General features: G+C 51.5%; 2 protein-coding genes and 1 pseudogene across 5 annotated transcripts; 2 read left to right on the plus strand and 1 right to left on the minus strand.

The window, feature by feature from the left end:
* Positions 1-13,361: 13,361 nt before the first annotated feature.
* On the plus strand, positions 13,362-17,592 carry LOC137306722 (phospholipase A and acyltransferase 3-like). Of its 2 annotated transcripts, XM_067976087.1 has the most exons (4): positions 13,362-13,454; positions 14,871-14,973; positions 15,614-15,864; positions 17,311-17,592. In XM_067976087.1, the coding sequence occupies exons 1-4, from the start codon at positions 13,440-13,442 to the stop codon at positions 17,374-17,376; spliced, it is 435 nt and encodes a 144-aa protein (XP_067832188.1). In that variant the 5' UTR covers positions 13,362-13,439; the 3' UTR covers positions 17,377-17,592. The 2 variants fall into 2 exon arrangements, with proteins under 2 accessions (XP_067832188.1, XP_067832187.1); XM_067976086.1 differs by lacking the exon at positions 17,311-17,592 and having other exon boundaries at positions 15,614-16,095.
* Positions 17,593-25,554: 7,962 nt separating this feature from the next.
* Positions 25,555-83,769, minus strand: ubqln4 (ubiquilin 4). Of its 3 annotated transcripts, none has more exons than XM_067976079.1 (12): positions 83,727-83,769; positions 77,309-77,505; positions 53,508-53,659; positions 45,981-46,144; positions 43,769-44,031; positions 41,668-41,826; positions 39,434-39,650; positions 38,209-38,348; positions 36,019-36,102; positions 31,256-31,371; positions 29,520-29,751; positions 25,555-26,097 (listed from the first exon to the last, which is right to left on the minus strand). In XM_067976079.1, the coding sequence occupies exons 1-12, from the start codon at positions 83,752-83,754 to the stop codon at positions 25,945-25,947; spliced, it is 1,905 nt and encodes a 634-aa protein (XP_067832180.1). In that variant the 5' UTR covers positions 83,755-83,769; the 3' UTR covers positions 25,555-25,944. The 3 variants fall into 3 exon arrangements, with proteins under 3 accessions (XP_067832180.1, XP_067832179.1, XP_067832181.1); XM_067976078.1 differs by having other exon boundaries at positions 77,309-77,508; XM_067976080.1 differs by lacking the exons at positions 77,309-77,505; positions 83,727-83,769 and adding an exon at positions 69,251-69,398.
* Positions 70,016-72,149, plus strand: LOC137306725 (transmembrane protein 60-like; annotated as a pseudogene).
* Positions 83,770-101,351: the final 17,582 nt, after the last annotated feature.

The raw sequence follows: 101,351 nt of genomic DNA on the forward strand, positions 1-101,351 counted from the left end.
GCCGGGTAATGGCGGGACCTGGTGTTTAGGTTTGTGTGTAGGGAGGGGGCCTTTTTTTTTTGCATTGTCCCGGGCAATGGCGGCGCCCCCTACCCAGACCCCCCCGCGGCACAGAAAGGCCCCTATCTGGAAGGGGGCCGCGCCTGCGCACTGAGTGCTCCGGGTCCATTGTGTGAAGCTGCCCCGCCCAATCTCAACCCCCCGCCCCCGCCCAATCTCAACCCCCCGCCCAATCTCAACCCCCCCGCCCAATCTCAACCCCCCGCCCAATCTCAACCCCCCGCCCCCGCCCAATCTCAACCCCCCCCCCCCGCCCAATCTCAACCCCCCGCCCCCGCCCAATCTCAACCCCCCCCCCCCCCGCCCAATCTCAACCCCCCCGCCCCGCCCAATCTCAACCCCCCGCCCCGCCCAATCTCAACACCCCCCGCCCAATCTCAACCCCCCGCCCCGCCCAATCTCAACCCCCCGCCCCGCCCAATCTCAACCCCCCGCCCCGCCCAATCTCAACCCCCCACCCCGCCCAATCTCAACCCCCCCCCCCGCCCAATCTCAACCCCCCGCCCCGCCCAATCTCAACCCCCCACCCCGCCCAATCTCAACCCCCCGCCCCGCCCAATCTCAACTCCCCGCCCAATCTCAACCCCCCGCCCCGCCCAATCTCAACCCCCCCCCCGCCCAATCTCAACCCCCCCCCCCCCGCCCAATCTCAACCCCCCGCCCCGCCCAATCTCAACCCCCCGCCCCGCCCAATCTCAACCCCCCACCCCGCCCAATCTCAACCCCCCGCCCCGCCCAATCTCAACCCCCCGCCCCGCCCAATCTCAACCCCCCACCCCGCCCAATCTCAACCCCCCCCGCCCAATCTCAACCCCCCGCCCCGCCCAATCTCAACCCCCCCACCCCGCCCAATCTCAACCCCCCACCCCGCCCAATCTCAACCCCCCGCCCCGCCCAATCTCAACCCCCCACCCCGCCCAATCTCAACCCCCCGCCCCGCCCAATCTCAACCCCCCGCCCCGCCCAATCTCAACCCCCCCCGCCCCGCCCAATCTCAACCCCCTGCCCCGCCCAATCTCAACCCCCCGCCCCGCCCAATCTCAACCCCCCGCCCAATCTCAACCCCCCGCCCCGCCCAATCTCAACCCCCCGCCCCGCCCAATCTCAACCCCCCGCCCAATCTCAACCCCCCGCCCCGCCCAATCTCAACCCCCCGCCCAATCTCAACCCCCCCCGCCCAATCTCAACCCCCCGCCCCCCCGCCCAATCTCAACCCCCCGCCCCGCCCAATCTCAACCCCCCGCCCAATCTCAACCCCCCGCCCCGCCCAATCTCAACCCCCTGCCCCGCCCAATCTCAACCCCCCGCCCCGCCCAATCTCAACCCCCCGCCCCGCCCAATCTCAACCCCCCCCGCCCAATCTCAACACCCCCCCGCCCAATCTCAACCCCCCGCCCCGCCCAATCTCAACCCCCCCGCCCAATCTCAACCCCCCGCCCAATCTCAACCCCCCCCGCCCAATCTCAACCCCCCGCCCCGCCCAATCTCAACCCCCCCCCCGCCCAATCTCAACCCCCCGCCCCGCCCAATCTCAACCCCCCGCCCAATCTTAACCCAACATCAAACCGAGGGCCCCGTCTGCCCCTCTCAGGTGGACGTAAAAGATCCCACGGCCACTATTGGAAGAAGAGCAGGGGGGAGTTCTCCCCGGTGTCCTGGGGGCCGATATTTATCCCTCAACCAACATCACTAAAAAAACAGATGATCTGGTCATTATCTCATTGCTGTTTGTGGGATCTTGCTGTGCGCAAATCAGCTGCTGCGTTTCCTACATTACAATAGTGACTACACTTCAAAAAAGTACTTCATTGGCTGTAAAGTGCTTTGGGACGTCCTGAGGTGGTGAGAGGCCCGATAGAAATACAAGTTCTTTCACAGTCCTGAGGGCCTCCACCCACTTAGTAAAGGAGCTGACAATCACTGAGGGATATTTAGCCCCGGCAGTTTGAGGCTGTTCACCTATGTAGTCGATCTGTAACAACAACCTGCATTTATATAGCGCCTTTAATGCAGTAAAACGTCCCAAGGCGCTTCACAGGAGCGATTATCAGACAAAATTTGACACCGAGCCACATAAGGAGATATTAGGACAGGTGACCAAAAGCTTGGTCAAAGAGGGAGGTTTTAAGGAGCGTCTTAAAGGAGGAGAGAGAGGCGGAGAGGTTTAGGGAGGGAATTCCAGAGCTTAGGGCCCGGGCGGCTGAAGGCACGGCCGCCAATGGTGGAGCGATGGAAATCGGGGGATGGGCAAGAGGCCAGAATTGGAGGAGCGCAGAGATCTCGGAGGGTTGTAGGGGCTGGAGGAGGTTACAGAGATAGGGAGGGGGGTGCGAGGGGCCATGGAGGGATTTGAAAAGGATGAGAATTTTCAAAGCGAGGCGTTGCCAGACCGGGAGCCAATGTCGGTCAGCGAGCGCATCACCAGGAGAGACGGAGAGGGACCTTAAAGGAGCAGCAGCGCACTGACTATCAGAATCACGGCCTGGGCCGAAGATAAGGCCTTCAACAGGCCTGGCGCCAACTGGAGGGAAAGAAGTCTGCTCCAAGTCCCTCTCCCTCCACTGGGGGGACCTCAGGGCCTCCGGCCTCCCAACATGGCGTCTCTGAGGGACCCAACCCCAAACCAGGGTGGGTGGGGGAGGGGGGCATGGGGGGGGCAATACGGTCTCGTTGGCGTAAAATAGCAACGTAAATTGGCCAAATATAACACCCCTTTAATAAAGATCCCTTTAAGAGTTCTCAAACAGCTAACCAGCATTTAAATGGAGAAATGGCAGGAGGTTTGTAGTTTGAGGTGTGGAGTACAGGACTTTTTGAGAAAAGGCTGGGACAGAGTTACGAAGCCGGTGGCCCTGGAATATCGGGACCTTTGACACTCTCGGGGAACAGATCGCTCCCCACCCCCAAAACACGACAAGGGGGCTCTGTACTTTCAGACACAACAGGAGAGGTGGACTGGTCTCCACCACCCGCAGTATCTGCGAGGAGCTCTCTCTCTCTCTTACTGTCTCTTGCTCTCTCTCTCTTTCTCTCTCTCTCTCACTGTCTCTTTCTCTGTCCCTCTCGCTCACCTTCTCTCTCTCTTTCAGTCTCTTTCTGTCGTTCTCTTTCTCCCTGTCTCTCTCTCACTGTCTCTTTCTCTCTCTCTCTGTCTCTCTCGCTCACCTTCTCTCTCTCTTTCAGTCTCTTTCTCTCTCTCCCTGTCTTTCTCGCACTGTCTCTTTCTCTCGTTCTCTTTCTCCCTGTCTCTCGCTCTCACTCAATCTCTGTTTCTTTCTCACTGTATCATTCTTTCTTTCTCTCTTTCCCTCTCTCTCTCAGTCTCTTTCTCTCTCTATCTCTCTCTCACTGTCTCTCTCTCTCACTGTCTCTTTCTCTCTCTCTCTCTCGCTCACCTTCTCTCTCTCTCAGTCTCTTTCTCTCACTGTCTCTCTCACTGTCTCTCTCTCATTGTCTCTCTCTCACTGTCTCTCTCTCTCTCACTGTCTCTTTCTCTCTCTCTCTTGCTCACCTTCTCTCTCTCTTTCAGTCTCTTTTCAGTCTCTCTTTCTCTCGTTCTCTTTCTCCCTGTCTCTCTCTCTCACTGTCTCTTTGTCTCGTTCTCTTTCTCCCGCTGTCTCTCTTTCTCACTATAACTTTATCTCTTTCTGTCTCTTTCCCTCTCTCTCTCTTTTAGTCTCTTTCTCCCTGTCTCTCTCTCACTGTCTCTTTCTCTTGTTCTCTTTCTCCCGCTGTCTCTCTCTCTCTCTCACTCAGTCTCTGTCTCTCTCTCTGTGTCTCTTTCCCTCTCTCTCTCTTTCAGTCTCTTTCTCTCGTTCTCTTTCTCCCTGTTTCTCTCTCTCACTGTCTCTTTCTCTCGTTCTCTTTCTCCCGCTGTCTCTCTCTTTCTCTCACTCAGTCTCCGTCTCGCTCTCTCTGTCTCTTTCTTGTTCTTTTTCTCCCCTTGTCTCTCTCTCTCTCACCGTCTCTTTCTCTCTCTCTCATTCTCTTCCTCTGACTGTCTCTCTGCCTGTCTCTTATTTTCTTTCTTTTTCCCTGTCTCTTTCTCTCTATCTGTTTCAGTCTGTCGCTCTTTTTATTTCCCTCTGTCTCTTTCTCTCGCTCCCTTCCTTTTCTGTCTGTCTCTTTTTCCTTCCTTTTTTCTCTCTAACTCTCTTTATATGTCACTCTTTCTGTCTCTTCTTTCTCTTCATGAGTGTCTCTCTCTTTCTGCCTCTCACAGAGGGAAGGGAAAACACCTTTTATATTTAGTGTGACAGGAACCCCAGATCCACAGATGCACAGGCCTGAACAACAGATAAAGTTTATTTGCGATCTCACAAAATGAAAGCAGCGTGTTTTTGTGACAGTAGTAAAGATTAGTGCCCCATTCCCGGCTTCTCGGTTAACACGGGGTCAGGGGTCGGGGGTGAGGGAGGTCGGGGAGGTCATGGCCTCGATGCCTGTTAGGCTGGGCTCCCATTGCAGGCCATCGCAGTGCTGCCAGTGGAAACCCAGTGCCACCAAATCAAGTACCCTCAGTACTGGCCGCGGGAGTGTCCGGCCTGGATTATGGGGCTCAAGCCTCTGGAGCGGGGGCTCGAACCCACGACCTTCTGACTCAGAGGCTGACTTATCCAAAAGGGAATTGGATAAATATTTGAAAAGGAAAAACGTGCAGGGCCATGGGGGAAAGAGCAGGGGGAGTGGGACTAATCGGATACCTCAAAGAGCCGGCACAGGCAAGATGGGCCGAATGGCCTCCTTCTGTGCTGTACGATTCTATAAACTTGAGAGGACAATGTCGCCCTTGTATGTTTCACACTCAGCATCGGCCATAACTGCCCCAAACTGTGCAACAAGACATGTTCTCTCTGAACGACGCTCCAAGGCCTGTCCAGGAAATAAAGGTGCATAAAATATCTACCCTGTCCCCCTCCAGAACTTGTCTGGCCTGTTCTTAAAACCTTTCTTTAGTTTGCACTTTGGAATCGCAGGTCTGGATTTAAAAGAACAAGATAAGAGATACCTCTTTACCCAGAGAGCGGTGGGAATGTGGAACTCGCTCCCATATGGAGTGATTGAGGTGAATAACAGAGATGCATTTAAGGGGAAGCTTGATAAACACATGAGGGAGAAAGGAATAGAAGGGTATAAGGTGCCGGCTAATGCAGTCCAATAGCCTCCGCGCATGATAAAGAACTTGCATTTATATAGCGCCTCAGTTTAATGTCTCATCTGAAAAATGGCACCTCTGACAGTGCAGCACTCCCTCGGTACCACACTGGAGTCTCAGCCTGGATTACGTGCTCAAGTCCTGGAGTGGGGCTCGAACGCACAACCTTCTGACTCCCAGGCTGACATTAGACGATGCATTTCAGACATTTGGTTATTACAATGAAGCCCCCCATCTCTCGGCTGCTGCTGAATTTTCCCGCTTATCTTGGGTTACACGGGAATGCTGGTAATTAGAAAATGAACCAGAGGAGAATTGGAGGGATTGGACAGGGGGCAATTGTGAGGCAGTCTAAGATGAGTTTAGATTTGAATCAAAGAAGGGGAGGTTTGGGTGCTTATCATTCCTGGCTACAGGGTATTCAGGAAAGATAGGGAAGGAAAGAAAGGAGGCAGTCCAGGACAAAGCAGCCCACTTGATTGGCACCCCATCCACCACCCTAAACATTCACTCCCTTCACCACCGGCGCACTGTGGCTGCAGTGTGTACCATCCACAGGATGCACTGCAGCAACTCGCCAAGGCTTCTTCGACAGCACCTCCCAAACCCGCGACCTCTACCACCTAGAAGGACCAGGGCAGCAGGCACATGGGAACAACACCACCTGCACGTTCCCCTCCAAGTCACACACCATCCCGACTTGGAAATATATCTGCCATCGTCGCTGGGTCAAAATCCTGGAACTCCCTTCCTAACAGCACCGTGGGAGAACTTTCTGGAACAGTGTGTTTCCAGCCCAACGAGGACGGAAGCAGTGCTGGATCTAGTTCTGGGGAATGAAGCGGGGCAGGTGGAGCATGTTTCAGTGGGGGAGCATTTGGGGAACAGTGATCACAATATCATTAGGTTTAGAATAATTATGGAAAAGGACAAGGAACAAACAAAGGTGAAAATACTTAATTGGAGGAGGGCTAATTTCAGTGAGTTAACGAGGGATCGTGCCCTGGTGGATTGGAGTCAAAAAATTGGCAGGCAAAACAGTAATTGGACAATGGGAGGCTTTCAAGGAGGAGTTTATTCGGGGACAGAGCAGACACAGTCCCACCAGTGGGAAAGGAAGGGCATCCAAAGCTAGAGCTCCCTGGATGACTAAAGATATAAAGGTTAAAATGAAACAGAAAAAGGAGGCTTATGGTAAATGTACAGTTCATAATACCGTAGAGAACCAGACTGAACACAGAAAGTACAGAGGGGATCCAAAAGGGGAATAAGAGGGGCAAAGAGAGAGTATAAGAATAGATTAGCAGCCAACATAAAAGGGAATCCAAAAGTCTTTTATAAACATATAAATAGTGAAAGGGTAGTCAAAGGAAGGGTGGGACCGATTAGGGGCAAAAAAGGAGATCGCCTTGTGGGGGCAGAGGACATGGCTGAGGCACTAAATAAATATTTCACATCAGTCTTCGCTGGAGAAGAGGATGCTGCCAAGGAGAAGGTGGTAGCAATATCGGATAGGATAAAGATCGATAAAGAGGAGGGACTTAAAAGATTGGCAGTGCTCGAAGTAGAAAATTCACCCAGTCCAAATGAGATGCATCCTTGCTTACTGGGGGAATGTAACAGATTCGGACATGACACTAAATGGTAATCAATGTCTCATTTATTAATAGCTAAATCAAACATGTAAAGGTAGCAAATATTTAGACAACAAAGATCAAAACGATATTACCCTGTTTGATCTCTGGGCAGAGGTCGTAACTAAGTTGGCAACGTGGTTGTTTCAAGTTTCCCACAGCTGGGTTGTCCTCTGGCAGCTGGGCTGGTCTTCAGGCAGCTGGGTGGCCTTCTGACAGCTGGGTGGACTTCAGGCAGCTGGGTGGCCTTCTGACAGCTGGGTGGACTTCAGGCAGCTGGGTGAACTTCTGACAGCTGGGCTGGTCTTCAGGCAGCTGGGTGAACTTCTGACAGCTGGGCTGGTCTTCAGACAGCTGGGCTGGTCTTCTGACAGCTGGGCTGGTCTTCTGACAGCTGGGCTGGTCTTCTGACAGCTGGGCTGGTCTTCTGACAGCTGGGCTGGTCTTCAGGCAGCTGGGTGAACTTCTGACAGCTGGGCTGGTCTTCAGACAGCTGGGCTGGCCTTCTGACAGCTGGGCTGGTCTTCAGGCAGCTGGGCTGGTCTTCAGGCAGCTGGGCTGGTCTTCTGACAGCTGGGCTGGTCTTCTGACAGCTGGGCTGGTCTTCAGGCAGCTGGGTTGTCCTCTGACAGCTGGGTGAACTTCTGACAGCTGGAAGGTCTACTGACAGCTGGGAGGCCTTCGTCGATTCCACTGCCCTGAACTCTTAAGACGTTGGGTTTTTATGTCCCCGCCCTGGCAGGAACCTCACACCATATAAGGAACAACACTCGTAAGACCCTAATAGATTAACAAAGTTGTTTTTCAACAAATTCAAGAGGGTCGGCTTGTTTTAACATTACTCAGCAAACCACAAGACCCCTTTGCAAGGTTGTTTTTTCAAGTTGGCCAGTTTGTTTGACCGCTCTCGTCCAGCTACCTCGTCATTGTCCTGAACTTATCGCTATCTTTGGATTATTGTTCCTCTTTTACCATGTAGCTGCCTTGCCACACAATGAGGGTGTCAGGGGTCAGTCAATAGTCAAAGGTTAATGCAGAGCATGATGGTTAGTAGCATTAAGAAAAAGATGTCAATTTGTCCCTGTTTCCAATATTCTTACAGAGTCCCCACCTTGAGAGAGAGAGAAGGCTCCATTTAAGCCCCTCGCTTATTTAATCAATCTAGACCAATGGGGGGATGGTTTGGAATGGTTTGGACTGGCCCACATTCTGCTTTAACTCGGAGGCCCACTTGTTGCCCCAGAAGATCGACACCATTAGGGATACGGTGACCAGGACTTGCACGATCAGGAAAGCATTCGACACTAAACATGTCCATGGGGATTCACCAGCATCATAGGCATTCTCCCACCTTGATTTAGCCCCAAGGGTTGAGGTCATCATAGAAAGTTACAGCACAGAAGGAGGCCATTCGGCCCATTGTGTCCGTGCCGGCCGAAAAAGAGCCACCCGGCTTAATCCCACTTTCCAGCTCTTGGTCCGTAGCCCTGTGGGTTACGTAGTGCACATCCAGGTACTTTTTAAATGAGTTGAGGGTTTCTGCCTCTCCCACCCTCTCAGGCAGTGAGTTCCAGACCCCCACCACCCTCTGGGTGAAAATATTTCTCCTCAGCTCCCCTCTAATCCTTCTACCAATTACTTTAAATCTATGTCCCCTGGTCACCGACCCCTCTGCTAAGGGAAATAGATCCTCCCTATCCACTCTATCTAGGCCCCTCATAATTTTATACACCGCAATTAAATCTCCCCTCAGCCTCCTCTGTTCCAAAGAGAACAACCCCAGCCTATCCAATCTTTCCTCATAGCTAAAATTCTCCAGTCCTGGCAATATCCTCGTAAATCTCCTCTGCACCCTCTCTAGTGCAATCACATCCTTCCTGTAATGTGGTGACTATAACTGTACACAGTACTCAAGCTGTGGCCTAACCAATGTTTTATACAGTTCCAGCATAACCTCCCTGCTCTTATATTCTATGCCTCGGCTAATAAAGGAAAGTATCCCGTATGCCTTTTTAACCACCTTATCTACCCGTCCTGCTACCTTCAGGGGGAGAGGGGAAAATCGGTGGGGGGGGGGAGAGTGGAAGATCGGGGGGACATTAGGGGGGCATCGGGGGGAGAGGGGAAGATTTAGGGGGACACTGGGGGGGGCAGGAAAGATTGGGCGGACATCGGGGGAAGAGGGGGAGATTGGGGGTTGAGAGGGAAGATCGGTGGGGGGAGAGAGGGGGACATCGGAGAGGGACGTCGGGGGAGGGGAAGATCGTGGGGACATCGAGGGGCGGAGGGGGTTAGATCAGGGAGCATCGGGGGGGGGGGGGGGGGGAGAGGGGAAGATCAAGGGGTCACCGACGGGGGAGAGGGGGAGATCGGAGAGTGACGTCGGGGGAGGGGCAGATTGGGGGGCATCGGGGGGGGGGTGGGGGGAGAAGGGAACTCGGAAGTCGACGGGTTGGAGCCGGCTTCCAGATAGACACCCAGAAGTCCCGCCCCCACTTAAAGCCGGCAGGCCGCGACTTAAAGGGGCAACGTACCTCACTGAAATAGTTGAGGTACTTAATTTTTGGTGTATTGCAAAAAGTAAATTGATTTTAACCTTACCCAACCTTACGATTCACGTTAGGTGAAAGCAGGCGGGAAGGGTCGCATCCATGAGGTCAGGGCACTGCTTGTGGGCCCCGCAGGAGCAGGAGTGCTTCATCCAGACCCAACGAGCTCACCTGGCCGACAGGACCCCCGCGATCGGCCGCCCACTCCCCCTCCGATGCTGGACCTCCCCGATCCCGAGCTGGCTGGACGCCCCCGATGTCGTCCACGTCCATAAACACCCCCCCCCCCTCTCCAATTTGTTCCAGGGTCCATGATCTCTCTCCCTCCCTCCCTCCCACCTCTCTGATTCACTGTTCCTTTCCCCCCGATGGCCTGCCAATCTGGCTGCCTGGCGCATGGACAACCCAGAAACACAAATATCCACCTTCAGTTGAGTTGCGATTGTAACATGCGACACACTCATTTGGCTTCTGGGTTAGCCACGTGAGGCTTGGGTTCCCGACTCCAAGTTAAAATCGTGCCCATAATCTACAGTCAACGAGTTCTGACTCCAGTCTTCCATTTTTCTCCGTAAGTCTATCTCTCTCTTGTAACATTTTCCGACCCTGCGGCCCCTGTGCTGTCGCGAACCCCAGCATCGTCAAGACACCAGTCAGACGTTCTTTCAACCTGTTGTTTTTCATCTGAATGTCTCTTCATTTCCTCTAACTGAATCCTCTTTTGATTTTTTAGCACGTCCCTCACTCTTAAGTGCACCCAAGTTGATCCTCCACTTCTGGGCCCTTTTGCCAACTCTCACCCTCGTCTTTTCATTTCGAACTTGATCCTCGAATGGCTCTTTGGCCGTTGCATAAGCTTCATCCTTCCCCACGACTTTGGAGATTAATTCTAAAGTTGGCGATGGGGTCTTTACAAGTTTTCTGGCAGTGAGGTATTATTCTGACAGCTGGGTTTACTTCACTGCTTCCTCTGCCCCGAGCTCAAAAAACGTTGGGTTTTTATGTCTCCCCTGGCAGGAACCTCACCTCATATATGGAGTTGTCATTCCATAGGACTCTTATAGATTAACAAAGTTGCTTTGGGTTGGCTTGTTTTAACATTACTCAGCAAACCACAAGACCCCTTTGCAATGTTGTTTTTTCAAGTTGGCCAGTTTGTTTGACCGCACTCGTCCAGCTACCTCGTCATTGTCCTGAACTTATCGCTATCTTTGGATTATCGTTCCTCATTTTGGGGCTTTGTTCCTCTTTGTAGCTGCATTGCCTCACAATGAGGGTGACAAGGGGTCAGTCAATGGTCAAAGGTTAACGGTTTACAATTCAACAAAACAAGCTGCACAGCCTGCAGAGCATGATGGTTAGTAGCATTAAGAAAAAGAGGCCAATTTTTCGCTATTTCCGACATTCTTACACGAAGTAAGGGTGGAAATTGCTGAGGAAATCTGGCCACGATCTTGCAATCCTCCTTAGGTATAGGGACGGGGCCAGAAAACTGGAGGATTGCAAATGTTACACCCTTGTTCAAAAAAGGGAAGTAATAAACCAGGCAATTACAGGCCAGTCAGCCTGACGTCAGTGGTGGGGAAACTTGTAGCGATCATAGAATCATAGAAAGGTTACAGCACGGAAGGAGGCCATTCAGCCCATCGAGTCCATGCCTGCTGTGTGCAACAGCGACCCAGCTAGTCCCACTCCTCCATCCCATCCCCGTAACCCTGCAGATTTTTTCCTTTCAAGTACTTATCCAGTTCCCTTTTGAAGGCCATGATTGAATCTGCCTCCACCACCCCCTCGGGCAGTGCATTCCAGATCCTAACCACTCGTTGCGTAAAAAAGCTTTTCCTCATGTCACCTTTGGTTCTTTTGCCAATCACCTTAAATCTCTGTCCTCTGGTTCTTGACCCTTCCACCAATGGGAACAGTTTCTCTCTATCTACTCTGTCTAGACCCTTCATGATTTTGAACACCTCGATCAAATCTCCTCGCAACCATCTCTGTTCCAAGGAGAAGAACCCCAGCTTCTCCAGTCTATCCACGTAACTAAAGTCCCTCATCCCTGGAATCATTCTAGTAAATCTCTCCTGCACTCTCTCTAAGGCCTTCACATCTTTCCTGAAGTGCGGTGCCCAGAACTGGACACAATACTCCAGTTGTGGCCGAACCAGTGTTTTATAAAGGTTCATCATGACTTCCATACTTTTGTACTCTGTGCCTCTATTTATAAAGCCCAGAATCCCGTATGCTTTTTTAACCACTTTCTCAACCTGCCCTGCCACCTTCAATGATTTGTGCACATATACCCCCAGATCTCTCTGTTCCTGTACCCCTTTTAGAATTGTGCCCTCTAGTTTATATTGCCTCTCCTCGTTCTTCCTACTGAAATGTATCGTTTTGCATTTTTCTGTGTTAAATTTCATCTGCCACGTGTCCGCCCATTCCACCAGCCTGTCTATATCCTCTTGAAGTCTATCACTATCCTCCTCACTGTTCGCTACACTTCCAAGTTTTGTGTCATCTGCAAATTTTGAAATTGTGCCCTGTACACCCAAGTCCAAGTCATTAATATATATCAAGAAAAGCAGTGGTCCCAGCACTGACCCCCGGGGAATAATGAGGGACAAAATTAATTAGCACTTGGAAAAGTCTGGGCTAATAAATGAAAGTCAGCCCGGATTTGTTAAAAGAAAATCATGTTTGACTAATTTGATTGAGTTCTTTGATGAAGTAATGGAGAGGATTGATGAGGGTAGTGCGGTTGATGTTGTGTATATGGACTTTTGGAAGGTGTTTGATAAAGTGCCACATAATAGACCTCTTAGCAAAATTAAAGCCCATGGGAATTAAGGGACAGTGGCAGTGTGGATACAAAATTGGCTACGGGACGGAAAGCAGAGAGTAATGGTGAAGGGTTGTTTTTCAGACTGGAGGGAAGTATACAGTGGTGTTCCCCAGGGGTCAGTATTAGGACCACTGCTCTTTTTGATATAAATTAATGACCTGGACTTGGGTATAGAGGGAATAATTTCAAAGTTTGCAAATGACATGAAACTCTGAAATGTAGTAAACAACGTGGAGGACAGTAAGAGACTTCAGGAGGACATAGACAGACTGGTGAAATGGGCAGACACACGGCAGATGAAATTTAACACAGAGAAGTGTGAAGTGATACATTATAGTAGGAAGAATGAGGAGAGGCAATATAAACTAAACGGTACAATTTTAAAGGGGGTGCAGGAACAGAGAGACCTGGGGGTGTATGTGCACAAATCATTGAAGATGGCAGGACAGGTTGAGAAGGCTGTTAAAAAAGCATACAGGATCCTGGGCTTTATTAATAGAATGTTATTCTAAACCTTTATAAAACACTGGTTGGCCTCAGCTAGAGTATTGAGTCCAATTCTGGGCACCGCACTTTAGGAAGGATGTCAAGGCCTTGGAGAGGGTGCAGAGGAGATTTACTAGAATGGTACCAGGGATGAGGGACTTCAGTTATGTGGAGAGACTGGAGAAGCTGGGATTGTTCTCATTAGAGCAGAGAAGGTTAAGGGGAGATTTAATCGAGGTGTTCAAAATCATGATGGATTTAAGGGGAAGCCAGATAAACACATGAGGGAGAAAGGAATAGAAGGATAGGGGGATAAGGTGAGATGAAGTAGGGAGGGAGGAGGCTCGTGTGGAGCATAAACACCAGCATGGACCAGATGGGCCGAATGGCCTGTTTCTGTGCTGTAAAATTCGACACAAGTCAAATTAACACAGCAGATACATCGAGGGTATATTTTCAACACACCGCCTGGGCACAAAACTGATTTCAAAACATCCCCTTTTTGAAATGACTTCACTTCCCTTTGCAGTAAAACCCAGAATCGTTCCATTGACCTGGAAATCCTGCCCCAAGGCTGGGGGAGGGGGGAGAGGCGGGGCTGGAGGAAGGGGGCGGGGCTGGAGGAAGGGGGCGGGGCTGGAGCAGCGAGTTCAGTTGTAAATACAGAGACTGCGCTGGTCAGAACTTGTGAGTTCGGCATCGACACTGGAAGACAGATGGATCAAGGCAATGTAAGTGTACATAGTCTACGAGCTTATCTCCTGTTCTTGCGTGTCCACGTTCAGTGTGTGTGGAGTTCACTGCAGATTTGGTGAATAACTGCGTGTTTTTGCATGTGTACATGTATCTAAGCGTCTGAGGTGCCGGCTAATGCAGTCCAATAGCCTCCCTGCACGATAGAGAGCTTGCATTTCCAGAGCGCCTTTCACAACCTCAGGATGCCAAAGCGCTTTACGGCCAATTGAGTACTTTTTTTTTAAGTGTACTCACTGTTGTAATGTAGGAAACACAGCAGCCAATTTGCGCACAGCAAGATCCCACAAACAGCAATGTGATAATGACCCAGGTCATCTGTTTTTAGTGATGTTGGTTGAGGGATAAATATTGGCCCCCCCCGCACACCAGGGAGAACTCCCCCCTGCTCTTCTTCCAATAGTGGCCGTGGGATCTTTTACATCTACCTGAGAGGGGCAGACGGGGCCCTCGGTTTAACGTCTCATCCGAAAGACGGCACCTCCGACAGTGCGGCACTCCCTCAGTACTGGCACTGGGAGTGTCGGCCTGGATTATGGGCTCGAGTCTCTGGAGTGGGGGCTCGAACGCACGACCTTCTGACTCAGAGGAGAGAGTGGAATCACGGGTCTGACTATTATTTAGTCAGACCTGCGATTCCAAACTGCAACTAAAGAAAAGTTTTAAGAACAGGCCAGACAAGTTCCGGAGGGTGACAGTGTAGCTATTTTCTGCACCTTTATTTCCTGGTCAGGCCTTGGCAAGTTTCTAGGAGTGTCGTTCAGAGAGAATAGGTCCTGGGCCAGTTATAGCTGATGCTAAGTGTAAAACAACAAGGGCTACGTTGTATGTTTAAGTTCATAGAATCATGCAGCACAGAAGGAGGCCATCTGGCCCATCGTGCCTGTGCTGGCTCTTTGAAAGAGCAATCCAATTAGTCCCACTCTTCCCCTGCTCTTTCCCCATCGCCCTGCAAATTTTTCCTTTTCAGGGGAGTCCAATTTTTATCCCTCAACCAACATCACTAAAAACAGATGATCTGGGTCATTTATCTCATTGCTGTTTGTGGGATCTTGCTGTGCGCAAATTGGCTGCTGCGTTTCCTACATTACAACAGTGACTACACCTCAAAAAGTACTCCAGTGGCTGTAAAACGTTTTGGGACGTCCTGAGGTTGTGAAAGGCGCTAAAGAAATGCAAATTCTTTCTTTTCAACGTCTGTCAGAGGAGGAAAGCTGCCCGCAGTTAACGCCTCCTGAGGTTGCCTGGCAACCTGGCCTTCTTGAGCAATTAGGGATGGGTAGAAACCTGGGTGTTGACACCATTGCACAAGTGCTAAGAACATTTTAAAACAATCTGTGCAGCAATGGGTATAGATGGACACCCATCTCTAATAACCAAATCTTTGCTTTCAGAGCAAAGATGGTCTCAAAGAAGGGGACTTGATTGAGAGACTGAGTATTGGTTATCAGCACTGGGGCGTGTGCACAGGTGATACAGTGATCCACTTTGGACCAGGTAAGAATTAGACTTTCGATACTTTGAATAATGCAATGGGATCTTGACCAAGCAGAGAGTTCTACCAGTGCCCCTGACCAGTGTCACCAAAAACAGACCGACGCATTGCTCTTCCTGTGAGCAAAACGGCCAATGCGTCCACCCACATAACAGCCACTGCACTTCAAAGCAATTCTGCGTGAGAGGCTGCAAGATGCCTCTGGATGCAGTGCTGAGGGAGTGCTGCACTGTCAGAGGTGCCATCTTTCAGATGGGGCTTCGGTTTATCGTCTCCCGTCTGCCCCTCTCAGGTGGTCGTAAAAGATCCCACGGCCACTATTGGAAGAAGAGCAGGGGGAGTTCTCCCCGGTGTCCTGGGGCCAATATTTATCCCTCAAAACAGACGACCTGGCCATTATCACATTGCTGTTTGTGGGATCTTGCTGTGCGCAAAACGGCCGCCGCGTTTCTTACATTACAACAGTGACTACACTTCAAAATGTACTTCATTGGCTGTAAAGCACTTTGGGACGTCCTGAGGTTGTGAAAGGCGCTATAGAAATGCAAGTTCGTTCTCTACGACTCACACGTTATCACCCTGATCAGAATCCAATCACCCAGTCCCACCTGTAAATAATCAAGACTGCATTCAATTTTCCAGCTGACATGTCATCTTCTGGGAGCAGTAAACCAGTGCTGGACCTGACTGTGCCTGGTTTGGTCAGGGAGGATAGCCTGAACGATTTCATTGGTAACCATAAGTTCAAAGTGCATAAATATACGTGGTCGTTTTCGCCAGACGAGATTGTAAAACGAGCAAGAGGGAGGATTGGCCAGGAACCTTACAAACTTTCCGAGAACAACTGCGAGCATTTCGCAACTGATGTAGCTGGACATCGCAGGTCTGCTCAAGTGAGTCCAGCCTATTCACTCCCGTCTGGTACTGCACGGCCCGCGTGTGTCTCAGTGTCAGCTCCTGCATGTGTTAGCGTGGATTTTGGACTGTTGAATGAAAGGCATCCTTCTCCCAAAGCTTTGTCCAATAAACTGCATGTTGAATCTTTAAGTCTGACTCCGAGTGGTGATTTTTTCCCACAACACATGTGTACAATGGGTAAATGGATGTGATTTGTAGGAGGGAGAGGGAGAGAGACTTCCAGTCGTGATGTCCTGGGAAAAAATGGGTTAGGAGATGTGATTGAGTCTTGAACCGATTTGGATCAATTCTGCCTTACATCCTTGTAAAAACCCTCCATGGCCTTGCCCCCTCCCTATCTCTGTAACCTTCTCCAACCCTCCGAGACCTCTGCGCTCCTCCAAATCTGGCCTCATGTCCATTCCCGATTTCCTTCGCTCCACCATTGGCGGCCGTGCCTTCAGCTGCCTGGGCCCTAAGCTCTGGAATTCCCTCCCTAAACCTCTCCGCCTCTCTCTCCTCCTTTAAGACGCTCCTTAAAACCTACCTCTTTGACCAAGCCTTTGGTCACCTGTCCTAATATCTCCTGATGTGGCTCGGTGTCAGATTTTAGTCTGATAATTGCCCCTATGATGTGCCGTGGGACGTTTTACTACGTTAAAGGCGCTATATAAATGCCCGCTGTTGCGTTCCAAAAACGATACTGCCGCATTGCAGAGGGGGCAGAGAGGAATAGGGTTGATGCAGGTATAAAGAAGATGTGCTGTGAGAAAAAGGCAGAGAGACTCCAGCTCTACATTAAAGAGGATGCAGGAACAGAGAGTCCTGGGGGTTCACACACACAAATCTTTAAAGGTGGCAGGACAAGTCGATTACAAAAACACACAGGATCCTGGGCTTTATAAGTAGAGGCATAGAGTGCAAAAGCAAGGAAGTTATGCTAAACCCTTTATAAAACACTGGTTAGGCCTCAGCTGGAGTATCATGTCCAATTCCAGGCACCACACTTTAGGAAGGATGTCAAGGCCTTGGAGAGGGGGCAGAGAGCCTGCCAACCCGAAAATGACCAGTTTATTCCTACTCTGTTTTCTGTCTGTTAACCAATCCTAGAATATGGAACTCGTTACCACAAGGAATAGTTGAGGCGAATAGCATAGAAGCATTTAAGGGGAAAGCCAGATAAACACATGAGGGAGAAAGGAATAGGACATGCTGATAGGGCGAGATGAAGTAGGGAGGGAGGAGGCTCGTGTGGAGCACAACCACCGCCATGGACTAGTTGGGCCGAATGGCTTGTTTCTGTGCTGTAAACGTCTGTAGCACTCTCCCTCTCCCAGACACCAGTGCAATGAGAAATCGCGATGAATGTCCAGGCAGAGTGCGGTCTAAAGCCCAGCACGTACGCGAGCAAGGCCTTTGATTTTAAACTGTCCCTTTTGCAGGTGGAATCCATCCAGCAACACGGAAAGAATTTCCTCCACCACCTGTTCAAAAATCCATTTGGCTAAGAAGTGTGACAAAGACGCCAGCGTGTTTGCAGAGGCCATGAAATGAATTTGCAAGCAATCTAATCCATTTCAAAGCTTTCAACTAACCTTGTTTGCCGAGAAATTGTGCAGCGATTTTAAGCCCACCAAAATCCTCCCCCCTGCTACTTATGCTTCTGGATCACAAAAAAAGTTTTCTGCAACTTTTCACATCCCAATAAAACATTGTCAGACTAACTGTGTCTCCAGTCTGTTATATCTACGTGAGCCCCCATCCCAAGCTCATTGTGTCCGCCGTGGCTCAGTGGGTAGCGCTCTCGATTCTGAGTCAGAAGGTCATGGGTTCGAGCCCCCACTCCAGAGACTTGAGCCCCATAATCCAGGCAGACACTCCCGGTGCCAGTACTGAGGGAGTGCTGCACTGTCGGAGGTGCCGTCTTTCGAATGAGACTTTAAAGTGAGGGCCTGTCTGCCCCTCTCAGGTGGATGTAAAAGATCCCACGGCCACTATTGGAAGGAAAGCAGGGGGGAGTTCTCCCCGATGTCCTGGGGCTGATATTTATCTCTCAACCAACATCACAAATAGATGATCTGGGTCATTTATCACATTGCTGTTTGTGGGATCTTGCTGTGCGCAAATTGGCTGCTGCGTTTCCTACATTACAACAGTGACTACACTTCAAAAAGTACTTAATTGGCTGTAAAGCGCTTTGGGACGTCCTGAGGTGTCCCAGTCTGTTTATATCTACTTGAGCCTTTCCCCCCCAATTGAAAGGGACTATAGAATTGTAAGTTCTTCACACATTTAGGACCCTGCTGACTCCCTCTGCTCACAAACCCTCCTATTTTTATAGAATTACATCCCTCTCTCATCAGCTGTTCATTTCTATTTGGTAATTCAGTCACAATTATTAACCCCTCAGAGGCAGGGAGCTCGGCCGATAGCATCCAGCGTGGTAGAACGAGGACGCCACATTCCACCGTCAGTCTGCACGGGGGTGGCTCAGTCTGTGTTAGTGACTAGAGCGGGTGTATTCCCAACCAGAGTAGTTGGATTTTTTGGGGGTGGGGGGGTGGGTGGGAGGAGGTACTGCTTCTGATCACCATCCAGTGAAGTCCACATGGAAAGCGTGTGTCTTAACTGCACTGGGTGAGGACAGGATCTGGCCACGATGCCCCCCACAGTCGAACAGTCTGCCCACATTCTCCCGCTGGGCTCGAGCGTGTGGAATGAGCACGACAGTGAAGTGCGTGACGGCTACTGGCACAGGCTCCATTAAAAGAAGCACCGAGTTCGAGTGAGGAGGGGACAATTCCAGCCAGTAACTCTTTATTCTTGTGTTCAGCAAGGTGACCGCTGTTAGTGCAATAAACGCTGCCAGGGCAGGTACAGCACGGGTTAGATACAGAGTAAAGCTCCCTCTACACTGTCCCATCAAACACTCCCAGGGCAGGTACAGCACGGGTTAGATACAGAGTAAAGCTCCCTCTACACTGTCCCATCAAACACTCTCAGGGCAGGTACAGGGTTAGATACAGAGTAAAGCTCCCTCTACACTGTCCCATCAAACACTCCCAGGGCAGGTACAGGGTTAGATACAGAGTAAAGCTCCCTCTACACTGTCCCGTCAAACACTCCCAGGGCAGGTACAGCACGGGTTAGATACAGAGTAAAGCTCCCTCTACACTGTCCCATCAAACACTCCCAGGGCAGGTACAGGGTTAGATACAGAGTAAAGCTCCCTCTACACTGTCCCGTCAAACACTCCCAGGGCAGGTACAGCACGGGTTAGATACAGAGTAAAGCTCCCTCTACACTGTCCCATCAAACACTCTCAGGGCAGGTACAGCACGGGTTAGATACAGAGTAAAGCTCCCTCTACACTGTCCCATCAAACACTTCCAGGACAGGTACAGCACGGATTAGATACAGAGTAGTTACACTGTCCCAATGTGCCATTTCCAACTAATAAGGCCCAATTAGTTTTGTGCTAGGCTATGCCAAACTCTTTTGACGCAGAGGAGGTCTGCACTGCATCAGTCTGGGCTTGACCCCAGGTCCCAAAGGTGTACGGCCAGTGTCCACTGTGCCATCCTGTCTCCCTGCCTGTAGTGCACGCTCTGGTATCCGTTATTCTAGTTGGGGAGGGCTCTGCTCCTGATCATTGAGACTTCCATCCCAATAGGATCCCTACAGCTGGTTTCAGCGAGGACAGGACGGGATCAAGCCCCAATACAAAGGTCCCTCCTTTCCCGGAATCTGAAATGAGTCAGGTGTTTACACAGGGCTGGCATTTGGATAAATTATAAACAATTTAAGAGCAACCTACATTGATACAGTACCTCATCACATCTCTCAGGAATGTACCAGGGCCATTCACACACAATGAATTACTTTGAAGTGCACTCATTTATGTAGACAAATGCTTTAGCCGTTCTGCCACAGCAAGACCCAACGAACAGTATTTTTAGTGATGTTGGTTGAGGGACAAATATTGGCTAAGACACTGGGGAGATCTCCCCTGCTCTTCTAACTACTGGCCATGGGATCTTTTACATCCACCTGACAGGGCCTCGGTTTAACGAAAGACGGCACCTCCGACAGTGCGGCACTCCCTCAGTACCGGCACTGGGAGTGTCGGCCTGGGCTCAAGTCTCTGCAATGGGGCTCGAGTCCTGACCACCTCGGAGGGGAGAGGAGCGCTGCTACTGAGGAACTGGCGTGGCCGTACGATACCCCTGCCCCCTCGAACTTTCCGACGGCGCTGCTGAGCTCAATAGGAGCGGCCTCCATACGACCTGAAGTGACAGTTTCAGAAAGCAGCGGGTGGGTGGGGGGTCACACAGCCACAGTGCCTACTGTGAATGATTGAATTAGCAGCAAGCAGCGAAGGTACAGACTAGGGCAAGGGGGAAAGCAGAGATCTGTGCGCGCATCAAATCAGAATCCACCATCTTTTGCTGGGTTTAAACCTTCAGTACAGGGTGGGCGCGTTAGTTGGGGTCGCAGCAACGCTACTGATACTTCAAACACCTTAACAGCCCCAATAGCTAATCTTGCACATCACGGGACACAGGAGGGAGCAGGGAAAATAGAAAATGCTACGTTATGAACCACCTCTGCTGCCCACTCTACCGTTCAGAGAACTGCCGACCCGCCCAAAAGCTGGGGTCTATCTAGACTACACTCAGAATGGAGGAAGACGAGCCCAATGCCAGTCCCAGCTACCACCAGCCGACCTGCTTTTGGGAGGGGGGGGTGGTGGGGGAAGAAAAGAGAAAAAAAGTGTGACCGCCCTCCTTCAATCATCAAAATCGCAGTGGTAGGTTGTCCCAGTGGCTCAGCGGGTGTTATGCAGTGAACATCTGACCCACACAGAGCAGCAAAGGCCTGGGATCCATACTCTGTATCTAACCCGTGCTGTACCTGCCCTGGGAGTGTTTGATGGGACAATGTAGAGGGAGCTTTACTCTGTATCCAACCCGTGCTGTACCTGCCCTGGGAGTGTTTGATGGGACAGTGTAGAGGGAGCTTTACTCTGTATCTAACCCTGTACCTGCCCTGGGAGTGTTTGATGGGACAGTGTAGAGGGAGCTTTACTCTGTATCTAACCCTGTACCTGCCCTGGGAGTGTTTGATGGGACAATGTAGAGGGAGCTTTACTCTGTATCCAACCCGTGCTGTACCTGCCCTGGGAGTGTTTGACGGGACAGTGTAGAGGGAGCTTTACTCTGTATCTAACCCGTGCTGTACCTGCCCTGGGAGTGTTTGATGGGACAGTGTAGAGGGAGCTTTACTCTGTATCTAACCCTGTACCTGCCCTGGGAGTGTTTGATGGGACAGTGTAGAGGGAGCTTTACTCTGTATCTAACCCTGTACCTGCCCTGGGAGTGTTTGACGGGACAGTGTAGAGGGAGCTTTACTCTGTATCTAACCCGTGCTGTACCTGCCCTGGGAGTGTTTGATGGGACAGTGTAGAGGGAGCTTTACTCTGTATCTAACCCTGTACCTGCCCTGGGAGTGTTTGATGGGACAGTGTAGAGGGAGCTTTACTCTGTATCTAACCCGTGCTGTACCTGCCCTGGGAGTGTTTGATGGGACAGTGTAGAGGGAGCTTTACTCTGTATCTAACCCTGTACCTGCCCTGGGAGTGTTTGATGGGACAGTGTAGAGGGAGCTTTACTCTGTATCTAACCCTGTACCTGCCCTGGGAGTGTTTGATGGGACAGTGTAGAGGGAGCTTTACTCTGTATCTAACCCTGTACCTGCCCTGGGAGTGTTTGATGGGACAGTGTAGAGGGAGCTTTACTCTGTATCTAACCCTGTACCTGCCCTGGGAGTGTTTGACGGGACAGTGTAGAGGGAGCTTTACTCTGTATCTAACCCGTGCTGTACCTGCCCTGGGAGTGTTTGATGGGACAGTGTAGAGGGAGCTTTACTCTGTATCTAACCCTGTACCTGCCCTGGGAGTGTTTGATGGGACAGTGTAGAGGGAGCTTTACTCTGTATCTAACCCTGTACCTGCCCTGGGAGTGTTTGACGGGACAGTGTAGAGGGAGCTTTACTCTGTATCTAACCCGTGCTGTACCTGCCCTGGGAGTGTTTGATGGGACAGTGTAGAGGGAGCTTTACTCTGTATCTAACCCTGTACCTGCCCTGGGAGTGTTTGATGGGACAGTGTAGAGGGAGCTTTACTCTGTATCTAACCCGTGCTGTACCTGCCCTGGGAGTGTTTGATGGGACAGTGTAGAGGGAGCTTTACTCTGTATCTAACCCTGTACCTGCCCTGGGAGTGTTTGATGGGACAGTGTAGAGGGAGCTTTACTCTGTATCTAACCCTGTACCTGCCCTGGGAGTGTTTGATGGGATAGTGTAGAGGGAGCTTTACTCTGTATCTAACCCTGTACCTGCCCTGGGAGTGTTTGATGGGACAGTGTAGAGGGAGCTTTACTCTGTACCTTGATTTTCCTCTACTCCAGCGAGCTGGCTGCTGTACGCAACTATTCAGATCTCTGGGACTCAAAGTTCAGACGCGTTTGTCGCTGGGAGTGAATTACCTTCCATTTCAAGCCAACTCAGTCCACTGTGACCCTAATGTCTCTGGTACACGTCTCTGCTAAGCTGCGGCGCCGGGGACCCTGGCCCTTCGAGAGGAACGACCCCAAAAGCAACGATGGGCTCACTGAAAAGACGCACAGTCCCTCGATTTGCTGCAGTGCTTTAATTAAGATTTAACCCACCCTCACTTCAGTTGCTTTACACACTATCAGCAGTGGGTAAAGTACGGGGGATGCCTTCTAAATGCATGGTTGAGGGGGCGCTGGGCTCCCCTACTATACAGAACTGGCTGACGGAGAAGCTCTTCACAGCTCGAGTAAAACGCGCTGGCTGTGAAGTTTAAAGTTCTCATCCTTGTTTTCAAATCCCTCCACGGTGTCCCCCCCCCTCCCTATCTCTGTAACCTCCTCCAGCCCTACAACCCTCAGAGATCTCTGCGCTCCTCCAATTCTGGACTCTTGCGCATCCCCCACTCCCTTCGCCCCACCACTGGCGGCCGTGCCTTCAGCCGTCTGGGCCCCAAGTTCTGGATTTCCCTCCGTAAACCTTTACCCACCAGGAAAGACGTGATTGCACTAGAGAGGGTACAGAGGAGATTTACGAGGATGTTGCCAGGGCTGGAGAATTTTAGCTATGAGGAAAGATTGGATAGGTTGGAGGTGTTTTCTTGGAACAAAGGAGACTGAGGGGAGATTTAATTGCGGTGTATAAAATTATGAGGGGCCGAGATAGAGTGGATAGGGAGGACCTATTTCCCTTAACAGAGGGGTCAGTGACCAGGGGGCATAGATTTAAAAGTAATTGGTAGAAGGATTAGAGGGGAGCTGAGGAGAAATGTTTTCACCCAGAGGGTGGTGGGGGTCTGGAACTCACTGCCCGAGAGGGTGGGAGAGGCAGAATCCCTCAACTCATTTAAAAAGTACTTGGATGTGCACCTGAAGAGCCGTAACCTACAGGGCTATGGACCAAGAGCTGGAAAGTGGGATTAAGCTGGGTGGCTCTTTATCAGCCGGCACGGACACAATGGGCCGAATGGCTGCCTTCTGTGCTGTAACTTTCTATGATTCTATGAAATCTCTGCCTCACTACCTCCTCTCTCCTCCTTTAAGAATCTCCTTAAATCCTAATCTTTGACCACCTGTCCTAATATCTCATGTAGTTCATTGTCAAATTTTGTCCGATTACACAACTGTGAAGCGCCTTGGGGACAATTTACTACCTTAAAGGCACTATATAAATACAAGTTGTTCAGGGAACTCAAAGGTAGTGACAGACTCCGTATCTCTGTAACCTCCTCCAGCCCCCACAACCCTCCGAGATCTCTGCGCTCCTCCAATTCTGGCCTCTTGCCCATCCCCGATTTCCATCGCTCCACCATTGGCGGCCGTGCCTTCAGCTGCCTGGGCCCTAAGCTCTGGAATTCCCTCCCTAAACCTCTCCGCCTCTCTCTCCTCTTTTAAGACGCTCCTTAAAACCTACCTCTTTGACCGAGCTTTTGGTCACCTGTCCTAATATCTCCTTATGTGGCTCGGGGTCAGATTCTTGTTTGATAATCGCTCCTGTGAAGCACCTACGTTAAAGGCGCTATATAAATGCAGGTTGTTATTGGTTCTCACACACACACCTCACCCCATCCCTGTTTGCAAATGCAGTAACTTCAATGGGATGAAATCAAACTTTGCTTTTGGAACAAGGGCGGTTTGTTGGGGGGAGGTGGAATAACATACAATTAACAGGCCCCCCCACCCCCCCGACACAGCTTTCACAGTAATACTCCTTGCGTGCTGACAAGTGGGGTTAACGCTCTCTACACTTACCTGGGCAGCTGTCTTCAATCATGGGTGACGGTGCATGCCACTGATTCATGCAGAAGTGAGCGAGACGAGGAGAGGTCAGAGTACTCTGTACCCGCGTGTGTCCCCGGGGGCGGGGGGTGGGAAGAGAGCCTGATATTTGAAACAAAAAGCAATGGTTCCCCCAATGGCCTAGTGGGTCAGGGCCACACACTGCCAGGCTCCATCGGGGACCTGCGCGGAGTTAGTCAATCTCAGCCGGGTTCGGTTAGTCTCACAACCTCTGGGTTTGGGTAAAAAGGGAGGGTAATGTGCCTGGGTTCTGTGCTCCCGATCATCATCCAGTGGCCTGAGCTGGGAAGCGCGAGTCAGATGAAGCCAGGATCAGACTCGGCTGCGGGGCCCGACATGGTCAGCCTGGCGGCAATCTATGTCTGGAGTGGTGCATGAAGAACCCAGGTGGTTGGGAAAATGAGGGACAGACAGCACCTCCAGGGAACTGAGAGGGTTAAATTACGAGGACAGGTTGCACAGACTGGGCTTGTATTCCCTCGAGTGTAGAAGATTAAGGGGTGATCTAATCGAGGGGTTTGAGATGATTAAAGGATTTGATAGGGTCGATAGAGAGAAACTATTTCCTCTGGTGGGGCGAGTCCAGAACAAGGGGGCAGAACCTTAAAATTAGAGCCGGGCCGTTCAGGGGTGATGTCAGGAAGCACTTCTTCACACAAAGGGGAGTGGGAATCTGGAACTCTCTCCCCCAAAAAGCTGTTGAGGCTGGGGGTCAATTGGAGCTTTCAAGGTAGAGATGAGATTTTTTGTTGGTTAAGGGTATTAAGGGTTACGGAATCAAGGCGGGTAGGTGGAGTTAACATACAGATCAGCCATGATCCAATTGAATGGTGGAGCAGGCTCGAGGGGCTGAATGGCCTCCTCCTGTCCCTACGTAACAAGCAACACAAACGTTAGCGAGCGAGACAGAAAATATACATTGATCGAATTAGAGACGAGAGACGTTTTAGTAAATAGGGGGAGTTAAACACCGGAACTGAGGGGTTAAAACCTAGTGAACACCCTGCACTGAGATAACCACAGACCCAACCACACCCCCCACAACGAGGAGAGAGAAATCCGTCGTCAAAACGCGGCTGAACCCAACGGGACTCCGCGCACGGAGAACGCACAACAACCGATCAGACGCGAGAACATTTCTCTTTTTTTCCCCCGCACGAGCGAGCGGTCAGCCCCCACCGAGAGGGGCGCGGCGGATCGAACCTCTCAGCTGGCAGAGGCTCCAGGGGACTGGAGGGACGGTTTTAAAATGACGGGAGTGACTTGAGTCATTAGCAATGTTACTCTTTTATGTTATGTTCACATTTTTTTTTAAACCACTGGATCCAGGCTCTGGTAGCAAATACAGAACACAGAAGCAAAGTGGGAGGTGGGAGGAAGGGGGCAAAACAGGCCAACAAATGCTGTAAAGCAAGTGTTTGTTTTTCCATCTTTACAACTCAACAGGACAAAGTGTTTGTTTTTTTTCAATTATGCACTGGACGATATGTACTGGAAAGGGTGGAGATGAGTTCGAACGAGCTTTTTTTTTTGTGTGTGTTTAAATCACTTTGACTTAAAATGTCAGTTACGATCCTTCTGAGGAGCCTGCTCTCCCGCTGCAGAATAAAATAAATGATGAGAACGCCAGAGGGTGGGTTTCTTTCTCTCCTGCGTTTCTCGCGTTTAAGAGGGCTGGGAGCCCAGGAGTCTCTCGATAGCAGCGTTTATGTCCCCTCCGGTGGCTATGAGTGCCTGAAGGTTGGCCTCCCGGTTGATGAAGCCCATCGCGCTGAGCTGTTCCAGTTGCTGCTGAAATCGCACTTCGGGGTTCTGTACCTGCAAGGGGGTGGAAGAGAGTCAGTAAGGGGCCTGCTTTACCAGGAGATCAGACGGCCGTGAGCATTACAGCCCTGCTGAAGCATCTGGTTCAAACATTGAGCAGCTGAGCGCTAAAGACCAGGAAATGTCACCGTCCCGATCCCTCCTGCCCCCGCCCTGTTTTGAATCAGCTGATCACCGCTGGGTAAAGTGCAACAATTGCGCCCAGTGCCCCCTCCCCAATTACGGAAGGGGAAAATCAGCCAGGGAGGGCTAGCACCCTGATCACCATCCAGCAACTCCTGCCAGGAAGCCTGGTGTCAGGTGGAGGGGATCGGGTCTGTGCCTTCTACAGTCGAATAGCCTGTCGACACACATGAAGACTGGCCAATTAGAGGAGGTGCCACAGGACACCCAGTGCCTGTTGAACCCGGACCCCCTCCAATCAGTGCTGTCGGGGTCGGGCAATAAACTGGTGTCACAACTTGACCAGAGACCCATGCTGGACAATACAATGGTGTCGTAAACATTGGCTGCGATGCCCCCCATGGTGAACCGGACAATGGGCATTCGGGGCCTGGGTTAACACATGAATAAGTATCAGGGCAAGAGTGACACATATTAATCGTAGCCCAGTAAGAGTCAGCGCCTTATGGAAAAGATTTTATTTTTGATTCTAACTACAGTCACCACCACTTAAAACAGCCACTTACATTGGCCATAAGGCGATAAACCACTTGCATTAACGTCAATCTCAAAGTTGCCGGTTGAAGCGTCTTAAGTGCTCTGTTTATTTCGGGCAGAAACAGCTGTGCTCACTCACTAGTTCACACCTCTTTAACGTTCAATTACCTTGTGTACTTAAAGCCTTCTAATCCCCTCAGTGGAGAGCACTCTCACCTCCAAGTCAGAAGGTCGTGGGTTCAAGCCCCACTCCGAGACCTGAACCCATAATCCAGGCCGACGCTCCCAGTGCCAGTACTGAGGGAGTGCTGCACTGTCGGAGGTGCCGTCTTTCGGATAAGACATTAAACCGAGGGCCCATCTGCCCCTCTCAGGTGGACGTAAAAGATCCCACGGCCACTATTGGAAGAGGAGAGTTCTCCCCTGGGCCAATATTTATCCCTCAACAATCATTAAAAACAGATTATCATATGAACATACGAATTAAGAGCAGGAGTAGGCCATTCAGCCCCTCGAGCCTGCTCTGCCATTTGATAAGATCATGGCTGATCTGATTGTGACCTCAACCCTACTTTCCCATCTACCTACTATAACCTTTGACTCCCTTGTTAATCAGGAATCTATCTAACTCAGCCTTCAAAATATTCAATGACCCTGCCTCCACGACTCTCTGGGGAAGGGAGTTCTACAGACTCACGACCCCCAGAGAGAAAATTTCTCCTCATCTCCGTCTTAAATGGGAGACCCCTTATTTTTAAACTGTGGCCCCTAATTCTAGTCTCTCCCACAAGGGGAAACATCCCCTCAGCATCTACCCCTTCGAGTCCCCTCAGGATCTGATATGTTTCAATAAGATCACCTCTCATTCTTCTAAACTCCAGTGTATACAGGCCCAACTTGTCCAACCTTTCCTCATAAGATAACCCCCTCATCCCAGGAATCAGTTGAGTGAACCTTCTCTGAACCGCCTCCAAAGCAATTATGTCCTTTCTTAAATAAGGAGACCAAAACTGCTCACAGTATTCTAGATGTGGTCTTACCATTGCCCTGTATAACTATAGCAAAACATCTCGACTTTTATATTCCATTCCCCTTGCAATAAATGACAACATTCCATTTGCCTTCCTAATCACTTGCTGCACCTGCATACTAACTTTTAGTGATTCATGTACTAGGACACCCAGATCCTTCTGTACCTCAGAGTTCTGCAATCTCTCTCCATTTAAATAATATGCTGCTTTTCTATTCCTCCTGCCAAAGTGGACAAGTTCACATTTTCCCACATTATACTCCATCTGGTAAATTTTTGCCCACTCACGAAACCTCTCTATATCCCTTTGCAGACTCCTTATGTCCTCTTCACAACTTACTTTTGTATCATCAGCAAATTTAGCAACCATACATTCGGTCCCTTTATCCAAGTCATTGATATAGACTGTAAATAGTTGAGGCCCAAGCACTGATCCCTGTGGCACTCCACTCGTTACATCTTGCTAACCTGAAAATGACCCACTTATGCCTACTCTCTGTTTCCCGTTAGCTAACCAATCTTTTATCCATGCTAATATGTTACCCCTACACCATGAGCTCTTATTTTGTGTAGTAGCCTTTGATGTGGCACCTTGTCAAATGCCTTCTGGAAATCCAAGTACACGACACCCACAGGATCCCCTTTATCCACGTTGCTTGTTACTTCCTCAAAGAACTCTAATAAATTAGTCAAACACGATTTCCCTTTCATAAAGCCGTGTTGACTCTGCCTGATTGCATTGAGATTTTCTAAGTGCCCTGCTATAACCTCCTTAATAATAGATTCTAGCATTTTCCCTATGACAGATGTTAAGCTAACTGGCCTGTAGTTTCCTGCTTTCTGTCTCCCTCCTTTCTTGAATAGAGGAGTTACATTTGCTATTTTCCAATCTGATGGGGCCCCTCCAGAATCCAGGGAATTTTGGAGAATTAATACCAATGCATCTACTATCTCCGCAGCCACAACTTGTAAGACCCTAGGATGAAGTCCGTCAGGATCTGGGGACTTGTCAGCTTTTAGTTCTAATATTTTTTTACAGAACCCATTCCCTGGTGATTGTAAATGTTTGAAGTTCCTCCCTCCCTTTCACCTCTTGATTCACAATTATTTCTGGCATGTTATTTGTATCCTCTACAGTGAAGACGGACGCAAAATATCTGTTCAATTCATCCGCCATTTCCTTATTCTCCATTATTAATTCCCCAGACTCACTTTACTTACTCTTTTCCTTTTTAAATACCTGCAGAAACTCTTACTATCTGTTTTTATATTTCTAGCTCGCTTTCTCTCGTACTCTAATTTCTCCCTCCTTATTCTTTTAGTCATTTTTTGCTGTTTTTTATATTCTGTCCAAATTATCTAGTCACCACATTGCTGTCTGTGGGACCTTGCTGTGCGCAAATTGGCTGCTGCGTTTCCTACATTACAACAGTGACTTGAAGTACTTCATTGACTGTCAAGCGCTCTGGGTCGTCTTGAGGTCGTGAAAGCTGCTGTCGAAATGCAAGTTCTTTAAGTGGTGAGCAATAAGCACCGAGTGCAGTTTAAATAAAGCGAGTTGCATTGCGTGTAGTATTGTTTAGTTCATTCAATGGCAACCTACAACATTCTTGTCCGTTACCGTGATAGCACTACCCCGTTATACCAGCTATCGCATACAAATCATGCTCGCACGAGCGCGCCCACTGTAAGCGGTGAGGATTGTAAACGCTCTCTGGCTTCTTACTTGAGTATTAGCCCCAGCTAACATCTGTAACATCTGCTGCATCAGCTGCTGCTGTGGGTTGCTGCTGCCGGCCCCGGGGGTCGTGGGCGCCGGGCTCTCCGAACTCGTGTTCACGCTCCCCGTGCTGGCCGTGGTTGTTGTTGCCGTTGTGGGCGTTGATCCGATGCCCAGGCCTCCGAGCCCACCGAGACCACCGACAGAACCAGGGGCACCGGGGGTCGCAGGACTGAACCTGAGCACAAAAAACACAAGTCACCATTTACAGGAAGCTTTTCAATCGCCCGTTAATCTGTACAGGGCAGCACGACAGACAGCGCCAACTGCTTCACCCGGGTAACACGGGCACAAGGCCTGTGGTCCACTCCCCCGCCAGGCCCCTCCCCCACTCTCTCACCGCCAGGCCCCTCCCCCACTCTCTCACCGCCAGGCCCCTCCCCCACTCTCTCACCGCCAGGCCCCTCCCCCACTCTCTCACCGCCAGGCCCCTCCCCCACTCTCTCACCGCCAGGCCCCTCCCCCACTCTCTCACCGCCAGGCCCCTCCCCCACTCTCTCACCGCCAGGCCCCTCCCCCACTCTCTCACCGCCAGGCCCCTCCCCCACTCTCTCACCGCCAGGCCCCTCCCCCACTCTCACCGCCAGGCCCCTCCCCCACTCTCTCACCGCCATGCCCCTCCCCCACTCTCTCACCGCCAGGCCCCTCCCCCACTCTCTCACCGCCAGGCCCCTCCCCCACTCTCTCACCGCCAGGCCCCTCCCCCACTCTCTCACCGCCAGGCCCCTCCCCCACTCTCTCACCGCCAGGCCCCTCCCCCACTCTCTCACCGCCAGGCCCCTCCCCCACTCTCTCACCGCCAGGCCCCTCCCCCACTCTCTCACCGCCAGGCCCCTCCCCCACTCTCTCACCGCCAGGCCCCTCCCCCACTCTCTCACCGCCAGGCCCCTCCCCCACTCTCTCACCGCCAGGCCCCTCCCCCACTCTCTCACCGCCAGGCCCCTCCCCCACTCTCTCACCGCCAGGCCCCTCCCCCACTCTCTCACCGCCAGGCCCCTCCCCCACTCTCTCACCGCCAGGCCCCTCCCCCACTCTCTCACCGCCAGGCCCCCCCCCCACTCTCTCACCGCCAGGCCCCCCCCCCACTCTCTCACCGCCAGGCCCCCCCCCCACTCTCTCACCGCCAGGCCCCCCCCCCACTCTCTCACCGCCAGGCCCCCCCCCCACTCTCTCACCGCCAGACCCCCCCCCACTCTCTCACCGCCAGACCCCCCCCGCTAGACCCTCCCCCCTCGTGCTGGGTTTTATGGTGGGGGGGGGGTGTAATCGGAGTTTCCTTTGGGTGGGTGCGGTCTGGATCAGGGTATTAATCAGCATGGATACACGATGGGCACGTCAGCCCGCTGTGTCAGCGCGGTCCATCACACTGATGCCCAAGCTTTACAAGTGCGTACACGGAGGGGAGGGGATTCTATAAACTGATGCCTCAACAACCAGGGGTTAAGGTGGGGGGATGGGGGTGGAAGAGAGGGGAAATCAGCCAGCAGGGGCAGGCAGGGGCTCAGCTCTGACACTTTCCACAGCTGAATAGTGAACACAACTCACTCCTGTAGAACAGGCGAGGTGCCACAGGAACTGCCCCCCACCCCAGCAACGACGGGGGGCACGAGGGCAGGAAGCTGCCACCTTGTTTTAAGTGGCGGGTACGTTTGGCCCTGTGCTGATTCGGCAGAGTGTCTCACCCTGGCAGGAGTCCTGGTGCCTCGTTCTGCAACGTCTGCAGCCCCTGTTGGATCTGAAGCAGGGCCTGCATCGCTCGGGGATTGGCCATTACCGACAGCACATCAGGATTCTGCATCTGGAAGAGAAAAAAAACTTTACATACAGACTCTAGATCATAGAATCGTACAACACAGGAGGAGGCCATTCGGCCCGTCGTGCCTGTGCCAGCTCTTCGAAAGAGCTGTCCAATTAGTCTCCTGCTCTTTCCCCATCGCCCTGCAAATATTTTCCCTTCAAGTATTTATCCAATTCCCTTTTGAAAGTTATTATTGAATCTGCTTCCACCGCCCTTTCAGGCAGCGCATTCCAGATCAGAACAACTCGCTGCGTCAAAAAAATTCTCCTCATCTCCCCCTCTGGTTCTTTTGCCAATTATCTTCAATCTGTGTCCTCTGGTTCCCGACCCTCCTGCCACTAGAAACAGTTTCTCCTTATTTACTCCATCAAAACCCCTTCATAATGTTGAACACCTCGATTAAATCTCCCCTTAACCTTCTCTGCTCGAAGGAGAACAATCCCAGCTTCTCCACATAACTGAAGTCCCTCATCCCTGGTACCATCCGAGTAAATCTCCTCTGCACCCTCTCCAAGGCCTTGTCATCCTTCCTAAAGTGCGGTGCCCAGAATCGGACACAATACTCCAGCTGAGGCCTAACCAGTGATTTATAAAGGGATTAGCACAACTTCCTTGCTTTTGTAATCTCTGCCTCTGATAATAAAGCCCAGGATCCCGGATGCTTTAACAGCCATCTCAACTTGTCCTGCCACCTTCAAAAGATTGAGAACAATCCCAGCTTCTCTTGTTCCAGAATTCGGGCCCCCCCCCAGCACTTCATTCAGAGATTTACTTGCATGCTGCACCTGCCCCAAATCTGCAGCAGCAGGAACGGCCCACAGTGGACTGGTGCAAGCTGGTCCATACCCAGCTGGCTGGAAAGCCTGTAAAAGCGATTCATTTGGGAGGCTGGTCTCAAGGTCCAGGGCATCGGGTTCTGCCGGCTCAGCCTCTGCCCAGCCCCGGGACGAGTGCCGTGACGACCTGAACCCGGTGAGCTTATGGTGCCCGACAGGTGGCTGTCGGCAGACCCACGACCGAGAAGCAGCACAGCACTTGAGTCGTCTTAAATTGAGAGCAGAGCCGAGTTGGCCACTCTCTCTCTCTCTCTCCCCTCTGAGTCAGAGGGTCATGGGTTCGAGCCCCACTCCACAGACTTAGCCTCATAATCCAGGTCCGACACTCCCAGTGCAGTACTGAGGGAGTGCTGCACTGTCGGGGGTGCCGACTTTCGGATGAGACATTAAACCGAGGCCCCGTCTGCCCCTCTCAGGTGGACGTAAAAGATCCCACGGCCACTATTGGAAGAAGAGCAGGGGGAGTTCTCCCCGGTATCCTGGTCGATATTTATCCCTCAAACAACATCACAAACAGATACTCCAGTCATTTATTACTTTGTTGTTTGTGGGATCTTACTGTGCGCAAATTGGCTGCCGCATTTCCTACATTACAACAGTGACTACACTTCAAAAAGTACTTAATTGGCTGTAAAGCGCTTGGGACATCCTGAGGTGGTGAAAGGCACGATATAAATGCAAGTCCTTTCTTGTTGAGTGTGAGGAGCTGCCAAACGGTCACTGAGGCCAGGAGACCCAGCCCAGAGATCGCAGGAGCCGGACTCTCGAAGGATTGATCCTTTGTTGTCTCCAATCCTCTCCATCGCACCACCGCTGATCCTCGGAGGTTCAGGGTGCTCCCAACCTCATTAGGAATCGTTCATACTGATCCAGATCAATCCTTGAACATTGAAAGGAGTCCCGTTTCCCTTGGCAGGTGTGGACTTCCTCACTCGGAAGCCGCCCGTCCTCCTTCGTGCCCCGAGCTTGATGATGGGTTGACTGTTCTGCTAGAGTTTCTTCACTTACTCCCCTCCAGAGGAGATGAGCTGCAGCCGTTGCCCAGTGGTCCATGTGCAGGATACTTGGAAGCAGCCAGTACAGCTTCTGCAGTCCAGACTTGTTGGGGATCAGCGGGAGCAGACAGTTCAACATTTCCCGGGGAGGAATCTCATCCTGGACAGCAGCAGAGTGAACTAGTGCCCAGGGCGAGCCCCCGCCCCGAGGGCGGGGCGAGCCGGTGCCAGGGGCGAGCCGGTGCCCAGGGCGGGGCGAGCCCCCGCCCCGAGGGCGGGGCGAGCCGGTGCCCAGGGCGAGCCGGTGCCCTGGGCGAGCCCCCGCCCCGAGGGCGGGGCGAGCCGGTGCCCAGGGCGAGCCCCCGCCCCGAGGGCGGGGCGAACCGGTGCCCAGGGCGAGCCCCCGCCCCGAGGGCGGGGCGAACCGGTGCCCAGGGCGAGCCCCCGCCCCGAGGGCGGGGCGAACTGGTGCCCAGGGCGAGCCCCCGCCCCGAGGGCGGGGCGAACCGGTGCCCAGGGCGAGCCCCCGCCCCGAGGGCGGGGCGAACCGGTGCCCAGGGCGAGCCCCCGACCCAAGAGCGGGGCGAACCAGTGCCGAGGCCTGAGCACAGGGTAAGCTCCATCCCTCAACAGTGTGGCGCATAAAGTTAACCCAACCATATCGATATGCCCCATCCTCATTCACATGCTCCTTGCTCAGAACCCAAACAACGAGCAACACATCCTAAATCATATCTTGCTCAGGCCGTCTTTCTCGAACTCTTGTAACACTGTGCAATGCGGAGCAAGGGGATGTGGCTCAAATGTGGGCAGATAGGCTCTGCATCGTTTGTCAGCAAACAAACCACCCCCCTGCCCCCCCCCATAGAGGGTGTTTGACCGCCGGCACCCACTAAACAGAGATCTACCAACAGGACAAAAGGCAGCGATGGCACAGCCCAGGATGATGCTTTCGGTACCCCAGAAGGGGGAAGGGTGGGCAAAATATAATGTAAAACCTACAGCATAGAAACAGGCCATTTTGCCAACTGGTCTATGCCGGTGTTTATACACCACACGGGCCTACTCCCATTCTATACCCTGTCCGTGTTTCCCTCTCCCTCATGTATGCATCAAGCCTCCCCGTAAAGTTATCAATGCTTCTGCTTCAGCCACTCCATGTGGCAATGAGTTCCACATTCTCACCACTCTCTGTGCAAAGGAACTCCTCCTAAATTCCTTTATTTGATCTGTTAATGACCATCTTATATTTATGCTCCCTTGTTCTGGACTCACCCACAAGTGGAAATCGTCCACTCTATCGAACCCCGTCATAATTTTGAAGACCTCTATCAGGTCTCCTCTTTTCCAGAGACAAGAGCCCCAGCCTGCTTAATCTTCCCTGATAGTTGCACCGTCTCAATTTACAAGGTTAACATCCTTGTAAATCTTTTCTGCACTTTCTCCAGTGCTTCAATATCCTTTCCTGTAGTGTGGAGACCAGAACCGCACACCGTGGTGTGGTCCGACCAAGATTCTATCCAAATTTAACATTACCTCCCTGCTTTTGAATTCTATTCCCCTAGAAATTAACTTTGAGATTTATCTATCTGTAATCCCAGGATCTCTCTGCTCCCCTACCCTATTTAGTTTCATACCCTCCCAGGAATAAATGAATGAAATTGAACCACCGTGCTATATTTGCTATATTGAATTGCATTCACCATTTACCCACCCACTCAAAGCCTGTTTATGTTTCTCCTGTACATGACCCTTTTAGAAATCCATGCTGACTATTTTTATTATATTCTCTGACTCTAGATGTATTGTTGTTAGATCTTTTGGCAAAGATTCTAGTATCTTCACTGGATTAGTTCTATTTTTATAATTGCTGTTTGTCAGTCCTCTGGCCCTATTGTTTTTCTATTGATTTTTTATACCTGCACACTATTGCATGCTGTCTCCTCCCTAGTTTCCTAACGGTCTCTGTGGGTGTAAATCCACCTGGGCCAGGGCTTTATCCTTCAGTTTGTCTAGTGTCTCCTTTCTTTCCACGTTGACTGTTGTAATATCTCTCAGGACTACCGTTATTTCCCTCGAAAGACTGAAAACTCAGGCAAACTATTTATTCAATTTCCAGTCCATTTCTGTATCATCGCCTCTGACTTTATGCTGCTCGGCCTTCAACAGTTCAATTCATTTTCAATTAATTTTGTGCTCAAGGCGACAGCTGAGCAAACAAACACTTTCTAAATCGGGAGCATAGTGCCTGCATCGAACTACACTACACCCAGCGTTTGATAGAGTGAAATATCTGCTGCACAACACTCCCAGGGCAGGTACAGCACGGGTTAGATACAGAGTAAAACTCCCTCTACACTGCCCCATCAAACACTCCCAGGGCAGGTACAGCACGGGTTAGATACAGAGTAAAGCTCCCTCTACACTGTCCCATCAAACACTCCCAGGGCAGGTACAGCACGGGATAGATACAGAGTAAAGCTCCCTCTACATTGTCCCGTCAAACACTCCCAGGGCAGAGAGCTCCCTCTATACTACCCTGTGTGCCCCAGTTCTACATGCAATGGTGCTTGAGGATAACATTTTCCCCCAGTAGCAATCCCGTGACCCCTCTGAGCAAGGCCACCTAATCGCTGTTGAATTCGGGACAGTTTTCAGGGCCCGTACTCCCTTGGACAGAGACTGCCCTAACTCACTTCACCCAGAGCCCCCAAGACAGCTGACAGCAAGCTGCAGAAGGCAGCACTCGCTCCTCAAAGGACCGACCCTGGAACTGAGCAAACAACTACTGAACACTGTGTGACCATTTGCTTTACCTGCTGCAAGAAGATGGGCATCTGGAGTCTGAGCTGATCCTGCAGCTGTGTGTTGCCAGCGAACAAGGGGTTATTCATCAAAATCTACAAGACAGAATGGGTGGGGGGGGGGTGGGAGGTGGGAATGAGAAAATCATTAGTGAACAGAGTCACAGCAACCCCAAACACACACACTGCACAGAAGGACTTGAGTTCAGGAACACGAGGAACTTGTAAAGCAGGGACTGTAGGACATCTGCAGACAGGCAAATCAAGAAGGGCTGAATGGCAATCCTCACCCATAATTAGGCCATTTGGAGCAGCCAGCTTCAATTTGAGATCGTTTTTTGTACAACCCCGTGAGAGACAGACCAGATTAAGGCTGCGTCTCAGCCTCTGCCCACGCACGGTCCCGCGGCCCGGTGCATTTTACGTGCAAGCGCCGGTGCGCTGCGGCGTCGCGAGTATTCTTTACGCTGCTTCCCAGTTTACAGCACCGAGCCCCAATCAGGGGTTAAAAATCCTGCTGTGCCGCTCCTGGTGCCCGCCGGGGAGTGGGTGTCAGGAAATGGCGCCCTCCCGTGCCGCGATTACGCAGCCGTCAGCGGTAGCGGGCAGGAAGTCAGGAGCGGAGGCGACGCAATTTCTCCGAGAGCAGAAGTGGGAACTTGATCCCAAGGACATCGCCCCTCGTGCAAATAAAATCGGCAGCCAACAGTCACTCCTTCTACTTGAAGTCGCTAATTGATTTTAAGGCAGGGGCTCTCTCCGAAGGGGACTCCCAGTCCGTAAGGGAGATGGCGACAGCCTGGTTTATAGTGCTCTCAGCTGCAACTGGATGCAGCACCCCACTACAGTAAGGCAGCAGGCTCGTCTGAGGTCACCCTGTTTGCGTTGTAGGGGGACTCAGAGGGATGGAGGCAGCACCACAGCGAGCGCAGGTCTACAGCTGCTCTACACGTGCGTTCCTAATTTTCCCTTCTGGCTGGAAGGTTTCCCCGGGGATGAGGGGACATGGCAGGGGGCAGCTGTCCGCTCAGGCCGATATACACAGCGCAGAGTGCTCTCCCTACCCAGCGCCGAGCAAACATCATCGGCCCCTCGAGGTAGTTCCTCAGAATAAAAGGGGGTATCGAGAACACAGCCCCCCCAACAGAAATCGTCACTTAACGGAGCTCAGGGACAGTCCTTTACGTCTGGCTCAAGTCGAATGCTACTGACCGTAGTGTGTTCACGCATAAACACACAGTTCTGTTGGCAACTGAGGGGACAGGTTACTGTTTCGAATTAGACTCTGATCAGGCTGGTCAAGTCAGCTCATGGCCGAGAAAGAGCAGGGAGCAGCCGGGAGGGCCCATTCAGAAAGCGGCCCCCGCCCCCCTTACCCCACCTCCAAATCACAGCATCCAACCGGCACATGAATGACTCCAGGGCTGTATTCTGTGTAGGCCATTCAGTGCCTCACCTTAAAGCCACAACGCAGGAATCCCATTCTAACTGGGCTGGTGGCAGATGTGGGGGCCAAACAAGAGCCTCCCACTGCCCGAGCTGGAGACCGCTGCTCACTGCTGAGTGTGAAGGACCTTGTGATTCAGGACAAACCTCACTACCAGGGGTTTTGATGGAGTAAATAAGGAGAAACTGTTTCCACTGACAGGAGGGTCCGTAACCAGAGGACACGGATTTAAGCTCATTGGCAAAAGAACCAGAGGGGGAGATGAGAGGAAATTTTTATCGCGGTGTGAGTTGTTCTGATCTGGAATGCGCTGCCTGAAAGGGCGGTGGAAGCAGATTCAGTAATAACTTTCAAAAGGGAACTGGATAAATACTTGAAGGGGAGAAAATTGCGGGTCAACGGGGAAGTAGCAGGGGGGAGTGGGACTAATTGGATAGCTCTCTCAAAGAGCTGGCACAGGAACGATGAGCCGAATGCCTCCTTCTGTGCTGTACGATTCTCCCCGAGAGGCAGCCAATGACTTGGATTGCCCTTTAGGGCTCTGCCTCCCGGCAGTGCCAGCTCCAGTTACGGGCAGCACCGATCACTCTCTCAGGTGCTCACTAACCCAGTGAGCTGTGCTCTCCCGGTTTCACGCGGAACCTACAGGTAAATTCGGTGATCCCGGCGGGGAGCGCTGGTCAGACAGGCAGCGCTAGAGCGCCGATCCCTCTGAGCGAGGCGTTTGGCGACGGGGACCCCGGCCATTCCAGTACCTGTGAGGCGAGGTCGGGGTTCTGGGACAGTGACTGCATCATGCTCCTCATGTATGGCGCAGACAGCATGTTCTGTATTAGCTGCGGGTTCTCTGAGATCTGCTGCATTAGGCTCTGCATCCCGGGGCTGTTGAACATTCCTGCGGGAGAACGGAGAGAAAAAGAAAAATCAGGCGGGGCTCGAACCACTGTCTGCGGCAGTCAGGTCCTCCTCGAACGGTCATTTTGGTGAATCTGCGCTGCCCGCTCCCCCCCCCTCCACAGTCAATAAATCCTTCCTGAGATGCAGTGCCCACAACTGAATGCGGTATCTCCAGATGGGGTAAAAGCTGTCCCTCCTCCTGAGGTCCAGTTTATAAGGTACCAGCCGCTCCCCACACGCAATGGCTCAGCTGCTGAAAATGTCTTCAAGTGATCCCCTTCTTCCCTCTCCTCCCCCCTATTATTTTTCTCTCCCCCCCCCCCCCCCCCCCCCCCCACCCCGCAGGAAGGTGTTGACTCCCTTGCTGCGGTTCCTCAGTCCCGATATTTGCGAGGATCCTCCGTTCGTTCAGCAAGGATTGACGATGCCAGGAGCAAGAGCTGCACTTGTACACCCCCTAGTGGGCACCTGAGGATCGGCAGCGCTGGAAGCCCAGGAGCAGACCAGCTGCAGGGGAACTGAGGCAGGGAGGGGGCGAGATTGAGTAGTTAGAGGGAAAATGCAACGGGCAGGCTGGCAGTGGGGGGACGCAGCGGTAGAATAAGGAGAGATATTACACTGATCCAGGGCTGATCTTCTGAGGTTGAGGTTAAGCCATATAGTTGGGACAGTGTGGAGGGAGCTTTACTCTGTATCTAACCCTGTACCTGCCCTGGGAGTGTTTGACGGGACAGTGTAGAGGGAGCTTTACTCTGTATCTAACCCGTGCTGTACCTGCCCTGGGAGTGTTTGACGGGACAGTGTAGAGGGAGCTTTACTCTGTATCTAACCCGTGCTGTGCCTGCCCTGGGAGTGTTTGATGGGACAGTGTAGAGGGAGCTTTACTCTGTATCTAAGCCGTGCTGTGCCTGCCCTGGGAGTGTTTGATGCCGTTATTGGGTGCCTGAGCTGGAAAGGATTCGATTCCCCAGTACCTTAATGAGCGTAAAAAAGACTAAAGGAGGGCAGACAATCGCTTGATTCTCCTGTGCTGCACCACACAGGGTCTAAGTGGACTAGCCCATCTGTGATAGAATTACGTACCGTTCCCTAGACTCCCTGCACTGATGCCGAAGGGATTCGATACAGGCGGCGTTGTCTGGTTAGTGCTGTTTCCGCCCTCGGTACTGGAGCCGGCAGCCGGGGAGGACGGGGACGTCGGGACCCAGGGGTTGGGCAGGGGCTCCCTGTTCTCGGTCCGGGACGGCTGGGCATTGCTGTCTGAGCCTCCGCCCAGGGCCGTGAACGGGTTGCCGCCAAACTGCAAACGCAGAACAAAGCAGGTTAAAGTAGAACAATCGAGTACTTGGTTCCGCTTCTGCACAGACTACCCCGCCTGCACCACCGGGCCACAGCACGCAAAGGTGGCACAGAGAGCTGATTCCCCGACACACTGCAGAAGAGTGGGGACACGGATCTATACCCCTCTCTACTCAGCCGTGACTCAGTAAAAGGTGCAGAGCCAACCATCACCCCCCTCCTCCCCAGAGACGGTAGGAGAACGCTCTGGAGGGTCACTCCAAGCCACGGCCACACACGTTTGCGTTTAGCGAGCAAGGGCAGCGGCCCAGGAGGAAGGCGTGTGCTCCCTCCTCAATCGGGGGGCCGATGGTTAAGTGACCGTGGAAGGTCAGAGCCTCGTGGGTCACATGCAAAGCTCCAACCCCCGTCCCCATTAATCCCCGGATATCTCAAGCTGCTGACGCAAACAGATCCTGGTGCTCGGATTGAAGATTTAACCAGCAATCAGGCAACAGCCCGTTCCAAACCTCCAGGCCCACAAAACTCAAAACAGGACAGAGCAGTAAAACATAACATACATGCAAATCTGACGGAGCTGTCTGGACCCTGAGAATCAGATTGCCAGGGCTGGGGGGGGGGGGGGGGGGCCACATTGGGAGGCAAGGACATCTTTGGAAAAAAGATGGGAAAGAGCAGAGACTTAATTTATACAGTGCCTCATGGTATATCTGAAAAACGTCCCATACATTCAATTACCCTGAACTTATGATGTAAACAAGGCTGATACTTTGTGCACAGCAAGACAGCCGTGAGGTTCGATGGTTAAGGGAGGAATGTTGGCCAGGATACTGGGAGAATCCCCGACTCCTCTTCCAGTACCACCCATCCCTCTCACATCCCCCCAAACAGGAGGACGGCGACACAGTTTGATGTCTCATTCAGAGGGGCGGTCCCCCCGACTATTCAGCACCGGGTTCTCAGTGCTGGATTGCCAGCCTAGATTACATGCTCAAGTTCTAGAGTGGGGCTCAAACTCTCAATCGTCCGACTCAGAGTTCCACCACCTCACCGAGTTACCAGTTGAATCAAACTGACCAATCCAATATACTAGGGGGTACACTAGTTAAAAATAAGAGGCACAGCCATGACATTATACCAGGTTACATTAGGATAAGAAAGCAGAATTTGTTTGCATGAGGTTTCTTTGCCTGCTATTTAGTCTGAGTCCATGACTTTGTTCTCATCTTAAGACCGTTACACATGGACAGACCCGTATCCCATGTTACACATGGACAGACCCGTATCCCATGTTACACAGGGACAGACCCGTATCCCATGTTACACAGGGACAGACCCGTATCCCATGTTACACATGGACAGACCCGTATCCCGTGTTACACAGGGACAGACCCGTATCCCATGTTACACAGGGACAGACCCGTATCCCGTGTTACACAGGGACAGACCCGTATCCCATGTTACACAGGGACAGACCCGTATCCCGTGTTACACAGGGACAGACCCGTATCCCGTGTTACACAGGGACAGACCCGTATCCCGTGTTACACAGGGACAGACCCGTATCCCGTGTTACACAGGGACAGACCCGTATCCCGTGTTACACATGGACAGACCCGTATCCCGTGTTACACATGGACAGACCCGTATCCCATGTTACACATGGACAGACCCGTATCCCGTGTTACACATGGACAGACCCGTATCCCGTGTTACACATGGACAGACCCGTATCCCGTGTTACACAGGGACAGACCCGTATCCCGTGTTACACAGGGACAGACCCGTATCCCGTGTTACACAGGGACAGACCCGTATCCCGTGTTACACATGGACAGACCCGTATCCCGTGTTACACATGGACAGACCCGTATCCCGTGTTACACATGGACAGACCCGTATCCCGTGTTACACATGGACAGACCCGTATCCCGTGTTACACATGGACGGACCCGTATCCCGTGTCACACAGGGACTGCCCCAGCCCTCCTGTACGATTGCTGGCTGTGTCCAGGTACCTGTTCTCTGGCCGCGCTGAACATGGGTTCCTGGATGTCAGTGTACATGCGTCGCAGAGCGTTGTAGCCGCCGGGAATGCTCTCGAGGTTGCTGAGCGCCCGGTCCTGATTCCTCATCATTTCCTGCATCATGGCGGGGTTCCGGGCCAGTTCCATCGTCTACAGGGAGGTACAGAGACACACACCCGGAGTGTTACTGATTTAAACCAGACACACCGAACACACACGCACCAACTAGGTTTTAGGAATAAGAAAGCTCGAGTACTGTACATCAACTTGAAAAGTGAGGGGCGGCTGTCACAAGGTTCCACCGAAATTCAGACTCAAAACCGACCCCTCGTCGTCTCAAAGCACCAACTCTTGCCTATGGTGCCATCTGTTCCACCCCCATCTTCCGACCCCCAGCCCCACCCCAGTACCTGACCCAAGCGGCCACTGTCGACAAGTGTGGATTAATCAGAGCGAAGCGAATTTCTGTCCTCACCCAACACCCCAGTGGGAAATTTACGGTGGGGGGTGTGTCACAGGATACCGATGAGGAACCTCGACTGATATTCACCCCTCCCCGGCCCAGGCCACTGGGATGAACAATTCAGGAAATTAACTTTTTTTTTAAGCAGAGCATCTTCCTAGAAAGATATGAACCTGAATGTAAAGAAACATAATTGAAGGGCCACTATAATGCCTTCGCAAAGCAGTTACCTTCAGTCAATTCAGTCAGAGGGACTCTAACTACCAGCATTGTATTTTCAATAAGGAAGTTACCTCGTGACTCTTGGCTTTGCTAGTTTGCAATACCGTACTATCGAGGAAGCTGTGCAGTCAGCAGTTTCCAATCTGCATCTGACATGCTTGTCAGTGAGAATATGAGCACAGAGCTCAGTAGGCAGATTGGCCTCCTTCTGTGCTGCACGTTCCAGGGTAACGTGCATTCTTCGGGGCAGCGGGAGGGGAACGGAGCGGGGGGGGGGGGGGCAGCGAGAGGGGAACGGAGGGGGGGGCAGCGGGAGGGGAACGGAGGGGGGGGCAGCGGGAGGGGAACGGAGGGGGGGGCAGCGGGAGGGGAACGGAGGGGGGGGCAGCGGGAGGGGAACGGAGGGGGGGGCAGCGGGAGGGGAACGGAGGGGGGGGCAGCGGGAGGGGAACGGAGGGGGGGGCAGCGGGAGGGGAACGGAGGGGGGGGCAGCGGGAGGGGAACGGAGGGGGGGGCAGCGGGAGGGGAACGGAGGGGGGGGGCAGCGGGAGGGGAACGGAGGGGGGGGCAGCGGGAGGGGAACGGAGGGGGGGGCAGCGGGAGGGGAGGGGAACGGAGGGGGGGCAGCGGGAGGGGAGGGGAACGGAGGGGGGGCAGCGGGAGGGGAGGGGAACGGAGGGGGGCAGCGGGAGGGGAGGGGAACGGAGGGGGGCAGCGGGAGGGGAGGGGAACGGAGGGGGGCAGCGGGAGGGGAGGGGAACGGAGGGGGGCAGCGGGAGGGGAGGGGAACGGAGGGGGGCAGCGGGAGGGGAGGGGAACGGAGGGGGGCAGCGGGAGGGGAGGGGAACGGAGGGGGGCAGCGGGAGGGGAGGGGAACGGAGGGGGGCAGCGGGAGGGGAGGGGAACGGAGGGGGGCAGCGGGAGGGGAGGGGAACGGAGGGGGGCAGCGGGAGGGGAGGGGAACGGAGGGGGGCAGCGGGAGGGGAGGGGAACGGAGGGGGGCAGCGGGAGGGGAGGGGAACGGAGGGGGGCAGCGGGAGGGGAGGGGAACGGAGGGGGGCAGCGGGAGGGGAGGGGAACGGAGGGGGGCAGCGGGAGGGGAGGGGAACGGAGGGGGGCAGCGGGAGGGGAGGGGAACGGAGGGGGGCAGCGGGAGGGGAGGGGAAGCAGCGGGAGGGAAAGTGAAGGGAGGCAGCGGGAGGGTAGGAGGAGCCAGGGGCTAGAATTATAGAAACGTGCCCTCTCCCGGTTTCCTTTGCTGCCTGAACTACTTTTCATGGGGCCTTTGGCCCAGTGCCAATTTGGGCCATTTATCCTGTTGAGTGCCAGCGGTCGAACACCACTCACGCAATCAAATGTAAACCCGTGTTAACGGGATTCAGCAAGTCGTCTGAAGAAGCTCTTCACCTGTCTCATTAACTCGGGGTTGTTTAACATGTGGCTGATCTCTGGGTTCCTCTCCATCAGCTGCTGCATCTGAGGGTTCGCCATTATCATCTGCCTCATGAGGTCAGGGTTGGACATCATGTTTTGCACGAAGGGATTCTCCATGATCTGGGCCAGCATATCCGGGTTCGACATCAGCTGTCGCTGCATCTGCTGCTGCAGTTCCATGAAGTTTGCCGAGCCCATGCCCAGGCTCCCCAGTCCAGGAATGCCACCGAATCCAGCTGCAAACAAAAAACACACGGAGACAGCGGTGATTAGATAGGATTTTACAGCACACAAATAGGCCATTGGGCCCAACTGGTCCATGCTGGTGTTTCTGCTCCACACAAACCTCCTCCCTCCCTACTTCATCTCACTCGATCAGCATAATCTTGATTCCTTTCTCCCTCATGTGTTTATCGAGCTTCCCTTAAATCCATCTGTTATTCACCTCAGCTACTCCATGTGGTAGGGAGTTCCACATTCTCACCACTCTCTGGGTAAGGAAGTTTCTCCTGAATTCCCGATTGGATTTATTAGTGACTATCTTATATTTATGGCCCCCTAGCCCTGGTCTCCCAACAAGTGGAAACATCTCCTCTACGTCTACCCTATCAAACCCTTTCATGATCTTCAAGACCTCTATCAGGTCACCCCATATACATGATTTATAATTTGACATTGCTCCTGGTGGTGATGGGGAGGGGGAGTTTGAGATATTGAGGTGGCGGGGTAGTGTGCCAGGCTAGCCGCGGAAACAGCCCCCACACTGCACTGAAAGCTGCACCTGATTGTAATGCTTCGGCTATTCACAGGTGAAATGTAGCCATCGCCTTGTTTGCACTGATCAATCAGACGAGTGAGGCACTTCTGGGCTGGAAGGGGACCACTGATGAGGGCATCTCTCCCAGTCGCACTCTGAAACCAGCAGAGAAGTGCCTCACTCGTCTGATTGATCAGTGCAAACGAGGCGATGGCTACATTTCACCTGTGAATAGCCGAAGCATTACAATCAGGTGCAGCTTTCAGTGCAGTGTGGGGGCTGAAGCACTCAGCAGGCCTGATTTTAACCCCTCAGAGGGCTGTCTTCAGAGATGGAAGTCTCGCCACAACATAGTGGAAACGGGGAAAAGGTTAGCTCAGATGCTACAGCCGTGCATACGTCTGTTGCCTGGGCTCCTGGAAGGTCACGAGTCCCGGGACATCTTTAATTGTGACGAGACTGAGTGTTCTCTGTAGGTGTGGTGGATATGGCGCACTCACCTTCAAAAGTGAAGCTCTGCTTGACCAAAAACAAAAGCTACGGAAAGAATTCCTGTTATGGTTTACTGCAACATGGATGGCAGGGGGAAATGCGATCTGCCGGTGATTGGAAAATCCCAACACCCTCTCTGCTTCTGCACCTGCCTGTGGTTTGCCGTGTGAGTAAGACTCCTGGATGACTGAGGACATTTGCGATCTCAAAGTGAGGGTTCACAAATTTGTCCCGATTCTAGACAACTCTTCTGGACCCACTAGCGTCTCTGGGCCGAGGAACCTGCGACTCCTGGCCACCACCACAGCCTGCTGTGGCGTCAGTTTCTCTTCAGTTATAGAATTTTTAACGTAGAATATTTTAATGTTACATTTCTTAACAGATGTATTTAAATTAATAGTTACACTAACTTAGTCTTGTTTAGTGATTTGCTACAGTTTTGTTCGATCGTAATAGCGCTAAACCTTTAAACGGCCCAAGGCGTACAGTGGGCAAATCGCGCTGTGCCAACACACCCGCTGTAAGTGGTGGGGACTGCAGGTACGCACGCACACGCAGCCACAGAATTGGAATGATAACAGCTGCCTGCCTTATTTCAAAACAGCTTCGAACCATCAAGTTTTGTAAACCATAAGCAAACATCAGAAACATTGAGGTGTTGGGGGGGGTGCAGACATTATCCTTTAGACTATCTAGGGCTCGCTGCGTGCTCCCAAACCTCTTGGCCCCCTCCGTGACTTCCATTTGCTCCCCTGTGGTGAGGCAGCACCTGGTGGTGGCAGGGGCAGTGTGTGCAAGGACCAGCACGCCTTATTGAAAAGGGGGTAGGTCACAAGGATTCAGATCTCAGAGAAAAGAAATCTCCCCCCGTTCCCACGACCGCATGTACTTTCATGAGCAGCGTTAAACCGGCAGAGCTACACGCACAAATCTTACATAATACAGACGGAGAGGGAGTGGGTGTTCCTGTTGGAGGTGCCGTGTTGGCCCCAGTGCTTCTGCTGGTGCCTGTGCCTGTGGTGGGTTCGGGCCTTGTGTTGGTCTCCTCAGCGCTGGGGGTGCTGGAGGATGTCGACGGCTGTGTGGCGGAGTCCTGAAGCCTGGCGAAGCAAAGTGAAAACGACAAGGTCAGCATGGCATGGATAGCGAGGAGCTTCCCTCTCCTCTCCAGAGCAGGCAGCCACAGCGCAAAGGGGAGGCTGCAATTCAAGGCAGGGGCCGAACCCATTCCCACACACAACGAGCGACGGCGATCAATCCAGGCCCTCCCCTTACATCCCTAGGGCTAGATTACAAGCAGCGTTAGAGGTCAGGCAGCAGAACCAACACCCAACCTCACACTGAGACAAAACAAGGCAGCAGAACCATCACCCAGCCTCATAGTGAGACAAACATGGCAGCAAGGACAGAAAAATAATTTATGAAAACCTGGGGTACCAAAAGTTCTATTCCTTTTTGTGTTCCATCTCTGATAAATGAACACTTCACCATCTCAGGTACCCAGATACATCACTCTGCCAGGGCATGTACAGCACAGGTTAGATACAGAGTAAAGCTCCCTCTACACTGTCCCATCAAACACTCCCAGGGCAGGTACAGCACGGGTTAGATACAGAGTAAAGCTCCCTCTACACTGCTGTAGAGGGAGCTTTACTCTGCCGTAGCCTCACCCGTAAAACGGTAACTCCTATCGTACTAGGGTAGCATTTCCATTTTGTACCCCTGCCATCCTTTTCACCTGTGCGAGCAAATCTGGAAATTCAGTGATTCCATGCCCAATAGAAACTGGATTAAATCTGTTCCCCAAATTCATTTGATGTAGAACCCTTAGAGTCAGGAGAGGCTTTCATGGACTGGACTTAAACCCAGGTCCCAGAGATGAAAAGCCTGTGTCTGTAAAATTGTCAAATTGAAGGCCAGTCTCTAATATCCTTGTGAATGGTATGAACACAACTCAAATTCTAACACAATCACCCACCCTGCCTTCAACTACTTGCTGGATTCCAGCTGAAAGCTATACTGCAGGTCTATACATCAAGTCAGACACACACACACACGAAAAATCTGGCAGGAATCCAGTGATACTTAGCGAACCAGAACTATGGAAAATGCGCAGTGGGAGAGAGAAGAGGGAACGGGAACCCGGGATCATTCCAGGTACCTGCTACTGCTACTATTTGCAACTTGTCTAGACTATTCAAATACTTGGTGTCGCGCAGCTGATCATCCAGTGTAACCTGCGGCTCTGTAAATCATACCACGTAAATGAGACAAGATCAACTGCGGAATCCGCGAGCATCCCAAAACCAGCAGCTTTGTGCAAATGAAGGCACAGCCGCACTGGTCAGGACATGTCAGTGTGGAGGACTCCAGAATACCATAACTGGACGAGAAGCGAAAGCAAGGTGGGCAGGGAAAGAAATGCCAGCCACACTGGAGCACAATTCCAATGGACGTAACATCAATGGCAGCAGCAGGGAAAACCTGGCAGCTGATCGCACAAGCTAGCCAACAGTATCAGCTGGTGCGAGCAGCAGTGGAACGCACACTGCAGCTGGTCAACCACAAGCAGGCTCTTTGGGTCTGTGAAAGAGCTTGCCTCTCCCACATCAGCCTCAACAGTCATGAGATGGATCCTCTTTTCAACAAGGGTCATCATCTTTGAATACGACAGACCACCAGCTCCGCTACATCACTTGAAAGGGACATGCTGTGATTAGAGCTTCACACTGGGCGAGAACAAAACTGCAAAAAATAGCACAGATCCTGGCAACTGGGAGAGATACAAAGGGTGACAAAACACAGAGAGTAAGAGCTACAAAAAGGGAGTATGAAAAGAAACTTGCAAGGGATGTCAAAATCAACAGAAACATTTTTAAAAATTATATCAGGGAAAAGAGGGTGGTCAAGAGCAATGTGGGCCCCTTAAAAACTGATAATGGTGATATTGTAAATGAAAATAAGGAAATGGCGGACATATTAAATAACTACTTTACGTCAGCATTTACAGCAGAGGAAGAGGGTAGCATGCTGGACACCCCAAGGAAACTAATTTTGAATCAGGGACAGGGACTCACCATAATTAACGCAAGAAAAATTAACAGTAATGAAGAAAATAATGGCATTGGAGTGTGACAAATCCCCAGGACCAGATGGTTTCCATCCCAGGATTTTAAAGGAAATAGGTGAGAACACTGCAGATGTCCTAACTACAATCTTCCAAAGTTCTCTCAATTCAGGAACCGTTCCTTTAGATTGGAAAATTGCACATGACACTCCATTATTTAAGAAAGGTGAGAGGGGGAAACCAGGGAATTATAGACCAGTTAAACCTAACATCTGTTGTCGGGAAATTACTAGAATCTATAATTAAGGATAGTGTGGCCGAACACCTTGATCAGCTGATCAGAGTGCCAGCATGGATTTGTAAAGCCTGACGAACCTGATTGAATTTTTTGAAGCGGTAACTGAAGTAGTGGATAGGATGTTGTTTATATGGACTTGCAGAAGGCATTCGATAAAGTCCCTCATAAGAGACTGTTAGCTAAAGTCATGGCTCATGAATTCAGGGCAAATTATGACCTGGTTAGGAAATTGGCTGAGCAGCAGGAGACAGAGAGTAGGGATAATGGGCAGGTACTCAAATTGGCAGGATGTGACCAGTGGTGTCCCACAGGGATCTGTGTTGGGGCCTCAACTATTCACTGTATTTACTAACGATTTAGATGACGGGATAGAGAGCCATATATTCAAATTTGCCGATGACATAAAGATAGGCAACATTGTAAGCAGTGTAGATGGAAGCATAAAATTACAGAGATATTAACAGATTACGTGAATAGACAAAACTGTGGCAAATAGATTTCAACAAGGTCATCCATTTTGGAGCTAAAAAGGATAGATCAGAGTACTTTCTAAATGGTGAAACTGTGGAGGTCCAAAGAGACTTAGGGGTCCATGTACACAGATCATTAAAATGTCATGGCCAGGTACAGAAAATAATCAAAAAGGCTAATGGAATGCTGGCCTTTATATCTGGAGGACTAGAATACAAGGGGGCAGAAGTTATGCTACAGCTATACAAAGCCCTGGTTAGACCACACCTGGAGTACTGTGTTCAGTTCTGGGCCAAACCTTACGGGTGATATATTTACTAGAATGATACCTGGATTCCAAGGGTTAAATTACGAGGAGAGATTACACAAACTAGCATTGTATTTCCTGGAATTTAGAAGATTAAGGGGTGATTTGATGGAAGTTTTCAAGATATTATAGGGAACCGATAGAGTGGATAGAGAGAAACTATTTCTGCTGGTTGGGGAGTCTAGGACTAGGGGACATAGCCTAAAAATTAGAGCCAGGACTTTCAGGAGTGAAGTTAAGAAACACTTCTACACGCAAAGGGTGGTAGAAGTTTGGAACTCTCTTCCGCAAACGGCAGTTGATGCTAGCTCAATTGTTGGATTTAAAATCTGAGATTGATAGATTTTTGTTAACCAAAGGTATTAAGGGATATGGGGCTAAGGCGGGTTTATGGAGTTAGGTCACAGACCAGCCATGATCTCATTAAATGGCGGAACAGGCACGAGGGGCTGAATGGCCTAATTCTGTTCCTATGTTCCTTTCAAAAAATGCATTCTCCACTCAGCACAGTTGTGGACCGTTTTCATTGAAGCGTAAGGCGACCGTGCGAGATTGTCACACTACGTCCACTTACATTGTAGAAAAACATCCAGCCGCACACGTTCCATCCCCCAGAACTTGGAGAACATTTTGTGCTATCCAACAAAGCGGTATAATATTGGCGGCTAAAGGTCTGCTAGTAAAGGTTGCAGTGGTAGGACAGTTTGATGCAATGAGATACGGGTGCCATCTTTCGGATGAGACGTTAAACCGAGGCCCCGTCTGCTCCTCTCAGATGGATGTAAAAGATCCCACGGCCACTAGTGGAAGAGCAGGGGGGAGTTCTCCCCGGTCTCCTGGGGCCGATATTCATCCCTCAACCAACACCACTGAAAACAGATGATCTGGTCATTTATCACATTGCTGTTTGTGGGATCTTGCTCTGTGCAAATTGGTTGCTGTGTTTCCTACATTACAACAGTGACTACACTTCAAAAGTACCTTATTGGCTGGAAAGCACTTTGGGACATCCTGAGGTCATGAAAGACGTGATAGAAATGCAATTTCTTCTTTTGCACAGTATCAAAGTCGATTGGCCTCAGTTATTTCCCCTGTTAGCCCCAGTGACAACACCATAACACTATTTAAAGACCCCTCCAAACCATACATAAAATTTGATGCTGCGCCTGGCCCCCTAACTGAAACTATCTCCAATGTTGGGCTGGCGCTGAGGAGCTTTGCTTCAGAGCAGAGCAGAGCTGGCATTTTCTCAGCACCACGCACTTCACACTGAAAGTAACACATACTACAGAGAAGCTCAGAGAAACAAGTTTTCACGTTCTTTTCATTTGATTTTGAAGGGGATGCCTCAGACGGTATTATCTCCAACTTTTGATGGGGAAGAACACGTCTGACTATAAAAGTTCGCATATGCCTCGCACATGTCTGGTGTCACATACGCAAACTTCTGTGTCAGTTTAATAAAAAAAAATACATATTTAAAGAAAGCTAACCCATTTCCAATCAACAGAGAATTCTCCCAATAGAAAGAAAAAAAACTTTCATTTCTAGTGTCCTTCACAACCACAGGGTGTCCCAAAGCACTTTATAGCTGGTAAAGTACTTTTTTGAAGTGTAGTCGCTGTTGTAATGTAGGAAATGCGGCAGCCAATTTGCGTACAGCAAGACCCCAAACAGCAATGTGATAATGACTAGACCTGTTTTAGTGATGTTGGTTGAGGGATAAATATTGACCAGGGCATCAGGGAGAACTCCCCTGCTCTTCTTTGAAATAGTTACCATGTGATCTTTTACGGCCGCGGTTTAACGTCTCATCCAAAAGACGGCACCTCCGACAGTGCAGCACTCCTTCAGTACTGGCACGGGGAGTGTCGCCTGGATTACGGGGCTCAAGTCTCTGGAATGGGGCTCGAATCAACGACCTTTTGACTCGGAGGTGCGAGAGCTGCTTCTGAGCCACGGTTAACAACTGGAAAAATACTTCTTAATTGGTCAAGTCACACGCAGCAACTTACACGCAAAATTAATACATGACGCCATACACGGTATAAGGTGCCTGTTTGGATAAAACATGTCCTCTGACCCATCGTAAGTAACACCTCAGGAGAGTCACGAGTACAGCCATTTAATAAGGGAAATTTAGTTTTGGTAACATTTTCTGCAGGTTTGAGGTCTGCATCGTTTAAGCATCACTTGAATGTGGGTCCCATTCGCTGTGAGGATTCAGAAACTCTGAGGAATTACTGCAAGGGTAAATACCAATTAAAACAGTCCAGGGGGAGACACGAGGAGCAAAACAAACATTCAAAATAAACATGAAGTAACTTGTTTTCAGGGAAAGGGCTCCAAGAAGGGTTAAAATCATCGTACATCTCACATGCACATAAGCGGAACAGCTAACAAAAAGGGGAGCCATGCACAGAATAACTACAAGATCTCAAATTACCAGTCGTTTATTTCCATTTTCCTTAGCACAGTGGAAACCCCCACCCCTTCTACCTGGGTTTCATCCACTATAAGGAATATGGGTTGCGATTTCTGCATTCAAAAACATGGGGTCAGGGGAGAGGAGGAGATAGGATGAAAGAAAGTTTCCAGTTCCAGTTGGGAATGGGTTCACAGCACAAAACCATCCCAAATTAGACACTAAATTGGCAATTTCACTCAGAGGCCATGGGATAGTGTATTTTGGGAAATGGAAAATTGGCACACTTGGGAACTAGGGAGAGCTCTAAGGGGAGCTGCAGCACAAACAATGTTGGGACAGACCAGAGTGTTACTCAGTATCTAACCCGTGCTGTACCTGCCCTGGGAGTGTTTGACGGGACAGTGTAGAGGGAGCTTTACTCAGTATCTAACCCGTGCTGTACCTGCCCTGGGAGTGTTTCATGGGACAGTGTAGAGGGAGCTTTACTCAGTATCTAACCCGTACTGTACCTGCCCTGGGAGTGTTTGACGGGACAGTGTAGAGGGAGCTTTACTCAGTATCTAACCCGTGCTGTACCTGCCCTGGGAGTGTTTGACGGGACAGTGTAGAGGGAGCTTTACTCAGTATCTAACCCGTGCTGTACCTGCCCTGGGAGTGTTTGATGGGACAGTGTAGAGGGAGCTTTACTCTGTATCTAACCCGTGCTGTACCTGCCCTGGGAGTGTTTGATGGGACAGTGTAGAGGGAGCTTTACTCTGTATCTAACCCGTGCTGTACCTGCCCTGGGAGTGTTTGATGGGTCAGTGTAGAGGGAGCTTTACTCTGTATCTAACCCGTGCTGTACCTGCCCTGGGAGTGTTTGATGGGACAGTGTAGAGGGAGCTTCACTCTGTATCTAACCCGTGCTGTACCTGCTCTGGGAATGTTTGATGGGACTTTGTAGAGGGCAGTCCATTGCTAGCATGTTCTGTTCAGATTTCCTACATTTGCAGTTTAGTTTTGCTTTTCATTGTTATCTGCAGTTCTCTGCAGGTTTCACTCTCAGGCTTTTGAGTTGGACAATGACCTCATTATGTGCAACAATACCCTGTGAGTCACAGGACACTAGAGTGCTGCACACACACAGTCCTTCAACACAGCCAAATGAGTCAATGAGCAGCCTCTTTCAGGAGGTCTGGCTAACTGATGCGGCTCCCACTGGAACTGCCGGGGGCTGCTGCGGGACAAAAAACAGGGGTGTGTAGGCACCCTCACACCCCAAGTGCTTAAAATCTGCCCGACTCTGAGGAGATCAAACATTTCCCCACTGATGGGATTTGGAGATTTGGGTGGTGGGCAGAGAAGAGGATAGCAATAGATGGCAGGGGTGGAGAACAGAAGGTTTGGGGGACACATGTCCTTGTTGCAGATTGCTGGGAGCAAGCTGCACACTCTCACTCCACATCACACAAAGCAGAGTTCTACACTTTCTTTTAGGAGGGGGGCAAAGAAAAAGAGGGAAAATGAGACAAAATCTATACATTAATAAAACTCATAGGGCACACACTTCCTGTTCAAAAATATTACTTCATTTTGTCACCATTTTTGTTTACGTTTTTGTGACAGTTGCCATTGCTATGTCAACATTTCCCATTCAATTTTGCTGCTTCAACTGTCACTAGGGGGCTCTATGGAGCAAATTCCTTGAGTGCCTGAACTCCATTGGCACCTTGTATATAAATAACCTTGTACTCGTTGACTGACAGTGGGTAACTATGAGGGCATCTGATTAGCTACATACATAAACCAATAATGACACAAACAGCACAATCGTATTGCTGTCTCCGTGTAATCACGTAGTGGGGAACCCGCGCGATTTTTGGGATCTCGTCCAGAGTCCTGAAAGTTCTTACCTCTGAGCCGTCTTTATTACCAGATGCACGGTGAGGCCGTCCTTAATGCCGTGCTGGCTGAGCGTATCGCCATCCTTCAGTATCTTCCCGGCAAAAATGAGCACCAGCTGCTCCTGCTTGGCTTTGAACCGTTTGGAGATTTCATCTTTAAACTAAAGGGGGTAAATAAAAAGCACACGGAGGTTACAAAGGTGGCAGCTCCCCGCAACGGATCAGCAAGTTTTTGCGCCGCAAAGACCCGATTTGACTTTCAGCCTTGGCTGGACTGGCTGATACTAGGCCACGGTGGTGGTTAATAATGCAACAACCGGCCTGTGGACCCCTTCGTTAGGAAGGATTGGTGAAGGGGGGAAAACAGTCTCCACTCGTGACCACTATCCAATGACCTCCGATTGAAATGCACTGACAGGGTAGAGGAAAGCTTGACAAAAAGATGCCAACTTGCTCGAGGGTAACACTGGGCGTCTGAAGTCCTCTAGTGCTGTGCTCGAGGGGCCATTCTTCGTGTGTGAGCTCTGACGGTGTTGGCAGGCATGAAAGCTGAGCCTGACCCTGGCCACACACACTTCACATCAGAAGTTACTGGAAAGCAACAGGAGGTAGAAGCCGAGTTGGTTTCCCCCTTCTCCAGTGCACTTGTGACACCCTTAATCGCTGTCCCAGGTAAGATATCTGAACTCAGAGCCACATTGGACAGTGCCTTTACCCCTGAGCGTATTTCAGCAGCATCTATTACACAAACATCACGCTGAAAAGTTCAAACTTCTCCTTCCCTGTCCTCAGGTTAGCTGTGAACATTACGTAGTCCCCTCTGTGTTCACATAAACCGCTCCAGCGAATTTAACAAGTTTAGCTAATTATTACCAGGAGCTCGGACAGCTCAAGTTCACTCATGACGCTCCGTGGAAGAGTACACCCGAGTACAGGAGAGGCACCAATATCAGGACACAGAATTCAGCACACTCCGGAATTTAAATCCATGGACTGCAAGTTGTATTTAAAAAACACAATTTTTGAATCGTGTGTTAGAACAGGATCCCCGGGAGAACATAAAGATTCACAAAATAATTTAGTGCTTTTTGGAAAATTATGATCCAGTCAAGTGGAAGACAGCAAAGCTTTATGCTCAGTAGGAAGTGATTGAGATGAAAGCAGTTGCATGAAGAAAAGTAACCCTTTGAAAGAAATGTAGGAATAGGAGGAGGCCATTCAGCCCCTCGCGCCTGTTCTGCCATTCAATTAGATCATGGCTGATCTGTATCTTAACTCCATTTACCTGCCTTAGTTCCATAACTCTTAATACCCTCGTCCAACAAAAATCTATCAATGTCAGTCTTGAAATTTTCAATTTAACCCCAGCCTCCACAGCTTTTTTTTTGGGGGGGTGGGGGGGGTGGGGTGGAGAAAGAGTTCCAGATTTGCACTAGCCTTTGTGTGAAGATGTGCTTCCCGACATCATCCGTGCATCTCTTCAATCAGTGTTTACTGGGGTAGAGGGGGTCTCAACGCTCAGCATTCTCCTACGAGACCAATTATGGACCTGCACAGAGTGCAACGGACCAGCCAAGTTCCCCAGATGAGGAGGGCAGCTAGCGAAAACTCCCTTGATGAAGGGATGGAGAGGGGTAACATTCTTTTTGAACCACTGATCCCAGTCCCATTCACTCCCAACTACGCCCTACTTGCATGCCTGTCTACGTCGGTTGAGGATAAAGTCAAAGCCAGCTGCAATGCCGCCCCTACTTGCTCTCCAGGTAGACTGGCCACTTGGGTGAGGTACTAGAGGGCAGTCAGTGCCTGTATAGAGCCGCACTCCAGCACTGGTTAGCGCCTGTGGGAGAGGAGAAAACTGGAGGGGGCATGAAGGAGGAGAGAGGAAGACAAAAAGTCAAATCCCACAGTGCCACTTCCAGGCCCCATTCGGGTGAGGCGGCAGGCCCACCATTTTACTGAGTAACAGCCTCAAAATCTTTCTGAAATTCTGCACTCTTCTAGACTTTGCGACACAGCGAGCAGGAGTTCAAGCTGCAGCTGTAACCAGCACAGTACCTCAGAGACATTTCCCAACATCACCAATCAGCAGACTCCAGCTTTTATAGGCGAGATGACCTTGATCAAGGCACGGACTGTTTGCTGTCCACTGACCTCCGCTCTTTGCCACTTAGGTCTGCTTAACTCAGGCAGAAGCCCGCAGCTGGAGCAGAGAAACCATTACACAATGCGTGAAAAGCGGCAAGCTGGGTGTGGCAATGGAGAGCTGCTGGCCCTGGTGGAACTGTGTCCCAACAAGAAACTGTAGTGGGAATAATTGGCTGTACGTCTAGCAACATCCAAGTTCAGGCATACTGTGTGTAAGAAGCAATAGGATGACTCAGCTTTAGGGTTTAAGGTGTGTATAGGTGAGTAAAAAGTGTAGAAATTATCCTGTTGGGTAGGGCTCTGCAGCCTCTGAACTGTTGATACTGCTCCCACCTCTTCCACAGTTCACTGCTTCTGTCCTTCAACACAATTGTGCCCAACAACTTAATTCTCCTGCTATATTCAGCTTCACCTTCCCTCCCCCCACCTCCATGTGGGCCACAAAGCACTACTAGTACTCTAAGGTATCAAAGCCAGCCTGGTTTAACTCTTACTGCTGCAAACAAATTTCTACAAGATAGTCGAAGCACAATTCTGCTACAGCGCATACTGCAAGACAGTTGGTCATTAAATGGACATTGCATAACAATGTCTTTGAAAGTCACACGTGGGTTTAGAGGACTGTTATATATAGCATTTTATGAACTTTCTATAAGAGAAAGAGAACCACCAATGTGCAATAAACACATCCTATATTAAGGAAGGAGCCATCAATGGTGTGCAATATATTAATTCTATATCACCAGCGTGAGATTTACAGTTTCTACATCATTAAAGGAACTGACAGCGTGTGGTATCAGTTTCAGCATTTGATCATCTCTCTTAATTCTCCGACACCTCTACGTGAAGCACCGTGGGAGATTTTCTAGGGTTTAGAAATGCAAGCTGTTGCTGTAGTGAGGCAGCTGTCACCAGCACTATGGACTTGCTATTATTTTTGGTTGGAGAAAGATACCCCCCCAACCTTGGAAAACACCCACAAGTGTAATGTACAACGTACTCTGAGATCAATGGGAACGTCATTTTATTCAGGATTCCGCCCCCCCCCACCCCAGGCCACTTGGCCCCATACCCTGTCCTAAAGGATGTTCAGCCAGAGACATGAATCCAAGGGAATGAGACAGGGGTCTGTTGTAACCCCCTCTCAAAGAAAGACAGACTTGCATTTATAGACTGCAGGATGTTCCAAAACACTTTACAGCCAATGAAGTACTTCTTGAAGTGTAGTCACTGTTGCAATGTAGGAAACACAGCGGCCAATTTGCACACAGCAAGATCCCACAAACAGCAATGTGATAATGACCAGATAATCTGTTTTAATGTTGGTTGAGGGATAAATATTGGCCCCAGGACACCGGGGAGAACTCCCCCTGCTCTTCTTCGAAATAGTGGCCGTGGGATCTTTTACATCCACCTGAGAGGGGCAGATGGGGCCTCAGTTTGAAGTCTCATCGAAAGACAACATCTCCGACAGTGCAGCACTCCCTCAGTACCACACACTGTTAGTTCCTTTAATGATGGATATGGGCTCAAGTCTCTGGAGTGGGGCTCGAACCCACGACCTTTTGATTCAGAGGGGGAGTACGCTACCCATTGAGCCCCTGCTGAGACCTCTCATGTCAGCGTATCTCATGCAGCATGCCTGGCTGGTCTCAGACAGCTGCTGTCTGCAGGTCCTTCTCTGTTGACCAATTGCTCACAGCATTCATCTTCGGTTTTCTGGTTGGTCAGAGGACACATCCGCACCAAACTGCTGATGCTGAGGGTTCAACGGTTACCACTTGGGAGTTAAATCCAGCAAACTGAATGGCAAAATACTAATGGGTCAGAATACAGCAAAATAAAAACATTCGGAGCCCTACTGATTGGATATCACAAGTCTAGCATATTCAGGCAGCATTTGTGCAGGGCTATAGCACAGCCGACTGAACGAAGAATAAATTGTTATGGCTGAGATCATACTACAGGGCTGAAACTCAGTTTAAAGGGGTTGAGACAGCATTAGAACTGATTAAACAACAGTACAATGAGAGGCCATACAGCTTTCTAATAAGCCTACCGTGTCTTGTTTTGGGGCACACGACTTCAGGAAGGATATCAAGGCTGTGGAGAGGGGGCAGAGATTTGCTAAAATGCCAGGGCAATATTGAGGACAGATGAGACATACTGGGACTCTTTTCATTAGAGCAAAAATGGTAAAGAGAAGACCTGATAGAGATGTTCAAAATTATGAAGGATTTTGATGAATCGGGATAAATTAGTTCCACTAGACGGTGAATTGGTAACTAGAAGGAATAAATTTAAAATCAGCACCAAGGAAGGGAAGGGTTAGGAGACTTTTTTTATGCAGAAAGTTGTTAGGACATGGGATCGGTGACGGAGGCAGAATCCATTAACGTTTTTAAAACAAGTGGATAAAAACTCAAGTGAAAAATTTAAAAAGAGATGGAGGAAAGACAGAGGAATGGGATAAACGAGAGAGCTCTTTCAGAGAGCGGGCACTGGGGGGATGGGATGAATGGGGAAAGGACAGGGGAATGGGACTGAGGGGAGAGCTCTTTCAGACAGCAGGCACAGGTGCAATGGGCCGAATGGAAAGGACAGGGCTCTTTCAGAGAGAGGGCACAGGGGTGATGGACCAAATGGGGAAAGGGCAGGGGAATGGGACTGAGGGGAGAGCTCTTGCAAAGAGAGCGAGAGCGTGCACAGACCCAAGAGGCTGAATGGCATCCTCCTGTATTGTAAAATTAGTTGAATCTACTCACTGATATTGCTGACCCCTTCCCCTATGTGTACAATCTGCTACTTCGATATCAACATCACAACACGCAACAGGAAACAGGCGAGCTTTGCTAAAGCACTGTTGTGCAATAGGAAATAAATATTTGGATATCTCTGCAGCATTTCCAATGTATTCATCATTTTATATGCATCCCAGCATGAGATTTCAGCTATAGGTAACACTTATTACCAGGTTATCATAGAATGATACAGCACAGGAGGCCATTAAGCCCATCATGCCTGTGCCAACCAACCTTTGCCCATAGCCCTGCAAATTTTACCCCTTCAAGTATTTATCCAATTCTCTTTTGAAAGTTATTATTGAATCTGCTTCCACCGCCCTTTCATGATGTGGAGATGCCGGTGATGGACTGGGGTTGACAATTGTAAACAATTTTACAACACCAAGTTATAGTCCAACAATTTTATTTTAAAATCCACATGCTTTCGGAGGCTTCCTCCTTCCTCAGGTGAATGACATTTGAACACCTCTATTAAGAACCTAAGAAATAGGAGCAGGAGTAGGCCATACGGCCCCTCATGCCTGCTCCGCCATTCAATCAGATCATGGCTGATCTTCTACCTCAAGTCCACTTTCCCAGCCAATCCCCATATCCCGATTCCCCAAGAGTCCAAAAGTCTATTCATCTCAGCCTTGAATATACTCAATGACTCAGCATCCACAGCCGTTAACCTTCTCTGCTCGAAGGAGAACAACTCCACCATCTCCAGTCTCTCCACGTAACTGAAGTCCCTCATCCCTGGTACCATTCTAGTAAATCTCCTCTGCACCTTCTCCAAGGCCTTGACATCCTTCCTAAAGTGCGGTGCCCAGAATTGGACACAATACTCCAGCTGAGGCCTAACCAGTGATTTATAAAGGTTTAGTAAAACATCCTTGCTTTTTGTACACCATGCCTCTATTTATAAAACTAAGGATCCCAAATGCTTTTTTAAAAAAAAAACAGCCTTCTCAACTTGTTGGAGGCCAGTCATCTCAGCCCCAGGACACTGCTGCAGGAGTTCTTCAGGGCAGTGTCCTAGGCCCAACCATCCTCAACTGCTTCATCAATGACCTTCCCTCCATCATAAGGTCAGAAATGGGGATGTTCGCTGATGATTGCACAGTGTTCAGTTCCATTCTCAACCCCTCAGAAAATGAAGCAGTCCGAGCCCGCATGCAGCAAGACCTGGACAACATCCAGGCTTGGGCTGATAAGTGGCAAGTAACATTCGCACCAGACAAGTAACAGGCAATGACCATCTCCAACAAGAGAGAGTCTAACCACCTCCCCTTGACATTCAACGGCATTACCATCGCCGAATCCCCCACCATCAACATCCTGGGGGTCACCATTGACCAGAAACTTAACTGGACCGGCCACATAAATACTGTGGCTACAAGAGCAGGTCAGAGGCTGGGTATTCTGCAGCGAGTGACTCACCTCCTGACTCCCCAAAGCCTTTCCACCATCTACAAGGCACAAGTCAGGAGTGTGATGGAATACTCTCCACTTGCCTGGATGAGTGCAGCTACAACAACACTCAAGAAGCTTGACACCATCCAGGACAAAGCGGCCAGCTTGATTGGTACCCCAACCAGCTCTTTAGTTCAGTGTTACATCGAATGTACAGCACAGAAACAGGCCATTCAGCCCAACTGGTCCATGGCGGTGTTTATGCTCCACACGAGCCTCCTCTCACCCTTCCTCACTTAAACCTTTCAGCATATCCTTCTACTCCTTTCTCCCTCATGTACTTATCTAGCTTCCCCTTAAATGCATCTTTGCTATATGCCTCAACTACTACTTGTGGTAACAAGTTCCACATTCTCACCACTTTCTGGGTAAAGAAGTTTCTCCTGAATTCCCTATCAGATTTATTTGTGACTATCTTATATTTATGGCCCCTAGTTTTGGACTTCCCACAAGTGGAAACATCTCCTCTGCGTCTACCCTATCAAACCCCTTTGTAATCTTAAAGACTTCTATTAGGTTACCTTTTTCTAGAGTAAAGAGCCCTCGCCTGTTCAATCTTTCCTGATAATCACAGGTACAAGCTCAGTGTGCACTAACATTCAATAGTAGGAAATCATGTACTAGAATGGAACCTCTATAGCTGCAAAGTCAACAGTTTTTTCCACACAGCTTTCCAGTACTGCAGCTTTACTCCGTTCATGGAAATCATCCAAACCCCCAGTTAGATTCGAACCTGAAATTCCCAGGTATATCTTACTCTATACATTCATCTGAACCCCAGTCATATTCTAGTCTTTAACTCACTCCCAGGTAAATTTTACCCAATCCAATATTATATACATTTTAATCTGTACATATAAACCAGCCTAACCCCCTCTCCACCCCACCCTGGTTATATTCCAGCTTGTAGCTTGCTTACGTGCAATCTCAGACATTGAGCATCGGTAGGCTAGTCGATTACAGTGGGCGTCGCAACACATCGTGACCCTGTCCTTACCCAAAATTCACAAACACACACTTTCCAGCAGGAATCACTAGATTGTGACTGGGTTGGGAGCTCTGGCTGATTTTTCCAAGCCCAGCATTTGGGGGTGAGGGGGTTGTTGAGGCTGATTTCAGCATCCCAACTCCTGCCCCACCAGAGATCAATTAACTCATCAGAGACCAGGATGGAGCATGGTGTCTGTGCACAGTCCACGCCTTTACTCACGAGGCCATCAAGGTGGTCGAAATTAGTCACATTACAATGAAAGATGGTACCAGTTAATTATAAATTCAAACTATCTGATAATTCCAATAAGAGCATATTCTACATATATAGAACAACATACTCTGGAGCAAATTACAGGCTGGAATCTAATCGAGGGGTTCAGGGGGTTTATATATAGAATAACAGATACCCAGGAGTGGGTTACAGACTGGAATCTAATCGAGGGGTTCGGGGGGGTTTATATATAGAATAACAGATACCCGGGAGTGAGTTACAGGCTGGAATCTAATCGAGGGGTTCGGGGGGTTTATATATAGAATAACAGATACCCGGGAGTGAGTTACAGGCTGGAATCTAATCGAGGGGTTCGGGGGGTTTATATATAGAATAACAGATACCCGGGAGTGAGTTACAGGCTGGAATCTAATCGAGGGGTTCGGGGGGTTTATATATAGAATAACAGATACCCGGGAGTGAGTTACAGGCTGGAATCTAATCGAGGGGTTCGGGGGGTTTGTATATAGAATAACAGATACCCGGGAGTGAGTTACAGGCTGGAATCTAATCGAGGGGTTCGGGGGGTTTATATATAGAATAACAGATACCCGGGAGTGAGTTACAGGCTGGAATCTAATCGAGGGGTTCGGGGGGTTTGTATATAGAATAACAGATACCCGGGAGTGGGTTACAGGCTGGAATCTAATCGAGGGGTTCGGGGGGTTTGTATATAAATAACAGATACCCGGGAGTGGGTTACAGGCTGGAATCTAATCGAGGGGTTCGGGGGGTTTATATATAGAATAACAGATACCCGGGAGTGAGTTACAGGCTGGAATCTAATCGAGGGGTTCGGGGGGTTTATATATAGAATAACAGATACCCGGGAGTGAGTTACAGGCTGGAATCTAATCGAGGGGTTCGGGGGGTTTGTATATAGAATAACAGATACCCGGGAGTGAGTTACAGGCTGGAATCTAATCGAGGGGTTCAGGGGGTTTATATATAGAATAACAGATACCCGGGAGTGAGTTACAGGCTGGAATCTAATCGAGGGGTTCAGGGGGTTTATATATAGAATAACAGATACCCGGGAGTGAGTTACAGGCTGGAATCTAATCGAGGGGTTCGGGGGGGTTTATATATAGAATAACAGATACCCGGGAGTGAGTTACAGGCTGGAATCTAATCGAGGGGTTCGGGGGGTTTATATATAGAATAACAGATACCCGGGAGTGGGTTACAGGCTGGAATCTAATCGAGGGGTTCGGGGGGTTTATATATAGAATAACAGATACCCGGGAGTGAGTTACAGACTGGAATCTAATCGAGGGGTTCGGGGGGTTTATATATAGAATAACAGATACCCGGGAGTGGGTTACAGGCTGGAATCTAATAGAGGGGTTCGGGGGGTTTATATATAGAATAACAGATACCCGGGAGTGGGTTACAGGCTGGAATCTAATAGAGGGGTTCGGGGGGTTTATATATAGAATAACAGATACCCGGGAGTGGGTTACAGACTGGAATCTAATCGAAGGGATCAGGTGGCATCATAAAAGTCAAACTTTACAGCCCGAGCAGTTTATAACCAATGCAAAATCAGAGCTTTTGTCTGCTACAAGTGGTATCCAACCTGAAGCTCTGAGGTATGGTGTGGTCCCGAGCCCTCTTGGTCTAGGCAACAAATCCCATTTGGCTTATATTTCTTATTTGCTGGTTTGTACTGCGATGAATTTTATGGGCCTGGATGTGTAGAAAAGGCTATAGTTATAGCCTCAGCAGTGGATAAATCCTAGCCCAGAACACCACGACCTGTTCATATCAGCAACCTGAGATATATGGGAATTAATGGGAACAAGGCTGCATCAGTGGGTACCATTGAGCTTTGATGATATGCACCCATGCAGACCAAGGTGACATAACTTGGGACATTTCAGAACTACACCATCTTGCTTCTTAAATGATATATAGAATTTCAGGGTGATTCAATCGTTTTGGTCCTAGTAGATGCTTTCAGCATAGGTGAAAATTCCCAGAGTGCTGCCCTGACACAGGTACGTGACTCACACGCAGATTTAACTAATCTTAACGTAATCACTGCAGGCTTTGAGATCACCAGTCAGAATATCCCTGCAAATAGCTACCTAAATCGAGGGATTCAGATAGCATCACAAGCAGGGCGAGTGGGATTTTAAAGTGCCCGCTGCATCACTCACACGCACCCCTAATAATACACCGTGGTGTTTGCCGATCTTACTGCCAACTCAGAGTGCAGACTGACAGCAGCTAGTGTTCCCTGCCATTCCTTCCATCTTCACTGCAGCATTGACACCTTCAACGTAACCACCGCAAACTCAGCCACATTGTCACTGAGATTTCAGTAAAGCACAGCAGGAGGGTGCACGAAATATTTATATTGTGGCCACTTGAACTGTGAAAAACACCCATTGTTAAAAAAAATGATCGATTTTACTCTTGGGATGTGTCTGGAGAGAGTATTTTGAGCTGCACAGCACCAGGGTGGAGCACTGGTGGATAGGAAGACGTCAGCAATGGTGGGAGCAATTTCAGGTGGTGAATCAAGAGCATGTTGCACATGATACTGAGTGAGGTTGTTTTTCTTTTAAGCAGATCTAGGCTTATTAGCATATAGGTAATAACAGCTTTAATGTTATGTGAACAAGGGAGCACAGTTGTAAAACGAGAGCCAGGCCATTTAGGAATGAAATCAGGAAGCACTTTTCCACACATTGGGTAGTGGCAATCTGGAACACTCTTTCTGGGGCAATTGAAATTTTTGGGACTGAGATTGATAGATTTTATGATATGTCAGGGTATCGAGGGATATGGAGCAAAGGCGGGTAAATGGGGTTGAGGCAGGGATCAGCCATGATCTGATAGTGACAGAACATGTTCATGGGGCTGAATGACCTACTTGTGTACCTAAGTAATATTTATCACTCCACCAACATCACTAGAAACAGATTGCCTCCGTCACTAACAGTTTCTAGTTCCCCTGCCCTAACCGTCTCCTTTTCACCAGGACGTCCAGTCCCTCTACACCTCCATCCCCCACCAGGATGGCCTGCAGGCCCTCCGCTTCTTCCTTGAACGGAGGCCCAACCAGTGCTCATCCACCACCACCCTCCTCTGCCTGGATGAACTTGTTCTTACACTGAACAACTTCTCCTTCAACTCCACTCACTTTTCCTGAATGGGTATGGGTCCCAGCTATGCCTGCCTTTTTGTGGGACATTTCTTATTCCGGTCCTACTCAGGTCTCCTCCCTCACCTCTTTCTCCGGTATGTTGAGGACTGTATCAGTGACGTTTCCTGCTCTCATCCTGAACAGGAAAATGTCATCAACTTAGCTTCCAATTCCCACCCTTCCCTCGCCTTCACATGGTCCATCTCCGACTCTTCCCTTCCTCGACTTCTCTATCTCCATTTCTGGGGATAGGCTGTCAACCAATATCTATTATAAGCCCGACTCCCACAGCCACCTTGATTACACTTCCTCCCACCCCACTTCCTATAGGGATTCCATTCCCTTCTCCCAGTTTCTCTGTTGCATCTGTTCTAACGATGCCATCTTCCGCCCCAGTGCTTCCGACATGTCTTCCTTTTTCCTCAACCGAGGATTCCCCACCACTGTAGGTGACAGGGCCCTCGACCGTGTCCGTCCTATTTCCCGCACTTCTGCCCTCACCCTTCCCTTCCCTCCCAGAACCATGATAGGGTCCTCCTTGTCCTCACCTTCCACCCCACCAGCCTCCACATTCAACGTATCATCCTCCGCCATTTCTGCCAGCGCGATCCCACTACCAAACACATCTTCCCCTCCACTCTCAGCATTCCGAAGGGACCACTCCCTCCGCGACACCCTGGTCCACTCTTTCATCACCCCCAACAGCTGCTCTCCTCCCCACAGCACTTTCCCCGTGCGAGCGCAGGAGATGCAACACCTGCCCCTTCACCTCCTCCCTTCCCACCGTCCAGGGCCCCGAACACTTCTTCCAGGTGAAACAATGTACATCTTTCAATTTAGTATTCGCTGCACACAATGCGGTCTCCTTGCCATCTTAATTCCCCTTCCCACTCCTGCTCTGACCCCTCTGTACTCGGCCTCTTACACTGTTCCAATGAAGCTCAACATAAGTTCGAGGAACAGCACCTCATCATTCGTTTAGGCTCTTTACAACCTTCCGGACTCAACAATGATTTCGATAACTTCAGATCAGAACCGCTGCTCCCATTTTCTCGGTCAGCTAGTGCTGGTAATGATTCTGCCGCCATTTATCACTCCTAATCAATCTTTTGTTTACCTCCTTCCTTGCCTTGCGCCATCATTCCTTTTGTCATTTAATCACTTGTGCCCTCTACCCTATCACAGACCTTCCCTTTTGTTCTTTCCTCCTTCCAGTTCTGACGAAAGGTCTTTGAACTGAAATGTTACCTGTTTCTTTCTCCACAGACTTGCTGAGCTTCTCCAGCATTTTCTGTTTTTATTTCAGATTTCCAGCATCTGCAGTATTTTGCTTTTGAGCTAGAAACATATGATCTGGTCATTTACTCATTGCTGTTTGTGGGATCTTGCTGTGCGTAAATTAACTGCTGTGTTGCCTACATTATAACAGTGATTACACTTCAAAATTATTTCATTGGCTGTAAGGCACTTCGGGATGTCCTGAGGTCATGAAAGGAGCGAAAGAAATGCAAGTCTGTCTTTATTACAACAGTGGCAATGTTTCAAAAATAACGAGGTGTGAAGCCCTTTGGGGTGTGGACACGGGGAGGTTCGATACAAATTTAGATCGTCATTTCCAGAGCTCAACAAAAAACCTCCTTCCTGACGCAACCCACTCAAAGGCAGAACTTTGACATGGCACAGGTGGGCGAACTTTGCACCGTCCAACACTCACCTTATGTTGGGGGGAGGGAAGGGGGGGGGGGAATATGCGGGGGGGGGGGGGGGGAATATGCGGGGGAGTGGATATGCGGGGGGGATTATGCGGGGGGGGGGAATATGCGGGGGGGGGGATATGCGGGGGGGGGGGGGGGGATTGGGGGGGATATGCGGGGAGGCGGGAATATGCGGGGGGGGGAATATGCGGGGGGGGATTATGGGGGGGGATTATGCGGGGGGGGGAAATGCGGGGGGGGGGAATATGCGGGCGGGGGGGATATGCGGGGGGGGAGGAATATGCGGGGGGGGGGGGGGAATATGCGGGGGGGGGGGGAATATGCGGGGGGGGGGGGGGAATATGCGGGGGGGGGGGGAATATGCGGGGGGGGGGGGGGGAATATGCGGGGGGGGGGGGGATATGCGGGGGGGGGGGGGGAATATGCGGGGGGGGGAGGAATATGCGGGGGGGGGAGGAATATGCGGGGGGGGGGGGAATATGCGGGGGGGGGGGGGGATATGCGGGGGGGGATATGCGGGGGGGGGGATATGCGGGGGGGGGATATGCGGGGGGGGGATATGCGGGGGGGGGGATATGCGGGGGGGGGGATATGCGGGGGGGGGATACGCGGGGGGGGGATACGCGGGGGGATACGCGGGGGGGGGATACGCGGGGGGGGATACGCGGGGGGGAATAATCGGGGGAAATAATCGGGGGGAAATAATCGGGGGGGAAGGGAGGGGGAAATATGCGGGGGGAGAAGGGGGGGAAATATGCGGGGGGGAGAAGGGAGGGGAAAATATGCGGGGGGAAGGGAGAAATATGCGGAAGGGAGAAATATGCGGGGGGGGGGGGAGCGGGGGGAAATATGTGGGGGGGATAGGGGTAAAATATACAGGGGGGGGAGAGGGGGAAATATGCGGGGGGGGGGGAGAGGGGGGAAATATGCGGGGGGGGGGGAGAGGGGGGAAATATGCGGGGGGGGAGAGGGGGGAAATATGCGGGGGGGGGAGAGGGGGGGAAATATGCGGGGGGAGAGGGGGGAAATATGCGGGGGGGGAGAGGGGGGAAATATGCGGGGGGGAGAGGGGGGGAAATATGCGGGGGGGAGAGGGGGGAAATATGCGGGGGGGGAGAGGGGGGAAATATGCGGGGGGGAGAGGGGGGAAATATGCGGGGGGGAGAGGGGGGAAATATGCGGGGGGGAGAGGGGGGAAATATGCGGGGGGGGAGAGGGGGGAAATATGCGGGGGGAGAGGGGGGAAATATGCTGGGGGGGAGAGGGGGGAAATATGCGGGGGGGAGAGGGGGGAAATATGCGGGGGGGAGAGGGGGGAAATATGCGGGGGGGAGAGGGGGGGAAATATGCGGGGGGGAGAGGGGGGGAAATATGCGGGGGGGAGAGGGGGGAAATATGCGGGGGGGAGAGGGGGGAAATATGCGGGGGGGAGAGGGGGGAAATATGCGGGGGGGAGAGGGGGGAATATGCGGGGGGAGAGGGGGGAAATATGCGGGGGGGAGAGGGGGGAAATATGCGGGGGGGAGAGGGGGAAATATGCGGGGGGGAGAGGGGGGAAATATGCGGGGGGGAGAGGGGGAAATATGCGGGGGGAGAGGGGGAAATATGCGGGGGGGAGAGGGGGGAAATATGCGGGGGGAGAGGGGGGAAATATGCGGGGGGGAGAGGGGAAATATGCGGGGGGAGAGGGGGGAAATATGCGGGGGGAGAGGGGGAAATATGCGGGGGGAGGGGGGAAATATGCGGGGGGGAGAGGGGGAAATATGCGGGGGAGAGGGGAAATATGCGGGGGGAGAGGGGGAAATATGCGGGGGGGAGAGGGGGAAATATGCGGGGGGGGGGAGAGGGGAAATATGCGGGGGGGAGAGGGGAAATATGCGGGGGGGAGAGGGGAAATATGCGGGGGGGGAGAGGGGGAAATATGCGGGGGGGGAGAGGGGGAAATATGCGGGGGGGGAGAGGGGGAAATATGCGGGGGGGGGCAGAGGGGGAAATATGCGGGGGGGGGGAGAGGGGGAAATATGCGGGGGGGGGCAGAGGGGGAAATATGCGGGGGGGGGCAGAGGGGGAAATATGCGGGGGGGGCAGAGGGGGAAATATGCGGGGGGGGAGAGGGGAAATATGCGGGGGGAGAGGGGGAAATATGCGGGGGGGGGGGGGGAGAGGGGGAAATATGCAGGGGGGGAGAGGGGGAAATATGCGGGGGGGGAGAGGGGGAAATATGCGGGGGGGAGAGGGGGAAATATGCGGGGGGGAGAGGGGGAAATATGCGGGGGGGGAGAGGGGGGAAATATGCGGGGGGGAGAGGGGGGAAATATGCGGGGGGGAGAGGGGGGAAATATGCGGGGGGGAGAGGGCGGAAATATGCGGGGGGGAGAGGGCGGAATATGCGGGGGGGAGAGGGCGGAAATATGCGGGGGGGAGAGGGCGGAAATATGCGGGGGGGAGAGGGCGGAATATGCGGGGGGGGGGGGGGGGAGAGGGCGGAATATGCGGGGGGGGGGGAGAGGGCGGAAATATGCGGGGGGGGGGGAGAGGGCGGAAATATGCGGGGGGGGAGAGGGGGGAAATATGCGGGGGGGGAGAGGGGGGAAATATGCGGGGGGGAGAGGGGGAAATATGCGGGGGGGAGAGGGGGGAAATATGCGGGGGGGGAGAGGGGGGAAATATGCGGGGGGGGAGAGGGGGGAATATGCGGGGGGGGAGAGGGGGAAATATGCGGGGGGGGAGAGGGGGGAAATATGCGGGGGGGAGAGGGGGGAATATGCGGGGGAGGGGAGGGAGGGGAGGGGGGGGAGAGGGGGATGGGGAGAGGGGGATGGGGAGAGGGGGATGGGGAGGGGGGGGATGGGGAGGGGGGGGGGAGAGAGAGAGAGAGGGGGGGGGAGAGAGAGAGGGGGGGGGGAGAGAGAGAGGGGGGGGGGGGGAGAGAGAGAGGGGGGGGGGGGGAGAGAGAGAGGGGGGGGGGTTTAAAAGTTCCACCGCCTCCCGTGGGTGGGGGGGATTGGGCAGTGGGTCCAGGCCCGCGCTCTGGTACGGAAAGCCTCAGGTTCCTGCCATCCCCCGGTGGGGCGGGGGGTTGTTGATGACTTGTGGGGGTGGGGGGGGGGGGGTGTTAGGCCTCTCTCCTCCCCCCCCCCGGGGGCCCAGCGCAGGCCTCAGTCTCCCCCCCCCTCTCTCCACCCACCCCCCGGGGATCCGCCCGCTCTCACCTCCCGCACGGACGCCTCCTCTTCCACCGCGAACTCCTCGCGGTCTTTGGGGGTTTTCACCGTCACTTTAATCCGCCGCTTTCCAGAACCTTCCGCCATCACTGCCCGCCCGCCCGGACTCCTCGCGCACTGCCCGCCGGGAGCGCCCTGGGGGCTGCGCGCGCACCCTGGCCGGGGGAGGGAGGGGGGGGGGCATCAATCAAATTAAATATTACACTCCAAATACCGCCGCCCCCTCCCTGACAAACTCCAAACTATAAAATCATTTTTAAAAATCCTCTCTTTCCCCACCACCGCGTCCAGATTAAACACCACTTCCGGGTCAGCGGTTACTAGGCTGGGCCGTCCGCTTCCGGGTCACGTCACTCCCGCCCTGAGCTGGTTGCTATGCGCCATGTTTGAGGCCTCCTCTCTCTCTTTCTCAATCTTACTCCTACTTCTCTCACTCCTACTCCTTCCCCTTTTTCTCCTCTCACTCCCTCCCTCCCTCTCTCTCACTCCCTCCCTCCTCTCTCTCTCTCTCACTCCCTCTCCTCTCTCTTACTCCTACTCCCTCCTCTCTCACTCCCTCCCCTCACTCTTACTCCCACTCCCTTCTCTCTCCCTCCCTCCCCTCTCTCTCACTCCCTCCCCTCTCTCTCACTCCCTCCCTCTCTCTCACTCCCTCCCCTCTCTCTCACTCCCTCCCCTCTCTCTCACTCCCTCCCCTCACTCTCAGTCCCACTCCCTTCTCTCTCACTCCCTCCCCTCTCCTCTCACTACTCCCTCCCCTCTCACTCCCACTCCCTCCTCTCTCTCACTCTCTCATTTTATATTTGTTTGCTTCCTCTAGTCTCTCCCTCAGTTTGTTTTTTTTAAAAAACCCACCTTCTTCTTCTCAAAAGTCACTTTTGGGAGCTTTTTTATTTGAGTTGGAGGCCTTGCATATGTGCGTTTTATTCCTGACTTGCTGTGAGTAATGCACGGTTTTAGCCTCCGGCCTGCTCGCTTCTCCGGCGCAAGGAGCCCGCGGCTGCCGGGGTCGGCCAACTTCGAGAGGGGAGGCAGCCCGACGGCGGAGCCTTGACTGTTGGAGGGGGGCCGTGACGACTGGACTTATTGCAATCCCCCCTCCCTCAACTGACTGACCGTGGCCATTGTTTTTTTTTTGTCATCGTTGGCTGCCGGACACTCTGGGGCGACTGGCCGCACGGGGTGTTTTGTCTGGTGCAGACCGCTGCTGAGGCGGTCAGCCATCCAGTCTTCGTTCGATCGTTCAGCCGTTTCCGGCCAAGGGGCTCTTGTTGTTCGTCTCTCCTCTGACCGTCGGGCACAAGGAGTTGCCGCGTAGGGGAGGGAGGGGGGGGAGAGAATCTTCATTGCCGCCTCGGAGGAGGGATGATGGAAGGGACTCATCACTGCAGCATCGCATAAGCCCCCCCCCCCCCCCCCCGAGATTCATTTTGGGACTCTCACTTTCTGCCCTCGTTCTACTCTTCGATGAAAATGTCACTGGCGCAGAGGGTCTTGCTGACTTGGCTCTTCACCCTGCTCTTCCTCATCATCTTGGTGCTCAAGCTGGACGAGACGTTAGTCTGGAACTGGTTCCTCATCTTCATCCCCCTCTGGATCTTCGACACGGTCCTCCTGGTCATGCTGATCATCAAGATCATCGGGGGGGTGCAAGTCTGGCCTACGACCGCAACAGCAGCAACGTGAGGCGGAAGGTGTGGTACCTGTGCGCCATGCTGCTAAAGCTGGGCTTCCTCCTGCACTGTGTGCCCGCCTCGAACACTATGCCAACATGAAGCTCACCTGGGTCCTGATCCCACTCTGGCTGTTGCTCGTCGGGGCGATAGGGGACATGGGATACAGCACGTTCTCTGCAAGACCGGAGTGATGGAGGGGGCGTCGTTTCCAGGCTGCGGCTCGGTCAGGATGTCTGGGCCACAGGGACGGTCCACGTATTTAAATTGACACTTGAAGTTTGCCAGCCATTGCTTCTCCGGATGTCCTACGGCTGGTGTGGTATTGAGCAACCTGGAAGGACTCTTGGTTTCAATCCTTGCCCCGCTGAGTTACTCGTTCTCAGCGGGTGCAGCCATTAGGGGAGGTGCTGCAGCTGAGCTTGCCAGCCCGGGAGATGGGGAAAGAGGGTGGGAGAAAGATCAGCTCCTTGATGACCCTACCCAGCTACCCCGCTCAAAAGCACGCATGTCTGCTCAGGACTGGACTGGACTGAGCTCGGCTGTGATGCCCTGGGGTTGAATTGCCTGCCAGCGCGCACTGCCCAGCTTTATGCATGAAGAGTGGGTGAGTTACTAGAAGGCACCCAGGATTCACTGACCCAGGACAGGCCTTGGTCTGGTTTCCCCATAGCCAGGATTCACTGACTCAGGACATGCCTTGGCTGGTCTCCTATGTAATCATCTGTATATAACATTAAAAATCTTAGATCTGCATGCAATTCCTGTCAGCTTTCCCATTATAAATGCGGATATAGGAATTTATAACGGAAATATAAAAATAAGGACAAAGTATGGCTTCAAAACGGGGTCTGAAATCCATCTGTGCACTTTGGTCCGACTCTCCCCGCTCTTTAACCCCACTTCACCTACACTTGATCTGGACTCTGAGTGTATGGCGTCACGGGAGATCGGCTGGTGTTTATTTAGTAACGATTAACTTGGGCAAATACCAGTGCAAAGCTGCTTCAACTCATTTTTTACTGAGTTAAACGTACAAAAATATTTACATTTTTTAATCGAAGGGCTAGGCGTAAATGTCACAAGTACACTGGTTAGCAAGTCAGTCTGATGTTTGTCTGTTATCCTACGCTGTTCTTATGGTGTCGATGCCAAGTTTAACTGGAGAAATGTCGAAAATGCTAGAAACTTGTATTAAATATAACACACGTGAACGGCCCGTGCAGTGTTTCGGAGCTTGAAGATATGGAGGGTGAGGTGCTGGGCTGGTTTTAATTCTCCCTAACGTTTTTGAGTTCCCGATTTAAGGCGGAACTTCAAACGAGAGGACACGAGGAGGGGTGGGAACGAACGAAATCTACAGGAATTTAGCGAGCAAATCAAATTCTCAAGTGTGTTGGATTCACAGTAGGACTCTGTACAGATTTATGAAAGGAAGATTTGCATTTCTATCGCGCCTTTCACAACCTCAGGACGTCCCAAAGCGCTTTACAGCCAATGAAGTACTTTTTGAAGTGTAGTCACTGTTGTAATGTAGGCAATTTGTGCACAGCAAGATCCCACGAACAGTAATGTGATGATGACCAGATCATCTGTTTTGGTGATGTTGGTTGAGGGATAAATATTGGCCCCAGGACATAGGGGAGAACTCACTTGCTCTTCTTCACATTAGTGCCCGTGGGTCTCAGTTTAACGTCTCATCCAAAAGACGGCCCCTCCGACAGTGCAGCACTCCCTCAGTACTGGCACTGGGAGTGTCGGCCTGGATTATGGGGCTCAAGTCTCTGGAGTGGGGCTCGAACCTTCTGACTCGGAGGGGAGAGTGCGGCCCACTCTCAGCTGACACTGAGCTGGTATAAACCTACTGGTCCACAAGGGTTACTGGAGACAAATGTGCTTAATTGTGATCTCGCTAAGATTTCGTAATGGCTTTGAGTGAAACAGCAGTAAAACTCCCAGGTAATAAAGTCCCAGCTTGCCTCTGTTGCACTCTCGGAGTCAGAAGGTTGTGGGTTCGAGTTCCACGCCAGTTACTGGAGCACATAATCCAGGCTGACACTCCCAGTGCAGTACTAAGCGAGTGCTGCACTGTCAGAGGTGCCGTTTTTCAAATGAGACGTTAAATAGAAGCCAAGTTTGTCTGTTCCGCTGCGCCTCAAAGATGAGCAGGGAGTTGTCCCGGTGTCCTGGCCGATATTCCATCCTGAACCAAATCCACCGCAAAACATCTATCTGGTCATAAATCTTACCACATCTTTCTCTACACAAAACTGGCAGCTACGTTTGCCTATTTAAAAAAAAAAGTAACTGCATTTAAAAAAGAAATTCATTGCTTATGAGCACTTTGGCACAACCTGAGGATATGATAGGATATATCAACGCAAGTGTCTCGAGTAAGGCTTGTTGTAAATGGGCCGAATGAAAACAGAATTTGACTTATTCAGACAATAAGTGATTTAATCGAGGTGTTCAAAATGAGGGTTTTTGATAGAGTAAATAAGGAGAAACTGTTTCGAGTGGCAGGAGGGTCGGGAACCAGAGGACACAGATTGAAGATAATTGGCAAAAGAACCAGAGGGGGGAGATGAGAGGAAAAAAAACTAACGCAGCGAGTTGTTCTGATCTGGAATGCGCTGCCTGAAAGGGCGGTGGAAGCAGATTCAATAGTAACTTTCAAAAGGGAATCGGATAAATACTTGAAGGGGAAAAATTTGCAGGGCTATGGGGAAAGAGCAGGGGGAGTGGGACTAATTGGAGAGCTCTTTCAAAGAGCCGGCACAGGCATGATGGGCCGCATGGCCTCCTTCTGTGCTGTATCATTCTATAAGTGGCAGTGCTGGGTGTGTGAAATTTTCTTAGCATTATTGAAAATGCCCAACAGTACAATTCTAGAGTCTGTCCATCCAAACATCGGTTCTGCTGGAGAAAACATTTTGAACTGTATAACACTGGGGTAGAGTACTGGTGGGTACAGGTCTGTCACTGTATAACACGGGTACAATACTGGTGGGTACAGGTCTGTCTCTGTATAACACTGGGGTACAATACTGGTGGGTACAGGTCTGTCCCTGTATAACACTGGGGTACAGTACTGGTGGGTACAGGTCTGTCTCTGTATAACACTGGGGTACAATACTGGTGGGTACAGGTCTGTCACTGTATAACACTGGGGTGCAGTACTGGTGGGTACAGGTCTGTCCCTGTATAACACTGGGGTACAATACTGGTGGGTACAGGTCTGTCACTGTATAACACTGGGGTGCAGTACTGGTGGGTACAGGTCTGTCCCTGTATAACACGGGTACAGTACTGGTGGGTACAGGTCTGTCTCTGCATAACACTGGGGTGCAGTACTGGTGGGTACAGGTCTGTCCCTGTATAACACTGGGGTACAGTACTGGTGGGTACAGGTTTGTCCCTGTATAACACTGGGGTACAGTACTGGTGGGTACAGGTCTGTCTCTGTATAACACTGGGGTGCAGTACTGGTGGGTACAGGTCTGTCACTGTATAACACTGGGGTACAGTACTGGTGGGTACAGGTCTGTCTCTGTATATCACGGGTACAGTACTGGTGGGTACAGGTCTGTCACTGTATAACACGGGTACAGTACTGGTGGGTACAGGTCTGTCACTGTATAACACTGGGGTACAGTACTGGTGGGTACAGGTCTGTCTCTGTATAACACTGGGGTGCAGTACTGGTGGGTACAGGTCTGTCACTGTATAACACTGGGGTACAGTACTGGTGGGTACAGGTCTGTCTCTATATCACGGGTACAGTACTGGTGGGTACAGGTCTGTCACTGTATAACACGGGTACAGTACTGGTGGGTACAGGTCTGTCACTGTATAACACTGGGGTACAGTACTGGTGGGTACAGGTCTGTCCCTGTATAACACGGGTACAGTACTGGTGGGTACAGGTCTGTCTCTATAACACTGGGGTACAGTACTGGTGGGTACAGGTCTGTCTCTGTATAACACTGGGACAGTACTGCTGGGAACAGGTCTGTCACTGTATAACGGGTACAGTACTGGTGGGTACAGGTCTGTCAGTATAACACTGGGGTACAGTACTGGTGGGTACAGGTCTGTCACTGTATAATGGGTACAGTACTGGTGGGTACAGGTCTGTCCCTGTATAACACTGGGGTACAGTACTGGTGGGTACAGGTCTGTCACTGTATAACACTGGGGTACAGTACTGGTGGGTACAGGTCTGTCAGTATAACACTGGGGTACAGTACTGGTGGGTACAGGTCTGTCACTGTATAACGGGTACAGTACTGGTGGGTACAGGTCTGTCACTGTATAATGGGTACAGTACTGGTGGGTACAGGTCTGTCCCTGTATAACACTGGGGTACAGTACTGGTGGGTACAGGTCTGTCACTGTATAACACTGGGGTACAGTACTGGTGGGTACAGGTCTGTCACTGTATAACGGGTACAGTACTGGTGGGTACAGGTCTGTCCCTGTATAACATGGGTACAGTACTGGTGGGTGCAGGTCTGTGACTGTATAACATGGGTACAGTACTGCTGGGTACAGGTCTGTCCCTGTATAACACTGGGGTACAGTACTGGTGGGTACAGGTCTGTCCCTGTATAACACTGGGGTACAGTACTGGTGGGTACAGATCTGTCCCTGTATAACACTGGGGTACAGTACTGGTGGGTACAGGTCTGTCTCTGTATAACACTGGGGTGCAGTACTGGTGGGTACAGGTCTGTCACTGTATAACACTGGGGTACAGTACTGGTGGGTACAGGTCTGTCTCCGTATATCACGGGTACAGTACTGGTGGGTACAGGTCTGTCACTGTATAACACGGGTACAGTACTGGTGGGTACAGGTCTGTCACTGTATAACACTGGGGTACAGTACTGGTGGGTGCAGGTCTGTCCCTGTATAACACTGGGGTACAGTACTGGTGGGTACAGGTCTGTCCCTGTATAACACTGGGGTACAGTACTGGTGGGTACAGGTCTGTCCCTGTATAACACGGGTACAGTACTGGTGGGTACAGGTCTGTCCCTGTATAACACTGGGATACAGTACTGGTGGGTACAGGTCTGTCCCTGTATAACACTGGGGTACAGTACTGGTGGGTGCAGGTCTGTCCCTGTATAACACTGGGGTACAGTACTGGTGGGTGCAGGTCTGTCCCTGTATAACACTGGGGTACAGTACTGGTGGGTACAGGTCTGTCCCTGTGTAACACTGGGGTACAGTACTGGTGGGTGCAGATCTGTCCCTATCTAACACTGGTATAGTATTGGTGGGTACAGGTCTGTCCCTGTATAACACGGGTACAGTACTGGTGGGTGCAGGTCTGTGACTGTATAACACGGGTACAGTACTGGTGGGTGCAGGTCTGTGACTGTATAACACGGGTACAGTACTGGTGGGTACAGGTCTGTCACTGTATAACACTGGGGTACAGTACTGGTGGGTACAGGTCTGTCACTGTATAACACTGGGGTACAGTACTGGTGGGTACAGGTCTGTCACTGTATAACACTGGGGTACAGTACTGGTGGGTACAGGTCTGTCCCTGTATAACACTGGGGTACAGTACTGGTGGGTACAGGTCTGTCCCTGTATAACACTGGGGTACAGTACTGGTGGGTACAGTAGTGGTAGGATCACTGTTAGTGGGAGCAATTTATGGAGATGAGTTAAGAGTATCGTATAACTCGAAAAAGTATTGGTTTAATGGTGAGTGGTTAAGTTTGTCCGTCAGTGTACTAAATTAAGCCTGGTACTACAGTGGTTTATTTACATATGTGTGGGTCTGCCAGGATCGGGGTTTGTGAATTTAAACACTATTGCACATTCGGCTGCGATTTGGAGTGCTGCAAAGCACAAGTCGCTATGCACTGGCTTTGGAATTTATTGATCTGTCGGACTGGGTGGTGCTGTGATTGGGACACAGGCCTTCCTCCTCTGGGAGATGGGTTCAAATCCAGCTCTGAATGGAGTGTATGAAAGGAGTTTAGGATCGTCTCAATCCAGTTCCTTGTGGACACAGCACCAGTCCACCCTTGGTTTGGTGCTAAGGGTGCATCTTCTGCTATATGTTAATATTGGATGCTAATACAGACCTGGGAGTGTTTGATGAGTCAGTGTAGAGGGAGCTTTACTCTGTATCTAACCCGTGCTGTACCTGCCCTGGGAGTGTTTGATGGGACAGTGTAGAGGGAGCTTTACTCTGTATCTAACCCGTGCTGTACCTGCCCTGGGAGTGTTTAATGGGTCAGTGTAGAGGGAGCTTTACTCTGTATCTAACCCGTGCTGTACCTGCCCTGGGAGTGTTTGATGGGACAGTGTAGAGGGAGCTTTACTCTGTATCTAACCCGTGCTGTACCTGCCCTGGGAGTGTTTGATGACTGATCTGAAGCACATCCGTCTTCTCCTGACCATATTCCAGGTCTGGTCTCTGGTGCCCTGAGGAAGCCGCTCTGTAACTCTGGGTTGCCATTGGCGTGCAGCTGGATCCCCGGTTGAATTTGGTGGAAGTAGAGGTTTGGCTCCTTCTTCGTTGGTGTATAAATCCTAAACCTACTGCTAAAAACAAATAACATGATAACCAAGCAACAGCATGTAAAATATGGTGGGAATCTGGGAGATAACAACGAAGAGCCATGTGCCCCAGAATGTCCAGCAGGATTTGACCCACTCGAAACACCTCATAATTTTATTCAGACACCAATCTGCAGATTTCGCAGCATTACACCGTAGAATCTTACGGCACAGAAGGAGGCCATTCAGCCCATCGTGTCTGGGCTGGCACCTTGAAAGAGCTATCCAGTTAGTCTCACTCACCCCGTAACTCTGCAATTTGTTTCCTTCCCAAATATTTTATCCAATTCCCTTTTTGAAAGTCACTATTGAATCTGCTTCCACCGCCCTTTCAGGCAGCGCATTCCAGATCAGAACAACTCGCTGTGTTTGAAAAGAAAATGTCTCCTCCTCTCCCCTCTGGTTCTTTTGTCAATTACCTTAAATCTGAGCCCTCTTTTTACCGACCCTCCTGCCACTAGAAACAGTTTCTCCTTATGAAAGATATTAACAGGCACTTTTAAAATCGGAGACTAGGTGCTTTAGATTTTCCTGGTGGAAGAAAGCCCTTCTGAAGTCTGACGTATATACCTCACTTCATGTGCAGTGGATTACTCTGAAGGGCCGTGACTGCCACCTGGGAACGTGCAGCAGCCATTTTGTGCACAGGAGGATCCCACAAATGTGTTGGTAGAGGGAGGAATGTTGGCCCAGGATGCCAGGACAACCCCCTGCTCTGCTTCCAGTAAGGCCTTGGGATCTTTAAATTCAAGGCATAGAGGAGGTGTCAGCATCTCTGCACTTCGCAGGAGGGTCCTGAGATGGGTCTTGAACTTAAGTGGCAAGAATGCTACCAACTTTTTTTTTTATTCGTTCATGGGATGTGGGTGAGGCCGGCATTTATTGCCCATCCCTTGAGAAGGTGGTGGTGAGCCGCCTTCTTGAACCGCTGCAGTCCGTGTGGTGACGGTTCTCCCACAGTGCTGTTAGGAAGGGAGTTCCAGGATTTTGACCCAGCGACGATGAAGGAACGGCCGATATATTTCCAAGTCGGGAAGCTGTGTGACTTTGAGGGGAACGTGCAGGTGGTGTCGTTCCCATGTGCCTGCTGCTCTTGTCCTTCTAGGTGGTAGAGGTCGCGGGTTTGGGAGGTGCTGTCGAAGAAGCCTTGGCGAGTTGCTGCAGTGCATCCTGTGGATGGTACACACTGCGGCCACTGTGCGCCGGTGGTGAAGGGAGTGAATGTTTAGGGTGGTGGATGGGGTGCCAATCAAGCGGGCTGCTTTGTCCTGGTTGGTGTCGAGCTTCTTGAGTGTTGTTGGAGCTGCACTCATCCAGGCAAGTGGAGAGTATTCCATCACACTCCTGACTTGTGCCTTGTAGATGGTGGAAAGGCTTTGGGGAGTCAGGAGGTGAGTCACTCGCCGCAGAATACCCAGCCTCTGACCTGCTCTTGTAGCCACAGCCATGGCAGTCTTTAATGGGCAAAAGCAAAATACTGGAATTCTGAAATAAGAACAGAAAATGCTGGAAACACTCAGCAGGTACATTTGTTGGTCTCTCTATTTTAAAAGCGTTAACATCGACTGTGCATTTTGTTCAGTGCCGATTTTCCACTCTACAAACATTACAGACTAGGTGACAGCTGCGAATCAGTGGGTATCTCTCTGACCTCTGAGTCAGAAGGTCGTGGGCTCGAGCCCCCACCCTCCAGAGACTCGAGCCCGTATTCCAGGCCAGCACTCCCAGTGCCAGTACTGAGGGAGTGCTGCACTGTCGGAGGTGCCGTCTTTCGGATGAGACGCCCCATCTGGTGGATGTAAAAGATCCCACGGCCATTATTGGAAGAAGAGCAGTGGGGAGTTCTCTCCGGTGTCCTGGGGCCGATATTTATCCCTCAACCAACATCAGATTATCTGGTCATATCACATTGCTGTTTGGTGCACAGCAAGCTCCCACAATCAGCTAACAGTGACCACACTTCAAAAAGTACTTCATTGGCTGTGAAGGGCTTTTGGGCGACCTGAGGTTGTGAAAGGCGCTGTATAAATGCAAGTTCTTTTTCTTTCCTTCACCATTTTTTGGTGGCGGTGTTTGAGGGAGTGATGTTGACCTGGACCCCGGGAGAGCTCCCTGGTTTTCTTCGAATAACGCTCGTGGGGTCTCTTTAAGTTGAACAGGAAGAGAGGAACTCGGTTTAAACGCCTCGTCTGAAGAATGACCCCTCACGCCAGAGTGCAGCGCTCCCTTAGCATCGTGTTGGCGACTCGTTTTCTTTTGCAGCGGTCCTTGGCTGTTTCTGGAACGTCCGGTTATCCCCCGCGCTGTTCAGAGGACAGAGCCGAGTCGGCGGGGGAGGGTTGTTACCTCATTACGCAGCCCGCTAACGCCCATCGTCTCCCGTCTGATGTGAATCAATCTCCCAGCTCAAGGAAGATTCCGTCCCATTTTCTGTTACTTGTACTGGTCTTCGTCCCCATGCCTGGGTTATCGCAACAAGACGCTCCACTGTACTCATAATCTATTGACTTTCAATTAAACTGTTCCTTCTAGTTTAATTACATCAATTAACCATCATTTTTTTTAAAAAAAGCAAGAGGGAAATGTAGTCTTAGGCGCATGACATTTTTCAAATATGAAGTGAATTCAGCGCTCGGAAGGATTGAAACTGAGTTTAATCCTGGCTGGGCAGCGCAGTGGTGGTGCCATTTTGGGAACCAATGCGATGTTGGGCGGCCATGTTGTCTCCTTGTCCCATCGCAACGGACTCGCGTTTTTGCCACGAGTTGACTGGTCAGAAGGGTGGTCCCGCATAGATAGAAAGAAGCTGCATTTATGTAGCGCCTTCCCCCTCCTCTGGAGGTCCCAACGCGCTTCACAGTCAACGAAGTGCAGTCACTGTTTTGGACACAAGAGTAGGAGCAGACTGGGTGTTGGGCGGGTCTCCTTTTCCCAGAGGGTTGTGAGCCTCTGGAATGTGAGCGGTGCTGACTCTCTGAACGCCTTGAAGAGGGAGCTGGACCGCTTCCTGACTGGGGCAGAGATCGCATCATATAAGAAGGTAAGTGTCTTTCTAGATAACGCTTGGTCTGTGTGATCTCCTGGACTGGATGCGATCGCTGGAGGGGGTCGGAGAGGAATTGTCCAGATCATCTTCCCCCTTTAGGTCCTGGTTTTTTTTTCCTCTTATTTTGACTCTCCCATGAGATCATATGGCTGCTGAGGAGTTGGAATTGTGTAGTCATGATGTTCCATCCTTCCTATGCTCCAGGCACCATGAGCATGGGGCAGGTTGGATGGACCAGCTGGTCTTTTCCCACTCATTTTCGTATGTTCGTAGGCAAACAGAAGAGCCAATTTGCAGTTAGGTCTCACAAATTGCAATGAGATAAATGTCCAGATAATCTGTTTACTTGGTCTCGTTTTGAGAGGAATATTGGCCTGGACACCAGGAGATCTCTCCTTGCTCCTCTTCCAATATTGAGACGAGATCTTTTGCGTCCACCTGAGACAGCAGACGGGGCCTCAGTTCAACCTCGCTGAAGGAGTGCTGCACTGTCGAAGGTGCCGTTTTTCGGATGAGATGTCTTCCTTCTCGGGTGGACATAAAAGTACCCATGGCACCATTCAAAGAAGAGGTGGGGAGTTCTCCCTGGTGTCCTGGGCCAACATTTATTCCGCAACCAACATATGGTCTGGTCATTTATCTCATTGCTGTTTGTGGGATCTTCCTGTGTGCAAATTGGCTGCCGCGTTTCCTACACTAGAGCAGTGACTACATTTCAGAGGCTGTAAAGCGCTTTGGGACGGCCTGAGATTGTGACGTTGCAGCACTCCCTCAGTGCACTGGGAGCGTCAGCCTGGATTATGGGCTACAGTCTCTGGAGTGAGACTTGAACCCACGACCCTCTGACCCGGAGGTGAGAGTGCTACCCACTGAGGCACGGCTGGCCCCAATAGGCTTCTATGGAACTGGATCCTTGCAAGCCACTACAGGGGACGTCCACCAGATAGGTCAGTCTGCAGTTAGTACCCATATAAAGTAAGTGACTGGAGCCTTCATCGGCAAGCCTAATCCATGAGTAGAAAGGGGCACCACTGCACCCACGGGCAGGCGGTGTCTCACCAGGGACATGCCACCCTGTATGTTAACACCCGTTATCCCAGGAGACCCACGATGCTTTCAACCTGCCGCAGTCCACAGAGCAGAGAAGGTTAAGGGGAGATTTAATCGAGGTGTTCAAAATTATAAGCGGTTTTTGATAGAGTAAATAAGGAGAAACTGTTTCCAGTGGCAGGAGGGTCGGGAACCAGAGGACACAGATTGAAGATAATTGGTAAAAGAACCAGAGGGGGAGATGAGGAGAATTTTTTTTACGCAGCGAGTTGTTCTGATCTGGAATGCGCTGCCTGAAAGGGCGGTGGAAGCAGATTCAATAGTAACTTTCAAAAGGGAATTGGATAAATACTTGAAGGGGAAATATTTGCAGGGCTCTGGAGAAAGAGCAGGGGGAGTGGGGACTAATTGGACAGCTCTTTCAAAGAGCCGGCACAGGCCCAATGGGCTGAATGGCCGCCTTCTGTGCTGTACGATTCTGTGCTCATCGAGGCACGATACGCTTGCCTTTAAGCGGGCAGACAAATGCTAACTGTGTGCAAACAGCGAGATACATGGCCTCTGCTGTGTCTCCCTGTCGTTCGGACTCTGGGTGCAATCAGGCCCTGGCAGCCAGAGTTCAAGGGTCGGCGGAGGCGGCCTTGGGGCCGAAAGAGGAGGGGGCCCGTGCGGGGCGGTCGTGCGCAAGGCCCCGTCGTCCACGGGCAAAATCTTCTTCCAAACAGGCAACTCGCCGGGCCACCTTCTCCCATCGCAGTCTCCGCGGCGAGGCGTCACCCCCACACTTGGCTGGGCTCTCTGGGGGGAGGATGGGGAGTGTGACCCCCACCCCCCCACCGTGGAAATGACCCCGGGGCGGGGTCAGAGGGGGATTCCGGGGCGGGTATTAGCCCTCCCAGCAGGAGATGCGCCCCAAGCAAAGGGAGGGAGCTGGGTTGGGAAGGTTAGGCCTCTCTTTGTAAGCACCACCCCCTCAAATGGAGAACTATTGAGTGGAACCCCAAAAGTTAAACAGCTTTTAGGAACAGGAAATTTGGGTTTTAAAAACACCCGAACAAAAAGTAACGTGTGAACTCTCCAACTTTTTCAGTTATCTTTGAAAGCAAAAACATGACGTGCAGCCGAGAGGCACAGATACGTACAGATACGGAGAAAACCAGTGAGTGAGGAAGGACTGAGATGGGAATTACTCACAACAGGTTACAAAATCTATTTATTTATATTTATATACTCAAAAACAGCCACCGCTCAAGCAAACGGTGAGTCCCGAGAAGGACCGCACCATTCTTCAAGTTTGGAGGGAGGTTCCGAGTAAAAATCCTGAACTTTAAAGGTTGACTTGAGCAGAACCTTTTGGTAACGCTGATATTTCTTGTTATAAAAACCCACCAAACAGATAGACAATAAAAATGTTTCTTTTTGGATTACTGGTGAATTGAGCATGGCAGCCACCCACAGTCAATTGCTGAATATGAGGGGGGGGTTTAATGTACAAGATGGCAATGGAGTTGGGAGACTTGAGAAACTCACTCTACCATGCCACCTGGTGATCAGAGCCTGTTACTACACCGTGACCGTTGACATAGTAAAATTGAATGGGAAGTGTTGACATTAGGTTGGACGTGGTCCAAGAGGGTTTCATCACATGACCTCCAATGGCCCCGCCCCCACTCTCCAGCCATTGGTCACCTGACATAACCATCCCAGTGATGCACCGCCTTCCCACGGCCAATCGGAAAGCGAACAGACTCTCCGTTATCCGATTGGATGACTCATGACTGTCAGTCAAACAGACTCGTTTGCTACCTCCAATATTTTTACAATTAATAAACGAAACTGTTGAAAGAAATTTTTTTTTAAAAATCACTTCTTTAAAATACTGCTCTGATTTTTTTTTCCCGGGTGTTTGCTTGCAGCAATGCCCGAGAGATTAATTTTCAATTCCTGGAGACTCCAGGACAATCCTGGAGGGTTGGCGACTCTAGTTGAATTTATGATGGTAAAAAGTGTGGCCAAAAGTCGTGACAACAGGAAGTAAGGTTTGTGCAGAGGAAGTGTGCACCTTGCACAAGACTTGTAGATAGCTCGACTCGGATCTCAAACTGACCCGTTGCGGACTTGATTGCAGTGAACATGCTGAGCTCTCGCGTCTGATAGATCTGTCACTGAAGAAGACGGTCTCTGCTCAGTGTTTCCAGCATTAATCACTGAGCTTCCTGCCCAGTTCAAGAAGTAGATTGGCCTAAATGGCTGGAGACATGAGGGCGGCAGAATAAATGCAATTTCTATTGATTCTAAAGTGATATTCGAGCTGCACTGTCTCCCTGCTAACAGCAGCTTGACTGGGGTAAGGCTGCAGATTTATTGCTGGTTTCGCTCTCTCGATAGCCGAGGGACTCTCATCGGGAATTTTTGCAACTGCCTTCACAGTGTCAGTTCACACGGCCACCAGAGGAACAGCTGTCTTGCTTCTGGTACTGAACTAGCACAGGAATATGTTGGAATTACAACACCAACCAGTCCGGGTTGGTGTTAACCCTCCACGTGAGCAAATTGTCCCAATCACATGTTCCCATCCCTTTATCCCCATTTCCTTCATCCTCCTATCAACGTAATCTCGAATGTTGACGGAGTTTCTGCCTCAACCACGAACCCTGGAAGTGAATTCTACAGACTCCCTCTCTCTGTAACCTCCTCCAGCCCCTACAACCCTCCGAGATCTCTGCGCTCCTCCAATTCTGGCCTCTTGCACATCCCCGATTTCCATCGCTCCACCATTGGCGGCCGTGCCTTCAGCTGCCTGAGCCCTGAGCTCTGGAATTCCCTCCCTAAACCTCTCCGCCTCTCTCTCCTCCTTTAAGACGCTCCTTAAAACCTACCTCTTTGACCAAGTTTTTTGGTCACCTGTCCTGATATCTCCTTATGTGGCTCGGTGTCAAATTTTGTCTGATTTACGCTCCTGTGAAGAGCCTTGGGGACGTTTTACTACGTTAAAGGCGCTATATAAATGCAAGTTGTTGTTGTTGAAGTCTCTCCTGAAGCATTAGCTGTTTCTTTCTCCACAGAGGCTGCCTGGTTTGCAGAGTATTTCCAGCATTTTTAAGTCTCTCCTGCTCTCAGCTTTAAATCTTGCGTCTATAGCCCTTCACTCTTGACCTCTCAACTACCGGAAACAATCTGCTTCTATCTACCCTGTCCCCATCCCTTTTATAATTTTAAATCCTTCTGATATATCGTCCCGTAACCTGCATTCTAATGAAACTTTTCAAGTCCTTCTTTGTACTTGTATGTCCTCACACCAGGCAGCATCCTCGTGAATCTGTGCTGTACCCTCTCGCAAGCCTCAACGTCCATCCTATAGTGCGGAGCCCAATACTGGACACAATACTCCAACTGAGATCTTAACCGAAAATGGATCACCTCGCTTTCAAAAAGGAAAAAGTTTGCAGGGGGCTCTGGGGAAAGAGTAGGAGGAGTGGGACTAACTGGATAGCTCTTTCAAAGAGCCGGCACAGGCGCAATGGGCCGAATGGCCTCCTTCCTGTGCTGTATGATTCTCACACTGATACTGAATTCCAGCGGTCACTTTCTAGCCCATTTCCCCCCAACTTAATCAATTTGCCACCCAGAGCTCCTGAGCTCAAATCCCACTGAATTCAATAAATCGGGTGAATCGTAGACTGGCACCAGGTAAAAGTGACCATGAAAGATACCGGATTGCTGTAATAACCCAACTGGTTCACTAATATCCTTTCAGGGAAGGGAACTGTGCCCTTACCTGGTCTGGGGCTCACCCGTGACTCTGGTCCCACACTATGTGATTAACTCAATGGCCTCAGGCCAACTAGGGATGGGCGATAAATGTGACCCTTGCCAGCGGTCTGCTTCAGTCAGAGTCTTGCTGTTTGTTGCCTGCTCGTCCCAGGCCTGGCTTTAAGCAACGGCTCTGACGTGGCAGCAGGGGGCGGTGGTACTCTGTCTGGATGCTGGTTCCTCCTGCTCGAGGTGTGCCGTGGGTTCAGCGATGGGCTGCACCACCAGAGGGCGGTGGTGCTACACCGATAACGACCGGTTATGTATCGCCTGCTCCTCTTCGCTGGAGGCTTTCTGCTGCAATTGTTTCACGAGCCGGGGGGGAGAGGGACGACCACTTTCACTGAGGTGGCCACACTCTGACAGCGCAAACACAGGCCCGTCTTCAATTACTGCCCCGAGGGCCGCCCGCCCTTCCTGCGGACCTCCCGGAGTCAAATTCATTCTGGGGATGTGGGCGAGGCCGGCATTTATTGCCCATCCCCTAATTGCCCCTTGAGAAGGTGGTGGTGAGCCGCCTTCTTGAACTGCTGCAGTCCGTGTGGTGACAGTTCTCCCACAGTGCTGTTAGGAAGGGAGTTCCAGGATTTTGACCCAGCGACGATGAGGGAACGGCCGATATATTTCCAAGTCGGGATGGTGTGTGACTTGGAGGGGAACGTGCAGGTGGTGTTGTTCCCATGTACCTGCTGCCCGTGTCCTTCTAGGTGGTAGAGGTCGCGGGTTTGGGAGGTGCTGTCGAAGAAGCCTTGGCGAGTTGCTGCAGTGCATCCTGTGGACGGTACACACTGCAGCCACGGTGCGCCAGACCATAATCTCCCGGGAGAAACATTGTGGAGGCGTCAAAAAAAATATTGGAGATGGGAACAAGGACTGTTTGACTGACAGTTTAGAATCATCCAATCGGGTAATGGAGAGAGTCCAGTTTGCTTTCCAATTGGCGTGGGGAGGCGGGGCTCCGTGTGGATGGGCAGGTCGGGTGACCAATAGCAGGAATGTGGGGGGTGGGACAGTTGGAGGTGAGAGTTCATGAGACCAAATCTCATGGAGCACGTCCAGCCAGAGGTGGAACCCTATCCCAGGCTAAACGCTGGGCACCTGGCGGGCAGCGTTCCTGCAGTGCCTATGGCAGCAAACATGGTGGAACCCATGGTGTCTTCATTTGCATATAATTACCATGTGCCCGCCCACAGGTTCTGCAAACCAACCGTGGCGTTGCTCGGGTTACACGGTCACGAGGGCAGAGGGAGGGGGCGCTGGGATGCGGAAGGGGGGAGGTCTACACCTATCGGTGCTGGGTGAGCTACTCCCAGCCGGGGCCGACGCAGAATCACACGGCACAGAAGGAGGCCATTCGGCCCATCGTGCCCCGTGCCGGCTCTTTGAAGGAGCTATCCGATTAGTCCCACTCCCCCCTGCCCCGTGGCCCTGCAAATTTTTCCTTTTCAAGTATTTATCCAATTCCCTTTTGAAAGTTATTATTGAATCTGCTTCCACCGCCCTTTCAGGCAGCGAATTCCAGATCAGAACAACTCGCTGCGTCAAAAAAATTCTCCTCATCTCCCCCCTCTGGTTCTTTTGCCAATTATCTTCAATCTGTGTCCTCTGGTTACCGACCCTCCTGCCACTGGAAACAGTTTCTCCTTATTTACTCTATCAAAACCCCTCATGATTTTGAACCCCTTGATTAAATCTCCCCTTAACCTTCTCTGCTCTAAGGAGAACAATCCCAGCTTCTCCAGTCTCTCCACATAACTGAAGTCCCTCATCCCTGGTACCATTCTAGTGAAATGCTTATGAGGCGATGAGTTATGTTATATAAACGTTAAAAAGTTTTTATTTTGATGTGTGGCCAGCAAGATAAGATCTTTTGGTGACAAAGTCACTCCTTTTAAAAGGGCCTTCGACAGCTTCCCCCCAACTCCCGAGGGGGCTCAGTGAGGAACTGCGGTGCAAGGATGAGGCCACACAGACCTGGTAGCTCCCGGGTATCACCCCTGGTCTGTGCTGCTTTAGCTGATCACAGCCAGGGTGGCAGTGGACAGGTCGTGGGGTGGGGAAGGAGGGGGTGGTGGGGAGGGGGGCCACCATTGTTGTCCTCTGGGTTAAGGAGGGAAGGACAAAAAAATATCAGCCCGGGCTCCTGCCCCTCATCACTACCGTGCTGAAAGGTGCACATGCGGGGATTCCCCCACCCCCGTAGTCAGTGACCGAGGCGTTGCTGCCAGGTGGGTGTAACGGTCAGGCTCACAGGTGCACAAGAGGCTTCATTCCCAGATTGGACTGAGGGGCTCTCAGCCAGGCTCGCAAATGTGGCTCTGGCTTACATGCCCGGCTGGCGGCTCGCCTGTTTGCGGCGCACTCAGTACCGATGCCACGGGGCTCGGTGCGTTTTTCACTTGTCCAGCAGGAGCTGCACGGGACCAGCAAGGGATGTGGAGACTCCCTCCCCTTCCCTCTCTCCACACACCCTACTGGCTAAAGGATCAGGAGTGGGAACCCTGGCTCTTTCCCCCCCCCCAACTCCCTAGCTCAGGAAATCAACCGTTGCCCTGCGGGGCATCGGCTAACTCTGGGACCTCCAATTCTGCGCATCCCCCCACTCCACCATTGGCGGCCGTGCCTTCAGCCGCCTGGGCCCTAAGCTCTGGAATTCCCTCCCTAAACCTCTCCGCCTCTCTCTCCTCCTTTAAGACGCTCCTTAAAACCTACCTCTTTGACCGAGCTTTTGGTCACCTGTCCTAATATCTCCTTAGGTGGCTCGGGGTCAAATTTTGTCTGATTTACGCTCCTGTGAAGCGCCTTGGGGGAACGTTTTACCACGTTAAAGGCGCTATATAAATGCAGGTTATTGTTTCTGATATTTGAGCCTCCTCTCCCCCCAACACAAACCTTCAACCCACTCTTTCTCACCCTTATTGCAGTTTCTCTTGATCCAGTTATGCTGTTTCCTCAGAACTTTCCCCTCGTTCCTGCCGAGCTCCAAGTGCCCTCTCCCCCTCCCCCTCCCCCTCCCCCTCCCTCTGGACATATCGCACAGTCTTCTGCTCTGGGGAGGTGGGGGGGATTCTCCTCTGGCAGGAGGTCGGAGTGCCCCCTCTGCCCCATCTCATCCTCCTGGGCCGGAACCTGTTACGTAGGGGTGGCAGGTTCCCGGTGCGATGCCCGGGGGAGTGGGCGATGGTGGGGTGTGCCGGCGGTGTAGTAGCAGCGGAAGAGGTGGCGAGGGACCTTACGGTGACAGGAGCCCCCGGAAGATCAGAATCAAAGCTCCCATGGGGGAATTCAGGCTCTTACAATCAGTACAGCGAGATGGCGGAAGGCCTCACATTTTCCAACCTTCTCTGCCCTGCCCAATTTCAGGCAGGGTGGTGGAAGAGAATTTCCACCACTCTTGACCAGGACCCCAAGACTGTAGAACCCCTCCCCTCCCCTCCCCTCCCTCAGTCTTCCCTTCCTCATACGATCCACAGGGTTTGCAAACCCAAGCTTGGTGTCACCCCATCTCTCCTTCCTGATTTATCTCATCTTCGCTCCTACTCCTCCCAAACTTGGCACTGTGGGAGTTGGCTCCCCATCTGGGTTTCTTAACAGTGAAGTAAATTCCGCTCTGGTACTGTACGGATCGCCCCCGCCCCCGATCTCTGCGGGAGGGCCACATGATCTGTCGATTCCCGGTAACCTGCTCCATTGTGGATTTGTGTAGTCAGGAGGCTTCGGGAATCGGGAGCTAGCGCGGATGATATGGGGCTTTAAGATACCCATTCTTGGGGCAGCGAGCTGGGAGGTGCGTGAGACTGGGAGAGGCCCAGGGTTACTTAGGAATCTGTGGTGCCTTCCTTCAAATGCAACAGGGCAAGAGGAGTGTGAATAACGCCATAGCCCACAACCAGACCAGAGCTAATGGGAGCCACGCCCACCCCCACCAATGGGAGCCACGCCCACCCCTCACCAATGGGAGCCACGCCCACCCCTCACCAATGGGAGCCACGCCCCCTCACCAATGGGAGCCACGCCCCCTCACCAATGGGAGCTATCCCTCCTCAATGGGGACATACCGCTCCCCAATAGGGACACGCCCCTCACCAATGGGAGCCATGTCTCCCCAATGGGGACACACCCCTCCCCAACGGGAGTCATGCCCCCCCCAATGGGGACACACCCCTCCCCAATGGGGACAAGCTCCCCCCAATGGAGCCATGCCCCCTCACTAATGGGAGCTATGCCCCCCCATGGGGCCACGCCCCTCACCAATGGGACCACGCCCCTCACCAGTGGCAGCCATGCACCCCCCCCCAATGGGGACATGGCCCTCACCGATGGGAGCCATGCGCCCCCCCCAATGGGGACATGCCCCTCACCAATGGAAGCTACCCCTCCCCAATGGGGACCGCGCCCCTCCCCAATGGGGACCGCGCCCCTCCCCAATGGGAGGTACGCCCCTCCCCAATGGGAGGTACGCCCCTGTCCACCACTGCAGTCACGGCCCTTCATCTAGGCCCTGTCCATGGCCCTGCTCCTCTGGCCCCACAAGGAAAGGAAAAAAAAAATTATAACTTAGCTTTTTGGGCCTCTTCAGGCCCCGATCCGTCTCCTCACTGGCTTCAGGGCCTTCGACTTTCCAGTCAGGCCGCCTAGTAAAAATTGCAGAAAGGTCCGATGATGTCATCGGGAGCTGATATACGTGCGTTGAAAAGGACCCCTGTGGCTTTGGGCGGGTGTCCTTGCTGCCTGCTTGACGGAGCAGGTGAAAATCACTGGACAGCTCCCGGCTGCTCCTGGATTTTAACCACCCATCCACCCGCCCGGTTTAAATTGGCCCCCGGAGCAGATCTCCAGTCGGAGGACACACTGGGGTAGATTTTAACCTTGCCACCCAAACTGGCCTTAAAAAAAACGGTAATGTTAGAAAAAATCTGTAGACAGAGGGGGGAATGAGCAATAATCTACCACAAAACAATGTGCAAGCAAAATCTATCAATTTTTAAAAAAAGGGATTAGACGATTACTTGAAAGAGGAGCATTAAAGAGTATGGGGAGTGGGATTAGACTGGGTGGGATATTAAAGGGTATGGGGAGTGAGGGGGGGAGTGGGAATAGACTGGGTGGGATATTAAAGGGTATGGGGAGTGAGGGGGGGAGTGGGAATAGACTGGGTGGGATATTAAAGGGTACGGGGAGTGAGCGGGAGAGTGGGATTAGACTGGGTGGGATATTAAAGGGTATGGGGAGTGAGGGGGGGAGTGGGAATAGACTGGGTGGGATATTAAAGGGTATGGGGAGTGAGCGGGAGAGTGGGATTAGACTGGGTGGGATATTAAAGGGTATGGGGAGTGAGGGGGGGAGTGGGAATAGACTGGGTGGGATATTAAAGGGTATGGGGAGTGAGCGGGAGAGTGGGATTAGACTGGGTGGGATATTAAAGGGTATGGGGAGTGAGGGGGGGAGTGGGAATAGACTGGGTGGGATATTAAAGGGTGTGGGGAGTGAGCAGGAGTGTGGGATTAGACTGGGTGGGATATTAAAGGTTAAGGGGAGTGAGCAGGAGAGTTGCATTAGACTGGGTGGGATATTAAAAGATATGGGGAGTGACGATGAGAGTGGGATGAGACTGGGTGGGATATTAAAGGGTACGGGGAGTGAGAAGGAGAGTGAGATTAGAGTGGGTGGGATATTAAATGGTTTGGGGAGTGAGCAGGAGAGTGGGAGGGATATTAAATGGTTTGGGGAGTGAGCAGGAGAGTGGGATTAGACTGGGTGGGATATTAAATGGTTTGGGGAGTGAGCAGGAGAGTGGGATTAGACTCGGTCGGATATTAAAGGGAATTGGGAGCGAGCAGAAGAGTGAGATTAGACTGGATGGATATTAAAGGGTATGAGGAGTGAGCTGGAGAGTTGCATTCGACTGGGTGGGATATTGAAAGATATGGGGAGTGACGATGAGAGTGGGATGAGACTGGATGGGATATTAAAGGGTATGGGGAGTGAGCAGGAGAGTGGGATTAGACTGGGTGGGATATTAATGGGTATGGGGAGTGAGCAGGAGAGTGGGATTAGACTGGGTGGGATATTAAAGGGTATGGGGATTGAGCAGGAGAGTGAGATTAGACTGTTTGCGATAATAAAAGATATGGGAGTGAGCAGGAGAGGGATTAGACTCGGTCGGATATTAAAGGGAATTGGGAGTGAGCAGAAGAGTGAGATTAGACTGAGTGCGATATTAAAGGGTATGGGGAGTGAGCAGGAGTCTAGCATTAGTCTGGATGGGATATTGAAGATTATGGGGAGTGAGCAGGAGAGAGGGAGTAGACTGCGTGGGATATTTAAGGGTATGGGGAGTGGGCAGGAGAGTGGGATTAGACTGGGTGGGATATTTAAGGGTATGGGGAGTGGGCAGGAGAGTGGGATTAAACTAGGTGGAATATTAAAGGGGTTGGGGAGTGGGCAGGAGAGTGGGATTAGACTAGGTGGGATATTAAAGGGTATAGGGAGTGAGCAGGAGAGTGGGATTAGAGTGAGTGGGATATTAAAGGGTATGGGGAGTGAGCAGGACAATGGAATTGGACTGGATAGAATATTAAATGGTTTGGGGAATAAGCAGGAAAGTGGGATTAGGCTAGGTGAGATATTAATGGGTATGGGAGTGAGAATGAGATTGGGTTTAGACTAGGTGGGATATTAAAGGGTATGGGGAGTGAGGGGGAGAGTGGGATTAGACTGGGTGGGATATTAAAGGGTATGGGGAGTGAGGGGGAGAGTGGGATTAGACTGGGTGGGATATTAAAGGGTACGGGGAGTGAGCAGGAGAGAGGGATTAGACTGGGTGGGATATTAAAGGGTATGGGGAGTGAGCAGGAGAGGGGGATTAGACTGGGTGGGATATTAAAGGGTATGGGGAGTGAGCAGGAGAGGGGGATTAGACTGGGTGGGATATTAAAGGGTATGGGGAGTGAGCAGGAGAGAGGGATTAGACTGGGTGGGATATTAAAGGGTATGAGGGATGAGGAGGGGGAGTGGGATTAGACTGGGTGGGATATTAAAGGGTGCAGGGAGTGAGCAGGAGAGTGAGATTAGACAGGGTGGGATATTAAAGGGTGCGGGGAGTGAGCAGGCGGGTAGGATTAGACAGGGTGGGATATTAAAGTGTATTGCGAGTGAGCAGGAGAGTGAGATTAGACAGGGTGGGATATTAAATGGCTTGGGGAGTGTGAAGGACAGAGGGAGTAGACTGGATGGAATATTAAAGGGTATGGGAAGTCAGGAAGAGAGGGAGATTAAATTGGGTGGGATATTAAAGGGCATGGGGAGTGAGCCGGGATGGGATTAGACTGGGTGGAATGTCAAGGGAACGGAGTGAGCACGAGAGTGGGATTAGACTAAGTGGGTTATTAAAGGGTATGGGGAGTGAGCACGAGAGTGGGATTAGACTGGGTGGGATATTAAAGGGTACGGGGAGTGAGCAGGAGAGTGGGATTAGACTAAGTGGGTTATTAAAGGGTATGGGGAGTGAGCAGGAGAGTGGGATTAGACTGGGTGGGATATTAAAGGGTACGGGGAGTGAGCAGGAGAGTGGGATTAGACTAAGTGGGTTATTAAAGGGTACGGGGAGTGAGCAGGAGAGTGGGAGGGATATTAAAGGTTATAGGTAGTGAACAGGAGAGTGGGGTTAGACTGGGTGGGGTATTAAAAGACTTTCCTGCTCTGTATGGCTCGAATCACACCAGGCTGAGCGTTCCCGCACATCTACATATTAAAAATCCTCCAGTTTAAAGTACTCCTTGTCAGTTTATTCCATTATATGGACACCAATGTCCACATTTAGAATGGAATCTGCCTATGTAAACTTGTCACACTTTAATTACACCCCCGTGCCAGCAGTGGTGCTGCTGTGCCACCACTGGCCGGAGGGTGTAATTACAGCGTGACAAGATTACATAGACAATGCCCACAAATAAATGTGGACACATGGAGTTACAATGCAAATATTTAAAGGACAAAATGTTGCTATCCTGTGGCATTGCACACGAGTAGTCAAAACCAAGTATCATCCTGAAGGGGAATAATTAGACCAGGACACACAGACCTAATGTAATCTCCATTTTAAAGTCATACTTTCCCTCCTCATTTTTATGCACTACATAAATCAGCTGAGGAAATGGTATTTCCCTTTAAAACCACAAAGTCTAACTGTTGTTAAGTAAATACTGGGTGGGGTCGGTCAGAGTGTAATTGCACTCAGGATGGCTTTCTTCCTGTTTTTACAAAGGTGGTTAACAAGGTCATAAGGCAAGATCTTCCATGATGGGTGTGCCAGGATTTCCACAGGGTCAGTGCAAACCCCGCTGAATTCGCCACGGTCTGCTCATTGGAACAATTTTGAGCAGCTGCCTAAGACTTAAGTGCCTGCAGCAGTTTAAAGGGCCAAGCAACAGGAGGAAAGAATCAACTTTCAGGAAGGGCAGTAAACAGAGGGCTGGTGCCCTCTCTGAAGCTTTGACTGTTCGTTGAGCTAAGCCTGGGGTAGCAGTAGGGGGTGCTACAATTGGCCTCAGTGCCCCAGCTGATGGGGGGAAAGTCAGTCCATTAGACCAAATGGAGCAGTTTGTGTTCCATAACGAATGAGCCAGAGGCAGATGTCGTTAAGGATCAGCCCTGCATTTAGAAGAATGGGCCTATCCAGCAATTGACCTCCAATTTTGTAACTAATGCTATTTTTTTTAAAGAGAACTCAGAGTCATTAGTGGCTTTTAATCCTGCTTTGCATAGAGGAAGGCTCCTCACTCCCCATTTACTGTCACAGCCTGTGAGCCTCTACGCTAATCCATCTTTGCACAGTAATTAACTCAATCAGCTTTACACCTGCTCCACAATGTATTGGTTTAGATTGCAGCCAGGGCTCAGGTCATGGGGAATGGTGGGGTTGACCATAGAGGTCTGCAAATCCACTTCCAGTCATGTAGAGGGAGAGAGGGCCCCACACAAATGTGACCCATTCCCAACTGAAGGTGCTGACTCTCACTAGGAGATGGGATCTACGGGTACACACTTTCTACAAAATGGCTGCCAGCGGCAAGTTTTTGTGTACAAAATGGCTCCCGATGGCGAGTTTTAGTGTACAAATTGACTCCAATGGTGATCTCCCTATATAAAAATGGAAAAATGGGAGCTGATGGCGAGCCTTTGTGTACAAAATGGTTGCCAATGGCAAGTTTTTGTGTACAAAATGGCTGCTGATGGAGAGTTGTTTAGTGCCAAATAACTCAATGCTCAGGCTGGAGAGATATGTGGTTGTCACAGACACTGAGCAACAAGCAAGACAGAGCCCAGGGCTTCTCAATTCTTTTTAACATCTCTGTAAATTGAGTGTCTTCAACCTTGGTCTAACCCCAGGGCGGGGCGAGTCTGTTCTTTAAAAATGCCGGTGACAACAAACATTTAATCTTTTCAAATAAAAATTCAGCCTGCTCTGCTGGACGGAGTCGAGTCTGGTGTTTTGTGAAGCTCTCCACTGAGTCCCTGGGATCTTCACTCCGTTCTATTCCAGCCATTACATCAGCCTCTATTTTTGGCTCGTGAGGTAATCTAGCCCTTATTACCAGTGCTAAGTGACTGCTGGCTTTCAGCCAATTCCAGAGAGATCTTCAAAATTCATATTCTCTTTGCTTCCCTGGCCTACATTAACCCTCCCCTCCCCCTCCCATCAGGTCTCCTTCCTTTCCCTCTCCTCTCCAGGGACCACACTTATTCTGCAGCTGAGCCCCCCACCCCTCTCCTTCAGAGACCGAGCAACATTAACTCTACGATTGCTGGTAAATTTCCTAAGCTCACGTTTTTCCATTGTATGAATCATTCTCCTCCCCCACCAGCCTCCCCAAAGCCCCTGGTCTCTCTCCTCCCTTCTCCTGTAGATGCTGACTTTCACTGGGGCACAATCCAACAGGCACCAGATGCCCATCCTTCAGACACGAGGCTGGGCAGTGTGTGGTGGCAGGATAACAGACAGTAGACCCTATCCTTACTCGACCTCCACACACACACACACACAGACGTTTTCCAGCAGCTTAAAGAGAGAAATCAGCAAGCTGTGCCTGTGCTTTGTGAGCTGCTCACATGGCAGAAGCCAGGGACAGACTCGTCCTCTGCTCTCTCAGCCTTGGTTGGTGCAGGACCCAGTATCAGGGGAGAATGGATTGATTTCAGACCCCGCATGATAATCCAGCGTGAAAACAAAACTCCCAGCTTCTCATCCCCCACTCCGACTGATTATAAAGTCTGCTCTTGCCCCAGAAGAATGAGATTAATGACGTGTACTTTTGAAAATCTGGAGGTTTTTTTTTATTATAATTCTGAACAATCTATATGAATGAAGAAAGGGGGGGATTTAAAAGAGAGAAACTTTGTGCGGGGTAGCATCAGACTGTGATTATAAAATCGAGCCCCGTGCCACAAACAATCCAAATCTCGATAGCCGGATCACTCCCTCAACAAAAGGAGTTGGTGAGGGTTTAAACGTAACTGCGGGTTAATTGGCAGGGCCTTTTCTCTGGACCAATCTACCTCACTTCTGCCATAGGTTGCTTGAGGGGGAGTTCTGTATGGCCCATGCCTCCGTTTGGGGAGCGGGAACGTGACCAGCGTCGTTGAGTTGTGTTTGCTAGGGGAGATGGCGGGGTGAGAACACAGTCCGGGGGGGGGGAACTCACACTAGGCAGCCAGTGACAACTTAGGAGGGCAGCGAGTGAACTACCCAACTTTTGGGAGCCACACCCTCGAGTGAGTGATGACCCTCCCACCCAAGAGTACGAGAGAGACCAGCGGGTACAGTCCAAGCCTGTAGAAAGAAGCCTCCTTCCTAACAAGCGCACAGGGTGGATTGACAAGACATGCGGAATCTGCGATTAACGTGGATAGGGTAGAGAGGAGAGAAAACACGGCTATGGGAAACTTTTTGTTTAAAAAAAAATGCTATAAGGGGACAAAGTCAGTGCGAGAAGTGAGCCCGACCCCCAATCAGATCACACAATACTAGAATACAGAAAGGTGAGACATCAAAACAGAAACACGGGATAGCAAAATGTACATGCAATATTGTTAAAATATTTTATCATAAATGCTTATTTGGTTGTTATAAACTTTTTTTGTGGTTTTTTTTTTACATTCAGTATTATAAAAATCACAATCACATTATCATTTTAATAAATCTACCCTCTCCTTCAAACAGTCTCTTCACCACTTTATTGTAGCTTTTAAACAGTCACAGCACAAATTGACAGCAGCAGCCCTATCTACTGGGATCCATGTCCACTCAAAACACTATAAATGCTACAGATACATTAGTCAGTATGGAGTTGCAGGAATCGTCCGTGGGACAAGGTTAATGGTGCACGGGCAGGGCTGGAATGCAAAAACGGGTGCTGGCAAATCGCACCCGGGCCTCAGTCTAATCTCCCGCCTTCCTGAGTGCTTCAGAAGAGTTGGGCTGCGAATGGAACGCAGCCCAATCCATTTGAAATTGATCTTTTCTGTAGAAATATAAATTTGTTCAGAAGCTCGCAAAGGGTCCTGTGCTCATTATTTAGTGTGTCAGAGCCCCGCCCTCTGGCTGCTCTTCAGTTTTGCCGTCTAAATTTGATTTTGTTCTAGAGTTCACACACTCGGACGCAAGGGGTGATAATGTTAACGATCGACTGACCGTGTTTTGGGTGGGGGGTGGGGGGAGCCTCGCCCTATGACCCCAGCGTGCACCATGTGACCTCACCGCCAAGAACCATCGTTTCATTCCAGACCCTTGAATGAGTCGGGGAAGAGAGCGAGTGAGAGGAAGTACACAGGTCCATCCCAGCCCTGATATTTATACAGTAGCACTGTTAACCTTTCCCCTAGTAAAGGATCTTAAAGGGATTTTCATTTTATTACTGCTCAAGTTTTGAAAAAAAATCAAATAAAATCTGCAGATCGAGACCGGAAGGCCTGAGACATCATGGGAGTCACAGCCTGCGACATCACCACGGATACCGATCGATGGCACTTCACTGCTCCTCGAGGGAGGGGGAGGGGGGGCCCCATTTGTAAGTTCACCCCAAAACGGAATCCTCTTTTTTCCCCCTCCCGAATTGCCTTTACCGTGGACGCTGTTTCAATTCATCTCAAGCGCGGGGCCCGGAGCGTGCGGGCAAATCCAGTCGAGACGTGACATGCGCCCAAGCTGCGGGCGGGCAAGGCGAGGCAGAGCTCGCTCTGTGCGTTACCCCCTTCCCCCCCCTGGCAGATGGTGACAGGGCAATGTCTCTCAATCGAAGAGACGGGGGCGTGGGGTAAAGCGACTGCTCCCGTTCTCCGTTGCTAGCATCCTTGTAAAAAAAAAAATAAGCCGTTAACCTCACTTGAATAAGAAACATAAAACCAATTACTGGGGGCTTCTCAGAGCCGGGGTCAGTGGTCTGGTGCCTCTAACCTCTCCAAACCGCTACCCTCCTACCCTCAACCCCCACCACAAATCCATCAAGGGCCCTTAACAGTGCAAAGTCACTGCAGATACTCCCTCCCCCTCAAATCCAACAGCGACAATGGATGCACTTACAGAAATAGCCCAACTGACACTCAGCTCGCCCAGGGCTACAGGCGCATCCATCCAACGGATGCCCGCTCACGGAAGTTTCCGGCACGAGAGACCGGGTAGGGACCCCCCCCCCCCCAACATTAGGAGCCATTTTGACACCAGCTGCCCTCAGCCAACCCGACGTTGAAGGCTTCCACTGGTGCCGCTCTCTTCCGCCAAGGTCAGGTCAAATATGAACCCATGCCATGCTGTTCGGCCCATGCCATCAGATGGCAAAGGCTCTCATTGAACCCTCCACTCCCCAACGCCCGGCTCTGAGACACTCCGCACTCCATACGAGAAACAAACAGGGGGAGGGTGGAGGAGGAGAGTACTAAAATTCTTCTTTTGTTACACATTTCTCACCTCTCGTGAGCTGTTCCCACAATCTTATTTCAAAACAAAAAAGGCTTTGGTCTCAATTCTGGACTGCCGTGCAGTTACACAGGATCAAACCTGCACTCAAATTATACAGTATGCGTGTCGACCTTGGAAAGGCAAGGCAAGGGAGATGGGCAAGCAGACAACATGGGAAAAAGGTCGGCCGCCCTTCACATACCCCAGTAGCACCATTGCGCTCAGGGGAAAGCCACACCCCATTTTATTTATTAATTTTTTTTTTTTTTACACACACTATATTCTACATTTTAAGATACGCACAGTTCCCGGGCCTCAGTAAAGCAGAGTTGGGGAGACGCCGTGCTGATTATTAATACACGTGCATGTCAGTCTCAGTCAGTCAGTCGCACACAGAAGAAAACAGGAAAATAAACGAAAACAAAAGCGTTCCAATCTTGAACTCTCTCTCTCCCCCCCCGCCAACACACTGGCTCTTAATTTCTCTTCCAATGGTGAACTATTTGGTTTCGAGACCGAACGCCCGCCAGCACCCCAAGGCTCCCCTGCTTGCCCCCCAACCCGGCCATCTCCCCCCACTTTTTTTTTTGCGAGCCAGCATCCACTCCAGTAACACTCAGTCGTGGCCCTTTGTTTTGGGGCCAGCTTGGGCGGCTGTGGCGCAGATTCCAGATAAAAATTGTAATTGGTCAAAAAGGAGAGAGGGAGGGGAGAAGGGTGAAGGGGAGAGGCTGAAGGGGAGAGGCTGAAGGAGAGAGAAGGGGAGAGGCTGAAGGGGAGAGGCTGAAGGGGAGAGGCTGAAGGGGAGAGGCTGAAGGGGAGAGGCTGAAGGGGAGAGGCTGAAGGGGAGAGGCTGAAGGGGAGAGGCTGAAGGGGAGAGGCTGAAGGGGAGAGGCTGAAGGGGAGAGGCTGAAGGGGAGAGGCTGAAGGGGAGAGGCTGAAGGGGAGAGGCTGAAGGGGAGAGGCTGAAGGAGAGAGGCTGAAGGGGAGAGGCTGAAGGAGAGAGAAGGGGAGAGGCTGAAGGAGAGAGAAGGGGAGAGAATAGCTCCAGAGAAACAAAGAGGATAGATGTTGCGAAAATCCAAATGAGAAGGTCCAGCAGCAGGTCTCGGGGACAGATGGTGAATTGAGAGTGGGTGTTTTTGCCGGTCGGTACCTGACCCGAGTGTGTGGGACTCGAGCGGGCGAAGGAGGGTGGCAGTGATGGGCCGTCTGGGTAAACAGACCTGCGTGGTGCGGGGACCCTGCCTGACACGGGGGAGCAGTGGGGACTGGGGGCCGGAGGCCGGCAGCCTGTGAGGGGTGGGCGTCAGATCCCAGTTCGGCTGATTTTAACCAAAGCCGCCTGGCGGGTACAGGGTGAGTCAAACGCCCGTTTTACGCCCCGTTCCCACCGGGTTACGTTTAGCTGCAGGTCGCGCACTACCTTCAGTTCCCGAGAGACTCCGGGCTTAATTCACAGGAGCAGCTCCCAAGCATCAGGCACTGACGGTGATAAATAAAATGGGGCTATGGAGAGTGGGGAATGGGGGGGGGGGGGGAGGAGAGTGGGGAATGGCGGGAGGAGGAGAGTGGGGAATGGCGGGGGGGGGGGCGGAGGAGAGTGGGGAATGGCGGGGGGGGGGCGGAGGAGAGTGGGGAATGGCGGGGGGGGGGCGGAGGAGAGTGGGGAATGGCGGGGGGGGCGGAGGAGAGTGGGGAATGGCGGGGGGGGGCGGAGGAGAGTGGGGAATGGCGGGAGGAGGAGAGTGGGGAATGGCGGGAGGAGGAGAGTGGGGAATGGGGGGGGGGGAGGAGAGTGGGGAATGGCGGGGGGGGGAGGAGAGTGGGGAATGGCGGGGGGGGGAGGAGAGTGGGGAATGGCGGGGGGGGGAGGAGAGTGGGGAATGGGGGGGGGGGGGAGGAGAGTGGGGAATGGGGGGGGGGGGGAGGAGAGTGGGGAATGGGGGGGGGGGCGGAGGAGAGTGGGGAATGGCGGGAGGAGGAGAGTGGGGAATGGCGGGAGGAGGAGAGTGGGGAATGGCGGGAGGAGGAGAGTGGGGAATGGGGGGGGGAGGAGAGTGGGGAATGGGGGGGGGGAGGAGAGTGGGGAATGGGGGGGGGGGGGGAGGAGAGCGGGGAATGGCGGGGGGGGGAGGAGGAGAGCGGGGAATGGCGGGGGGGGAGGAGAGTGGGGAATGGGGGGGGGGGGGGAGGAGAGTGGGGAATGGCGGGGGGGGGAGGAGAGCGGGGAATGGCGGGGGGGGGAGGAGGAGAGCGGGGAATGGCGGGGGGGGAGGAGAGTGGGGAATGGGGGGGGGGGGGGAGGAGAGTGGGGAATGGGGGGGGGGGGGGAGGAGAGTGGGGAATGGGGGGGGGGGGGAGGAGAGTGGGGAATGGGGGGGGGGGGGGAGAGTGGGGAATGGGGGGGGGAGGAGAGTGGGGAATGGGGGGGGGAGGAGAGTGGGGAATGGGGGGGGGAGGAGAGTGGGGAATGGGGGGGGGGGGGGGGGGGGAGAGTGGGGAATGGGGGGGGGGGAGAGTGGGGAATGGGGGGGGGGGAGAGTGGGGAATGGGGGGGGGGGGAAGAGTGGGGAATGGGGGGGGGGGGAAGAGTGGGGAATGGGGGAGGGGAGGAGAGTGGGAATGGGGGAGGGGGAGGAGAGTGGGGAATGGGGGAGGGGGAGGAGAGTGGGGAATGGCGGGAGGAGGAGAGCGGGGAATGGCGGGGGGGGAGGAGAGTGGGGAATGGGGGGGGGGGGGGAGGAGAGTGGGGAATGGGGGGGGGGGGAGGAGAGTGGGGAATGGGGGGGGGGGGGGGGAGAGTGGGGAATGGGGGGGGGGGGGGGAGAGTGGGGAATGGGGGGGGGGGGGGGAGAGTGGGGAATGGGGGGGGGGGGGGGGGAGAGTGGGGAATGGGGGGGGGGGGGGGAGAGTGGGGAATGGGGGGGGGGGGAGAGTGGGGAATGGGGGGGGGGGGAGAGA

Source organism: Heptranchias perlo, chromosome 44 (genome assembly GCF_035084215.1).
Source record: "Heptranchias perlo isolate sHepPer1 chromosome 44, sHepPer1.hap1, whole genome shotgun sequence".
NCBI lineage: Eukaryota > Metazoa > Chordata > Chondrichthyes > Hexanchiformes > Hexanchidae > Heptranchias > Heptranchias perlo.

Bases quoted from the DNA above. Each gene is read 5' to 3' on its own strand.
- LOC137306722 (XM_067976086.1), top strand. The intron at 14,974-15,613 runs GTAAGAATTAGA...TCAATTTTCCAG, and splicing joins AGTGATCCACTTTGGACCAG to CTGACATGTCATCTTCTGGG.
- ubqln4 (XM_067976078.1), bottom strand. From the start codon at position 83,754: ATGTTCACTGCAATCAAGTCCGCAACGG. The intron at 53,660-77,308 runs GTACAGCACGGG...TACCCCCTTTAG, and splicing joins ATCAAACACTCCCAGGGCAG to TTTAAAGATGAAATCTCCAA. The intron at 46,145-53,507 runs GTAAGAACTTTC...TTGCTTCGCCAG, and splicing joins GTAATAAAGACGGCTCAGAG to GCTTCAGGACTCCGCCACAC.